The sequence below is a fragment of the Mastigoproctus giganteus genome, chromosome 8 (assembly GCF_048544385.1).
Source record: "Mastigoproctus giganteus isolate SK-2022 chromosome 8, ASM4854438v1, whole genome shotgun sequence".
NCBI classification, from domain to species: domain Eukaryota; kingdom Metazoa; phylum Arthropoda; class Arachnida; order Uropygi; family Thelyphonidae; genus Mastigoproctus; species Mastigoproctus giganteus.
In genome coordinates this window covers 12,493,735-12,637,913 of record NC_143582.1, presented here as the reverse complement: position 1 = coordinate 12,637,913, position 144,179 = coordinate 12,493,735, and the positions used below count along the sequence as shown (strand labels likewise).

General features: G+C 39.0%; 2 protein-coding genes across 2 annotated transcripts; one reads left to right on the top strand and one right to left on the bottom strand.

Annotated features, from left to right (window-relative positions):
• Positions 1-30,135: 30,135 nt before the first annotated feature.
• On the bottom strand, positions 30,136-61,383 carry LOC150081259 (galactoside alpha-(1,2)-fucosyltransferase 2-like). Its single transcript, XM_090379475.1, has 2 exons — positions 61,110-61,383; positions 30,136-31,049 (listed from the first exon to the last, which is right to left on the bottom strand). Exons 1-2 carry the CDS (start codon positions 61,258-61,260, stop codon positions 30,136-30,138), a joined length of 1,065 nt encoding a protein of 354 aa, XP_090235601.1. The 5' UTR covers positions 61,261-61,383.
• LOC150081258 (galactoside alpha-(1,2)-fucosyltransferase 1-like) lies at positions 60,438-113,608 on the top strand. The gene is made up of 2 exons (XM_090379474.1): positions 60,438-60,539; positions 112,749-113,608. Exon 2 carries the CDS (start codon positions 112,811-112,813, stop codon positions 113,606-113,608), a length of 798 nt encoding a protein of 265 aa, XP_090235600.1. The 5' UTR covers positions 60,438-60,539; positions 112,749-112,810.
• Positions 113,609-144,179: the final 30,571 nt, after the last annotated feature.

Genomic DNA, 144,179 nt, shown 5'->3' with positions numbered 1-144,179 from the left:
AGTGACCACTTTTCTTAGGAAGCTTGGATCCTGCATAGATTTTTTACGCAAATCACCTGCGATGACTTTCCTGCAGTCCATTTGATTGCCCAACAGCAAGCATGGAACAAACTTTGCACACATGCACTGCATCCCTAAATCTCACATCAGGATTGTGTACTGAGCCTATAGACAGTCCAACTTCATGAGCAATTATTAGCAATCTCAACAAGTGTCATTTGCCTGGGTGATGTTGAAGGGTGTCCATTGCAAGGTTCATCTTCAAGTATTTGATGTCTGTCTTTAATAATAAGAAGAACTCTTTATTCATACAAAACGCACATGTTGTACACAATACCCTTCACGGCTACAAGCCAGGGGTTAATGTAAGTAAACAACTCAAACTACTGCTTTCTTGATCCATAAACTTTCTGTAATGCTTGCAGCACTTCTGTAGAACTTTTCCCAAGTTTAAAGAACTTGACATTAGCACACTGTTCAACTGTGATACTCTACAATCAGTCAGCTGTGACACATGAGTGAAGTGATCGAGCCAGTTTCCACTTGGCATGTGTGTGCACCAAAGTCAATGTCAATACCCCATGAAACCTTAGCAGAATAGCACAAATCATTTAAATACCAGTGTGCGATTTTGGGAACTTTTTGAATGTACTACATACAAACAACCTATATGGCTACATTTGTGAAATAATTTTGCAGTGGGTGTATTCCTGTCATAGTATGAGTAAACTTAAAAAGACTTAACTGAACCAATAAACGTTTAGAATATCCTCATAACGTATGCCAGACTTACATTTATATTTTATGTGGAAATGTTCAAATAAGCATTTTGTTGACTTTTTGGCCCAGTCTGTATTGAACCTGTAACCTGGAAAACCAATGTTTTTCTGTACCTCATGCACGCACTTGGTTAATGGGATAAAATTTTATCCTATTTATAATATATCTTAAAAACTGGCAACAGATAATTCAAAATTGTTCACTTTTTGATGACACCTTTATTCTGTTATGAACACAATTGTGAAAACCCCCATTTTTTATATTAACAACATATTTTTAATTTTTTTGAAAATAAACACCTCTGCAGTACTTTAGACTGTATTCTCTCTTACTTGAAAGAACTTTGAATGTTATCTTCCTTATTATTTTTGACTGACTATGAGCAAAATGTAAACTGAAAAACCTGTGCATGATATGAAGTCAGAAAACATAAGCACTGCCATAAAGCATTAAGAGCAGGTGCATCATTAACTGGATGTGAGAAAGGGCCCTAATTATAAATGAATGTTTTAGAGCAAATGCATATAATTATCAAGAACAGGCTCAACTTGATCCTGAATTTTTGCTGTTTGTGCAATATCTAACTGAAATTTCTGGAATTTTCAATGGTGAAATCAATGAAAACACTTTCGTCAAAAGTGTATTGGGAGGTTCAGCTATGTGGATTGAGTAGACAAAGAGCATGACACTGTTCTTGTGGGAGTCTTGAAGATCCTGCATGTCTGACTTACGGTTAATTATATTCAAATATGGGTGTTAAAAAATTTGAAAAATGTTTCTAAAGAGTATTAGAGTGGATCTTATTACACAAATATAACTAAAATATGTTTTCAATATAAAAAAAAAATTAATTTTTCACAGCTATGTCCAGAAAACACTGAAAATAAAGGTGGCACCAAAAGAGTGAACAATTTTTGAATTATAAATCGGTTTTCTGAGCATATGTCTGTGGATTAAAAATATATGATTTATGCACCCACTAGAGGCTTAAAAGCACAAAATCAATTGTAACGAATGGGCCTGGTGTACTAGGGTCCATGGTTATGAAAAATATATACAATGATAACCCAGTTTAATATAATACAATAAAATATACAATGGCAGAAGCTTTCAAGACTGATGCGTCTCTTTTTCAACTGATAATATGATTTGAATACAACGAATAAGTGCAATAAGTTGAGAGTGAGGCACATTATTTATTTTATATTGTTGTTGCACGGACGTGTGCTGTTTTTTACTCCAGTGTTTATCCAGAGTTTAAATGGTTGTCTCTAGGATGGGGTGCAGCCGTGTGCCTTTGCAGCGGCTTATGGCCTTTGGACTGTTTAATATATTAAGTGACTCTAGCCATAGGCGGTGGCGAAAGTGTTGTGAGTGGTCTACTATTTCGAAGTCACGTTTGGGATCAAGATCGTGGTTGGTGGCCCAAAAATGTTCCGCACCTGCGGATTGGTCAGTTTCAACAAGCTGGATTGCTCTGTCCTGCTCCGTAAGGCGATCTTGAAGACATCTTGATGTCTCTCCTATGTAGCAGCTGTCACATCTCTACAGGTGATGCGATATATTACATTGCTGCATAAGAGAGGTGTGACAGGGGTCTTCAGACTGGAGACAAGTGAACGTAGGTTTCTGCAGGGTAACTGTACACATTTGATGTTGTAATTTCTGAGGATTTTTGAGATCCGTCCTGACATGCCTGGATAATAGGGAATGTAGGTGGACGGTATATCGTCTTGGTTCGGTGGTCTTGGGTGGGATGCGAGTTCTTGTGCCTGTAATAGGCACCTGTTTAGCACATGGGATGGATAACCACATTTGGTTACGTCCGCCTTCACATGGGAAATCTCGTTACGTCTAATTGCATCAGTGCTGGAATGGCTCCAAGCCCTGTAGAATAGGGTGCGGGCAGTGCTGTTGAGATGACTGGGTGCGTGGCCGGATCTGTAGTTAGCAAATTGTCCGCACCACATAGGTTTATGGTATACCGAAGTCTCTAGACGTGGGCTTACGTGATGCACTAAGACATCCAGGAACGGGAGCGCGTTTTTGACCTCTAACTCTATAGTATGGGAATAATCGAATCATACCGAAAGGGTTCCGCTACAAAGCCCCGTTCCACAACTCTCGCATGGATCATGCCTGTTTTAACTTCAGTCTACAAACATTAAAATTGTGGATAACCCATCTCCACCGTGAAATCAAGAGCGCTGACTACAACAAGTCGAGACTGTTACAACAACTGCAAGGTAAGGTCTCGCCTATCATATTTACGAATCTTATACATACCATCCGTCATTGAGCTAATCAGATCTCTGATACCTACTGTTTACGCCAACAGCGCAAATTCATAAACTTAAGTAGAGAAGCTAACTCCTTAAGGCGAGCACACGTTCAAATGACGCTCAAATGCATACAAAGTAAGAAGTTAAGTTACAGTTATGAACATTAATACCATTTCAAATTTTGGTTTTTAGGAGCATTAGCAACTAAGGCCATATTGCTGCGGGGATATGCAGTGGTCATTCCCTGACCTTTCCGCATCCACCGTATTTGGTGGTGACGGGATCGAACCCCGGTCTAATCAAGAAGCGTGTGCTATGCACTGCCACTCCTGCCCACCTGGCTATGGAGGCACCACCATTTCAAAATGAATTAAGATTATGTACACTGGCAAGGTAATCAACTGTTATGCACACCCACCGAGAACAGTTGTAATGTGGTTTAACTAAGCAGAGGTCAATAGGCATTTTACACCAGATAACTTCTACAACACAAAAACAAGCTGTAATTCAGAAACAATGAGATTTTGGACATATGTTTATACAAACTTTCTCCATTATATTCAGGTCCTGATTTGCTCTTGAAAGTACTGCCCATGTGTTATAAAATATTCTATGTGTATGCATGTGTGAGTCAAAATGACCTGTATATTACCAACAATATGCATAAAACTATACCCTCTTCTGTGGGGTCTCACTCATCATTTATCAGATACGCAGGAATACCATGCTAGCAAATACAGTTAAGCAATAAATCAATTAAAGCTGGGAGATGTAAGCATATCGTGCTTATAAAAGAAAAGTCTTTAGTCTATTTCCAGTTTGCTACAAGAAAAACCCAAGTTTCCAAGTAGGAAAACTACAGGCAACTCTCACCCAAGCTGAATAACTCAGCCATGTTTGCATTTTCCAAGTGCAAAACAACTGCTTGGGTCTTGTATTTACTATTCAAAAGATCTCTTTTTTAATAAATCAATGAAATTTAACCCTGGGGGGGGGACTCACATCTGGTGAATATGAGTTTAGCACACCGAGGGTCCTGAGCAGGATATCATCATTCTTCTCTTTCTTGGTGATTCCCTTCTACTTTTGACTCTCTCTCAGAATAACTCGGACATTTTTTTTTTTTTTTGGCTGGCACAGCATAAGCCTCAGGCTTCCTTGCACCATATAGCTAATAATAATAATACCAGAATTGCTGATCATTATAAAAACATATATAAGATACAATGTAAGATACAATTTTAAATTTAAAATAAAATATGTATATAGGAATCTGTTACTACACACGTGAAGGTCAGGTAAAATTATAACTTGAAAATGCATCATCAATAAGGCTGTCATATGTTTTTACATTTGGGCACCAAAACTTAAAGTTGAACTCTGCGCTTTCGTTACCTGCACTTGGCCGGCTAAAGGGTGGAGCTGAGTGAGGCGAACCTAAACAAAAACCTAAAGCTGGATCTATATTTAATAGTTACCTAACATTATAAAACGCAGATTTTTATATAATCATAATATAATCGTTTCCAATTCTGTTGGAGTTAATTTCTATTTTATTTTGAGAAGGGAAAATTATGAATCAACGGCAAAGCACATAAAATATATGATTCAAGCAAAAGCAATTGGTTCTTTATACATAATATCTGATAAAAAACAACAAAAAAAAATCAGATCTTATCCTAATTATAGAAAATTCGAGGTCAATTAAAATAAATATACCGCAGTCTACCAGAATAGCCAAATAATAAATTTCGATACTACAAGAATAATAAAAATTTCCAATGAACTAATACGTATATGCACTTCAATACAGCACTAATATTTATACTTACTTCAACACTACTGCCTAAAATTAAAAATGAAAATATAGTTTGTTGGTGTAGAATAGAACTGAAATGAAAAACTATCAGACTCAAACACTAGAAAATAAATATGCTTTAAAATTAATTTACGAAGTAACAATAAAAAAACAAACGGCTGACACGATATATGGCAAATATAAACACCAACAACTTGCACACGTGAGCACACGACTGGGGCGACACAATGCAATTTGATGTAATATAGTTTGAAAAATATTTATTAGTGACCAATGTTTATTGGCGATATTTTTCTCTTTGGAGAGACAAAAATTTCACTGAGTGTTGTCTATATTATCCTAGTATATGTATTGTTAATTGGACTTTAAAACTCTAGAAGAAGTAAGTGGTAAAAGATCAATCACTACTGTCTTTAATAGATCAGACCAGTAGTTGCCGCGACCATTTTCAAATGTGCCGCGAGATTAGAGAAAACTCCATTGAGTTTAATGGCAATCGCCACATAGGTCACAGATTAGTAACATACAGAGTGGACACTCCCATAGACGACATTGGCAATTCCGACTACATGTTAAAATCGCATAGACAGTGGAGGCCCCACTTTCAGAATATAGAAACAGGCCGGAACATTGCGAAGAAGTTAACAATGTTCCTGTAGTATTTTCTAAAGTTTTGTTATTGCGTTGGACAATATATCAATTCGCAGATTATTAGCTTACTTTTCTGTGACATAGCTTTGCTGTGGATGCGCCTTCTAACTTCAAATGTGACATAATGGCAAACGATTGGTAACCACTGGATTATAAAGTGGAGAATTAAATTCCAAATCTTGGGTTGAGAACGAAATTTTCAGAATTCTGGGTGGGTCACCTTTTTTATGCATGTAGTTATGCTTTAGAAAAGTCTGTCCAATGCGAATTCAATAAAAAAAAAATGACTTACTTATAAACAGATCGTTAGGGATGGGAGCTCCCCAGAGTAAAACCAATTTTTTTCTTTTACATTTTTTTCTCTTTTAGTTTTATAACGGAATTTTGCCATTATTTTAATGGGTATTTTTCCTTTGCTATTAATCTTCCTCCCTCCATAAAAAATAAAAAAAACACCGCAGCTTATTTGTGCTTGGTGATACCTTGCTCCCTAAACACAAAAGATTGCTTTGGCTTAAAGGGAAACTGCAACTTTAAATGATTTGTAAGGCTGCTTAGTTTTGTTTCGTAATCAAAGAATGGTTACGTCACATTATGTGTGTTTTAAGTCAAAAGCAACTCTGTGCGTCAGTATATCGTGTCCATAATTGCGTGTGTTCTTCCGTCTGTTTGATGCTTACTGGATAAAAAATCTTAATTTAAGGGAGAAAACCAGGCGACCCCGCCTGAGACCGACTAACTCAGTCACGTTGTAAGAAAAAGCCTATAAAAATTCATCGCTTTATTGACGGGATTCAAACTCAGTCCCTTTTCATCCAGTGTGGGAGAATGATGATTAAAACTTCATTTTAGGCCGCCGTAGCCTAGTAGTCAGGCGCGCGGGTGCATAAGTACACGTGCCTTGAGTGACCGGGGTTCAAGCCCGTGACTGCTGAATACGGTGCTGTTTCTTGTATTCTGTCTATCTTGTGAACTCCTCTGACTGTTTGGTCGTCCCGGAGTATAAACAGAAAAATTATTTATTTATTATTTCCTTCACCCTCAAGAGGGCGAAGGAAGTGTCATATTGGTCAGCAAAAGTATAATGGAGACGTGGACTTGCGTAAAATATCAAAACTGGCGAGATACCATGATCTCGCCAGTTTTGATATTTTTGATATCTAGCACAATGCGCAAGGCATTATGGTATATCCAGGGGCTCACATCTGGTGAGTATGGGCTTGGCACACCCAGGGTCCTGAGCTGGATATCATCATTCTTCTCTCTATTGGTAATTCCTTTCTACTTCTACTTATCTCTCTCTCTCTCAGGGTAACTTTGAGTTTTTTTTTTTTTTTTGGCTAGTGCAGCATAAGCCTCAGGCTTCCTTGCACTATATCGTTAACAATAAGTAATAATAATAATGATATCAAAATATACACCCTCCTAGATAAGTTATGTACAGGGGTGTTTGATGAATAAACGGATAATAATAATGTTAATACAATTTATTTATCAAAAGAATTTGTTTACAAAATATAAACTTGTTAAGAAAATTAAATTTCTTGACAACAATAATAATAATAGAAGGGCTGATGGCCCAGAGATTATGACACTGCAATACTAGCCTGAAGAGCCAGGTCAGAGTCCCCGCTTTGGCAGAAGTGAGCGTGCCTCCATCACGCTGGGAGGCCAGAATAATAATAATAAGAAGAAAATTCTGAGAGTCTCCCGAGGAAGACAGTGGAGCAAGAGGCGCTATCTCCCGTATGGCTACCACAAGAGAAGGGCAAAACCATCTAGCCCAACCAATTAGAAGTGCTTTCTGCACAACTGTGCTAGTACCAACCTAGGAAGGAAGAAAACACCAACACATGAGGTGGAGCATTGAAATCATGAGAGCATACTACGAAATAACCAAGCTGGGCACCGATATGAAAATGTACAGGTTGAGACTACATACCAAGTGGTTGAAACGATTCTGGGATATTCATGTCACCAAACAGCGAATAGCGGACCAGAGGAAGTATCATCACGAAGAACCTGATAGCTCCTGAAATCTTTGAAAAAATCAAGCAGGATGTGAGCTATCAACTGCAAAGAAAATGGACAACACGTAACCAGAAAACAAAAAAACTCAGAAGAAAACAGAAAACAGAAAGAAAACAGAAGAAACAAAACTCAGAGCAGGTGAAGTGGAAAAGGCGAGGTCATGATATCCAGAACAGAAGGCGAGTGGAAGAAGGCCCTAACAGAATTCGAAGGAATGGACCTCACAAAGACCCACGTGATACGAAAGCAGAGACCCAATAGAATTCTTTGGAGATTCATAGACCACCTCAACTGACAAATAATACCAGGATACCTAGAAAACAATGATGCAACACAGGAGGCCAGCCACAGCCGTATTCTGTGCTGCCATAGCAGCCACTAGGATTAATGGAAAAAAAATGAGAAACCAGCAGCAGAAGAATAGAAAAAAGAAGGAACCGCCAGTTTGGGAAAGAAGACTTAAGATAGAAGAATTAAGAGTCAAGATAGGCCAATTGACCCAGTACCAATGGGGTAATAGGACTAAGAAATTGATTGGAAAAATGAAGAGCATCTTTAAGAGACAGCGTCCACAGCAAACAAGAGACCAAAAATTAGAGAATATGAGAATACTTAGACACACTGAAGCAGAACCTCCTCACATTTAGCAAGAGTCTACGCTGATACAAAGTGAGCTCCCAGAGGAAAGTAATCAACCGAATATCTTCGCAGGTGTCTGGGAGAAGACGGGAAAGACGGAAACGGACCACTCGAGCAGAAGACGACCGTTGAGCTCCAGAGCAACGTATGGAGCGGTGAAGTAAGATGGTTCCCTGACAAAAGCCCACACGAAAATTCCGAACAGAAAAAAAACCCCACTGTCATAAATGCTTACAAGAAAAATACCCACACGGAAAATTGCTCACACGGAAGAATGCTCACATTATTTTTAGTTTACAAAACAAATTATTTCATATTTCAAAACGCAACAAAATATTGAATTTATATATTTTATTCTACTTTTAAACGATGTATTTTAATATAACTTCTGATATAAAACTTTTGATTTTAATATAAAGTAGAATATTTAGATGTAAATGTTTGTAAGGGAAACCAGAGCATTTTATTTCACAGGAAATAAAATGCTCTGGTTTTATTGCAATTAAAGCCTTTTATTTTATTTATAAAAATTAAATTATTTTTTTCTCTGTCTAACAAAGTGAACAGACAACACTTTTTGGTTTTTTAACAACAAATAACTAATTCAGTGATTTATTTATTTGTCAAGGATTTGAATAGAATTTTCATTATTGTAAGCTAGCCAATTTCTGCAAGTGTTTCAGTTTGTCTTCTACCTGCTCATGTTCCTGCACAAACGTACCAAGTCATGCAGTGCATCATATCTTCTCTTTTTCACATCTAGACGGACCTTCCTGTGCATTAGCCACAGTGGCAAGCCAGGTCCCTCTTCAATCCTTCAAACAAAAACCACACGCTGGGATGACTGCAGTGGAACAGGGAATTAAGTGCATTGTGAAATCCCTCACAGCAGTTTGTAGTTTTAGGCGACGGTTCAGAGCTACATCATGAGGATTTCATATTCTTATTGGAAACTGGGTATCTGGAACTGGAACGGGCAGGCCAATCCATACGAACAACGTCCTCACTTCCAACAGCATATTAACAGCTGCAGTGCGATGGGGTGTGGCGTTATCATCTATAAACACGAACTCGGGGCCAATGGCACCTCGGAAAAGACACACATGGGGAAGGATTACCTCAATACAGTTGCATGCACCAGTTACAGTACCGCCTTCCAGTATATCTGGAGTTGTGTACGTCCATCCAAGATCACGCCTTCCCAGATGAGAACACCTGGACCGCCATATGGATCCCATTCAGCGATGTTTGCGGGATGACACCGTGTGGCAACCTCTCGCCAGATTAGCTGACGTCCAGAATGGCTGCTGAGACTGAATCTACTCTCATCAGTAAAGAGTACCTTAAGTAAAGATTTTGTGGTTGTAACCTTTAGAAATAGTGTTGGTCCTTAAGTTTTGCACGCTAGTGTACAAACCAAGCACCTGTCTCCCAACGATGTACAAGATCCTTACCAGCTCCATAACTAAGAAGATATCAGACAACTTTAAATTATTATTCAAATTATTATATTAGGGTTATTCCTAATACAATACATAAATATTTGTGTCTGAAAATTGCGTGTGTTCTTTGGGCGATTTTCCTGTTTTGCTGGACGAAAGAATCTCAGTTTCTGGGGAAAAACCTTGCAATCTACGCCGGGGACCGACTAACTCAGCCAGAGTGAGAAAAGTCTACTAAAGTTCCTCGCGTCATCGGCGGGATTCGAAACCGGGTCTTTTCCACCAGGTGTGCGGAGGACGGCGACGATACCACTGTGCTACCAAAAAGAAAACCAAACTATTATTTTTAGGCCACCCAAACAATTAAATTCATCTACTATGCTATGTGTCTTATGTCTGTTGATTGCGTGGAGGAGAAAAACCCCAGTTTCTGGCGGAAAATCGAAACCCCAGTTTAGATTTTCCTGTTTTGATGGACGAAAGAACCTCAGTTTCTGGGGAAAATCCTTGCTTACTACGCCTGGGACCGACTAACTCACTTGCAGAGTGAGAAAAGACCATTAAAGTTCCTTGCGTCATCGACGGGATTCGAATCCGGGTCTTTTCCACCCGGTGGGGGAGGAGCCAGACATAATGGACAAACAGCAGAAAAAGAAACAAGGAGCAATTATTAGCATTAACATTAGTTGCGGCATATGATGCAAGAAACCAAGCTTATACAGCATCAGCCAAGAGAAAAAAAAGAAAACAAAACAAAACAACCTTTCCATTTCATTCATCCAGTCACTCCAAATGTTTGTCTAGTTCAACCTTAAATTTATTTAAACTATCAACTTCCACAACAACAGATGGAAGTCTTTTCCAGCAGTCAAATACCCGTCGGCTAAAGGCAAACTTCTGCATATCTATTCTACAACTGTGTGTCCTCAATTTGAGTCAATGCCACATGAGGTTCTTAATCTCAGCAAGTGGAAGTATCCCATCAGAATTGAGCCTGTTCAAGCCATTCAAGGGCTTGTACACCTCAATCAGATGACCTCGCAGGTACCTAGTCTCCAGATGCTGTAACTGGCAGAATTTAAGCCTCTCCTTTGTTCCTCTCACCAATCTTGATGCCCTTCTCTGTACTCGTTCCAACAACTCTACATCCTTCCTAAAATGAGGCCTCCAGACCTGTACGCAGTACTCAAGGTGTGGCCTGACCATTGCCTTATAAAAAAATATAATCACCTCCTTGTCTCTGCTAGCAAAATTCCTACATATAATTGACAAAACTCCAATTAGCAATATATGCCACCGTTATAGAGCCAGCCTACACGAAGCAGAGCATCCTGTACACAGCATACCTCGATTACGGCATTAATAGCTGAGTAGTAGAGATGAAGATCTACAAAGTCAAACCGACAGTGACAAACTTCCTAGAAGCATCAATGGCGACATGGAGTACCACCATCAAGGTCGAGAACACCACTAACAGACCGATCGCCATCAGGAGAGGAATATTTCAGGGAGATGCCCTGAGCCCAAAGTGGTTCTGAACAGCATTCAACCCGCTATCCATCATGCTCATTGATGTTGGTGGACAATGCAATGTTGATTCTGTTTGGTGTGACCTAAGCACTGGGAAAGAAAAAATGAAATTAGGTGTGTTTTATAGGCCTAATGAATCTGAGGAGTATAATGAGCAATTGTGCAGAGAAATAGAGTGGGCCAGTAAATTAGAGTGCCTTATAATGGGGGATTTTTAATTTCCCAGAGATTGACTGGAATTCGTGGGTTGGTCACTCACACACTAGCAAGGCTTTTGTGGATTTATTGGATGATTGTTCTCTACAGCGGCATGTTCGGGAGGCAACTAGAGGGAGTAATACTCTTGATCTGATTATAAGTAGTGATTCTTAATGTAGAATTTTCATAACCATTGAGAATATCTACAGAATCTTCATAAAAATTGAGAATATCTGCAGAATATTCATAACCATTCAGAATCTGCAGATAAAGGAACCACTAGGTGGCAGTGATTACAATGTGCTGAAGTCGGATTTACTCAACAAGACAACTACCATCAAGGGTAAAGGGAAGGGATCTTGATTTCGTAAAGGTGACTACTGTTGTCTGAGACAGTTTTTAAATTCTATATGGAAGGACCAACTGATGATGATGTTATCAACAACAAATTCAAAATGGGAGACATTCAAAGAATTAATCTTAGAAGCTACTAGGCTTTACATACCAACTAAGAAATATTTTTCAAGGTTAAAGCCTAAATGGAGACCAGATGAACTAATTAGACATGTGACAGAGAAGAAAAATGCATGGGATACATATAAAGTAACAGGTGACACAGAGGCCTATGATAGATATAAGCTGGTCTGTAATCAATTCACAAAGGAGGTTAGGCAGGCGAAGGCAGATTAAAAGAAATCTTTGGCAAAGGATGCAAAGATTGTTTTGTTAAGGGCAGGTCTTGCATGACCAATTTGATTGGATACTATGATGTAGTCACAAAAGAACTGGATGCAGGGAATAACTTTGATATTATATATTTGGATCTTAGAAAGGCTTTTGATACTGTTGGACATTGAAGACTGCTGCACAAATTGGGGCAGTGTGGCATTGGAGGCAAATTGCTGCTATGGATAAAGGAATGGTTGAGTGGCAGAAGACAGAGAGTAGTTATCAATGGACACTGCTCAACGTGGACTAATGTTATTAGTGGAGTTCCTCAGGGTTCAGTGTTGGGTCCGTTGTTGTTTTCTGTATTTATGAATGATATTGATGATGGTATATCAAGTTTAATGTCCAAGTTTGCAGATGATACAAAGGTTGGCAGGGTTGTTAAGGACACTACTGACGCTATGCTGCTGCAACAGGATCTGGAAAGGTTGAACAGATGGGTTGAAAGGTGGCAAATGAAGTTTAACATTGACAAATGTAAAGTACTACATATGGGAAACAGTAACCCCAGAACAACGTATCAACTCTGCGGTACTACACTGACAGTGGTGGAGAATGAAAAGGACCTGGGGGTAATTGTGCAGGCAGATATGAAGTTCTCTGAGCAGTGCAGACGAGCTGCAAGAGTAGCTCATGGTATCTTGTCAATGATATACAGGAATTTTTCTAGCAGCGATAAGGAGGTGATTATTCCCTTGTATAAGGCAATGGTCAGGCCACACTTTGAGTATTGTATACAGGTCTGGAGGTCTCATTTCAAGAAGGATTTAGAGCTGCTGGAACGGGTACAGAGAAGGGCAACAAGATTAGTGAATGGAACAAAGGGTTGCTCTTACGAAGAAAGGCTTAAGTTTTGCAAATTACAGCGTCTGGAGACTAGGCACCGGCGAGGTGATCTGATAGAGGTCTATAAGGCTTTGAATGGTTTGAGCATGCTCAATGCCCATGAGATTCTTCCTCTTGCTCAGAATAATCACCTCAGAGGGCATAAATTCAAATTGAGGAAGGACAGATGTCGGATAGATGTGCGGAAATTTGCCTTTGGCCAGCGGGTGGTTGGTTGGTGGAACCGACTTCTATCACTTGTTGTTGAAGTTGACAGCCTAAACAAATTTAAGGCTCAACTGGACAGGTATTTCGAGCGAACGGAGGGGTGAAATGGGAGTGGTGTTTTTTTTTTTTTGGCTGATGCTGAATAAGCTTGCTTTCTTGCATCATATGCCTCTACTAATGCTAATGCTAATGCTAAGAAAAACAGTAAAGAATTCTTCACTTATGTACACTCTAGACGGAAGGGGATGAATCAGATTGGTCCACTTGATATCGATGTTTCAACTGTTGATAATCCTGCTCAGGTAGCTAACAAACTAAATTAATATTTTGCATCTACATTCACACATAAGTTATTCAGGGAGGGGAATGCTAGAAGTGAATTAAACTCTGGCAGTAAGCTAGATAATCTCGTAAAAACTGAAAGTAAAGTGGAGGAGAAATTGTTGAAGATAAACATAAGAAAGGCACCTAGGTTGGATGGAATCTATCCAGTTATATTAAAGAAGGCGGCAAAGGAAGTAAGCCAACCCTTAGCCATAATTATGGGAGCTTCCCTGGATTCAGTGGAGGTACCCATGGACTGGGGATGTGAAAATGTGACCCGACCCCCAATCCACAAAGGAGGATGAAAAGGCGACACAGGTAATTACAGAACTGTTAGTTTAACTTCTGTTCCAGGGAAATTAATGGACGCACTGGTTAAAGAAGCATTGCAGGATCATCTAGACAAGACTTCAGTTATAGCTCGAAAACAGCATGGCTTTGTTAAGGAGAAGTCTTGTCTGACCAATTTAATTGGATGCTATGATGTAGTGATGTAGTTACAAAGAATGCAAAGAATAACTTTGATATCATATATTTGGATGTTAGAAAGGCCTTTGATACTGTTGCACATGGAAGACTGCTGCGCAAATTGGAGCAGTGTGGCATTGGAGGCAAATTACTGCTATGGATAAAGGGATGTTTGAGTGGGAGAAGACAGAGAGTGGTAAACAATGACCACTGCTCTTCGTGGACCAATGTTATTAGTGAAGTCTTTCAGGGTTCAGGGTTGAGTACATTGTTGTTTTCTGTATTTATAAATGATATTGATGATGGTATATCAGGCTTAATGTCTAAGTTTGCAGACAATACAAAGATTGGCAGGGTTGTTAATGACACTAATGACAGTACACTGCTCTAGAAAAGTTGAGCAGATGGACTGAGAGGTGGCAAATGAAGTTTAACAGTGACAAATGTAAAGTACTACATATGGGAAGCAGTAATACCAGAGTAACGTATCAACTCTGTGGTACCACACTGACAGTGGTAGAGAATGAAAAGGACCTGGAGATAATTGTGCAGGCAGATATGAAGTTTTCTGAGCAGTGCAGATGGTCTGCAAGAGTAGCTCATGGTGTCTTGTCAATGATATACATGAATTTTTCCAGCAGGGATAAGGAGGTGATTATTCCCTTGTATAAGGCAATGGTCAGGTCACACCTAGAGTACTGTATACAGGTCTGGAGGCCTCAATTTAAGAAGGATGTAGAGCTGTTGGAACAAGTACAGAGAAGGGCAACAAGATTAGTGAATGGAACACAGTGTTGCTCTTACGAAGAAAGGCTTAAGTTTTGCAAATTACAGTGTCTGGAGACTAGGTACCTGCGAGGTGACCTGATTGAAGTGTATAAAGCCTTGAATGGTTTTAGCAATCTCAATGCTGATGGGAGTCTTGCTCTTGCTCAGAATAATCGCCTGAGAGGGCATAAATTCAAATTGAGGAAAGACGGTTTTAGGATAGATGTGCGAAAGTTTGCCTTTAGCCAGTGGGTGGTTGATTGCTGGAACAAACTCCCATCTGTCGTTGTAGAAGTTGATAACTTAAATAGATTCATGGCAAAACTTGACAAACATTTGGAGCGAGTGGATGGGTGAAATAAGGTTTTTTTTTTTTTGGATGATGCTATATAAGCTTGCTGTCTTGCATCATGTGCCTTTGCTAATGCTAATGCTAATGAAGCAAATTTGGATATAACCTCAAAGAAGGAAGGAAAAACCTTTACACCCTCTCCTTCCAAACCTGATATGTACGAATGACATCAAGCTCTACGCGCAACCGAGAATCAACACCAGCAACTAATTCGGGTCACCGAAGAATTCAGAAATGATAACAGGATGGAATTTGGTCTAGACGAATGTAAGCCCCACAGGTTGCATCAGGGGAAATTAGTTGGCCGAAACTACTAGCTGTTACAGCCGTTACAGGGGGAGAGAACTGCAAATACCTGGGGATGACGCATGCTCAGCAGTCAGAGCAAAAGAAAATCAAGGCTTGCCTGACCAGAAAATACTACCAGAGACTCAGAAGCCTACTCAAAGCAAAGCTGAATGGAAGGACCACATTTAAAGCCATACTACTTCGGGATCATAGTAGTAGTAGTAGTAGTAGTAGTAGTAGTAGTAGTGGCATGTGATGCAAGAAAGCAAATGTATGAGCTTATGCAGCATCAGCAAAAAAAAAAAAAAAAAAAAATCACACCCATCCCTCCAAATGCCTGTCCAGTTCTTCTTAAATTTATTCACCCTATCAACTTCCACAACGACAGATGGAAGTTTGTTCCAGCAATTAACCACCCGCTGGCTAAAGGCAAATTTTCGCACATCTATTCTACATCTGTCTTTTCTTAATTTGAATTTATGCCCCTTTAGTTCGTAATCTGAACAAGTGGAAGAATCCCATCAGAATTCAGCGTGCCCAACCCATTCAAGGCCTTATACACCTCAATCAGATCACCGCGCAAGTACCTAGTCTCCAGCCACTGCAATTTGCAGAACTTAAGCCTCTCTTGGTAAGAAGATCCTTTCATTCCCCTCACCCACCATAGATTAGAATAACACTGAGCTGGAGGATATCATGAGAAAGACAAGGAAAATGATGACCAAGTGCTGCCAACACCGCCTGAAAGTCATCCATGAAGACACTGAGATAGCTCGGAAAGAGGGAGAAAGGGGCCTGATAGACCTCATTGAGAAACAGAAAACAGCGATAGTTAACCAGAAGGAATACTTCCAGAAAAACACAGCAGCACTCTACCAGGCTATAAGGAAGATAGACAAGCGGCATATTCCACTCAACCTAAGAGAGGAGGACCCTCCCGCCCAGACGGCACAAACGAAGCTAGAGAGATTTGAATGGTTCCAAAATTGAACCATCAAACACACTTTGTTTTGCATGTTGTCGACTTTAAAGAATCCATTGCAATTTTGGTAAGAACGAAGGAGTGTGAGGTGCAGGTAGTCCGACATATGACGGATAGGAGGCATTCACAGGAGGTAACCGGACCTGCTAACGCTATGAGCGGAATTAATTCCTTAATAGACCATGTCCCAGATCCATGATATTTCAGTTGCTCGAATGGTGGACACAAGATAGTCGGGACGCATTCATGAGCTTCAAGCAAAATTTTCACCTTATAATTGGTGCAAATGAGTTTTAATCTAGACTCTTCACACTGTCTGTGCGTGTAGCACAGCGGTACTTCACCGTCCTCCCCACACTGCATATTAAAGGCCCGAGTTTGAATCCCGTCGATGACGCAAGGAACTTGAATGGGCTCTTTTCACTCCGTGGGTGATTTAATCGATTTCAGGCGTAAATATCAAGGTTATTTTGTCCAGAAAAACAGGCAAATAGACCAGAGAACACACCAATTTACAGACACTAATACGGGTATACGCAAGAAGTTACCGGGTGACCCTAATATAATAGTTTTTTTTTTTTTACCTCAATTCGACAAGGTAATAAAGGAATATATATATTGTTATATCATGTGATATTAGAGATGTTTATAGGAATTATATCTTTAAAAATAGCTAAATGCACAAGGCATAATACGTTAAGAGCAAGAGTTTAATATCTATATAATATCGGTGTAGATACACCATAGATAACTCTTAAGAAACTAGATGGTAGTTAGTGTGGGAGGCACCCAGACAGGTGGTGGTCCCCACTGAGAATCAGTAGCAATAATCTTCTCTTTTAGTGAAGCGTTACTTATTCGATGTAGTGCAATACATGGCAAATCTTTGTGAAGGAGGAGCACAATATGAGATACAGATAAAATGATGCCCTTTTACACTACAAACGTAGTTTTTTGCTTTTAAGAATGATCTATGGTGTATTCACATCAATAATATATAGATTATTTATACTCTTAAACCTATGATGCCTTTAGTTTAACTTAAACTGAAAACAGATGACTGCAGGATAGATGTGTGCAAATTTTCATTCAGCCAGAGCATAATTGATTGTCGGAACATATTATAATCTAGTGTTGCGGAAGTGTGTAGTTTCAACTAAATTAAGGTGGTAGAATTAGACAAATTATTAGAGGGAAGGGGTGTGAAGTTGAGGTGGTAATGGTTTTTTTTTGTCGATGCTGTATAAGCTTGCTTCCTTGCAATTTTGATTTTATTAATTTCTTCCAATTAAACTAATGGCATCTGAACTTTTTCCATTCACTTTCATTTAGTATACAGTACTCTAGGTGTGGCCTGACCATTGCCTTGTATAACGGGAAAATCACCTCCCTGTCCCTGCTAGCAAAATTCCTATATGTCATTGACAAGACTCCATGACCTGCCCTGGCAGCCTGTCTTCACTACTCAGCGAACTTCATATTCGACTGCACAATTACCCCCAGGTCCTTTTCACTTCCCACTTCCCTGAGTGCAGTACCACACAGTTGGTGCATTTCTCTTGAGTTATCGCTACCCATATGCAGTACTTTGCATTTGTTAATGTTAGTTAACTTCAGTTGCCACTTCTCAGCCCATTTTCCCAACTAATTTAGATCCAGTTGAAGTAGCATACTGTCTTTACTCTCATTAACAATCCTGCCAACCTTTGTATCATCTTCAAACTTGGACATTGAACCTGATATAACTTCATCAATATCATTGATAAATATACAATACAACAATGGGCCCAACACCGAACCCTGGGCTCCAATAATAACATTTTTCCACGAAGAGCAGTGTCCATTGATTACCATTCTCTGTTTTCTCCCACTCAACCACGCCTTTATCCATTGTAGCAACTTACCCTTAATGCCATATCTCTCAAATTTATACAGCAGTCTTTCATGTGCAACAGTATCAAAAGCTTTCCTGAAATCCAAGTATATGACATCAAAATTATTTGTGGCATTCAATTCCTTTCTGACCACGTCATAGTATCCAATCAAATTGGTCAGACAAGACCTCCCTTTAACAAACCCATGCTGTGTCTTACTGCAGTCTTTTCTAGATGATCCTGCAATGCTTCTTTAACCAGTGATTCCATTATTTTCCCCGGAACACAAGTTAAACTAACAGGTCTATAGTTACGTGTGTCACCTTTTGAACCCCCTTTGTGAATTGATGATACATTTGCACATCTCCACTCCATGGGGACCTCCCCTGAGTCCAAGGAAACTCTCATAATTATGGCTAAGGGTTTGCTTACTTCCTCTGCTGCCTCCTTTTATATAAATGGATAGATCCTGTCCACCCCAGGTACCTTTTTCCATGTTTATCTTCCATAATTTCTCCTCCACTTTGCTCTCAGTTATTACAAAATCACTTAGCTTCCTGTTAGAGTTTAATAAACTTCTAGCACTCCCCTCATTGAATAACTCCTCATGTGTGAATGCAGATGCAAAATATTCATTCAGTTTATCAGCTACCTGAGCATGATCATCAATAGTCAATCCCTCTATTTTAAGTGGTTCAATCTGATTCATCCCTTTCCTTCTAGAGTTTACATAAGTAATTCCGTAACACTTAACTTAATTACTTAACAAGTAAATAAGTACTTGTTAAGTAATTCCGTCGGTCTCCTTCTCTTAATATCATTAGTGCCAACGTGTACAACAATATCACCCTTTGTGCCCTTAAAAGATGATATCTGCTCTACAACGTCATCAACCTTTGCCCCTGGCAGACATTGTTTGTACTTTGCACCTTTAAGTTATTGACGATCATTTTTGAAACACCCTGTATAGTAATGGATGACATTTTCCTATTTACTAGAAGGCTGAGTGTGCAATAAGTGACAAAGCAACTAAAATTATTTGAAGTCAGTGTGTATTATTGGGTCTGTTTTTCGATCAGTTTGCATGACGAAATAAAGAGCTTCCAGAAGAAAAAACCATGGAACCTCCGTTGCTTTTTAGCATGAGGTTAGCATTAGAATTAGCCTTACCAAAGACAAATGACACAAGAAAGCAAGCTTATAGGGCATCAGCCAAAAAAAAAAAAAAAAAAAAAATAATAATAATAATAAATAATAAATAAATAAATAACCAAAACATCTCCCATTTCACCCTATTCATTACCTCCAATGGATTGTCCAGTTCTTCCTTAAAACTATATAAAATATCAACTTCCAGAACAACAAATGGAAGTTTGTTCCAACAATCAACCACCCGTTGGCTAAAGGAAAACTTCGACACCTCTATTTTGCAACCGTCTTCTTCAATTTCAATTTGTGCACCCTCATGTGTGTGGTCTGCCCAAAAGGAAGAATCTCATCAGCATTGAGCATGCTCAATCCATTCAAAGCCTTATACACCTCATTCAGATCACCTTGCAGGCGCCTAGTCTGTAGATGCTGCAATTTGCAGAACTAAATCCTTTTTTGGTAAGAGCACCCCTTTGTTCGCATCAACCATCTTGGTTGTCTTTCACTGTACTGGTTCCAGCAGCTCCACATCCTTCCTAAAATTAGACCTCCAGACCTGTATACAGTACTGAAGATGTGGCCTGACCATTGCCTTATACAATGGGATAATCACCTCCTTATCACTGCTAGCAAAATTGCTGTATATCATTGACAAAAAACCCCATGAGCTGTCCTGGCAGTCTGCATTGCTCAGGGAGCTTTATATCTGACTGCACAAGTACTCCTAGTTCAGTCTTTTTCACTTTTCCTACCCTGAGCGTAGTACTACATAGTTAGTACGTTGCTCAGCTTACTGCCTCTCAGGTTATTACAAAACCATTTGCCGACCGGGCTAGCCGAGTGGGTGAAGTACCTGCCCGGCAACCCAAAGGTCGCGGGTTCGATTCCCGCCTCGGGCTTGGATCAAAGTACTGCAAAAACCTTGGGAGGTGCAATATGGCCACAGAAGCCGATGCGCCAACAACTACCAAATCAAAAAAAAAAAAAAAGCCATTTAGATCCCTGCTAGAACTTGATAAACTTCTGGCGTCCACTCCCTAAAAAGTATTGCTACCCATATGCAGTACTTTGCATTTATCAATGTTAAACTTCAATTGCCATTTCTCAACCCATTTGCCCAACTTTTCTAGATTCCGTTGCAGTAGCATACCATCCCTACTGTCAATAATCACCTTGCCAACCTTTGTATTATTATCTGTAAACTTTGACGTAAGCCTGATATGTCTTCATCAATATCATTGATAAATATAGAAAACAGCAATGGACCCTATACCGAAACCTGAGAGACTCCACTAATGACATTAATCTACGAAGAGCAATGTCCTTTGATTAACATTCTCTGTCTTCTCCCACTCAAACATCTCGTTATCCCTAGCAACAGCTTGCCCTTAATTCCACACTGCTACAATTTGTACAGCAGTATCTTATGTGGAACAGTATCAAAAGCTTTCCTGAAATCCAAGTATATGATATCAAAATTAATTTTTGCATTCAGTTCCTTTGTGACTACACAGTATTAACCAATAAAATTGGTGAAACAAGATTTCCCCTTAAAAATCCCATGCTGCCTTTGAAGTATAATTAGTACCTTGTATAGATGATCCTGCATTACTTTTTTTTTTTACCATCATGTTCCCAGTGACTCCATCATTTTCTCTGGAACAGAAGTCAAACTAACAGGCCTGTAATTACTTGTCATCTTTTGATCCCCTTTGTGAACTAGTGATACTTTCGCACATCTGTAGTCCGCAGAGACGTCCCTTGACTTCCAAGGTTACTCTCATTATCATGGCCAAAGGTTTGCTTACTTTCTTCACTGCCTCCCTTAATATAACTGGATAGATGCGATCCACGATAGTTGCCTTTCTTATGTTTAACTTCAACAATTGGTCTTTCACTTTCCTCTCGGTTATTACAAAACCATTCAGATCCCTGCTAGAGCTTGATAAACTTCTGGCATCCACTCCTTAAAAAATTCCTCATTTGCGAATGTAGATGCTCATTCGTTTGTCAGCAACCTGGGGAGGATCATTAACAGTGAAACCATCGATATGAAGTGGACCAATTTGATTCATCTTCTTCCTTCTAGTATTACCATAAGTAAAGAAATCTTTGCTGTTTTTCTTTGCATCATTCTCCAATGATATCTCGTAATGTGTCTTTGCTCACCTGACCTCCTTTGTGACTTGATTACAACCTAGTTTATATCTGCAGTAGTATTCTGTTTCGCCCAATAATTTATATGCATCCCATGCACTTTTATTCTCTGCAAAGTTTCATTAGCATTAGCATTAGTAGAGGCATTTGATGCAAGAAAGCAAGCTTATGCAGCATCAGCCAAAAAAAAAAAAAAAAAAAAAAACCAATTCCACTTCACCCCTCTGTTCGTTCGAAATACCTGTCCAGCTGAGCCTTAAACTTATTTAGGCTATCAACTTCCACGACAAGGGATGGAAGTCTGTTCCAAAAACCAACCACCCGCTGGCTAAAGGCAAATTTCCGCACGTCTATCCTACATCTGTCTTTCCTCAATTTGAATTTATGCCCTCTCAGGTGATTATTCTGAGCGAGAGGAAGAATCCCATCAGCATTGAGCATGCTCAAACCATTCAAGGCTTTATACACCTCTATCAGATCACCTCGCTGGTGCCTAGTCTCCAGACACTGTAATTTGCAAAACTTAAGCTTTTCTTCGTAAGAGCACTCCTTTGTTCCATTCACTAATCTTGTTGCCCTTCTCTGTATTCGTTCCAGCAGCTCTACATCCTTCTTGAAATGAGGCCTCCAGACCTGTATACAGTACTCTAGGTTTGGCCTGACCATTGCCGTATACAAGGGAATAATCACCTCCTTATCGCTGCTAGAAAAATTCCTATATATCATTGACAATACACCATGAGCTACTCTTGCAGCCGTCTGCACTGCTCAGAGAACTTCATATCTGCCTGCACAACCACCCCCAGGTCCCTTTCATTCTCTACCACTGTCAGTGTAGTACCACAGAGTTGAAACGTTGCTCTGGGGTTGCTGTTCCCCATGTGTAGTACTTTACATTTGTCAATGTTAAACTTCATTTGCCACCTCTCAGCCCATCTGCTCAACCTTTCCAGATCCTGTTGCAGCAGCATAGTGTCATAGATGCAAAATATTCATTTAGTTTGTTAGCTACCTGAGCAGAATCATCAACAGTTGACCCATCGATATCAAGTGGACCAATGTGATTCATCCCCTTCCTTCTAGAGTTTACATAAGTAAAGAACTCTTTGCTGTTTTTCTTTGCATCCCTTGCCAGTGATTTCTCGTAATCTGCCTTCGCCTGCCTAACCTCCTTTGTAACTTGGTTACAGATCAACTTGTATCTACATAGGCTTCAGTGTCATGTGTTAATTTGTATGTATCCCATGCATGTTTCTTCTCTGCCATATGCCTCATTAGTTCATCTGACATCCATTTATGCCTAAACCTTGAACAATATTTCTTAGTTGGTATGTAAAGCCCAGTAGCTTCCAAGATAAGTTCTTTGAATGCTTCCCATTTTGCATTTGCTGTTGGTAACATCATCAGTTGGTCCCACTGTATAGAATTTAAATACTGTCTCAGTCCATCGTAGTCGCCTTTACGAAAGCAATAACCCTTCCCTTTACCCCTAATGGTAGTTACCTCTTTGAGTAAATCCCACTTCAGCACACTGTGATCACTGCCACCTAGTGGTTCATTTATCTGAGATTCTTAATGCATGAAGAATCACTGCTGATAATCAAATCAAGAGTATTCCTCCCTCTAGTTGCCTCCCAAACATGCTGATGTAGAAAACAATCATCCAGTAAATCCACAAAAGCCTTGCTAGTGTGTGAGTAACCAGCCCCCAAATTCCAGTCAATATCTGGGAAATTAAAATCTCCCATTATAAGACTCTCTGATTTACTGGCCCACTCTATTTCCCTGTACAGTTTCTTATTATACTTATCAGAGTCATTAGGCCTATAGCACACTCCTACGCTCAATTTTGATCTCCCAATGCTTATGTCACACCAAACTGACTCGACGCTGCACTGTCCAGCGATGTCCACTGGCTTCACTTCCTTGGATTTTATGTATTTCTTAACTAATAGCATAACCCCTCCTCCCTTCCTATCCAGTCTATCCTTTCTGTAGACGCTGTACTCCCCAAATTCCAGTTCTGCATTCCTTATATCTGTGTGACACCAAGTCTCTGATGTTCCAACAATATCTGCCTTTGATGTTTTGAGCAATACCTCAAATTCATCAAATTTATTTACTAAACTCCTAACATTGGTGTACATGCAAGTATACATGCACATATTTCTATTCTTAGCTACCCTAACACAACCCATGTGTTTACTTGTACCGCAATGACTCCCAGCAGTCTCTGAAATATCCTGCCTCTTGTTTTTCAGGCTTCTGCTCATTCCAATAGAAGCAGTGCAAGAATCTCTTTCACCTCTGCCAGTGGCTGCTGTTAATCTATTCGTCTTTGTCTCCCCTCAAGCTAGCAGTTTTCCGACCCACCTAACACTGCCCCGATAGCATCAGCAAATATTCTTGCACCCTTTCTATTTAAGTGTATCGCATCCCTGTAGAAGCAATCTCTCCTGTTAACATTAGGTCATCCCTTTAGGCCGATAGCTTCAAAGGTATTTCATAGTTGGTATGAAAAGCCCAGTAGCTTCTATGATTAGTTGCTTGATCGCTTCCCATTTAGAATTTGCTGATGGGACCATCATCAGTTGGTCCCACGGTATTGAATTTAAAAACTGTCTAAGACCACTATGTCACGTTTACAAACGCAAAATCCTTTCTGTTTATCCTTGATGGTATTTATATCTTTAAGTAAATCCCAAATCAACACTGTAATCATTGTCATTTAGTGGTTCTTTTATGTGCAGTTTCTTAAAGCATGAATAATCACTGTATTACTCTCCCTTATTGCCTCTCTAACTTGCTGCTGTAGATAACATAAATCCAACAGTCTTGCTAGTGAATGAATGACCAATCCACAAGTTCCAGTCAATACCTGGAAAGTTAATCTCCCATTATAAGACATTGTGATTTACTGGTCTCCTCTCTCTCTCTTTCTCTGTATAGCTGTTCGTTGTACTCATCACAGTTATCAGGCCATACAAATAATCGAGGTTATAGATTTAATTCGCAGTATTACAGTAGTCTGCTTTGCCACAATACACCAGGAAAATCAGAAAGTAGCAAAGCAAATCGTTTCAATACATGAAAACGCACTTTGGGCAGGAAAATTCTAGGCAATCCAGGATTGCCTTGGATTGCCAATCCTCGTTACACTCCGGACTTTGCATGTGTAAGTGAAACTTCCAAAAGGTTGAAGAACTAATGTTTGGCGTCCTTGAGGATGATACGTGATCAACTTACATCTTTCTGTGCTGCCAGCGTGAGTGTCTTTCCATGACGAAAGAATAAGTGGGTTCAATAATAAACAATATCGTATTTATAACGATAAGAACTACCTTTCATGTAAAGGCTACGGTCCTAACAACTAGGTTACGTGGATGGGTGTAACGCAAAACAATTTCATTTGACTTTTGACTAGAACAAATGTTTTTATGGTCAATATATAAAACGTCAGCTTATTTCACAACTCATGGTAATTGTGTTGAAAATATGACAGGTCTGGTCTAGGATGTTATTTTCCATAGGCGGCAGATTCCTTTGATTTACGGTTGAGCAAAGCAATAAAGATTCATTTTACGGCCCTAGATGAGCAAATAACTTCCAGGATTCGTGGCGCCGTTATTCTTAGGTTATTTTTATCGAGCATCGAAGTACAGACATAAGGGCAGTGGATGGTATCTGGTTAGGCTTAGTATCATAAAAAAATGTGACGTATTAATAGCGTGCAATTCAATATCGTTATCAAGAAATACAATTAGTACCAGATTATCATTATTTTTTCCTTTATTAATCTCAATAGCATGAGTTAATTATAATTTCCAAAGTACCGTCTGATAGAGTGTATTGCAAATGTAGTTGTTTTGCTTATAAAGCATAAAAACGAACTTTAGAGCTAATAAACTTTTTAGGAGGCTCTGTATGCATAAGAAGCTAAGCAGGATAGAAGGAAAACGAACTACATTAACGTACAAAAGTTAAGCCACAACCATTATTTTTTTAGGGAAAAACGTAATTGTGTAAAGTTTTCTTTAAATAAATATTCGAAGAAACATATTTATTTAATAATAAACATCTTTAATAATAAACGTCTTTTATTATTAATTTCTTTCTGAATATTCATCATAAAGTGGATACGCATGAGATTATCAAAATATCCATATTATTGTTCAATAATAGTGCAATTTTATGGTTCTTTTTAACGCCCTAATTAACAGCTATTAAAAGTCCAAATATTTGGCAGAGGAGTTAGCGAATTGTTACATTCTAACATCTTAGAGTTTTATTCAACTAATAAGAAATAGAAAAACTTAATATAACAAATTTTATTTAATGTTTTAGCAGAATGAAGAGGCATTTTTATATGTTGTTTGTGGTTTTTATGTATTGTATAAAAGCCAACTTTGAACATCTCTAGAAATATGTGATAAGTTACAAGAAACTGATTTACAAGATTTCCTTTCATCCAGGAATGTGCAGTGTGTATATTGTTCTACCATTAATATCTGGACACAAGCATATCTATAGATAACCTTCATTAAGAAGAAAATTCATAATGTGCGCTGAAGCCTTTAATCATTAACTGCTTTTCCTGTATTCCCTCCCTTCCTTCCTCATTGACCGATCTTCTAGTGGCAGAGACATGGACACAAAGGAAGGGGAGGAGGTTCTTTTCGAGATTACAATTTATTTTCTTTATCTCACTAAACTTTTGAAACCAGAATATTGGAGAATGTTTTCCAATACAAGACATACGTATTACTTAATAAAGGCAAGAATATTTGTTTATTTTGTTTCACTTTCACGGTAACGGATTAGTGGAGTTATTTTTCTATCTAGATTACTTGAATTCGGTGTTACCGTTAAGTGCGGCTCAGGGGGCTCAAAGGGGGTCATTTTCGAATTCTCTAACTAATTATAAATGTACATTGTATTTTTGAAGTGGGGGGGGCGAACCAAAACTTGACCATTAAGAAGAGAAAATAATGCAGATATAATGTAATATTAGTTTAATTTCATTTAGCGAAATACTCATATGTTAGGATTTTCTGACTAAAAGTTATCTTCAGTTTTTTATCGATATTGAAAAGAAATATTTTATATTCGAGCATTTCAAAATACGTTTTATTTTTCAGCCATTTTTGTTTTAATAGTGCTTTATCACCCCCTCTATTTTCTAAAATGGAAGTCAGAAAGCTAGAGGGCGCTGATTTTTGCTGTTGTAAATTGTTTTTATACATCGTAGTTTAAAAATAACATGAATTGATAACCAGTGGACCGAGTACCATATCTTGAAGGAGATTTTAACTGTGCGTTTAATTGCTGTGCGGCAATTATTTAACTGAGTCATTCAAGGCCAGCATTTACCATAACCGTTTTATGTAAGGTTTTTACTACAGGCTGCTTCTAATTATATGTACTTGTATAAGTAATTTTCATTTCAAGATGGACTTGCTTTCAACTTACAATAAGTGCAAAGTCGGTGAGAGAGAATAATGCTATTTTTCTGAAGGTCACTTTCCATTTAGATATCTCAGTACCCAAGTTTATGAAAAACTTTATTTATTATAACAGTTATAAATTATATAATTTTAATTTCATATTATTATGAAATTAATGATTTGGGTCATGCTCAACGGATGTTAGGCTTAGCTGATCAAAAAGGCCTAATAAAATTAAGAATTTTTAATGGAGAATATACAATTTAATTAACTAATAATGGTTAAAATGGTGTTTATTCTCCTCCCTCCCGCTGTTTTAAAATAGGAAAATGAGTTCCACATTTTAAAACAGCGGCAAGGGGAAGGATTAACACCCTACTAACACTAACCATAGCGGGTTAGGCATGTCAATCACTGCCATTTTTATTTTGAGACAAAAGTTTAATTATAAAAAAAAAAAGAAGAAAACAATTATGTGAAAACATCCTTAGGAAACGTACGCTTAAGATTGTATTTAACACTTTTCACAATTCGATAGTAGACGACGAATGAAAATCAAAACTGTTTAAATTTTTTAAATCAAACAGCTAGAACCGAAGTTATGAACAATGTAACGTTTTATGCTCACGCCGGGTACTTACTCTACCGAATAAACGTTAGTGACTGAATTAGTGTCATTTAGGAAGTGACGCGATTTGCGTCATTTCCGTCTCGCATTTTTGTTACCAATTGATTTTACTTCAGTCCGAAAAATTTGGTAGGTGCCATCAAAGATGTTTTCACATCAAAAACAGTTAGTGACTGAGTTATAGCGTCATCTGTATGTATGTGTATTCATGTTGATGGTGGCTCTTAGGCCTCTGCCCATCTCCACCTGTAATTAACGTAAAACTTCTAGACAGGGCCTGAAAAGTGTGAAATGCAAGAATGTTAGTAAGGTGAATGTGTTGTGCTTGTTAGTGTCAGGCCACTTTGCCACAAGGGAGCAGCCACCATATGGGCAAATGCTACCTGGTGCCCGTCTCTGGCAAGAGGGGCCGGGCCTGGATCTACTATTCTGTCTGTGTGACCAGCACACTATCCCACACCTACCAGAAGTGCAAGCATGGTGGGTGCCAGCCATCCTACTCCCAGGTGGCCAAACCTGGAAGCCAGCAAAAAAAAAAAAAAAAAAAATTTAATCCCACACTCAGCTGAGAGAGCAAAACAAACAAACAAACAAACAAACAAACAAAAAAAAGAAAAACACAACCCGAGTGCCAGCAAAAAAAAAAAAAAAATCATCCGCACTCATGAAAGAGAATATGTATATCTAAAACAATTTTTTTTTTAGCGTCATCTAGGAAGCGACGTCATTTGCATCATTTCCGTCTCTCATTTTCGTTACATCAGTCCGAAAAACTGAAAAATTTACTAGGTGCCGCCAAAGATATTTTCACATTTTACAGCTTTTATGTAAACGGCTGTTTTCTTTTCTTCTCTGTTTTTTTTTTTTTTTTTTTTTTTTTGCATGCTTGCATTTTACGAAACATATCAATACGACTGACATCATTTTTGCAAATCTAGGTTTAGTGTATCGTGTCGCTTATACATAGATTGAGAACACACTTCCGCATTGAATCACAGTTTGGGATTTAATACAATGATATATGAGGGAAAAACCACTGTATTATGCTTGCAAAACTAAAATTATCAAATAATAATAATTATAATAAAAAAAAGAACTGTTGTATTATGCTAGGAAAAGTAAAATTATGAAAATTAAAAAAAAAAAAAAAAAACGAATCAGAGTTCCCCATTCAATAAAATGGCATGGGGGAGGAAACGTTCCTTTCCTTTACATGTCTCTGTTCTATTATACAGCCGAAGGTCTTTATAGCGATCCCCTTTTTAACGACCCACTCTTTATAACGTCTTATGTGGTTGGTCCCGGTCAATTTCTCATTAACCTAATGCTATTTTATGAACAATTCCCTTCTTTTATAACGACTGTTTTCTCATTCCCTGGGGGTCGTTATATAGAGCTTCGACTGTCCTAGGAAAGATAACATTAAAATACAGAAAAAAAATTAAGTATTTATAACATTCAGTCGTAGCCGAGTGGGCAGGAGCGGGAGTGCAGTAGCACACGCTCTTTGAGTAGACCGGGGTTCAAGCCCCTGACTGCTGAATACGGTCGATCTGCCAACCCGCATTGGACCAGCGTGGCAGATTATGGTCCATTTCCCTCAACATGAATTGTTGAGGAGGCTTCCATCCTGCAGTGGGTTGATAATGGCTGCACTTTACTTTTTAACACTCAGTCTCGTAACAAATGATTGATTTACTTCAACTAAACTCCCTAAGAACTATCGTTCATCATATTCATGATATCAATCAATTTACTGGGATATCGTTCATCATATTCATGATGAACGATATCCCAGTACACTTCAACCTTCAGCTCTACACAATATTTCTAACTTGCAAATCTGTGTTTAAGTGACCAGATGCCGGGTGGGTAAAGTGCCTGCCTGGCAACCCAAAGGTCGTGGGTTTGAATCCCGCCTCGGGCTTGGATCAAAGTACTGCAAAAACCTTGGGAGGTGCATTATGGCCACAGAAGCCGATGCGCCAACAACTACCCAAAAAAAAAAAAGTGACCAGATACTAAACCTAGATTTGCAAGATGACGTCAGGCGCATTGATATACTCTATAAAATGCAAGCATGTTTTTTTTCTTTTTGTCCACTTCTATGAAATTACATTACTTTCTGTTTGATTATACACTGATATATCATACACAACCAAGATTACAATTATATGGCACTTTAATAATTCCATTTTTAAACTGTAGTTTAGAAAATCAAATATCATTATTCGGACAATTGTATTCGTATATTACATTAATGGATTATTTTTCGAGTTTGAAATTACTTATTAACAATGGAAAAATATATAATTTAATAAATATTTTATGGCGAACACTGCAAAAACAGTCTCACATGAAAAACGCTGGATTTTGCGTTTTCAATAAAATTTTGCAGTCTTTGAATGGAAATATTTACAATTGATGAATCTGATAACGATATATAACAAAATTTTCAGAAGATTCTTGTGAATGAACACAATGGGTGTAAGTACTTCGTAGATGAAAGACTAGACAAAATTCTAATGGTTGATTGTACCCAGCATGTCACCAACTGAATAAATTCCACCAGGATTTTTCTTTTTCTTTTCTCTCTTTTCGTGACATCTTAAATGTCTTCCAGAAGCCGTCAGTTGTTGTATTAATACCTGTCCAATTCGGAAGATAAAACATATCATACGGAACTTGCTGAAGAAACTCACTGCCGGGCATTAAAAAATCGTCATAGTAAATCACTTCACCCCCACTGAGATACGACGACCAGAAACCAAACGTTCCATAACTCATAATGGTGTGATTGCAGTTAGCCAAAATGGCCATGTCGTAGCCTGGTTTTGGAGGGTCTGGAGCAATTACAATGTCCAAGCCTTTCACCAACTTCTGGAAATTAGGTCGGCTGTCACTAACTCCAATAAATACACTGTCAGGATATTTTTCAAGAAAGTAACTCATGGCTTTGATAAAATATTCACGATCCACTTCTTTTCCACCAAATGCTGCTAACCATTCTGAGTAATCCCCGCTTCTGTAATGAATTCCTACAAATGTTTTTGTAGATCTGTCCTGTTTTGCCGCCCTGAGTACCTCTTGGGCATAATCCGTTATGTGTTGGTGAAAGATGAATTCTCTTAGAATTTCTTCTCGTACATTGTCGTAGAACGTATAAGAAAGGGGATAGAGGTAACCAGTCAAGATGTTGGAATTGCGTGGTATGTACCTGTCTTTGATCCGTAGAATCGGGCCAATTTCATAAGGCCTCTTGTTATCCTCTATAAGATTGTTTATCTCTGGTACACTTAGTTGGAAATAGTCGCGAAAATGTTTCATATTGCAGTACTGGGCGTAAGGTGTTCTGTTATTTAATTTACTGAGACCTAAAAGAGTAGCATATGTTCCCATTTGGTTGCCTAGACGTCCATAATTGCAATGAATTGTAAGGGCATCAACATCATGTAAGAACACTGAAAATAGATGAAAAAGAGTATTAGCAACATGAAGAAAAATTTCTAAGAAAACTTAATATAATTTTAAATACAGGGTTATTTATTTTTCACACTATTAGTCACTGGTGTGTACCGGGATAGCATGGCACATGATGTCAGTGGATGTGGATTGTCGTTCAGGAGTGCTTATTTGTATATTTGAAGTTATGAAAAAAATTTAAAATTGGAAATAGTCGCAAAAATGTTTCATATTGCAGTACTGGGCGTAAGGTGTTCTGTCGGGCGTAAGGTCACTTCCCTCTTTTTATTGTGTTGGATGCAACACAATAAAATGAGTGAATGCATGTCCACAGAAGCAAGGTGGATACCAGCAGATTCTTTAACAGTTTTATTTTAAATCTATATTATCTTTTAGTAAAATTTTCTTCTGTTGAAAAGCAGGTTCCATTTTAATTGGATGTCTTTATTTTGTGTATTTAGTTTTTGGGGATTATGTGGTACATTTAGAATTTAGTTTTATAGAACATGTGGTTCAAAGATAAGTATTATGCTTTGTCCTTTGCGCCAACCAAAATAAAATAATAATAGTAGAATTATAGTAGAATAAAAAAAATAATAAGAATAGAAGAATAAAAAATAAAAAAAAACTATCCACGTGTTTCTCTCCTAAAAATCTTTAGCATTGCAAAGGACGTCTTAACATTGACATTGAAACGATCGTTAATCATTGGTCAGTATATGAGCACTGAAATACTGCAATGAATATGTGTATCTTATGTGCTTTTTTTTTTTTTTTTATGTGAACCAAAAACACGAGAGGTATTAGAACCTATAGTACTTAGTACCGTGCTTGGGTTTGAGGTTAAGAAGACGAAAGAAGATATTTGTTGACATTAGACTTGAACTTCTGTAGATTGTAATTTTCAGGAAATACGTATGAAGGAAAGTTGTTCCAGAAAACGGCAGTTGAATGAATAAATGAGGAAGATGAAAAGTTGGTTCTGTGGGTTTGAAGTTGGACAGTAAATGGATGTTGGCTGGTGGCGGCACGTGTTCGGACTGTTTTGAAAGAGAGAGCAGGAATTATAGAAGCCAATTCAGAAGAACAGTGCCCATGGAAGTATCTGTAGAAGAGGCATGCAGCAGAAACAGTGCGTCTATGAGAAAGTGAGTGGAGAGACTCTGTTAGAGATGAATCATTAATTAACCTAACTGCCCTCTTCTGAATGGAATCAAGAAGCTGGAGAGAGGTTTTGGGGGCACCACCCCAGATGTGGGAACAATATTCCATGGCAGGGCGAATTTGCGATTTATACAGGGTGAGCAGCTGTTTGGAAGAAAAGTAACGCCGAGAGCGAAAGAGAAAACCAAGTTTTTTAGATGCAGAGGAAGCAATATTTGTAATGTGTTTGTGCCAAGAGAGATTAGAAGTCAGGGTAATCCCCAAAAGAGATATATCATTTTGCCTAGAAATCGGAGTGTCACTAAAGATAAGCATAGGAGTAGAAGAATCCTTTTTGCGAGATATAAGACAATACTGAGTTTTAGAAGGGTTGAAATCAACTAAGTTGTCTTTGCCCCACTGGAGAATTACCTGAAGATAGGCATTTAAGGAATTGGTAGCAGATTTTCGAGAAGTTGAAGCTGATTGAGCAGGATAAGGTTTCTCAAAATGGAAAGTTGAATGCAATGTGCTATCATCGGCAAAACTACGGATAGGATTTCCAGTCAATGGAAGAAGGTCATTGATATACAAGAGGAAAAGAGTGGGGGAAAGAACTGAACCTTGGGGGACACCGGCATTAGTGGAGAAGTTAGAAGACAGAGAGCCATCTACCATCACCCTCGGTGAGCGATCAGAGACAAAACTGGATAACCAATTACTAAAAACAGTTGGCAAACCATAAGATGGAAGCTTGTTTAGAAGACCTTTATGCCAAACACGATCAAAAGCCTTTGAGATGTCAAGAGCAACTACTTGTGTTTCACCAACCTTTCCATTGAATTAGTCCATAAATGGGTAACATAAGCCAGAATATCTCCAGTGGATCGACACTGACGGAATCCATACTGGTGATCGTTGATCAGACGGAAGGTTTCTAGGTAGTTTAAGAGTTGGCGGTTAATTGATTTCTCCATTACTTTAGAAAGAGTAGAAGTAATTGCAATGGGACGATAATTGGATGGGAGGGATTTGTCACCCTTTTTAGGAACTGGCTGGATATGAGCAAATTTCCAAGCAGAAGGAAAAACACCTTTGGAATAAGAAAGTGAAAAAAGGCGGCAAAGAATAGGAGTAATTTCAGGAGCACAGGTTTTGAGAACAAGTGGAGAAATACCATCAGGACCTGGAGCTTTCTTAGCATCAAGATTCATCAAAATCCTTCTGATATCCTTTTGACGGAAGACCACAGGAGGCTTTGAATGGAGCGTGTTGGGAATGGTGGGAGGTGTTTTACCAAGATCATTAATACATGAGCTGGAAGAAAAATGGGATGCTAGCAGGTCAGCTTTATCCTTGGCTGAAGTGACAACAGAACCATCTGGTTTGGACAGAGGTGGGAGCAGAGATGGGCAAAAGTTGCGGCCAATAGCTTTGGCAAGAGACCAGAATGCTTGGCTACCATTAGGGCAAGAAGCAAGTTTTCTACTCTTAGCCTGTTCAAACTCTAGTTTGGACTGATTAATAACTGCTTTACAATTGTTGCGAGCTTTGGCGTAGGCAGAAAATGACACTGAAGAATTAGAAACAAGCCAATTATGATATGCAACATTCTTCTCTTGGACAGCCTTAGCACATTTATTGGAAAACCAAGGTTTAGATAAAGGACGAGATTTTAAAGTGCAGTGTGGGATAAGGGATTCCATTCCTGCAAGAATAATTTCACTTATTTGCTTATTTGCAGAACTGAAATTAGAGTATAAGATTAACTCGTTTTCTCTGTTTACACCTGTGATTGAAGGAGCAAGGGTTTTCACCACGTAAGGCAGGTAGAAAAATAGGAATGATAGCATTTGTCAAGTCTGGAGGACATCATGTTACAGCAGCCGAATTTTCTAGTGTTTAAAAAAGAACAGAGAAGAGTTTTTTTAAGGAATGGTGAGAGTCTGAAACCAGAAATCAGTGCTAGAACTGTGGCCGAAAGTCTGTTCCAAGCGTCAGCAACGAATATCGCGGTTAGTAAAACTAAAAATACTTCAAACAAGCAAGAACTACTGAAAACAGTTAGTCAAGGACCTCTAAGAGAATTGCAAAAGATGGATATTTGGAGCAAGGTCCACCGAAAAGACCAATGTTAACAGTGGAGCATAAAAAAATGACCGGCTAATATGCACTAAAAGGCATAAAAAGTGGACTCCCGATTATTGGAAATGTGGTCTGACGAATCCATATTTATACTAACTCATGATGACAGGCACCTCCTCCGGCCTGAGTGCAAGTGTTATACAAGCTGGTGGTGTTGGGCCAACCTTTAATTATTACTCAATTATTGGTATTTCAAGTAGATTTCCTACTTCAAATGACAATCAGGATGAATCAGGCTGGCTGTACAAATATTATGGATGATCAGGTTGTGCTATCGGAGGGACACTCATGATTTCGATATGCCTGTATTTCAGGAAGATAGAGCCACTGCTGTTTTCAACTAGCATGAAACATGAGGAAATATAGTAGAGAATTTAAATTAGCCCGCTAAGTGACCAGATTTAAATCCTATAGAGAATGTATTGGACTATTTTGAATGGAAAGTGAAAATACAGCGGCATCCATGAAACCTGAAAATGAATTACGGGCTGACTTATTTTCAAAATGGCGACAGTTTAACTGTTTAATGAGTCTAGCTGAATCCCTACCAACGTTAAATCATGAAGCTATTCGTTCTAAATTATGGTTACATATCAACTGAAAAATTACACAGGTGACTAATTTTTTTTCAGGTGTCTGTATCAACACATAAATTCTATAAAAAATATATTTCTTGTTGTAGTAGGGTTTTAGGGGCATTGGCGACTAAGGCCATATTGCTCCATGTATACTGTTTTGTAAATTGCGTGTCTTCTATGTGGTTGATTTTCTGTTTTCTGGAGTAAAAACCCGAGTTTCCAGGAGAAGCAGCCATGCTACCTTCGCTTGAGACCGACTAACTCAGCCATGTTGTGAAAGAGGCCCATAAAAATTCTTCACGTCATCGACGAGACTCTAACTTAGGTCTTTTCCACCCGGTGTGGGCAGGAAGGCCATTGTACCAACTGTGCTAATCACGTGAGCAAAAAATATATAAAAATTGCGTAGTGCGAAATTCGTTAGATGGTGAATTACCGTACATACATAATTCATGCTGAAAATAATGCAATCCACCAACAATTATAAAGAACGTTGGGTGAAATTCGAAGAAAGCACATTGAAATCTTTCTGCGAATTCTCAATTCAAAGAAAACTTTACAAAACGAAGCTAATCGATCTGTTACGGACCCTCCCAAGTGCTCTCTCTGCACACTAAGACATCTATGAAGGATGGAACCGAGTAAAGTGCTCGATCAATTTTCCTCGATTCGTTCTATATTTAGACCATCTTTTCAGTCGATAAAAGCACATCCCCAAGGAATCTCTCGTATGCAGCGCTGGAGACGAAACATTTATAGAACTGACCTTTCCTCTCTAAAAGGAGGCAACGATTTTTCGATTTTAAATTGAATAGGTATGTTATTCAAATAGAAAATTTCAGTAGAAGACCAGTCTGGTATAATATTGACCTTCTCTGGTATCCGCTTTAGTTTGATGTTACTGGTTTAATCCCGTTTTAAAAATCTAATTAAAATATTCATAGTTGTAAGAAAGTTTAAAGAAATAAAAAATAATGCAAAAATTGACTATCTTTTCCATTTTCCTTGAATTCCTAAAAACGTTACGAAATATCCTTTGCTAATTTTCAACTTGTTTCACCAACAAATATTTTAAATATGATGATTCGTCTACTGTATCTATTGATTCTGTATTTATTTAAAAGTGATACCCACTTAATTAATTGGCATTCGCTTAGTAATATTTTCCTATCCCCTGATTGTTTCACCAGGAGGATGGGAAAAAATTAATACTGATTTATTTACAATAAGTGAAGATATCTAATAAATTATTTCCACATCACAATATGTCGAAGTAAGAAAGAATTCTGCCTTTATTACCAGTATTAATCTGATATCGTGCTGGACCATCGTTCGGAAGGATGAAAGTCGCTATTCGCCTACGCATTCACTCCACTGTATGTCTGAAGATGTCCTTGGGGATCTGCAATGATACTGCTTGCAAGGATTTCTACAGTGTCGGAATAAGTGACGGTTGCGTGTCCATACATTCCAAAACATCCCACAGGTATCCAATTGGATTGAGGTAAGGCGAATTTGGAAGCCAATCAAGATGGGGTGATATCTTCACTGTGTTCCTCTAACCACTTGTGCACAATGCGAGACCGATGACAATGCGCATTATCGTCTTGGAAGATTCCGTTTCTGTCCGGGAAAAAATGCAACATTGCAGGGTGCAATAGTCTCCTGAGTACAATGAACAATTGTACAGAGAAACAGAGTGGGCCAGTAAATCAGAATGTCTTATAATGGGGGATTTTAACTTCCCAGATATTGACTGGAACTTGTGGTTTGGTCACTCACACACTAGTCAGACTTTTGTGGATTTATTGGATGATTGTTTTCTGCAGCAGCATGTTCGAGAGGCAACCAGAGAAGGTAATACTCTTGATCTGGTTATCAGCAGTGATCATTCGTGTATTAAGAATTTGCAGATAAAGGAACCACTAAGTGGCAGTGATCACAGTGTGCTGAAGTGGGATTTACTCAAAGAGGTAACTACCATCAGGGGTAAAGGAAAAGGTTTTTGCTTCCGTAAAGGTGAGTACAGTGGTCTCAGACAGTTTTTAAATTCTGTACAGTGGGATCAACTGACGATGTTACACCCAGTAAATTCTAAGTGGGAAGCATTCAAAGAACTTATCTTGGAAGCTACTAGGCTTTACATACCGATTAAGAAATATTGTTCAAGGTTTAGGCCTAAATGGTTGTCAAATGAACTAATGAGACTCGTGGCAGAGAAGAAAAATGGATGGGATGCATATAAATTATCAGGCGACGCAGAAGCCTGTGCCAGATATAAGCTAGTCTGTAATCAGGTCACAAAGGAGGTTCGGCAGGCGAAGGCAGTTTACGAGAAATCTTTGGCAAAAGATGCTAAGAAAAACAGCAAGGATTTCTTTACTTATATAAACTCTAAAAGGAAGGGGATGAATCTGATTGGTCCACTTGACATCGATGGTTCGACTGTTGATGATCCTGCTCAGATAGCAAACAAACTGAATGAGTATTTTGCATCTACATTCACACGTGAGGAATTATTACAGTTTGAAAATGGAAGAAGGTTATCAAATTGTAGCAGTGTGCTTAATGATTTTGTAATAACTGAGAGCAAAGTGGAGGAGAAATTGTTGAAGTTAAACATAAGAAAGGCACCTGGGGTGGATGGGATCTATCCAGTTATGTTAAAGGAGGCGGCAAAGCAACTAAGCAAACCCTTAGCCATAATTATGAGAGCATCCTTGGACTCAGGGGAGGTTCCCACTGACTGGAGATGTGCAAATGTATCCCCAATTCACAAAGGTGGATCGAAGGGTGACACGAGTAATTACAGACCAGTTAGTTTAACTTCTGTTCCGGGTAAAATAATGGAGTCACTGGTTAAAGATGCATTGCAAGATCATCTAGACAAGACTGCAGCAATAATTCAGACACAGCATGGGTTTGTTAAGGGAAAGTCTTGTCTGACAAATTTGATTGGTTATTATGATGTGGTCACAAAGGAACTGGATGCAAAAAATAATTTTGATATCATATATTTGGATTTCAGGAAAGCTTTTGACACTGTTGCGCATGGAAGACTACTATACAAATTGGAGCAGAATGGTATTAAGGGTAAGTTGCTACAATGGATAAAAGGATGGTTAAGTGGCAGAAGACAGAGGGTGGTAATCAATGGGTGCTGCTCTTCGTGAACTAATGTTATTAGTGGAGTCCCACAGGGTTCGGTGTTGGGTCCACTGTTGTTTTGTATATTTATCAATGATATTGATGAAGGTATATCAGGCTTAATGTCGAAGTTTGCAGATGATACAAAGGTTGGCAGGGTTGTTAATGACAGTAATGGCAGTGTGCTAATGCAACAGGATCTAGATAATTTGGGCAGATGGGCTAAGAAGTAGCAACTGAAGTTTAACCTTGACAAATGCAAAGTACTGCATATGGGTAGAAGTAACCCCAGAGAAACGTACCAACTGTGTGGTACTACACTTAAGGTGGTAGAAAATGAAAAAGACCTGGGAGTAATTGTGCAGTCAGATATGAAGTTTTCTGAGCAATGCAGACAGGCTGCCAGGGCAGGTCATGGGGTTTTGTCAATGATATATAGGAATTTTGCTAGCAGGGAAAAGGAGGTGATTATCCCTCTGTATAAGGCAATGGTCAGGCCACGCCTTGAGTACTGCGTACAGGTCTGGAGGCCTCATTTTAGGAAGGATGTAGATTTGCTTGAGCGTGTACAGAGAAGAGCAACACGATTGGTGAGGGGAATGAAGGGATCCTCTTACCAAGAGAGGCTTAAGTTCTGCAAATTGCAGTGGCTGGAGACTAGGCACCTGCGCGGTGATCTGATTGAGGTCTATAAGGCCTTGAATGGGTTGAGCACGCTGAATTCTGATGGGATCCTTCCACTTGTTCAGATTACGAACTTACGGGGGCATAAATTCAAATTAAGAGAGGACAGATGTAGAATAGATGTGCGGAAATTTTCCTTTAGCCAGCGGGTGGTTAATTGCTGGAACAAACTTCCATCTGTCGTTGTGGAAGTTGATAGGTTAAATAAATTTAAGGAGGAACTGGACAGGCATTTGGAGGGAATGGTGTGATTTTTTTTTTTTTTTGGCTGATGCTGCATAAGCTTCTACACTTGCTTTCTTGCATCACGTGCCACTTCTACTACTACTACTACTACTACTACTAGATGCCAGTAGACCTCACCATAGAAACGTTGGGCCACATGCACCAGGAGTCCTAGTTCTTGCCAGCAAAACATGCCCCATTTTAAGCAACCACCATTATCTGCCTGGATAATGGGCATTACGCACGATGGGTCCATGGATTCATGTTGCTTGCGCCACGCACACACACACGAAGGCGTCCCTAGGCGTGTTGCACCAGGTATTTGGACTCACAGGACGGCATACTTATTTCTAGCCCACAGTATCCAAGCAGCGTGTTGTCGACACAACAGCATTCGCTGTCGATGATGATCAGCGGTGAGGAGAGGATGTCTCTTGGATCATCTGCTGTGGAACCCCATACGTCTGAATGTGTAAGGGCCGGGTTACATAATATAATGATGCCTGAGTCGATGTAATGCAGAAAGCAGAGAAATGACCAGATTTGGGCCTACATACCACTATGGTAATAACAGGTCACAGGCTCAGGGCTAGACTCCAGCAATTTGGATTAATACAAGATCAGTTTTGTTTTTGTGAAGTACTGAAGATAGTCTTCATGTTTTGTTATATTGTGAGAATTATAGTCGGTGCCGAAGGGATCTGTTCTGGCAAGTTGGTTCTCTCTCACCAGAAAGGTTACCGAGGCCCTTTCTAAGTATAGAAAATTGTTGTACTTTTGTCTCGAAAACTCTTTTATCGAGATCCCTTAATAAGCTGTACAAGAGTAATAATTTAATCGGTTAATAAGCTGTAATGGATATAATAATTCGTTTAATAAGCTGTAATGGATACAATAACTTGGTAGCAATAATACGTATTGTCGAGCAGTGTAGAATGTGTAATCTGCTTAAGCGTTTATTTCATTCAGGCTGCTTTTGATAACAAGAATGACCCCACTATCCCTTCTATCTCATATTTAGGGAAACCCGTCATTCCCTATTTCCGGGTGACACCATGTTTCCGTTAACCCTATCATATTAGCTACCGTGGTGAGTTTTTCCTCTTCATAATCTTCGAAATCTATTGGCCTGTAGATCGCTCTCACTCTCTTTATACTCTTGCTTCCAGATAACTTACACCACACTATATTCTAAACTAGCATGTATAATTATCAAAAGCTTTTGTCGCACTCGGGCTGCTTTTGATAAGAAGCATAACCTCACCATCCCTTCTATCGTTGGTAGGATCGCCGTCCTCCCCACACCGGGTGGAAAAGACCTGAGTTCGATGGTTAGCCGATCTCAGGCGAGGATATCATGTTTTTTTTTTTTTTTTTTTTCCGGAAACTCAAGTTTTTCGCCCAGCAAACAGAAAATCGACCCCAGAACACACGCAATTTACAAAAAGTATTCACAGTAAGGGCCAGGTTACATAATATGATTATGATGATTCAGAAAGTATTCACAGAGCCAAAAGGCCTTAGTCGTAGATGCTCCTAAAACCCTACTACTACCGTCTATCGCATACATAGAGAAACTCATCATCCCCTATTTCTGGGCGACACCATGTTTCCCTTGGCCCTATCATGTTAGTTGTCCTAATCAGTATTTCGAATACACTCATTTTACTGTAAACACAGTGACAGTTGTACAGTTCACTGTCCTAACACACCCCTTAAAGTTATTTAAGCTTGTTTCCTTATCATTGAGGGAATTTCCCTCAGCATGAATTGTTGAGGAGGCTTCCATCCTGCAGTGGGTTGATAATGGCTGCACTTTACCTTTTTTTTTTTTTTACCTTATCATTACTCTCCCATTTGTTTGAAACATCTCCACCCTCGGCAGATGTTGCGAATATCGGCTATCGCAGCAATAAAAGAAGAGACTCTTGAGATGTGGACAAACATTACTTTGACCCGTATCATCAGATAAATGTGTATCTATATTAATTGAAAACTGTTTGCACTTCAGCTTGATAATTGCCACTGTCGAAACCACAAAATTTCGTATCCCTCTGTTCCACAAACTGGTAATCAGAGTATAATACAGTACAAGTTTTTTTTACCAATTTTACCATTTACCATTAATGGTCCAATATTACAATTTACCAATGGTAATATTGGACCATTTTTTTACCGAATCCATTTGTAAGGCAGAATTAGAAGTGAGATGCCTTTGTAAACAACCTTGTGAGATTTCATTTCCAGGTTGTAGGCTTCCATTGATTGCTCAGGCATAGCCTGTATGTTCCCATAACCGCTTCAGCCTCAATAAAGGGGTGGAACGATAAAAGATTTATGAGAACTAAGTAGAAGCTGTGGGAGTTGATCTGATAGCTCCTGTTATGGTGATATAGGCCAGCCTTTGTTATTAGCATAGATCAGCTTGAGCTGTTTTTTTAACATGACTCTAGACCACCACACAACCAATGCAAAGGTGAGCGTTGGTCTGATAATCGAAGTATAAACCCAATAGATAACTTTTAGGTTTAGACCCCTTATCTTCTTAATAGTACCCTTTGAGGTTTAGAAAATCCTTCTAGCTTTCTTGACAGTGATCAAGACGGTGCTTCCGGGATAAACTGCTGTCAATGAAGACACTGAAGTATTTAATGTAGGAAGAATAAGTGAGAGTTTTCCCAAAGAAAGGAATAGACTTGAGTTCTTTGGAAATTACCTTTCTTGAAAAAGGTAAAAGTACTGTTTTATTAAGAGGCGTCCGTAGCCGAGTGGTTACGAGCGGACGCGCAATAGCACATGCTCTTTGAGCAGACCGGGGTTCAAGTATCTGACTGCTAAATGCGGTTGATCTGCCAACCCGCACTGAACCAGCGTGGCACATCATGGTCCATTCTATCAACATGACTTTAGCATTAGTAGAGGCATACATGATGCAAGAAAGCAATCTTATGCAGCATCAGCCAAAAAAAAAACTTCCACTTCCACCCCTCCTCCGTTCGTTCGAAATACCTGTCCAGCTGAGCCTTAAATTTATTTAGGCTATCAACTTCCACAACAAGAGATGGAAGTCTGTTCCACCAACCAACTACCCGCTGGCTAAAGGCAAATATCCACACATCTGTCTTTCCTCAATTTGAATTTATGCCCTCTCAGGCGATTATTCTGAGCAAGAGGAAGAATCCCATCAGCATTGAGCATGCTCAAACCATTCAAAGCTTTACACACCTCTATCAGATCACCTCGCCGGTGCCTAGTCTCTAGACACTGTAATTTGCAAAACTTAAGCCTTTCTTCGTAAGAGCAACCCTTTGTTCCCTTCACTAATCTTGTTGCCCTTCTCTGTACTCATTCCAGCAGCTCTACATCCTCCTCAAAATGAGGCCTCCAGACCTGTATACAGTACTGAAGGTGTGGCCGACCATTGCCTTATACAAGGGAATAATCACCTCCTTATCCCTGCTATAAAAATTCCTGTATATTATTGACAAGACACCATGAGCTACTCTTGCAGTCCGTCTGCACTGCTCAGAGAACTTCATATCTGCCTGCACAATAACCCCCAGGTCCTTTTCATTCTCTTCCACTGTCAGTGTGGTACCACAGAGTTGATACGTTGCTCTGGGATTGCTGTTTCCCCATATGTAGTACTTTACATTTGTCAATGTTAAACTTCATTTGCCACCTCTCAGCCCATCTGCTCAACCTTTCGAGATCCTGTTGCAGCAGCATAGCGGCTGTAGTGTCCTTAACAACCCTGCCAACCTTTGTATCGTCTGCAAACTTGGACATTAAGCTTAATATACCATCATCAATGTTATTTATAAATACAGAAAACAATAATGGACACAACATTGAACCCTGAGGGACTCCACTAATAACATTAGTCCACGATGAGCAGTGTCCATTGATTACCACTCTCTGTCGTCTCCCCCTCAACCACCCCTTTATCCATAGCGGCAATTTGCCTCCAATGCCACACTGCTCCAATTTGTGCAGCAGTCTTCAATGTGCAACAGTATCAAAAGCCTTTCTAAGATCCAAATATATAATATCAAAGTTATTCCCTGCAATCCAGTTCTTTTTGTGACTACATCATAGTATCCAATCAAATTGGTCAGGCAAGACTTCCCCTTAACAAAACCATGCTGTGTCCGAGCTATAACTGAAGTCTTGTCTAGATGATCCTGCAGTGCTTCTTTAACCAATGCGTCCATTAATTTTCCTGGAACAGAAGTTAAGCTCACAGGTCTATAATTACTTGTGTCAGCCTTTGATCTTCCTTTGTGAATTGGGGTCACATTTGCACATCTCCAGTCTATGGGTACCTCCACTGAGTACAAGGAAGTTCTCATGATTATGGCTAAAGGTTTGCTTACTTCCTTTGCTGCCTCCTTTAATATAACTGGATAGATCCCATCCATCCCAGGTGCCTTTCTTGTGTTTATCTTCAACGATTTCTCCTCCACTTTACTCTCAGTTATTACAATATTATCTGGCTTACTGCCAGAGTTGAATACACCTCTGGCATTCCCCTCACTGAATAACTCCTCATGTGTGAATGTCGATGCAAAATATTCATTTAGTTTGTTAGCTACCTGAGCAGGATCATCAACAGTTGAACCATCGGTATCAAGTGGACTAATCTGATTCATCCCTTTCCTTCTAGAGTTTACATAGGTAAAGAACTCTTTTCTGTTTTTCTTTGCGTTCTTTGCTAAGGATTTCTCATAGTCTGCCTTTGCCTGCCTAATCTCCTTTGTGACTTGGTTATAGACCAGCTTATATCTATCATAGGCTTCCATATCACCAATTAATTTATTTGTATCCCATGCATTTTTCTTCTCTGCCATGTGTCTCATTAGTTCATCTGTCATCTGACATTCATTTAGGCCGAAACCTTGAACAATATTTCTTAGTTGGTATGTACAGCCTAGTAGCTTCCAAGATAAGTTCTTTGAATGCTTCCCATTTTGAATTTCCTGTTGGTAACATCATCAGTTGGTCCCACCGTATAGAATTTAAATACTGTCTCAGACCATGGTAGTCGCCTTTACGAAAGCAATAATCCTTCCCTTTACCCCTGATGGTAGTTACCTCTTTGAGTAAATCCCACTTCAGCACACTGTGATCACTGCCACCTAGTGGTTCCTTTATCTGCAGATTCTTAATGCATGAAGAATCACTACTGATAATCACATCAAGAGTATTACTCCCTCTAGTTGCCTCCCGAACATGCTGATGTAGAAAACAATCATCCAATAAATCCACTAAAGCCTTGCTAGTGTGTGTGTGAGTGACCAACCCACAAATTCCAGTAAATATCTGGGAAATTAAAATCCCCCATTATAAGACTCTCTGACGTACTGGCCCACTCTGTTTTCCTGTATAGTTTCTTATTATACTCATCACAGTCATTAGGCCTACAGCACACTCCTATTCTCAATTTTGATTTGCCTATGCTTATGTCACACCAAACTAACTCGACACTGCACTGTTCAGCGACGTCGACTGGCTTCACTTCCTTGGATTTTATGTGTTTCTTAACTAATAGCATAACCCCTGCTCCCTTCCTTTCTGTAGACGTTGTACTCCCCAAATTCCAGTTCTGCATTCCTTATATCTGTGTGACACCACGTCTCTGATATCCCAACAATATCCGCCTTTGATGTTTTGAGCAATACCTCAAATTCATCAAATTTATTTACCAAACTCCTAGCATTGGTGTACATGCAAGTATACATGCACCTGTTCCTATTCTTAGCTACCCTAACACAACCCATGTGTTTACTTGTACCGCAATGACTTCCAGCAGTCTCTGAAATATCCTGCATCTTGTTTTCCAGGCTTCGGCTCATTCCAATAGAAGCAGTGCAAGAATCACTTTCACCTCTGCCAGTGGCTACTGTTAATCTATTAGTCCTTGTATTCCCCCAAGCTAGCAGTTTTCCGACCCACCTTACACTGCCTCGATAGAATCAGCAAATATTCTTGCACCCTTTCTATTTAAGTGTATCCCATCCCTGTAGAAGCAGTCTCTCCTGTTAACAAGTACAGACCAGGCTGAAAAAAATTCTACCCCTTGAGTCTTGCACAATCTTTCCAGGGCCGAATTGATCGACAAGGCTCTTATCTTATACGCTCTCCTATTGTGTCTGGACAGAATTGTAGACACTTTCAAATTCAACCCTAATTCACGGCTTTTTTTCAACGGTGACCTGTACTTGTTAAGTAATTCCGCCGGTCTCCTACTCTTAATATCATTAGTGCCAACGTTTACAACTATATCACCTTTTGTGCCCTTAAAAAGATGATATCCGCTCTACAACGTCATCAACCTTTGCCCCTGGCAGACATACCCTGTTGTTGAGAAGACTTCCATTCTGCGGTGGATTGACAATGGTTGCAGATTTATTTTGTTTTTTTTAGAATTAACCGTAAGTTTGACCTCGTTACACTAACACTCCACATGGGATACTGTTTTTTGCATTAATTCAGTAGGATGAAATTTATTCATACTTATTTCTGTTTTAAAGTTTAAACGGCTTGTTATTTGTGTTGTCCGTTTATCTTTAAATCTAAGCTTTCCTATATAAATTCCCTTACTACTGATAAATAAACATTTGTAAGACTACCAAAGAAAGAGTCGCTGATGCAATTAGTTTGCTAAGGCACTTTTCCTGGAAATTTGAAACTGCTCGTTGTCATGACTACCGAAGTAACAAGGCAGTTGTAATCCAGTTCATGTTGTATGACCGCTAGAAGCAGCATATTTCCACTAGTCTCAGAGGTTGTTTAATTCCCTAGTCTATATTTGAACAACAAAAAACGCCTTAATTTCCATTAAGTTTGTTTTTCTCTCATATTGAAGACAATTTCAGTTCTATTTTAACCTCGTTTGAATTGTAACGTTTTTGAGGAAGATTAAGATGCGTGTAAAATAGTAACAGCAATAATTAATTCAGTTAGTATATTAATTTTATTTGCGATCTCTGTTTAAGAGACAAAAACCCTATTACAACAACAATAATAACACTTGATAAGAAAAAAATAACAATTTCTAACTTAGACTTTGAGATTTATTTACAAGTAGTTGAGAGAAAAATGGATATGGGCGTTATGATAGGGGCGGACACGAAGTCCTGCATGCAATTTAGACAAGGAAGTTTGTTGTTGTTGTTGTTGTTGTAGGGGTTTTAGGAGCATCAGCAACTAAGGCCATATTGCTCTATGTATATTGTCTGTAAATTGGGTGTTTTCTGTGGTCGATTTTGTTTTCTGGACGAAAAACCCGAATTTCCGGGAGAAAAAAACAATTGTGCCTTCTCCTGAGGCCTACTAACTCAGCCATGTGAAAAAGGCCCATAAAAATTCCTCACGTCATCGACGGGACCCGAAGTCAGGTCTTTTCCACCTGGTGTGAGGAGGACGGCGATTCTACGAACTGTGCTACCCACGAGGGCAGACAATGAGGGCCCATGGTTATCTATCAGTGATTGGTTGTGTATCAAGTCTATCGAGCATTTGCTTGTAGAGATAGTAGACCAGAAAGATTTGGTGACAAATCTTTCTTTTAGGTGCAGTCTCCAAGTGGAGACTGCACCTAAAAGAAAGATATCGAGCTTATTGAAAGAGTCCAAATTCGGCAAGGCACCTGTCGAGATCGACAAAGTCTATATGAGAAGACTTCGAATTGGTATATGTGTGCAACCAGACAGCTTAGAGGAGGATTTGATTGAAGTCTATAAAGAGAGGAGACAGTAAAATTAATGAAAGTGAAATATTCACGGTTTTAAATACACTGGTGTGCAAAACTTAAGGACCAACACTATTTCTGAAGGTTACAACCACAACATCTTAACTTAAGATACTCTTTACTGATGAGAATAGATTCAGTCTCAGCAGCGATTCTGGACGTCAGCTAATCTGGCGAGAGGTTGGCACACGGTATCACCCCGCAAACATCACTGAAAGGGATCGATATGGCGGTCGAGGTGTTCTCGTCTGGAGAGGCGTTATCTTGAATGGACGTACACAACTCCAGATACTGAAAAGGCGGTACTGTAACCGTTCACGCTACTGTACTGAGGTAAACCTTTCCCATGTGCGTCTGTTCCGGGGTGCCACTGGCCCCGAGTTCGTGTTTATGGATGATAACGCCACACCCCATCGCACTGCAGCTGTTGATATGCTTTTGGAAAGTGAGGACATTGTTCGTATGGATTGGCCTGCCCGTTCCAACGCTTTAAATCCCATTGAACACATGTGGGAAGCTCTGGGAAGATGCCTAGCGGCACGCCTACACCCACCAGAAAATGTTCACCAGCTGAAGATGGCGCTGACAGAGGGATGGACGATGTTACCGCAAGAACTTATCAACAACATTGTTCTAAGTATGGACAGGCGGTGCAAAGGCTGCATCGCCATATCTCCTACTGAGGACCACCTCTTCCCTTTGTTCCATCTTTGACAGTGATGCATCTGTATCATGGCAGCCAGTGCTATGTTGACATTTTTGAATAAAGTTATAAAGTTCCTCTGTACCATTTTGTTTCAGTTGTTGTGTCGATGTTGTTTCCTTCATCATTTCTGTACCTCACGAGGTTCCTTTGGTATACTTTTCCCATATCCAGGCCACTCCTATGAGAAGCTACCTGACTGGTCTTAAATTTTGCACACCAGTGTAATACAGAACTGGGATGACAAATTTAAATTACGGGGGACGAGGCGTAGACTGGATTGTACGAGGTTTTCTTTTAGCTAGCGAGTTGTTAATATTTGGAGCACGAGGTTACCTCTGTGGATAGTAGAGGCTGGCAGCTTGAGGTAAGGAAAAGTCACCTGGATCGGTACCTGGATCGGTACCATTCTGTTATTTTCTTAGTCCATCTGTCATCATGTCTTCGAGCTATGTGTCCTGCCCAAGTCCATTTCAATTCTTTAGTTTTGATAAGAATATCCTTTATTTATGTTTGCTGCCTAATCAATATGTTTCTCTTCTTATCCAACAGCCTGATTCCTAATACAATTCGTTCCATTCATAGTTTCAGCTTCTCTTCCATTCTTTTGGTGCGTGCCCAAGTTTCACTTCCATAAGTCATGGTGAGGAGTATACCTTGGTTCATTATTTTACGTTTCAGACAAATTGGGATGTTGCTCCTCAGTATGTGACCATATTTCCTGAATACTATCCATCCGTAATTTATCCTTCTCTTGACTTCTAGCCATTTATCACTATTACAGCCAATGACTTGTCCCAGATAAGTATATGAATCCACCTTTTCAATTACTGCTCCTTCAATCATTATATCCCTTTCTGTGGCATACTTGTTCATCATTACTTTTGTTTTAACCATATTCATCTTTAGTCTGAAATCCTTACTAACTCCGCATAACTGATTAAGATTATCCTCTAATTCTTTGGGATCGTGGCTTATGATGACAAATGTCATCTGCAAATCGTAAATGGTTTAGATGCTCTCCATTCACATTGACTCCTTTCTGCGCCCAGCCTAATCTTGTGAAAGCTTCTTCAAGGGCAGTAGTAAACAAACTTGTCGAAATCCTTTCTCAATTTTAAATTTGCTACTATCTTTGTCTCGTCTAATAAAGGAGGCAGCATTCTCGTATATTTTCTTCAATTCATAATGTATGGGATATCTATGCCTTGTCTTTCCAGGGCTCGAAACATTGCCCTATGCTGTATGGAATTTAAATGCCAGGCATAATGGTGTTTTATATTCACTTGTTTTTTTCCATTGGCTGCGATATTACGTGAATGTGATCCATAGTTGAGAATCCTGTCCTAAAGCCAGCTTGCTTTTTTGGTTGATTCTCATCAAGTATTCTTTCTAATCTCTTAGTAACCACCCTTGTGAACAACTTGTAGATGTGGGACAACAAGCTAATTGGTCTATAATTTCCAATTTGTCTCCTTTCTTATGCAGCAAAATTATGATTCCATTATTCCACTCCTTAGGGGTCATGCCTTTCATAATGTATTTTGTGAAGAGTCTTTCCAGTTTTGTGTCATGTCTCTTCCTCCCAATTTTAACAACTCTACAGTAACTTCATCTTCCCCCGGGGCTTTTTGATTCTTCATTTTCTTCAATGCATGTTCTTTCTCATCAGGAGGGCTATCGGATAAGTCGTATGTGTTGCTAATTTGTGATCCATTTTCCCCACTGCTGGCATTATTTCCTCGCTCCTTATATAATTCTTTATAGTAATCTGCTATTTGAATTATGCCTTCTCTGCTATTTATAAGTACACCATCGCTATTCTTCAGTTTCATTTGTCTTTCTGCATTGCCGTTCATTGGCTGCTGATTTAAGTCTTTTGTTTCCCTTTAATGCGCGTTCTACTATTCTTTGTTAAATCTTCTTATGTCCTCTCTCAGTCTCTTTCTAATGGCTTTGCATAACTCTGTATGCTCAATTTTGTCCTTGTCAGTGTTTATCTTGCTCTTCATTTGTCGTCTTCGGTTCATCATGACAACTGTTTCTTGACTAATGTTTTCTTCTTTGGATTTCTTTTTACCTATAGGTTTCTCTGACTTTATCACTTTCAGAAAGTTGTTGTAATTCTCGTCGATATCTTTGTCCTGAAAAGGTCTGCAGAAGTTCAGACTTGTTCTTAAGTTCCAGTACATATTGCCTTTTCTCTCCTCTTCTGTTATCTCAGAGACCTTCGTATTATTTATTCGAGTCAGTTTTTTCCTTTCTTTTCTTACATCTCTATCAAGTATGCATCTTACCATTCTGTGATCACTTCCAACATTTACCTTGTTCAGGACGGTAACATCATTCACGATATATCTTCTGTTAATGAGGATGAAGTTGATTTCATTAGTTGTTAATCCATTTGGGCTCTTCGATGTCCACTTTCTGTTCACCCTTTTCTTGAAAAAAGGGCTCATTACTGACATTCCTCGAGATTCTACAAATTCCACAAGTCTTTCACCTCTTTCACCAGTTCCAAGATTTCCTATAGTTTCTCTTTCTGCACTGTTTTGTCTCCTTCCAACCTTAGCATCGAAGTCCTCCATAATAAAGGTGTAGTGAGTTTTCTGTTCATTTGTTCAACCTCTTCATCATCATGGCTCGATGTTGGTGCATAAATCATTATAACCTTTAGTTTGTATCTCTTAGAAATCCTGAGAAGCAATCTTGACACCCTTGGTGACGTACTTTTGAATTCCAAAATGCTGTTTTTTATATCTTTATGGACCAGAAAGCCAACTCTACCTTCGCTCTTTTTACTGTTTCCATTGGTTTACAGCAGATTTCCACTTAATAAACTTATAAGTGATTCATTTCTTCTTCTTGTTTCAGCCAAAACGATGATATTCCAATTCACATTTTCTGATTTCTTTTCCAGCTCTAATATCCTATCTTCACCGATAAGCGACCTTACGTTGTAACAAGCCAAGTTCAGTTTCCGTGCATGGTCGTACCCAGAGATTCTTAGCACCCTCTGCTTCCACTCTGATCCTCTCGTTGCCGTAAGAGAGGGGGGGGGGAGTGAAAGCCGCTAGCGACTGAGAGCCATTTGTTTCGTCGTGTCATCATGCGCTGGAGGGTTTGGTCTTTTCCTCTTCATGCTGACCAATCGTCTTGAAGAGAACCACTCTACACGTTCGTTTCCCCAAAGTGACGTAACAGGGCTTACGATCGAGAAGGTGTGCATGAGTGGATTTTAGGGAGGCAGGCCAACCGGACTTCTCCTAAATCTTCTAAAATAGAAAGATATTAGATCCATCAGTGTTATAGACTGAGTGTCTGATAACACACAGAATGCCTGTTCCCCTCAAAGCCCCACTTAGTTGGAGCTTAGAGGGGAACAGTTTTTTTTTTCTTTTGACTTTAGTTGGCTTCAACCAAACCAAGGTCGTAATTAATAGCTGAATTAACCGCTGTTTGGAAGGGCAATTGATCAAACTATTGCCTTTCCATTATTAAAAATTGGTTCTGATTCCGTTGATGAGGACAGTGCCTAATAAGGGGAAAGATTAGTCGACATATTAATCAAATTGTATCAATGAAATGTTCTTTAAAACATACAGGTATCAGTTATTTTGGAAATGTTATTGTTGTAGTAGGATTTTAGGAATATCGGCGATTAAAGTCCATATTGCTCCGTGTAAACTGCTTGTGTTCTGAGGTTGATTTTCTATTTTCTGAACGAAAAACCATGCTACCCTCGTCTGAGTCTGCGCGGTAGTATAGTAGTATAGTCACCGTTCTCCCCACACCGGGTGGAAAAGGTCCGGGTTCGAATCCCGTCGATGACGCTAGGCACTTTAATGGGCGTCTTTCACTCCGTGGCCGAGTTAGTCGGTCTCAAGCGCAGATAGTAAGGTTTTTATCCCTAGAAACTGGGTTTTTTTTCGTCCAGCAAAACAGGCAAATCGACACACACACACGTGTGTGTGTGTGTGTATGTGTGTGTAGATATATTTGTTACCAATGTACTTTTAAAAGTGAGATATTCGATGAAAAATTCTATCACAAGTTACTTTCAACATCATTTAAATTTATTTCACTTTTGTTCATGCTGTACTGTGATTGTTTGAAAATCAAGCTTATTTGGATGAAAATTAATTTCAGTTTTTTTTATTTCTTCCGACTTTTGAAAAATATGTTCATAATATTTGGTATTAGTACTGAAAAACTGAGCAAGGAAGCAAACTTATAGAGCATCACCCAAAAAAGAAAAAAAAAAACAATATCCACTTCTTCTGTCTGTTCCCCTCTAATAATTTGTTAAATCCTTCTTTAAACAACCTCCCCCCCCCCAACCAATTTTGTAGACTGAAGTTTGCTCCAACAATCAACTCTTCTGGCTGATAGCTACGTCTAACCTGCAGCCGTTCTTCTCAACTTAAGTTTGTGCCCCCCCCCCCCCTGTCTGTTATCCGAGAAAGAGTAAGGATGCCATCAGCATTTAGTTAACTCCATTTAAATCCTTAAACACTTCAATTACTCTCTCCTCGCAGGTGCCAGGTTCGCACCGCTGCGGTTTGCAGGACTGAAGGTTAGTTATCACGGTAAGAATATCCTTTTGTGTTCTTGACTAATCTGGTTGCTCTTCTCTGCACCCTTACCCTCGAACGATGAGAATCCCAGATGTGTATGCAGTATCCAAATGCAATCTAACCATTAATTTCTCTATCTTCCATAATTTCATTTTCCAACAAATCGGCGCCGATTTGTTGGAAACTATTGAATCCATTGTATGTCTCCTTGTTGTAAACCTTTGGAAACTTCACTTTGTCTGAAATCAGTTAATAAACTATGTTCAAACCTGAAATCAGCTAATAAAACACAGTCTACTGTCATTACACAATAAATAATTTCGTTAATGCAAACACGGTTTAGAATAAACCCACAACTGGACCTGGGATGATTGGAGACGGGTCTCCTGGTCCGATGAGTCCAGTTTGCAGTTATTTCGAGCTGACGGGAGGGTGCGTATCTGGCGGAAACTGCACGAAGCTATGTACCCGTCATGTCAACAAGGAACTGTTCAGGCAGGTGGACGGTCAGTAACGGTCTGGAGCGTGTTCAACTGGCACACGTTGGGACCTCTGATACGTTTAAATGCATCTCTGAACGGTCCTGTGGAATGCTTTCGTGAACTAGTGGACTCAATGTCTGGCCGTGCAACTGCCCTTATCCGGGCAAAACGTGGGCCTACCCATTACTAGGTAGGTATCCCATGATTTCTGTCCACTCAGCGTAAAAGGTAATAATCAAATAGACTCGAGTAGTGTACAAGACGTGAATATATTTCTAAAATCATCAGAAATTCAAATATTGTGTTACACAATTTGTGCCCTCGTGGGTTGCACAGTTGGTAGAATCGCATTCCTTCTCACACCGAGTGGAAAAGACCTGAGTTTGAGTCCCGTCGATGACGTGAGGAATTTTATGGGCCTTATTCACAACGTGGGGCTGAGTTAGTCAGTCTCAGGTGAGGGTAGTATGGTTTTTTCTCCCGAAAACTCGAGTTTTTGTCCAGACAGAAAGTCGACCTCAGAACTCAAGCAATTTACAGAAAATACTCACAGAGCAATATGCCCTTAGTCACTAATGCTCCTAAAAGCCTACTACAACAACATCGTATTGGTCTCTTTTTTAAATCCTGCATGACAGAGGATGAAATTAATATGCTCATTAATAGATTAAAAACAAGTATAAGGATGATGCAAGCGAAACGAGCAATTTTAAAAATGAGGTAATTCATTTTCTAAAGTTCATTAAAGAAGAGAATGTTGTTGATCCAATTATAATGTTTAAGACTGTGATAGATGGTCTTCGATCAACGTTTCCTAATTTTGAAACAGTATTAAAAATATTTTAAGCATTCCAATTACAATCGGAGAACGATCATTTTCAGTCCTTAAGCGAATTAAAAATTATTTACGCTATAGCTTAACTCAATACCATCTGAGTAGTTTAGCTAATTCATTTATTGAAAATAAATTTTTCCGCCCCTTGCCAGTGTTGTAATAGCCAGCTGTTGTTGTAATAGTGTTTCAGTAGCATCAGCAATTAAGGCCACATTGCTCCTTGTATATTGTCTATAAATTGCGTGTGTCCTGAGGTGGATTTTCTGTTTTGCTGGACGAAAAACGAGTTTCTGAGATAAAACAATGCTTCACTCGCTTGAGACCGACATCTCAATCAAGTTGTGAAAAAGGACCATAAAAATTCCTAAAATCGTCGACCGGACTCAGGTCTTTTCCACCTGGTGTGGAGAGAACGGCGATCCCATCAACTGTGGCTACCTACGAGGGCAATATCCAGCTGGTATGTTATCCTTGGACTACTACCTATACTCAGTACCTTGCATTTATCAATGTTAAATCTCAATTTTCAGCCCATCTACTTCATTTTCTAGGTCTTCTGCAGTACTAGGCCTTGATTCCTGTTGGTAACATCATCAGTCTGTCGTCCCACTGTATGGAATTTAAAAACTGTCTGAGAACACTGTAGTCACTTTTACGAAAGCAAAAGCCCTTCCCTTTGCCCTTGACAATAGCTGCGTCTTTAAGCAAATCTCACGTGAATACACCGTGATCACTGCCACCCGGTGGATCGTTTACCTACAGCTTCTTAATGGATGAAGAGTCGCTGCTGATAAAGAGATCAAGAGTACTGTTTTGCCTTTTCTCGTTGCCTTTCTAACATGTTGGCTTAGCAAGCAGCTATTTAATAAATGCATTACTGTGTGAGTGACCAACCCACAAGTTCTAGTCGGTATTTGGAAAGTTAAAATTCCCAATTATAAGACATTCGCATTTACTGGTCCACTCTATTGGTCAGTGAATACAAGGTTTTAATAACAGTAGTCATCAGCAATTTCATCTATCGGTATTTCAACATAAAACCAAATCTGAATGAAAATTTTTTTGCTCTATTATAGATTCTAAACTAGGGGTCGCCAACCTTTTTCCTTATAAGTGCCACTTTTGTTTATTACAACTATAAAATATCTTTACGCTTGCCACATGGGCAGATATACCAGAATTAATACCTACTGTTCTCCATGAGAGTACAGTGGTTTCGACACTTATCACTCATTTGAAGAGGTTCGAGTCCCGTCGTAGACCGAAGGAATTTCTAAAGGCGTCGTCAATCAGGGCTATAGAGGCAAATTAGACTGAAAAAAGACATTGAGCTTCTTGAATGGATCTAAAAAAAGGCAACTCATATGATGAGACTGGCAAAATAGCAACTGTACGAGGAAAGACTCCGATCGTGTGGGCTATAGAGCTTGGCAACCAGGCACAGTAGAAGTGACGTGACCTGACTGAGGTTTATAAGGCTCTGAAAGAGGTTAGTAAAATGAGCGAAGGTGGAATTTTCACTGTTATAAATAATTCCAGAACTAGGAGCCATAAATTCAAATTACAGAGAATGAGGTTTAGACTAGATTGTAGGAAGCAGTTTTCTTTTAGTCAGCAATCGTTGATTGGTGGTACAAGTTTCCTTCGCAGACAGTTCAGGCTCAGAGTTTGAATAAATTCAAAGGTCAAGTGGATAGTTAGCTATGTGAAAAGTGAAGCATATAATTTGTATTTTCTTATCTACTTTTTATTTTTATCCACCGGCCAGTGCAGTAAAAACCTGTTTTCCTTGCACAATACGTCGAACAATACTATCACTATGCAATTTTCAGAACATTATGCGCCTTTTGTGCACACTTCTTGAAAAAGCATTTAAAAACTTTATAAATGACATCGTTTCTTCAGTTGTTCATTACTTTCCTCAAACAGAAAAACGTAACTTCCTAACTTTTGCACAAGAGTGTATTTTTGTTTTTCCGACCATAGTAATACACCACCATCATGTGATTTAGGCTGGGATGGCTAAGCTCAGTAAGTCTCCGCGTTGACGGATGAACATCATTAAGTTATTTATACCTTCATGGAAAATAAAACCATAAATAGTTCCAGTTGAAGCTAGTAACCTTCCACAGCTTTTCTGCAGAAGATTATTCGCTATTATCAGTAATATGCCTTTAAGTCTTTATGTTCCAAGTCATTTAAATCTTTATTCCATGGTTTAAATATGCAGCTCACCCCATAATTTTGATTCATGACAATAACTTTGAAAATTTTTCTTTTCGTTTTCTCTTCCATTCCTCAATTTCTCTGCAGATTCCTTTGGTCTCCCGTTTCCAAAACTGGTCTAGCACGTAAAAGTTGTTTTCCTTGGCAGTCTACCTCTGTCAACGGCCGAACCAGTTTCACAATACCTGCTCAGTGTTCACATAACAGTATAAAGTCCACATGGCATTAAACATTCCTCTACCTTAAACAAAGCAGCTGCACAAAAACTGCCTCACGTCCATCACCACGTTTTGGTAAATACTCCTTCAGTACAATTCAACTTCTCTTGTTTTCTCTCTACGTGCACGTCCCTCTAATAGCAGTGGGAGTGGTTAATTAACATGGTTCACATTTTGGAGGAAACATTGAAAATGGTGTCCACAGTATTCTGTTCGAAAATACACTGGTTCTCATGATCTTTTTTCATTTCTGATTTTTGGATTGAGGATGTACATAGCTAAAATAAGCTTCAGGTTTTGGTTTCGTCATGGGATCACCGGAGAATCAAGAATCATGTAAACTAGGTTTCGAAATTTATTGTACTGTTTACCATCCAATAAGGAAGAAAAAGCTACTGCGTTGTCCTGAGAGAAAGGAAGTGCTACGAGGAAGTTGTTTTTCGAATGGAGTTTTGAAAACAAGTTATGTTTTGTTTTCAAATCTACGTTTACTGAAAGTTATTTTCTTTTAGCCACAAGCCTTAAATTTGTTGCATATCTCTATCAGTTGGAAAAGCCGTTTCACTTATTAACAGAAAGTGTTTTACAAATAATTATTCTCTTAGAAGTTTCTTTTAAATATTTTTGGAAACTTTATGTTTTAGTGATATGAAATTCGTATTGAACTATAAAATTTCTAGAAGAATTGCAACTCAATTCTTCGTGATTGGTGGTACAAGTTTTTTCCTTCAAAGTATCGTGCTTTTGTTCCACTTTCCAAGCTAACTGAATCCAGATTTTTAAAAGCAATTTAAGTTTTAACCAAACATTTTCAAAGTCCTCTGACATAGCGGGAAGATATAAATGATATTAAAAACAAATTTTTAAACTCTACTACTGGAAAAAAAAAATAATATATAGTAGTTTGGAGTTCCTTACTTGTATTTTAAATATTATTTAACTGTAGACTGGTTGCAAAATATAAACATTTATTACGGTATATCTTTCAACTATTTCAGGAATTATAAACCTACAGAAATAAGAAAAAAATTTCAGCCATATCTGTTAGAAATGTTGGCTGTTGTTAAGATTCAAGCGCATCAGAGACTAAAACCATATTGCGTCAGCGTGTATTATGTCTGTGTATTCAAGAAGCTCAATCCCTTTTTTTTTTTTTTTCAGATGTGATTTCCATACTTGAATACAATATTCCAAATGTGGTTTTACAATTGCCTTATACATTGGGATTATAATCGCCCTATTTTTATAGGAGAGTTATAATGCATATTTCATGCCCCATCTAGTTTAACTAGTAGTTTTAACTTTCATTCCTTCTAGGGGAGACAGCGTATATGAATAACCGAAGCCCATCCTTGTTTGCCCATCCATCTTTGCTCCAGAAATCTAACATTTGGACCTTGGTCTTTCCAGGAATAAATGAATACATTTTAGGAGATAGGAACACGTTACCACAAGAAAGGTGAAGTCATCCACGGACAACAACAACGAAAGATGACCAATATCGGGCACTAACTGCCAAACGCAGCATAAGATGTTTTCACCTTTACTGGAACCTTCATAGACCACTGATTCTACTGTATCAAGGTATGAGAGTCTTGCAGACACTAACAAAAGAGATCCTATGCTATCAAACTTGCAATACTCTGACCAAGGAAGAGCCTGTTTATCATTTATAACTGGACACCGCAAATGGCACACTAAGTAATGAAGTTATATTCTTTGAGTCAGATTCAGCCAGAAGAGAATTCAATTTGAGACATTAATGATCATAAGATATCTTCATAATTAATTGCCTCCATAGCTTGAAGGATGAAACATCGACTGCTAGACGATATAGAAATGAAATCTCAGTGACCTATGCTAGAGTGTTCCATGCTGAAATTAGTCCTCAGTTTCTTTATATGAATAACACCACACTTCTTGGTAAGACTCAGCTGGTTGGTGAATTTCTAGAAAACGAAGACAAGCAAGGCGTGGAGTAGGCTGCCAACTACCAAGACCTGACGCCAACAGAATATGTCTTGGATTCTTTGGGGAGGTGAACTGTCAGTATTAAACCTTCTCCCAAGAATCCTATATGAGCTAAAATCTGCTTTAAGGGATTTATTGCATACTGATCTTTTGGACAATCTTGTGGGCAGCATAATGGGTCAGGACAAGAGTGTATAGCGTCTCCTTGTATAAACATTTTTCTGCTCACTTTTTTAATTTGTTTACTGGTGTTGATGACCGAAAATAACTGGTGTGTAAAATATATGTATTATATAGATTGTTGCATATAAATTTATTAATTAATGCTTGTTAATAGCAGTAATTTCCAATTTAAATTTTCTTCTTAGTCTTTCTTTATCTCTTATGAGAAACTCTGAAAATTGTTTTACAAATTTTGTAGATTTAGTTTATGGCCAGTCTTCGAATTGGCTTTAAAGCTGTAGCCAGGAATGTGAGAAAAGCACATTGATAAACGCAAGATACTGCATGTGGTCCACTTCATGTACAGGTTGATGACAAACTTAATAAATATTCAGCAGCTAGATTCACATATGAAGAATTTTTTAGGGATGGGAATACCAGAAGTCTTTAATTCTGACTAGGAGTTAAATAATTTGTGATAACTGAAATGAAGCTAAAAAGGTATATAAATTGTCGAAGGTAAAGGTATATAAGGCGCCTGAGTTTCTATCCAATTACGATGAAAAGGAGCATCGAAAGAAATAACCAACCCTTTAGCAATAATAATGAGACTATTCTTGGATTCGAGGAAAGCCCTGTTGACTAGAAATGTGCAAATGTCCCGCTTAACCACAGAAGGGATTCGAAAGGCGAAGCAGTAATTACAGATCCATTAAGTTTGAATTCTGTGCCACGGATAATATTGGGGTCAATAATTAAAATAATGCAAGTCATCTGGAAAGGAACGAAACTATAAATTAATGGTTGATGGTGCAAATAAAATGTATTAGACATGTTCACTCGGTCAAAACTGTACAGTAGAAAAGAAGATCGTCGTCAAGATTTGAAGTTATTTCTACAATCTTTTCGCTATCCTACTGCGGCCCGACAGAGAATTGGACTACAAAAACTTAATTGTTATAACATATTTGTAACAAGGTGGGGATGGAACCAACCATGTACCTGTTCCCAGGATACCACTGCAAGTTCCTGCTTTAGGAATGCCACTTTACAAAAAAAATTGTATTAAGACACGTAAAATATTGTATTAGTGCGTATTGTACTACCACAACTCACACTAAGTTGAATAGGCCTATTCATAAAATTTTAATAGAATGACGTTTCAAGAATTACCATACAAATCTTCACTGTCACAATGACATAGCAGATACTGCTTTCGATTTACACGTTCTCTTCATTTGAAAACTTCAAGTATAAGAAAGTCTGACCTGCATTTTCATACCATTTCTATGTTTTATACTATTTCGCGTTAGAAGCAAGAAAAGTGGTTAGCAAGTGGTAGAGTCTAGTAGTTTATTAAATTTTTTTGTAATATTAAAATACATTACTCAGATAGTATAACTATATGAAAAAAACAAGCCTTTAAAAAATAACAGAAGTCCGACCTTAAGTTCAATTCGATGTCCTTTTTTTCTTTTTCTTTTTTATAACAGCTGCAGAATGTAACTGTTGACAAATATTGATTCCTTATTAAAAAAAAAAACAACAAAAAAAAAAACACATTTATTTGAAGTAGTCCAGGGAAAACAGCGTTTCTCGGAAAAAGACGTTAGGCAAAATTCACTAACTGTCCGGTGTAATTTTTATGGAAGGGCATTGGAAACACCATCAATTACAGAGGATAAAATCATGGATAATATCAGAAATGGATATTCACTGAGTAATTATTATCAACGCAATCGAAAATTTTTGTTACAACTGCATATTTTTTTGTCCACTATTGTTCATAAGGGTTGAACACGACGATCTAACGTAGCAGATGCAAGCAGGGTCGTAGGTCACAACCATAACCTGCCTTCCCAGACAATGCCGTATCGTGGTTGTACTGAAAGGCTTCGCACTTGGCCGGTAAACCAAATGGTGTTGGCTAGCAGGTGTGTTCAGTGGAGTTCAACGATCCTCACTACTTCATTTTCTTACGTTGTCCTTGGTTCAAACAGGTTTACTGAGTATTAATCGGTGCTGACTAATAAATGTCAGAGGGCAGGCTTATAAGAAAGTGCAAAGGGGAGAAACTGTAACGCTTTGTACTATTCGGTTTCTCCAGGCTTGGATTAAAAGTATTTTTAATACAAAGTTTTAGCGAGGTATCGATATGCGAAAGATATTATGAAAGACACTTTAAAAATATAAAAAAAATACTCGCCGTGAGTATTTTTAAAACTGAGAAATATTATCAACCAACGTATAAAATAAATGCCAAGCGTACAGTACTAAATTAATAAATTTTACACCTCACTAAATTTTAATTCATAGCTGGAAAAGCAGGGGGCGTCTGGCATGGGAAAGATTTGTGTTATGAAAGCCACTTTCAAATGTATAATGAAAAAAAATACTCGACACGAGTATTTTTTAAATTGAGAAATACTATCAGCCAGCGTATAAAAATAAATAAATATAGCAAAATAATAAAATTTACACCACACTAAATTTTAATTTATAACTCATACACAGAAAAGAAGAGGGCGTCTGATAAACGCAGTATGGAAAGCGCAGTGCGGCACATTACAAGACACCTACGAAGGTAGACAAGAAAAGTGGAAAAACAAGAAAGTATTCCAACACATAAAAGAATAAGAGGTGAGCAAATAAGGAAATGATTGACGAATTATGCTACTTCGATTAACAAATTAATTTGAATTTATGCTACCGGCATAAAACCTTACAATGTTCTAACCCTAAAGAGAAAAAGCTATCCATCGTCTGCTCATTTCAGTAGTTTCTTATAACCGGAAGCTGAAATAAAAAATAATAATAAATGAATAAACTAATCAAATTATAAATTAATTAATAATTCTGTTATTTTTGCATATGTAATTAATTAAATAACGTGGTTCGAACGTTCAGATTTAAGAGTATTTGTGACCCAATTGTCATTTCCTCTCCCTCTTTGCAATACTTGATATTTATTCAGTGTGTAGAAACAAAATAAATACTGCAGTTTGTATTTTATGTATGAATTAATACGAACACCCCTTGGAGATTAAATATAATATTCCCAAGAAAGTCACTCCCTTTTTCCTGGGATGTTTTCAAGTTTGTATAAATGGGAAATGACGTCATCTATTTTTAGATCAGAGAGGGGAAGTTTACTAGATTATTTTAGCATAATTTATAAATAATTATAGATATTGTAAATAATTTACTTACATTCTGTGGATTCTTTCAGGGGATAATCTATGATATAATAGTCATCACTGATGAAATAAAAGAGGTAGAAAGCGTAGCAGGCACTTATAAAAACGACTATCCATTTAAGGCCGATTTTAATATTTCTGTGTCTGAGTGGCGTGAAAACCATTTTACGAAAACAGTACTCCTTGCACACGTATTACCAAGGAAGCTTGCCCAACGACCTTTTACATTAAAGTTTATGGTGAGGATCTTCACAGTATGCCGTCTCCTCATCCCTTGCGTTCGGCCACTGCTGCTGCTAAACTTCCCTGCACCTATACCGAGTCACGCGCATGCGCTTTGATGTAGCGCACAAACGTTCTTTGCATGGTGGAGAGAAATCCAAGAGTGCTACAGCGCGCATATAATCATGTAGAAAGTGGTTGTAGTGCATAAATATTTCAATGAAAAGATATATAAGCTGCAGTAGGAATGCAGACGTTTTCAATAGAAATATGTTCACAATTTAATGAAGGCGCCAATTATTTTGATTGTGAAGTGTAGTGGTACGTTGTGACGTAAAGCCATTTAGCATTTATTACTTGTTCAGAGGAAGGAAAATAGTCAAAACTAGTCAAGAAATCTTTCTCACGAATTAAATCGTATTTTTGTATTCCACTTGTTTACTTAAGAAAAAGGCGAAATCATGCGAGCGAGCAGAGGAATTAGGCTTTACGTAGCCGAGTGGGCAATGAAAGTGTGCAATAGCACATGCGTTTGGTTTGACCGTGGTTGTAATCCACGTGACCTGTAAATACGGTAATATTTTTGTTTTCTCTCTGTCTTTTAGAACTTCTCTCAGCCTTGTAGCTGTCCCAAAGTATAAACAGAAAATGTGTTTTGGTCTGACATAACTGAGTGCGATAGTACGCGTGCATGGGTTTGACTGTAGTTCGAGTCGCGTGACTGCTAAATACGATTAATTATTATGTTTTTGTCAATAATGAATGTGTAAACTCCTCTGATCTATGTGGTCGTGCCGGAGTATAAATAGAACATTTATTTATTTATTTAAGGGGAAAAATTCGCGGACTGCATATTTATTGCTTCGAATACGCGAGATGTAATTTTTTTTTTTTTTTTTTTTTTATATTCACGTTGGATCAAGTTCAGTTCTTACACAACTGTGAAGTCAGCAATGCTATACATTAAATGAGTTTGGTGTTGATCTAACTTTTCTCTCCCATGTATGTTATATCTGTAAATTCCATGTTTTCAGAGGTCGATTTGCTGTTTTGCTGGATGAAAAACCCGAGTTTCCAGGAGGAAAACCATACTACCCTCGCCTGAGACCGACTAACTCAGCCATGTTGTGAAAAGACCCATAAAAATTCCTTACGTCATTGACGTGATTCTGAGGTCTTTTCCACCCGGTTCTTCACTGTCCTCGTGCTCACAGTTGGTATAATCAAATCGGAATCGATCCTGAAACTTTCCGAAGGATTAAGAGAGCATAAAACTTTGTGTCAACTTGACTTTTCCATGTAGAGCGATGTTCGAACATCGAAGCGTACTTTACTTTGCATTGAGAGATAACTCGAAATTTTATAATAATAAAAATAAAAATAATTGGCGAATTTCTGTTGGTTCCATTTTAATGAAATTTCAGATGATCCCACAAATCGTTCTTAAAGAATAAATATAAAATTTCATGAAAATCTGTGCATTGGGAGTTGAGTTTTACATGTGGACGGACAGACGAACGTGGTAAAGACAAGAGATTCATTATCAGCGAACGCATCTAAAAAACCATTCTAATTCAATTTTACGTTCCCTTGCGTGCATCGTGTAAGTTTGAACAATCATTCCAAAGCCTCAAACACCTAGTTTTGAAGGCTGTAATTTAAGAATCCCAATCTTTCTTTGTAGGAATGTCCTTTTGTACTCCTCCCAGCTAGTCTTGTTATTCTTGCGGGTAACACAGTGGTTATAATGGCTGTCATCCCATACTGGCCTGAAAAGGCTTGAGTTCTAACCGGTCAATGACGCGAGGAATTTTTATGGTCATTTTTTCACAAAGCGGCTCAATTAGTTGGCATCAGTCGAAGGTTACAGGGTTTTTTATCCCGGATTTTCGGGTTTTTCGTCTAAAGCCTTAGTTGCATAGTTGTTTTCGAAATTTTATGAATATCCATCCACTGAGAGTCGAGTTATTACATGAGGACAGACGGACAAAGGAATAATCATTGCCAGATTTCTATTGGTCTGGTTTTAATTAAATTTCGGATGTTCTACAAATTATCTAAAAAAATCGAATATAAAATTTCATGGAAATCGTCCGCTAGGAGTCGAATTATTACATGCTGACGTACGGTCATGGTAAAGGCAATAAATATGCCAATGTGCCTAAAAGCACTAAAGGAACCTAACACCAAATCCGCTCGTAACATTCGTGCATGGCAATTGTCATTTGTAATCAATCCCTTTCTTTTTCGTCACATACAAAACCTGCATCCATAGTATTCCCATTGTGGATTATAAGTAACACATAATTCTCTGACGCCATTCTTCAACTCATAATCGTCTGACTCCATTGTTTAACTCATAATCGTCTGACTGCATTGTTCAACTTATAATTGTCTGATGCCATCGTACAACTCATAATCATGTGACGTATTTGGCGCCCTAGAAACTCTTAAGTTGGAGAGATATGCATCTTTCCAATTGTTGGGACTTTACATAGGTCCAGAGATGCTCCTTGGCAAGCGTAAGCTTGCCAAGGAGTATCTCTGAGCGTCGTGTTCAAAAAAAAAAAAAAAAAAATCCACTACAACGTATTTTAAGATTTTTTTTATTCAACAGTGAAAAATTTACATGAAAAAATATTGAAATTATTAGTAAAATATTAACAAATATATATTGATTTTTCATCAAAATATCCTCCACGACATTTTATTACTGCCTACGCAGTTGTGACATTCTGACGATTCATTTCTTAATTGTCTTGACTAATAATATTATTCAAAGCGATCTGCAAGGTTCCCACAAATTTTGTTAAGATGGGCAGACTTCACGAACTTGACGATCTAGATCAGCATTTCGTAGGCCAGTTCCAGAGGGTCCGCGAAACGTTCAGAAGGGGGCATCAAGCAATATGTGTTTATATATATGTAGGGGTCCACAAACTTTTTTTGATTTTTGAAGGGGTCCGTAGATCTCAGTAGCTTGGGAGCCGCTGGTCTAGGTGATTCCATAAAAGCTCTGTTGGGTTTAAGCTAAGTGATTGGGGTGGTGGCTACATCATAATTCGCAGTACTCCTTCCTGTTGTTTAGTTACTAGAAAGTCCCTGTACAGCTTAGAGCTATGCCACGGGATATTGCATTATGTTCAAGAATGTTTTTATAGCCTTCTTTTCTTAAAATTCCTTTAATTCTGACGATATTACCCAATAAGGAAAAAACAGAAGCAACCCGTGCTTGAGTGTAGGCACTAAACAATGTGGCACCAATTTTTCTTCATTGATCGTGTCACATAAACTCTTAAACTCTACGCTTGGATCCAAAAACTTCTAATTTGCATTCATTCGTCCACAGTACGTTTTCTACTCTTCAATTGTCCAATGTTGATGGCTCTTAGCTCAAGCCAACTGTTTCTTTCGATTTTTTGGCTTTAATAAGGGTTTTTGGACCGCTACACGACCATGACGTCCTGGTTGTTTAAGACGAAGATTTCGGATTTCAGGTGCAGTAATTCTCGAATATGTTTAGAAATCAGTGTTATGGTCTTATCTTGTGCTTCCGATGTTACATGCGGTCGCCCTGATCGTGGTTTGTCCTTTAAACTGCCAGTCTCCTTGGATGGTCGAATGGTAGTTGGTACTTCTTTAAATGAAACATATCCTGTTTTGGCATACTTCTGATGGAATAACTTGATTTATACAAGTTATAATAGCACTTCTTTTTTCAACACTCAGATCCTTATTTCTGCCAAGTTTATCACGAAACACGCAAAACTCACACCAAACAAAATCATCTACAATCTTCTATGATGCAGAAACAATACTCTCACTTTCTAGAATATTCTAGAATCATCTGCAAAGTTCAGGAATCTTCTACAATTTTCTACCACATTCAGGAATCTTCTACAATTTCTACCACATTCAGGAATCTTCTACAATTTTCTACCACATTCAGGAGTCTTCCACACCAATTTGAAATACTCTCGAATATTCTAGAAATTTATTAAATATTATTTGAGTTTTGTGATTTTTATATAACTGGTGTGCAAAATTTAAGGACCAGTCAGGTTTTCACCTGTAGCTTCTCATAGGAGTGGCCTGGATATGGGAAAAGCATACCAAAGGAACTCGAAAAGTACAGAAATGATGATGGAAATAACAACGGAAACAAAACGGTACAAAGGGACTTGATTCAAAAATGCCAACATAGCACTTGCTGCCATGATACAGATGCATCACTGCCAAAGATAGAACAACGGGAAGAGGTGGTCCTCAGTAGGAGGTATGGCCACTGTAAAATGCCCACATTTTTCTTATTAATTTACAGATATTTCCCATGAATTTCCCCCTTTGCTGTGCCCCTTCTTGCTAAAGGGTTATTTTGGCTGTTTCAGCAGAAAATATAAATACTAGTCTACCATGACTAACCGCTATCAGTTTCATGACAAATATAGGATGGTTAAATTCGCTAGTGAGACTCTTATCCGACCCAGTTGCTTCCACAGTTACAAATTCCCCTTGCCATTATTTTTCTTAACTCAAGATAACGGTCGCTACACGCAGAAGTAAGTTCACAAGTCCAGGAAAATACGAACTTTCGCTCTCTGACAAACACTGTTCAGCTGTCCGATGTCAACCGCGTGAGTAAAGTGTCCCACCCTTGACCAAGCTCCGAGGAGGAGGAGGTGAAAGTTCACGCGATAAGGAAGATATACCCGGTGGACAACAGAGCGGAAGGGAGAGACTAGAGTGGTTTTGTGGTGGTTTTGGTAGAAGCAGTCGGTTAGTTAGTCTGTATGAGAGAGAGTGAGAAAATACAGTAAGTTTTTGGAAACGGGAATTACGTTACAGAATGACTGTACAGAGAGAAGCTTGAAGAACAGCGCAAGAAGATACAGAATGAGCGAGCGAAGATAGCAGAACCCGAAGGAAGACTGCGAAAGCACGGAATCCCCTCGCCGAGTTCCGCCCCCGTAGAATGAATCATCCTTATTTAGGTAAGTTATCCCAACAGCTATACATAAACCTTACTCCTCAGTAATATAATTAATTATGTTAGCATTGATAAATTGTAGAATACCCTAATTGTTGCTATCTTAAATAGCTTACTACATAGTATTTCAGTCTATCATAATTTACTATTGGTAACATGATGTATCACAGGGTAAAACCTATTTTATGTGTGCTATCCTAAATAGCGCGACATTTTAGTAATAACTCCCATTACTTCTTTTGACACTGAATGTAACCAGTATGATTTATTATGTTGGTATTGTTAAGTATAGAATATCCTAATGCTGCTATCTTAAATAGCGCATCATTTAGATTGTCGTATATCACAATTAACGATAGATAAAATAGTGTACAATTAGTTAAAACACATCTTATGCGCGATAGTTTAGTATTGACACCCATCACGTTTGTATAACTATTATGTCACATGCCAGTTCTTGCCTGAGATGAAGTATCCACACGAAGAACACCTATGTGAATAGCCCATTAATTTCCAAAACATCAATAATGCTAAGAACTCTTAAATACTCCCATAAAATCAGCTTGTATTTTTGTAACCAAATGATATAGTATTTGCTTGTCACTGCCACTAGGGCGGTAGTTTTTATACATGTATCAATTCTATAGTGGAGTATATTAAACTATATTTGTTTTAAACATATGCCTCAGACCTATCCTCCATTCACACGAATGAGTAAGTAAAGAATTATATATAGAAGAATTTTTATTGCGGTGCTCAAAATTCCTGACTAAAACTGGAAAGGGTTTGAGTATTAACACAGCGCCCTGGTCGATGCTGCGGTTCCATTCCCCTCAAAAGGGTGGATATTGAGGGCTGAGACCATTGTCCTAATATAAAAAACCACTAGACAGTCACATGAGTATACTGGGTTTATGACAGAACAAATGATTAAGGAAGGAAAACGTCCTGCTATACAGATGTGTTGTCCAGAGGAGCCCGAACGTAATAATAATAGTAAGAAGTATAACACGCCCCAGTATAACACCACCCTTAATGTCGATGCAGGCTTTGCATGGCCTGTCCATACTTAGAACAATGTTGTTTATAAGATCTTGCGGTAACATCGTCCATTCTTCTGTCAGCGCCATCTTCAGCCGATGAACATTTTCTGGTGGGTGTGGACGTGCCGCTAGGCGTCTCCTCAGAGCGTCTCATATGTGTTCGATGGGATTTAGATCGGTGGAACGGGCAGGCTAATCCACACGAACAATGTCCTCACTTTCCAAAAGCATTTCGACAGCTGCAGTGCGATGGGGTGTGGCGTTATCATCCATAAACACGAACTCTGGGCCAATGGCACTTCGGAACAGACGCACATGGGGAAGGATTACCTCAGCACAGTAGCGTGCACCGGTTACAGTACCGCCTTCCAGTATCTGTAGTTGTGTACGTCCATTCAAGATAACGCCTCCCCAGACGAGAACACCTCGACCGCCATATCGATCCCCTTCAGTGATGTTTACGAGGTGATACCGTGTGCTAACCTCTCGCCAGATTAGCTGACGTCCAGAATCGTTGCTGAGACTGAATCAACTGTCATCAGTAAAGTGTACCTTAAGTAAAGATTTTGTTGTTGTAACCTTTAGAAATAGTGTTGGTCCTTAAGTTTTGCACACCAGTGTATAATAGAAGATATTTTATTAAAAATTGGTAAATTAGTTAATCCCATTTTAATAAAAACTGATAATTAAGAAAAATGAAACACGATTCCAAACATTTAGGCGGGAGTGTAGCTAACCGTAACTTATAATGCATTGAGATTATATCTTCTAGACCCATTTTCCCTTGGCCTCATTAAGGGCATTTTTAAGAATGCTTGTTCTTCCAGTTGTAAACTACTACGGTGATCTAGTTTAGTCACATCAAAAAGAACTGGCTAGACAAGAAAGTTCGTTTTTTTTTTTTTTTTTTTTGCAAAATCTTTTTTAGATCTGATAACATTGTTCTTTATATGAAATTTGAAATTTTCCCCAATTTAACTTTGGAGATCATTACATTGCATTAATTTTTATATCCACTCTTCATAGATTTTGAAAGGTTAAGATAAAATCTTTAATTTTTTTAAGGTAATTAGCTAAATTTTTATATAAAATTTGACATTTTGATGTCCAAATAAGATTTCACTATAATTCTAATATAATGCAGTACAGTAGACTTTTAGAGGATTTTTGGAGGGGGTGGATGGCTGATGGCAAGATGATGACAATATATTCTACTTCGTTAAGGGCAAAGCAGAGTATACTGGAATAGGTTTGCAAATGCACGCGTATTAATCAATAGCTCTTAACAAAGCGATCATTCAAAATTAGTACAACTTTCGGTTAACTTCAGTAAGAGACTCTTATCCATGGATCTTTGAGTGAGCAAATGATGGCTAGATCTAGTTCCGCCTCCTCTGTCGCACTGATTGGACAATCTATTCGTTCGTTTATTTTTTTATTTCCCGATTGAAACCAGCGGTAAAGGGAGTGGAGGAAATCGTTTATGATTTTAAGCCATCGCCAAAGGGGGGAAATTTGTTTCCCAATAAATGGTTTACGGGTTTCTCCGTTTACCCTTTTAAATGAGGAAACAAAATTAAGCGAAGGAATAGATCGTCCAATCACCATGAAGCAGTATAAGGGGCTAATCGTTGTGTCCTTGTCTTAAAGATCCATGGGTAAGAGTCTTTTACTGAAGATTAACCCAACTTTCTGTTTTACTTTTAACTTTCAGTTTTTTGTCAGATGATGAAATTCCAACAAGTGAAATCACCAGTGATTACCGCAGTAATTTCACCTGCAGGAATTCGCGAACATTTTCACTGTTGTGCATGGAAGATTACTGTACAAATTGGAGCAGTATGGTATTAAGGATAAGTTGCTACAATGGATAAAAGGGTGATTGAGTGAGAGAAGACGGGGAGTGGTAATCAGTGGACGCTGCTCTTCGTGGACTAATGTTATTAGTGGAGTCCCGCACGGTTCGGTGTTGGGCCCACTGTTGTTTTGGATATTTATGAAGGTGTATCAGGCTTAGAGTCGAAGTTTCCAGATGATACAAAGGTTGGCAGGGTTATTAATGACAGTGTGCTTCAGCAACTAGATCTAGAAAATTTGGGCAGATGGGCTGAGAACTGCAACCGAAGTTTAACATTGGCAAATGCAAAGAACTGCATGTGGGTAGAAGTAACCCCGGAGGAACGTACCAACTGTGTGGTACTACACTTAGGGTGGTAGAAAATGAAAAAGACCTGGGAGTAATTGTGCAGTCAGATGAAGTTTTCTGAGCAATGCAGACAGGCTGCCAGAGCAGGTAATGTGGTTTTGTCAATGATATACAGGAATTTTGCTAGTATGGAAAAGGATGTGATTATCCCTTTGTATAGGGCAATGCTCATGCACCGCTTTGAGTACTGCGTACAGGTCTGGAGGCCTCATTTTAGGAAGGATACAGAGTTGCTTGAGCGGGTATAGAGAAGGGCAACAAGTTTGGTGAGGGGAATGAATGGGGTCCTCTTACGAAGAAAGGCTTAAGGTCTGCAAATTGCAGCGACTGGAGACTAGGCACCTGCGAGGTGATCTGATTGAGGTGTATAAGGCCTTGAATGGGTTGAGCACGCTGAATTCTGGTGGGATTCTTTCGCTTGCTCATATTACGAACCTGAGGAGGCATAAATTCAAATTGAGGAAAGACAGTTGTAGAACAGATGTACGGAAATTTGCCTTTAGTCAGGGGGTGGTTAATTGCTGGAACAAACTTCCATCTGTCGTTGTGGAAGTTGATAACTTAAATAAATTCGAATAGGAACTGGAAAAACTTTTAGAGGGAATGGTTGTGTCATTTTTTTTTTATTTGGCTGACACTACATAAGCTCATACGCTTCCTTTCTTACATTACAACCTCTATTACTACTACTACTAGATTCTGCAAAATTCATTCGCAGGACAAACTTTTTTTTTTTTTTTTTTTGCATTTTTTTTTTTATTTGCAAGCCATTGTATATCTGACCTTCGATGAGATATACAATGCGATTAACTGCCAAGCTTTTTCCGTTGGAGAAAAAAAGAATGCATAAAATCATGCATCGCATTTTGAATTTCACAAAATCATAATTCAGAAATTTCAATTTTAAGTAAACAGATAAGCCAGTTGTATGAAACTATGGTCACCGTGATTAGAAACAAAGTAAAATACCAGAGATCAATTTATGTCAAATAAACAGGGAGCAAATTCAGGTTGGTGGTGTTAGGAAAGAAAGAGAAAGCGAGAGAGAACTACTATAACAGACAGTAACACGATACTTCATGTTACAGTACATGCCTAATGTTTTACGTACTTTGGTAAAGTGGAAATTCCATTTTCAGAGCGATTTTTTTATCGATATTAGCAAGGGGTTTACACCGTGTAAGAATTCATGTCTACAAAATGTCGAACCCGGAGAATTTTGTTTCATTTTTGGCAAAAAGTTGAGAAGTTGCAGGGATTCATATCGGGAATTATGACAAATTGCTGATCCATAGCACTTTGCAAGTCCATGTAGGACAACAAGCGACGTATCTGACTAATCCTTCTGCTTTGCCTCCTTTGCTGGAAGAAAAACTGCGTTTACGAGAGGGGAAGGAGGACTTGTCAACCCGCCCACCCATAGCAGACGATTCTACATGACATCTCGAACAGGCCTTTCTCATCACAGGAATAATTCTATAGAACAGACATTATGGGTTAATTGGACGAAGAAATACAGAAAAAACATTAGATTTTATTTATTTTGCTCATCAAACAAATGTGGACTACAGTAGACCATGTATTATAGATGCACTTATGTGGTATACTTTTGTGCAAAAGTTAAGGAAGTCACACATTTTTATAAATTTCTCAACCCCACCTGTAAAGATTGCAATAAAACTTTTCGTGGACATCTGTAAATAAATAATCCATAAAAGCTACTAAAACGCAATGAACATTTCTCATTCCTCTTTGAGGGTAGAATTTAGTTCACCTAGGATTCTTAGGGGACTGTCGTGATTTGCAATTCTTCATCCCCGAAAGCATCTAATGCATGTTTTATAAGATTTGGGGATTTCGCAGGATACCTTCCTTTCCAGTAATTCGCCTGTCTCGTGATTAAATGCATTATCGTCCATAAAAAAAGGAACTGAAGACTAATTGTACCCCGAATCAAAACGTGGAGGGCGGTAAGATTTCATCTCCATATCATTCACCGTTCTGCTGTCGAAGACGAATGGGGTGAGTGGTCATTAATAATGAAGCTTCAGCACACCGTTGTTCTCCACTGCCATAATTTCCCCTTTTTTTATATAATGCATGAAAAAGGTCTGGATTCGAATCCTGTCAATGACGCGAGAAAATTTTATGGGATTTTTTCAGCACTCCATTGCTGAGTTAGTCGGTCTCAGGTGCGGACAGCAAGGTTTTCCCCCGAAACTCGAGTTTTTCCTCAACCAAAATAAGCAAATCGACCAGAGAACACACAATTTATGGGCATCATACACATGGGCAGATAAGAAAACTCTTGAATGGTTCTATTACGACAATTCTGTCCGTCCGTCCGCATTTAACACTCACCTCCCAGTGGACGGATTTTCATGAAATTTTATATGCAGCTCTTTTAGAAAGATTTTGTAGAACATCCCAAATTCCATTAAAATCTGCCATTATTATTTCTCGTTCCCTACGTCCGCATGTAATAACTCTACTCCCAGTAGATAGATTTTCATAAAATTTTATATTTGGCTCTGTTGAACGATTTGTCGAGTCTTCCCAATTAAAATTGGACCAATAGAAATCCGGCAATTTCTATTTATTTTTTTCATACATATCATATAGGCTATCTATATACTGTATATGATAGCTGAAGCACTGGATATTGTTTTTTGCTGTGCGCCGTTTTTTGTTAATTTTTTTTTTTTTGGTTATAAATCATGAATTATTACTATTTGCTAACGCACCTGAAATATAATGCATTAAGTTAACTAGACATCGATTGTCTTTCGATGTTATCGCCCGTGGATGGTCTTCAGCCTTACTGGGGTTACATAAGCCTCTCACACTGGAATTATTTTTGCAGTCTTGATATGTGGCTTTCGGACATATTGAAGGACTTAGACAAACTTGGTTGGTCTCCATTGATGACGACCATTGAGATGGTATCTTCTTGTACGGTATAAGGAAAGCTTCTCAGATGCTCTGTCTTGGCCAGGAATAAAAGTGTAAAATACAATTTACCAGGATATTTAGAGATTGGGTTTGGATTTTTTATGGTGAGATTTTTATGAACGTGCATGTAAAAATTTTATGATATTTTTGTATTTTTCTAGTATTACACCTACCCTAGGTGCTTCATTTAAAGGGTACAAATTACCATTCCAAGATTCAAAGAGACTGGCAGTTTAAAGGACAGACCAAGATCAGGACGACGGCGCGTAACACAAGACTATAACACTGATTTCTAAACGCATTCGACGACTTACTGAACCTGAAATGCGTATAGTGTTGAGGATTAAGTGGCACCGGTCGTTTCCCACAACTCCGCTGTCTCTTGTGTTGAGATACAGTTCCCTGTAAAGGCCAGAAAGTGTGAGTGATGCGTTGTTTATGTTGTGTAATGTAGGGGTCTGTTGTTCTTGTGGCCTCTTAGCCTAGGGGGCCGTGGAGCATCACAGACACCTGGTTTCTGTCCATGGTAGGGGTAACCAGGCAAAGGAATCAGGACACATTATCCTAGAGGCCATCCCTAGGGACGCCTGAGTTTCCCAAGAAGGAGCCCACACAATTTTTTTTTCCATTGGAAAAGAGCGTAGTGGGAATAGTCAAGAAAGGCGAAAGAAAGGAGAGTGGAAAGTAACAGCTGAACGATAGGGAAAAATGTTCATCTGGATATTAGACGAAGAGACCAAAGAGGAGAGGTGAGTGAGCAATTTCCCAGGTGGAAAGGACACAGGGAAAAGGGGGTTCCTGCTTGGTAGCCAGTTGGCCCAGTAGTCCAACTGGTTCTATAGTTCCTACACCAGAAGATTCCAGTGTCAGCAGTGTTGATCCTAGCATGTCTATTAATGTTACTGAGTTGAGAGCATCCAGCATGGAGATAGTTAGAAAACAGCGGTGGTATGAAGATCATTTTGAAGTCTAGTTCTCATGCTTTCAAAAACAGCATGTGCAAACGAGGTAAGGGCGTGATAATAGTGCTCTTCCGTCAGATAGAGATGTTCTTGATTCCTAGGATTATCAGTAATTTTTGTGATGAGGCGAATTCCTCCTGCCTTTGCGGTTCAGGGGAACCGCAATGGCAGGAGGTTGTTCGCAACACCCAGATTTACTAACTTCTGGTTAAATAGGCTATGGCCAGTTAGTACAAAAGTGACATAGAGGCCTGGAGAAAACCAGGGTGGAGGGTTTGGGCTAATCATGTCTACCCTTGGTATAAACCTTTTTGTAATGGCTCCTTTGGTGGTTTCGTCCCAACACTCCTGCCATTTTCGGTACACTTCTTCGATTCTTTTGCGCTCTTGTTGTGACCATTTCATAGGTCTAGTGAGAAGCCAGAGATATCAGCTGGTATATTTTTCTTTACACGTTGGAATAGGCCATTCCGTAGAACTTCAGGGTGAAGAGGGGGAAACTAACAAGGATTTGGAGGGGGAGTGTACTGACAGTATAGCACTCTCGCTATACTATTGTCTGAGAGTGGAAGGTGCTATACTGTCAGTACACTCCCCCTCCAAATTTTTCTCTGTAGGATCAAGTTTCTGTTTATTACGGGTTAGTGTGATCTTGCACCAAGCGCTAACGCCATCACAACACATGATAGGTAGGAAAACAACTTATATAGAATTTTATGAAAGTTTAGTCCAGGATCGAGCGTTTGGTTGGTCGTTGTAGGCGCATCAGCAACTTAGTCCATATTGCTTCGTATATAATGTCTGCAAATTGCATGTGTTTTTTGTCGATTTGCTGGACGAAAATCCCTATATTTCACGAGGAAAACCATGCTGCCCTCGCCTGAGACCAACTAACTTAGGCATGTTTTGAAAAAGACCTATAGAAATTCCTCTCGTTATTGACGGGATTCGAACTCAGGTCTTTTCCACACGGCGTGGGAAGGACGGTGATTATTCCAACTGTGCTACCCAAGAGGGCAAGGATTGAGTAATGCTGTAATGAACTGCATTTTTCGTTTATGGTACTTTCTTTTTCCCCAGCAACTGAGGTTTTTTTGGCCTGCAAGACAGGCAAATCACCTAGAGAACACACGCATTTACAGTCATAATACATATATGGGTATATGTCACAGATTTCGGGTGGCCCTAATATAATAATTTGAATTTTTTATGGTACTTTCTGTACACATTGGATCATTCCGTCGAGAGTAAGAGCAAAATTCTGTTCAAATTTCTTCCTTTGTCTTCTTAAAATGCATTAATTCGCTATGACTAATACAGTAAAAACAAATTCTTATGTATACGGAATACATACATGTGTATTTTTATTTCTTTTCTGCTTTTAATAATACAAGATTAAATGATAAATCATTTCTGTAGAATCATCAGTAAAATGAAAACAAAGCTAAAATTTTCAAATAATAAAACTTATATTAATCATACACAATAAAAGGAAATAAAATTTACTTTCAGTATCAATAAATATATTGCTTTTCCCTTGCAATATTTAACGTTCTGTATTCACCATCAACATCTCTGTTGTTAGTCAATGACGTTACATACATTAATGAACGAAACGCAGATATTGCTTAATATCTTAGCTGATATAAAGTACTCTGAAATATATACACTGTCCTACGAAAATTCGAGGGGGGGGGAGGTTATGAAAAAAAAACATTATTTATTCAAAATATTTAATATTGAAATAATATAATCTATTAAAATTGATAGAAAACTGGTGGTATCGGCAATTTCCTGCAAGAGGGCCATCCCATATCTTTTGGTAGTTCAGTATACATCGTACAGTATACCCAGAGCTGTTCAAGGTTTTGATGTGTAGATGCGAAGAAAAAAAGACCACCCCCCCTTCCTCTACATGCAAAGTGCACTGCTGGACAAAATTAAAATAAAACGTAGAAAACGCGGTGTAACTCCTGCAGCTTTCGATGAAGCGAAACAAAATTTGGTATGGTGGTGCATCATAGAATAAGGATGAAATGAGGAGACAGCGAGAAACTTCGGACAGGCAACAAATCCCATTCTTCTCCAGCGCAGACCTTAAGCTCACCAAGTGAACGAGGAGTTGGTTGTTGGCCTCTAATGCGACGCCCAGTGACGTCCCACACATGTTCGATCGGATTTAGGTCCGTGATCGTGCTGGCCATGGAAATCGTTGGATGTCTTCGGTTTCAAGATATTCCTCCCCTCCACCACTTGAGCTCTATGTGCAGTGGCGTTGTCGAGCATGAAAAGAAAATCTCGGACAACCGCACCCCGAAAAAAGTCGCTCATAGGGCTCTAGGATCTGTTCTCGGTACCTCTGCGCATTTACGGTACCCGTATTAAAAACAAGAAGAGGAATACGGCCGTTGATCATTATTCCACTTCACACGAGAACACTGTCTCCAACGTAACTGTCCCTTTCTGTGATGTTAGAGGGATGGTACCGCATTCCTCTTTCTCTCCAGATGGAATAACGTGTTGAATCTGTTTGCAAGCTAAAACGGGATTCATCAGAGAAGAGAACTGTATCCAATTTTGTTCCACTTCATCGCAAACTGCACGAGTTACACCACAATTTCTACGTGTTCTGTTAATTTTGTCGAGCAGCGTAGTTAATAATAACTTTTTAAGTCCCTGATGGTTGGCACCATGATGCAATCGTTTCCACGTTTTCTACTTCTTTATCAGGCACTCGTTATAACAGCTGTGGGTAACACAGCTGTTATAACTACCGTCCTTAACCACCACCGGGTGGAAAATACCTGAGTTCAAGTCCCATCAATGACTCGAGAAATCTTTATGGGTCTTTTTCACAACATGGCTGAATTAGTCGCTCTCGGGTGAGGGTAGCATGTTTTTTCTCTCTGAAAAATCGGATTTTTGGTCCACCAATCAGCAAACTACTATAGACCACACGTCATTTAGAGACATATTATATGGTGATGCACCTAAAACCCTACAACAACCAACCAACCAACTTCTTTGTTGTGATGGCTCTGCCTGTAACTCCTAAGTTCCAGAAGAAGATTATTAATTACTGCGATTGCTTATTACAAGGTACTTTCTTCCTGTTGATAGCAGCCCTGCAGAGGGTCACTGAACTAAAAGCACCTACTCAAATAGCAGTCATTAGCTTTGATATTGCCATTCAAATGGCATTACTATTTCCATGGTTTTTAATGCTAGTTTAAGCTAAAAACAGAAAACCTTCTGTGGAGTAAAATGTGGTAAAGAAGAAATATACTTTAAAATATACACTCTGTGACATTGAAATTGCAACGCCCTGAAAGAACAGGAATACGGAGATGATATCCAGAGTAATGATAGCCAAGGAGTTAAGGGACACTTGATAAAAGTTGGAGACGCTAACGTTTGTGTGAGAACACATTTAATGACACAAAATGATGCTTACAATGGACAGATCAATATGATGAAAATCCACCACGTTGCGGATACATTGAGCTAAGCGTCTTGGCATTGAGTCATACACGTCAAATAGCCTCCTGCGGTATTTCCCACGAAGCGTCTTCCACCTGGTCTCGAAGAACATCTGTGGTCTTTGCTGGCTGCGGATGGCGCCAATCATGGCCCATACGTGTTCGATAAGGGAGAAATCTGAGGGCCTGGCTGAACAAGTACGTCCATATCACGAACACACACAGAGGAAACCCCTGCGATATGTGTTCGGGCGTTGTCCTGCCGAAAAATGGCTTAAGGCACCCCATTAAGAAAGGAGAAAGGTATGCAGTCAGAAAGGTATACAGCGGTGAGCAGTCAGATTGCTGTTGACGAACATCAACGACAGCTGACTATCAAAACTGATCGCTCTGCCCACGCCATAATACCAGACAGGTGTGGAATATGGCGGTCAAGAATGCCTATAGGATCATTGCGTTCACCACGTCGTCGACACACGTGTATGCAGCGATCATCGTCGGGCCCCAAGAAGAAGCGAGATTCATCGCTGAAGACCACTTAACGCGAATCTGTAACCCAAGTGGTCGTGAGCGGCACCATTCCAGATGCCGTTGGCGAGGGGCAGAAGCAGCAAGGGGTAATCGACTTAATAGCTGGTATGCACGGCGGTCCTCTTTTACCACCGGCGTCCAGTGGTTCTGCAGGGTCTGCGCGTGTAGCACAGTGGTAACGTCCCCGTCCTCCCCACACCGGGTGGAAAAGGCCCTGGTTCGAATCCCGTCGATGACGCGAGGAACTTTAATGGGTTTTTTCACTCCGTGGCTGAGTTAGTCAGTCTCAGGCGTAGATAGCAAGGTTTCCCCTCCCCCAGAAACTGCGGTTTTTCGTCCAGCAAAACAGACAAATCGACCATAGAATACATGCAGTTAACAGACATAAGACATACAGCATGGCAGATGAATTTAATTATTCGGGTGGCCTAAAAATAATAGTTTTAGTTTTAGTGGTTTGGCAGGTGATTGGGTGACAATAACTGGTGTAACAGCTTGTTGGATAGTAGCTAGCGTGGCTGCAACTGCAGCGTAAAGTTGTCGACGGATAAGATTATCCTCCCGTTCTTTAGTCTTCCGTTGTGCTCCACTACCAATTCTGCAAACAGTCATACCTTCCTGCAGCCATTGTTGCCAACATCTGTGCACTGCGGTATTGTCACGGCCCACACGTTCCGCTGCCCGACGAAGCTAGCCTCTCGAAGGCCGAAAATCTGCCCTCTGTGAAGTTGATCATATCGATGTCGAACGTGACGTCTCAGCATTCGCTAAAATCTCCTTGCATTCTAAAGTCAGTTTCTGAAAGACAGAAGCCTGTTAACTGCGTCACACTCGCGTTGTTTTAAACTCCGCCATCCCTACGTTCGTTTTTATATCAGCCAAATCCTCTGCCTGATTGATTTCATATTTTAATCATTTGTATTTCTCGGTGCAACTCATGTACCTGCTCACTTGCATGGACATCCATTCATTCCTTCTGGCTTCTGCAATTTCAGTGTCACAGAGTGTACTTCTTGCTCACCACGAAGTATATTTTGAAATATGAAAGTACCCAACTGGTGGACTAACTCGGCCATGTTATGAAGGAAGACAATAAAAGGTGGAGATGGATTCGAATGCATTTCCTTTTCCGCACAGTGCAGAAGATCGGTAATGCTTACCACAATGCTAACCTCGACGGCCTGACAAGGTACGTTTTGGTTGCGCTTGACCCAACTTGCAGTATAATTTAGTTTTCATCAACTGGTGTGACGAGATGATGCACAAGCAAAAACAACAGTGCTTACTCGTCCAGCGACAACAACAGAAAGGTAGTCAGTACTTGCCCCCCAGTTAATGAAACCAGAGCATTTTGTTAACAAAATAAAATCAGCCGTAGAACTTTAGAAAAAGCAGTTGAATGTAACAGCAATCTTCGATCTTGCAGTTTTTTCCCTAAAAAATAGTCCATTCCTTCCAAATCAAAACACATCACTACTCTCTTGAACTTAGATGCTTAACCACCCCATGATTACTCGGAATCCCTGGACAGCGACCGTAATGGAAATCTCCAGGTTACAGTTTCTCCTATCTGGGACTGACTAACGCAGTACTAAGTGAAAAATAAAACATGCTGAAATTATGTAAATTCTGAATTTATTTTTAACTTCTGTCTAACATGTAATTAATGTGCACATTTCAAAGTACCGGTACATTATTTGCAAGCATCTTCATGTTTATCACAATATCAGCATTTCTAACGACACATCTTTCTTTCTACTCCATTCTTCCTGAAGGAGGAAACAAGTAGTTCTCCCTTTTAAAACAAGATAAGAGTTCTATATTTAGAACGTGCCAATCAATAGTCAGCCACCTGGGTGCGTTCATAAACCAGAAACTTGTACAGATAAAAAGGGTCTACTAACCTCTATAAATAAAACGCATTTTGATAAAAAATAAATTCACTGGAAGTCTTTAGTTTCTCTGTTAATCGTACTTTCCAAAAATATCTTTATTAAAATGTCCCTTTTGATAGCTGACACTAAAAGATGCAAATTATCAAAGAAGCCAAGTTTTCATTTAAGTCCGTAATGCATTCTCTGCTATCTGATATCAAGGTTTAAAAGATCTGAAATTCATAAGGCCGATATACGTAATTTTTTTTAACTGAAAACCATGAGGATATTTTCTTTTCGTTACTGGATGGGATTACCAACAAGCAACTGTAATTATATTTTTACGTCGGAGTTTTTAAAAATTTGCATCAAACATTTGCAGTGGTGCGCCCAATTGGACTCATGTGGATATCACGAACTGTTCTATGAACGAAATTTATTATTATTACTTCTCCCTGATGGGGGATTCCACCCCGTGACGGATACTGATACAAAGTATTATGTCCGGTGTTATTGTTGTTCGAAGAATTCTCTGACTATCCTAGAAGTGTTCAGGATTGCGACTTTCTGGAGGTCCTTGTAGGTGTTCTCTGGGAGACCTATTGCTGTTAGGTTCTTGTGTAGTCTTTGGCACCATACGGTGGTTGACACGATGATCGGCATGGTCGTTTCTTGTTGCATACGCCTAATCTCTTTGATCTCCTGTCTTAGGTTCGTGTACTTCCTGATATTTTCCTCATGCGTTTTCTGGAGGTTTCCAGAGTTGGGCACCGCCATGTCAATCAGAAAAGTACCCTTTTACTCCTTGTCGACAAGAGTTATGCCCGATGTGTTGTGCAGGATTATCTTGTCCGTTATTATGGTGCTGTTACAATACAGCTTGTGGGTGTTATGATCTCTAGTATGGCCCGGGGTTCGTGCTTGTAATACAGTACACTTTTTTTGATCAACTGGTATTTCCTCGCAAGCTTCTGATGTATTATTCTGGCTACCTGGTCGTAGCTACGAGTATACTCCGTCTGGGTGATCACCCTGCATCCTGCGGTGTGTTGGATCGTCTCTGAGACCAAGTGGCATCGTCAACATATGTCATCTGTCACTCCGGGCTCCTTTACGATGTATTTTTCATAGTTCCTGCTGTTGATTACCTGGTCTTGGATCGCAAGCGTGAATCCAGTCTTGGGGAAGAGCGACCCGGTCATGAGTCATGAACTAGAAGTCATTTTATCTATGTGGTCTTGACGGAGGTCATTGTAGTATCTGCCATGGAGTATCTTCCTTGCCCATCTTTCGAGCTTTGTTTGTTCCGTATGGTCGGGAGGGGACTCTTCGCTTAGGTTGAGTGGAGTATGCCCTTGTGTACCTTTTTATGGCCTAGTAGAGTGGCGCAATGTTTTTTTGGACGTAATCCTTCAGGTTCTCCATCGCTTTCTTCTATTGATCGATGAGGTCTATCAAGTCCCTTCCTTCTTTCCGCGCTATGGTCAGTTTCTCCACAGTCGACTTCGGCTGGTTTTGGCAGCTCTTGATCATCATTGGCTTTCTCTTTGTCATGATATCCTCCAGCTCGGTGTTAGTCCAATCAATGATGCCGAAGGTGTATGTTACACTGGGATTGCATGGGTGTTTATGGCTTTTACTGTGTTCCTTCCGTTCAACTTTCCTTTGAGCAGGCTTCTGAGTCTCTGATGATATTTTTCGGTCAGGCAGGCCTTGATCTGCTTGCGCTCTAACTGCTGAGCCTGCATCCACAGGGATTAGTAGATCTATCCCCTCTCATGGTTTCGATCTGTTTATCAGTCTGCGGCTGGTAGTTTAGGCTGACTAATTTACCTTAATGCAAACCGTGGGCCTTGCAATTCTCTAGTACAAATTCCATCCTCATATCATTGCTGAATTCTTCGGCGATCCGGAGTAGCTGCTGGAGTTGCTTCTTGGTTGCCGCGTAGAGCTTGATGTCATCCATGTACATCAGGTGGGAGGGGGGTGTACAGGTTTTTCCTTTCTTCTTTGAGGGTATATCCATACTTGTTGTTGAACATGGGAAATAACAGGTTGCGTGCTGGACAGAACCACTGTGGGCTCAGGGCATCTTCCTGAGAGATTCCTGATCTGATGGGGATCGGCCTGGTTGTGATGTTCTCGACCTTGATGATGGTATTCCATTTCGCCATGGTTGCTTCTAGAACGTTTGTCACTGTCGGATTGACTTTGTAGATCTTCAACGTCTCTGTTAGCCAGCTATGAGTCAAAGTTCTTGCGGCAATCGATATAGGTCGTGTACAGGTTGCGGTGCTTCTTGTAGGCTTTCTCTATTGATTGGGTCTCAACGGTATGGGAATGCTAGCAGCCATAGAATTTGTACTAATGTCTGTGAGTGCAAGAATTTATCCACAAAAGACTGTATTCGCTCATAGTTGTTGTCCGTCTCCTTGTGGCATAGCTGAGCTGAGCAGCGGCTTCCTAGTAGCAAAGTCGCAAAAAACAATTGAGAACAGAAGTTAGTTTAACTTCTGTTCCGGGTAAAATAATGGAGTCACTGGTTAAACATGCATTGCAGGATCATCTATCTAAAAGGAGGTGATTATCCCTCTGTATAAGGCAATGGTCAGACCATGCCTTGAGTACTGCGTACAGGTCAGGAGGCCTCATTTTAGGAAGGATGTAGATTTACTTGAGCGTGTACAGAGAAGGGCAACAAGATTGGTGAGGGGAATGAAGGGATCCTCTTACCAAGAGAGGCTTAAGTTCTGCAAATTGCAGTGGCTGGAGATTAGGCACCTGCGCGGTGATCTGATTGAGGTGTATAAGGCCTTGAATGGGTTGAGCACGCTGAATTCTGATGGGATCCTTCCACTTGTTCAGATTACGAACCTAAGGGGGCATAAATTCAAATTAAGAAAAGACAGATGTAGAATAGATGTGTGGAAATTTGCCTTTAGCCAGCGGGTGGTTAATTGCTGGAACAAACTTCCATCTGTCGTTGTGGTAGTTGATAGATTGAATAAATTTAAGGAGGAACTGGACAGGCATTTGGAGGGAATGGTGTTATTATTATTATTATTTTTTTTTTTGGCTGATGCTACATAAGCTCATACACATGCTTTCTTGCATCACATGCCACTACTACTACTACTACTACTACTACTACTATAAGACATGTCCTTTCGACATTTATCTCTCTAAATAAACACAAGCTTTTATCGTCTTTCCTTCACAGTACTACCGCAAGAAACGAGACAAGCAAAAAAAAAAAAAAAATCATCACTGCATGTACGTAAATAAGCCATATCTATATATATACATTAAAAAAGTTTTCCTTCTAGTGATATTTATTCGAGCCAGTGGGAGAAGAGGGCGAGGCAATTACGTCACTACAAATGCAATTAATTATTGACAACTGCCTCCATAACGTTCACCAACCTCGTGCACATGATTCTTCTCTGTCTAACATTTGATGTTCCATTGTAACGTTTTTTGTATATTAATGAATATTGTATACTGTATTTGTAAATACTGTGCTTTAGTATTTTGTAAATATTTTAAATATATGTATACTTTGTAAATATGTCAGTTAAATATTTTGGTCCTGCTCTTTGGGATGCAACAATATTTCTTATGTATTATGTAACCCGAAGCAAAAGGCCTTTTCCCAAGTGACCTATGTAAACGCAGTTAAATAATTACATAATGATATTGGCTGAAGTCCAGGATAGTGTACGCCAGCAGGTAGTTCGGTGAAAGCGAGGAAGATGGCGATAATTGACAGGTGAAGGCACCTCTCTTTTCTGATTGTTTTGTGTCGTCAAGAAGGCGGGACTTAGCTTAGGTAGAATGTTTATCCCTCCATCCCGCTGTTTTAAAATTGGAAAACGAGTTCTCGATTTAAAAAACAGCGGCAAATGTGGGGAAAAACACCCTAGGCATATCAACCTAGAATTGGCGGGAAAGCAGTGGCATCTGCCAATCACTGCTTTGTTCCTGTCCGTTTGTTGTAGTAGTAGTAGTAGTGGCATGTGATGCAAGAAAGCAAGTGTATGAACTTATGCAGCATCAGCCAAAAAAAAAAAAAAAAAAAAAAATCACACCATTCCCTCCAAATGCGTGTCCAGTTCCTCCTTAAATTTATTCAATCTATCAACTACCACAACGACAGATGGAAGTTTGTTCCAGCAATTAACCACCCGCTGGCTAAAGGCAAATTTCCACACATCTATTCTACATCTGTCTTTTCTTAATTTGAATTTATGCCCCCTTAGGTTCGTAATCTGAACAAGTGGAAGGATCCCATCAGAATTCAGCGTGCTCAACCCATTCAAGGCCTTATACACCTCAATCAGATCACCGCGCAGGTGCCTAGTCTCCAGCCACTGCAATTTGCAGAACTTAAGCCTCTCTTGGTAAGAGGATCCCTTCATTCCCCTCACCAATCTTGTTGCCCTTCTCTGTACACGCTCAAGCAAATCGACATCCTTCCGAAAATGAGGCCTCCAGACCTGTACGCAGTACTCAAGGCGTGGCCTGACCATTGCCTTATACAGAGGGACAATCACCTCCTTTTCTCTGCTAGCAAAATTCTTATATATCATTGACAAAACCCCATGACCTGCCCTGGCAGCCTGTCTGCATTGCTCAGAAAACTTCATATCTGACTGCACAATAACTCCTAGGTCTTTTTCATTTTCTATCACCTTAAGTGTAGTACCACACAGTTGGTACTTTTCTCTCGGGTTACTTCTACCCATATGCAGTACTTTGCATTTGTCAAGGTTAAACTTCAATTGCTACTTCTTAGCCCATCTGCCAAAATTATCTAGATCCTGTTGCAGTAGCACACTGCCAAAATATTGTCGAAATATGGGAGTCACAACTTGTCAATCACTGCTTTCCCATTGTTTTGCTTGCCGCCATGATGGAGGGTGTACACCGTCCTGGAGATGTACAGTGATATTTATTTGGCCTCGAGAATGCCGCGCACTACAAATACATATGTAAATAATTACATAGGTCATTTCCTGATTAGATATCGACCAGTGCGTTTCGACAGGTCCTGTCTTTTACGTAGAAAAGATTTGACTTACTCCGTATACCTCTACATTTTACGTAGAAAAGCGTGCGCGGCGGCCGGCGAGCAAAGTGAGCAGGGTGCGAAGCCCCCTAGTAGCCATTACAAAAACTCCTACTTTCATATCCCATTATTTTATACATCTAGTGTATATATACACCGATGAGCCAAAACATGACCACCTACCTAATATGATCTTGGTCCTCCACGTTCAGCCAAAACAGCTCGTACCCGGCCAGGCATGGACGCTTCAAGATTTCTAAATGTGTCTTGTAGTATCTGGTAGAAACACGTAACCAGCAGATCCCTTAACTCCTGTAAGGTCCGCAGATCGGAGTTGCTGTTCCAACACAAACCACAGATGCTCGATGGGATTGTGTCTGGGGAATTTCGAGGCCAGGGCAATACCTGGAAGTCTTCCTCATGTTCCGCGAACCAGTCTCGAACAATCCGGGCGGTGTGGCCTGGCGCTTTATCCTGCTGAAAGACGGCACCGCCAGAGGGGAAGACCGTTGCCATGAAAGGGTGTACCTGGTCAGCAATGATGTTCAGGTAGGTGGTAAACGTCAGCGTGCACGGCACATGGTGAATGGACCTAGGGTATCCCAGCAGAACATCGCCCAAAGCATGACACCAACGCCATGGGCTTGTTTTCGTCTCACATTGCATCCAGGCGCCATCACTTCCTCAGGTAAACGATGCACACGTACCCGGCCGTCCACATGGTGCAGCAGGAAACGTGATTCATCGGACCAGACGACCTTCTTCCAATCACTCAAGGTCCATTTTCGATGCTCGCATGCCCATTGTAGGCGCTGTCGCTGGTGAACCGTGGTTAGCATGGGCACTCAGAGCAGGAGTGGCCAGCAGCTATGCAGCCCCATTTTCAACATGGTTCGATCTACTGTGTGTTGTGACACATTACTCCCGTCACCAGCATTACCGGCGAGTTGCGCCATAGTCGCTCTTCTGTTGCCACGTACCATCCAGGAGAGCCTTCGCTTACCTCGTGGTCGCCAACACCTCGCCGGCGGTTCGCGAGTTTCCTTCCTCGGACCACTTTCGGCAGGTACTAACCACGGCTTACCGTGAGCATCCCACCGGCCGTGCCGTTTCGGATATGCTCTGACCCAGTCGTCTGGCCATTACAATTTGGCTTTTGTCAAACTCGCTTAAGTCCGCTGACTTTCGCATCTGAACTACAAGAGTGACACTGATTAACCGAGCTCAGTATCAGTTGTTTTTTATACCGTGTTCCGACCCGCGCACGCGCCGTAGTTCACTTGCAGTTGCTTCGATTTGCATAACGACTCGCTGGTCACAATGTTTTGGCTCATCGGTATATATAGTGTTGTGCATGTTGTGCTGGCTGAAAAATCCAAAATAGCTCATTGAGAAACCTGTACACACTTCACCTGAGATCGGCTAACTACAGCTGCAATTGAAGAGGAGTATAGAAATTCTTCTACGCGTAAGCGGGAATCGAATCCAGATCTGAAACCCCCTCACGATCGTTGTTTAGTAGCTGATACTCCTAAAACCGTATTACAACAGCTCCTAAAACTCTACAACAAAAACCGACTTATAATCATTTTTCTGAAAGAAGGCACTCCATTTCGGTGGGGGAATTGCAATGGCGTGCAGTATGTATCACCAGTTAAAATAATACGTAGCGTACGGGTCTACTAATCAGCAATAGGCCTGACGTAGCTGAGTGGTCAAGAGCGCGAGTGCAGTAGCACGCGCTCTTTGAGTGAACCGGGGTTCAAGCCCGTGACTGCTAAATACGATTTACGTTTGTATTGATTGAGTTATTGTAAACTCCATTGACCTGGTCGTCGTGCCGGAGTATAAACAATAACACTACAGTATAAATGGAACACGCACTGAGATTAGTGAGCACCTGCCACTTTCAGAACAAAAATAACACGAAAATGGCGTGATGCAAATTGAATAAATTAATAATATTTAAATATTTGTAGTACGGATATACGAATTTGTGTTCTGAATAAAGTTGGATCGGATGTTGCATAAAATCGAATATTTCACAACGAGGGTATACGAAGGTTAACTACGCCCCTGACGTTCTTCAGTTAGGTTCCAATGGCGCTGAACATGTTCCATAAGAGTTTGTTCCCATAGGGATTTAAATTTTCATGCGCAAAACAATTGTGACACCAGTCATGGAGGTTAAATAAAATTTCTCGCGAGCTGTATGGTGTACAGCAGCAGCAGCAGCATTTGGAATTTTAGCAAAATATATCTTTACAAAGAAATCCTAAATTAATATAAACATTGAGTTGAAGTTAACTCGATGGAATAAATCTAGAAATAATGGTTTTCTTTCAAAGTCCTGACTTAATAATCAGGAGCATCAAGAGCCAGTACGGGACGTAGGGAAATTACTAAATAGTTCGAAATTCCAATTATAGGTGGAAGCACCAGCTCTATTCCATCAACCATACAATCAAGTTACCGCTATCTTTAAACGTTGAGTCTGGTGAGCGACACCTTGAAGAATTGGCCGGAAATTGAAGACGCTCCTCATTCTTCCTGGGATGAAGGATGGTCCCTCCATTGCCAAAATGTAATTTTAGAAGCAATAGAAGACAATGCTGAAGTCGCTGTCGTGTGTGTAGCACGGTTGGTATAATCACCGTCCTCCCCACACCAGGTGGAAAAGACCGGAGTTCGAATGCCGTCAATGACGCGAGGAATTTTTAAGGGATTTTTTCACAAAGTGCTGAGTTAGTGGGCTCAGGCGAGGGTTCCATGGTCTTTTTTTTTTTTTTTTTTTTTTTTTTCAGAAAACTCTAGTATTTCGTCCAGCAAACAGAAAAATAGACCACGGTACACACATGTTGTGGGTTTTAAGCGCATCAGCAACTTAGGCCATGTTAGGCCTTATATAATATGCTGTAAATTGCGTGTGTTCTGTGGTCGATTTACTTCTTGTTGGCCCAAAAACCCGAGTTTCCGAAAGAAAATGGCATGCTATGCCGAGATCGACTAACTCAGCCACGTTGTAAAAAAGACCCATAGAAATTCCTCTCGTTGGTGACTGGATTCGAACTCAGTTCCTTTCCACCAGGAGTGGGTCCACAGTGATTGTACTAAACGGTGCTACCCACAATGGCCAGAAAATACGCAATTTGCAGACATAATACATACCCTGAAATATGGTTTAAGTCGCTGATCCGCCTAAAAGCCATACAACAACAACTCTGATTCCCAGTTGTTGTATGACTTTTAGGCGGATTTTTTCCTGACTTCAAAGACTTTGAAGTCAGGAAAAAGTAGTCCTGAACAATGGTCATTTATACATAAATTAAAGCACTCACTTGCTTGTTGATATGTAGGCTCCTAAATTAGTTGAAATCATTACCTTATCTATTTTACATTAATCGTACACACAACGCTGTTCATCTAAAAGATCGAATCCACTTTTCTCGTTAAAAACGTTTTTACTAGCGTTATTCCAAAAAATTTGTAACGACAAACTGTCATGCGAAAGGCGTTACGGAAGTGACGTCATCTTCAGCTTCCGCCAGAAGCAAATTATTGTAACTTGTATTGTTGCAATCATACTTGCATGGTTGCAACAATAATTTATCTTCTACTGGACCAAATTTAATGAAATTTTGCACGGAGCTTCACCTTAGCTCTATACTAGAGGAAAAACTTTCAAACCTCTGAAAATTGCAGTAGTTTTTTTTTCAGGATAGTGGAAAATATGAACATGTGATCAAGGAAATTTTCTCACGTGATAAACGGGATAATGTGGACGTATAGGGTATCGTTGTAAAGCTAAGGAATTTATAAACAGAAATATTAAGGTTTTAAGATACAAAAAACTTTCGGATACTGGGAAATGCGTTAATTCGAAAACGCATCTGGTTTCAAGTCACATGATGTTTTCAGATTGAACGCAATTTTTTTCTTTACAATTAAACTCTGAGGCTGGAAAAGAGTTCTGCACATTTTTGAAAACATTCTTCATCTTGGACATGTCATCAGATCTTTCAATAAATACTACACGTAATTGAACAACTATAGATGGTGTATTTAGTCGTGAACTTTTCAATGTAAAAATTATATATCCTACTTTAGTCATCACAGACCAATACTTTCAGTAACCGATATATAATTATTATTAATAAAATAAAAACACTGTTATATTATTATCCATGAATTTTATTAATATCTCAAAATTAAAACTGCCGATGACTTTTAAATTTACTGTAAACACGTTTAAATATGCTAGTGCAGGGCACATTATTCGTGTCCTGATCTTACCGTTAGATGGCGCTTCAGTAGCCAGGTGGGCAAGAGCGGCAGTGCGTAGCAGAAGCTTCTTGATTAGATCGGGGTTCGAGCCCATGACCAACAAATACGGAGGATGCGGAAAGGTCAGGGAATGACCACCGCATATCCCCGGAGCAATATGGCCTTAGTTGCTAATGCTCCTAAAAAAAAAAAATAACAAAATACCGTTAGATCTCAGCGTTTGTAACTTTTCGCCTTTGTTATATGATACGGAATAGCGTAACGAAAATCCCGAACTTCATAGCGTAAGTTTAAACGTAAAACTAAATAGCGAAATACGTAGCACTGCATTAGAAATGTGTTAGATTAGTATAGTATTATCAATTAATCAGTAAAATTTATTAATCTTATTAAATTTCATTGTTAATTAAATTATACTTAAACGGAATCATGACCCAGACTAAAGCAGCGAGCACAAAGTAGCGGTAGTACTGTAGCTCGAGGGAGAACCGAAGGGGGGGGGGGGCGATTCTCCAACGCATCACAGTCTAAAAAAATGTGTGAAATTTGAAATGTTTGCAGACCTGCCTAGAACATGACATGATCTAGCCAAGGATAATGTCTTTGTGTGTGCTGGGTTCAGAGATTGTGAGGAAATTAGGCGCCAACTCAGCGTTCTGATGGGCGTCTATGAGAGTTTGAGGTGTAGGGTATATGCACTCGAAGAAATTAATGAGGGGCCCATCAAGCTCTCAGCTGCCCAACTCAACCCCAGAGCTCACTCCTGTGCATCAGGGAACATAGCGGCAAATAATCTTTTAAGGGCACAAAAGGTGATGTTGTTGACTATGTTGACACTAATGAGTGCCAACGTGGCACTAATGAGTAAGAGATCTGCAGATTTACAGGTCAATGCTGAAAAAAAGTCGCGAGTTAGGGTTAAATATGAAAGTGTCTGCAATCCTGCCCAGACACGATAGGAGGGAGTATATGATGACAGCCTTGTCAATCAGTTCGGCCCTGGAGAGATTATGCAAGGCTCATGGGGTAGCTTTTTTTTTCAGCGTGGTCTGTGCTTGCTAACAGGGAGACTGCTTCTACATGGATGGGATACACTTAAATAGAAAGGGGGTGCAAGAATATTTGCTGATGCTATCGAGGCAGTGTTAGGTGGACCAGAAAACTGCTAGCTTGGGGGGTTCACAGACTAAAAGAGTAACAGTTGCCGCAGGCAGAGGCGAAAGTGATTCTTGCACTGCTTCTATTGTATTGAACAGCAGCCTAGAGAGTAAGTTGCTGAGGGTTTCAAGAGCTGCTGGGAGTCATCATGGAACAAGTAAATACATGGGTCGTGTTAGAGTAACTAAGAGTAAGAACAGATGCATGTATACTTGCATGTACACCAATGCTAGAAGTATAGTAAATAAATTTGATGAATTTCAAGTGCTGATCAAGGCATCAAAGGCAGATATTGTTGGGATATCAGACACCTGGTGTCAAACAGATATAAGCAGTGCAGAATTGGAATTTGGGGAGTACAATGTGTACAGAAAGGATAGACAGGGTAGTAAGGGAGGAGGAGTTATGCTGTTAGTTAAGAAACACATAAAATCTAAGGAAGTGCATCCAGTTGACAGTGCAATGTTGACTGTGTTTGGTGTGACATAAACAGTGGGAAAGGGAATGTGAGAGTAGGAGTGTGTTATAGGCCTAATGATTCTAATGAGTGGAACGAACAGTTGTGCAGAGAAATAGAGCGGGCCAGTATATCAGAATGTCTTGTAATGGGGGAATTTAACTTTCCAGATATTGATTGGAACTTGTGGTTGGTCATTCGCACACTAGCAGGACTTTTGTGGATTTATTGGATGACTGTTTTCCACAGCAACATGTTCGAGGGGCAACTAGAGGGAGTAATACTCTTGATCTGATTATCAGCAGTGATTATTCATGCATTAATAATTTGCAGATAAAGGGACTACTAGTTGACAGTGATCACAGTACTAATGTGGGATTTACTTAAAGATGTAATTACCATCAAGGGTAAAGGGAAGGGCTTTTGCTTTCGTAAAGGTGACTTCAGTGGTCTCAGACAGTTTTTAAATTCTATACAGTGGGATCAACTGATGATGTTACTAACGGTGAGTTCTAAATGGGAAGCCTTCAGGGACTTAATCTTGGAGGCTATTAGGCTTTTCATACCAACTAAGAAATACTGTTCAAGGTTCAGGCCTAAATGGATGTCAGATCAATTATTGAGACCCATGGTAGAGAATAAAAATGCATGGTATGCATGTAAATTATCAGGTGACTCAGATGACTGCGGCAGGTACGTATAAGCTAGTTTGTAATCATGTCACAAAGGAGGTTAGGCAGGCAAAGGCACATTACGAGAAATCTTTGACAAAGGATGCAAAGGAAAACAGCAAAGGGTTCTCTACTTATGTAAACTAATAGGAAGGGGATGAATCAGATTGGTCGACTTAACATAGATGGTTCGACTATTGATGATCCTGCTCAAGTAGCTGATAAACTGAATGAGCGTTTTGCATCTACATTCCCAAGGAGGATAACTCTTCTCTACGAGAAGAGTTATTCAAGAAGGCGAATGCCAAGAGTTTATCAAATTCTAAGAGGGAACTAAGTGATTTTGTAATAACAGAGTAAAGTGGAGGAGTAATTATTGAAGTTAAACATAAAAAGGCACCTGGGGTGGATGGAATCTATCCAGTTATATTGAAGGAGGCAGCGAGGGAAGTTAGCAAACCCTTAGCTATAATTATGAGAGCATCCTTAGAGTCAGAGGAGGTCCCCATAGACTGGAGACGTGCAAATGTATCCCCAATTCGCAAAGGGGGTTCGTAGGGTGACACAAATAATTATAGACCTATTAGTTTAACTCCTGGTCCGGGGAAAATATTGAAGTCTGGTTAAAGAGGTGAAACAGGATCATCTAAACAAAGACTGCAGTAATAGTTCAGACACAGAATGGGTTTGTTAAGCTGAAGTCATGTCTGCCCAATTTTATTGGATACTACGATGTAGTCACAAAGGAAATGGTTGCAAAAAATAATTTTGATATCATATACTTGGATTTCAGGAAAGCTTTTGATACTATTGAACATGGAAGACTGCTGTACAAATTCGAGCGGTGTGACAGTAAGGGCATGTTGCTGCAATTGATAAAGGATGGTGGAATGGGAGACGGCAGAGAGTGGTAATGAATGGACACTGCTCTTTGTGGACAAATGTTACTAGTGGAATTCCCCAGGGTTCGGTGCTGGGCTCATTGTTGTTTTGTGTATTTATCAATGATATCGATGAAGGTATATCAGGCTTAATGTCCAAGCTTGCAGATGATACAAAGGTTGACAGGTTTGTTTAATGACAGTAAAGACAGTATGCTACTGCAACAGGAACTAGAAAAGTTAGCCAGATGGGCTGAGAAGTGGCAACTGAAGTTTAACATTGACAAGTGCAAAGTACTGCATATGGGCAGCAGTAAACCAAGAGAAACGTACCAACTCTGTGAGGGAGGTAGAGAATGAAAAAGAAATGGGAGTAATTGTGCAGTCAGATATGAAGTTCTCTAAGCGTGCACACGGGCTGCCATAGTCGGTCATGGAGTTTTGTCAATGATATATAGGAATTTTGCTAGCAGAGACAAAGAGTACTGCGTACAGATCTGGAGGCCTCATTTTAGGATGAATGTAGAGTTGCTAGAACGAGCACAGAGAAGGACAACAAGATTGGTGAGAGGAACAAAGGGGGTGCGCTTACGAAGAAAGGTTTAAGTTCTGCAAGTTGCAGCATCTGGAGACTAGGCAACTGCGAGGTGATCTGATTGAGGCGTATAAGGCCTTGAATGGTTTTAGCAGGCCCAATGCTGACGGGATACTTTCGCTTGCTCAGACTAAGAACCTGTGGGGGCATAGATTCAAACTGAGGAAAGACAGTTGTAGAATAGATGTGCGGCAGTTTGCTTTTTGCTAGCGGGTAGTTGATTGCTGGAACAGACTTCCGTCTGTTGTGGAAGTTGATAGCTTAAACAAATTTAAGGCTGAACCAGACAAACAAAACATTTGCAGTGACCGGATGGGCGAAATGGGAAGGTTTTTTTTTTTTTTTTTTTTTTGGCTGATGCTGTATAAGCTTGCTTTCTTGCATCATATGCCTCAACTAATGCTAAATGCTAATGCTAATTATGTACCTGGTACAGAATTTTTTAATACTGTATATACTGTATATATATATATATTTTTTTTTATATCACCCATTTTTCATAGAGTATTTTCCCTTTGTTCAGTTATAAAATATCAGATTAAAGCGGATACTGTGCAATCAAACGTTTTGTATAATAGCAGAAAGTTTCAACAGACAGATATCAGATCTATGACAGAGAGCTTTTATGTTATACTTTTATTGCTATAATTTGCGCGGTGACAGGAAATACTGGTTTTATGTTAAGCTGTACTGCAGTCATGAGCGCAAAGGATACACCACATGGAGGGCGATCATTAAAAGGGAGGGGGAAAAAGTACCACTTTGGCAGTACAGTTTGCCATAATTTTATGAAAATTTTCTTCGTAAGACCAATAAAAGGTTTAACAAATAAGAAGATAAAAATAATTTCAATTAATTGTTTTAATTACGAGGGGGTTCACATTTGAATACCCCTACCGTAATTAGTTTGCTCACTAAATTCCCCATATAGATTTCATCTCTAGATCCCATATCATTTAAACAACGTTGGTAGAATCGGCGTCCTTCCCACACCCCGTGGAAAAGACCTGAGTTCGAATCCCGTTGAAGACATGAGGAAAAAATTCCCCATGTCTTCAACTTTTTCACAACGTGGCTGAGTTAGTCGGTCTCAGGCGAGGGTACCAAGTTTTTTTCTCCTGAAAACTCGGGTTTTTCATCCACAAACAGTAAATCGACCACAGAACACACAAAAATATAAGGATCAATATGGCCTTCGCTGATGCTTCTAAAATCCTACTACTACTACTACCACCACCACTCTACTGTAAAATACAGCAATATCTTGACCTAAATAACATTTAATAACTTGTTTATATAATTACAATTATATAATTTTTATATATTTATGCTTTAAAAAATAAAAACAGTACAATTTGATTTCATGAAAACTTGGGTTAAAATTTAATACCCTCTCTTCCTATATATGTTGTAATAAATTACTTTTGGTCAGTGAGTATAGTTTTGTTATTGGGCACTAGTGAGAATTTTTTAAAATAAAAATTGATATTTGGTTTCTAATGCTAATTGTATTTTTTTTCTAATGGTTCTTCTTTAAAGCTATATTCTAAATAAAACGAATTCTGAACTTTAAGAAAAGACAATGAAATTCTTCATTGTCTTTTCTTAAAGATAATAAATACAGTAAATGGACACGTTATTACATACATGTATTTAATGTCGAGCACTGCTGGATTAGCTGTGGCATAGATTCAACTCAGCGAAGTGTCGAAAAATCACAGTAATGCTGGCACATATTGACTGAATTGATTCCCACAGTGACTGTGGGAATCAGCTAGAGACTGTGGGAATCAATTCCACAGTGACTGTGGCAGCCATTGCAGTAGGCTCAATTTATTCTCATGTTCCTGGAACTAGTACTATGCGGTTGTGGCCTTGTGACATAGTGCATTATCCCATTGAAAAACCAATTCACATATCAATACACTGCAATCATGAAGAGAAGCTTCAGGTCAGAAATTATCCCCAGTTAACCTTGATAACGGGGGGGGGGGAGTGCTGCTTCTTATCAAAAGTAGCCTGAGCGAGATGAAAGCTTTCCCGGATTCAGACGTTTCGCATGCTAGTATAGAACCTGTATGGTGTGAAATAGTTGGAAGCAAAGGTATAATGAGAGTGGGAGTAATCTACAGGCCAGGTGATTGTGAAGATTATGATGAGAGCCTCTACATGTAAATGAATGGGCAAGTAAGCATGAATGTCTTATTATGGGGGATTTCAATTTGCCTCTAATTGATTGGAGCAAATGGGAAAGAAACTCCATATGGGGACAAATTTTTAAAATCAACTATGATTGTTATTTGTATCACCCTGTTAGGGAAGGTACTAGGGAAAAGAATACTCTAGACCTCATCATCACCCATGAACCAGATGACATAATAGGGCTGACAGTACAGGAACCAGTAGCAGGACGTGATCTATGGTGGACTATGAAAAGAAAGGTAGCAGTAGTTAGAGGCAAAGGAATGGGTTATAATTTCAGGAAAGGAAATTACGACGGCTTAAGGTGCTACATGGCCTCTACTAACTGGGTAGATATCTCACAGAGAGCGAATACAATTGAACTATGGTATACCTTTAAAACATTATCACAGAAGCCTTGAATGCTTATATACTATTAAAAAATACTCCACGATGAGGATTCTAAGTTGTATGAATAACATAGTTGCCAAATTACTTGAGCAAAAAAAGACCGCATGGAAAACTTACAGAAAAAAAAAAAGTACTGAAGCCTATAACAGCTATAAAATGATATGTAATAATGCCACTGAAAGGGTTAGGCTGGCAAAGACAGATTATGAGAAATCGCTGGAAAACAGGGGGGGGGGGGGTGATAAGGAATTCTTTACATATATAAATGCAAAGAAGAGAAGGACAAATCAGATCGGACCCTTATGTAATGGATGTGGGACAGTATTAGATTCCCCAGCTGAAGTTGCAGATGAACTCAACAGTTGCTTTGCATCGATATTTGCAGAAGAAAAACCATTTTCTTTACGTCAATGAGAAATTATGGGAGTGAAGTTGAAAAAATGTAATTAATCATGTTGAAATTTCACACGTTTATTTAATGAAAAAAAATTTCGAGCCTACAGGCCAGTAAGGCTCCTGGGGTTGATGGCATTTACCCTATAATCTTAAGGGAGGCGGCAAGTGAATGCATTGAACCATTGAGGCTAATCATGAGAGCATCACTAGACTAGGGAGTGATTCCGTTGGATTGGAAAAGTGCCAATATATCTCCAATACATAAGGGCGGTTCTAAGAGTGAAGTTGGAAATTACCGACCGGTTAGTCTAACTTCAGTAGCAGGGAAAATCATGGAAACTATGATCAAGGATGGAATTAAGGATCACTTAGATAGAAATTGAATTCTGTAGGATACTCAGCATGGTTTTGTAAAGGGAAAATCATGTTTAACTAATCTGTTTAGCTATTTCGACAGGGTCACTCAAGAGCTGGACTCAGGGAATAATTTCGACGTTGTTTATTTGGATTTCAGCAAAGCATTTAACTCAGTCCCACATGAGCGGTTACTTTATAAGCTGGAACAGGTTGGAATCACAGGGAAAATCCTTAGATGGATAGCAGGGCAGGAGGCAGAGGGTTGTGATAAATGGTTATTCATCAGATTGGATTGATGTAAGAAGTGGGGTTCCCCAAGGATCAGTATTAGAACCACTGTTGTTTTTGATTTTCATAAATGACATCGATGAAGGGATAGAGGGCGTGATGTCTAAATTTGCAGGTGATGTGAAGATTGGTAGAGTAGTTAATGATCGTCGCCAAGCAGAGCTTCTTCAGAATGACCTAGATAGACTTCAGATATGGTCAATAAAATAGCATATATGCTTTAATCCAGAAAAGTGTACAGTATTGCACTTGGGGAACAGTAACCCCAAAATAACTTATACACTTGGCGGAGTTGAACTAAAGCAGGTAGTGGAAGAAAGGGACTTGGGCATTACGATACGATCAGATATGAAATTATCTGAGCATTATTGTAGACTGGTTGCAAGGAGGCCCATGGTGTCCTACCGACGATTTATTGTACAATCGCTAGTAGAGATAAGGACGCCGTAATCCCATTATATAAGGCTATTGTTAGATCACACTTGGAATACTGTGTTCAAGTATGGAGACCGCACCTAAAGAAAGACATTGTTCTTCTTGAAAGGGTCCAAAGACGGGTAGCTCGCCTGGTGAGATCTGCAAAAGGGCCTCCCTATGAAGAAAGATTTCGAATATGTGGGTTGCAGAGCTTGGAAACTAAGCACCTTAGAGAAGACTAGATTCAGGTGTTTAAGGCTCTGAGAGGCATAAGCAAAATGAATAAGGACGAAATATTCACGGTTATAAATGATTCTAGAACTAGGAACCGTAATTTCAAGTTACAGGGGAGTTGTTTAGACTGCAGGAAGTTTTATCTTAGCCAGCGAGTTATAAATTACTGGAATAAGTTACCTACATGGGTGATAGAGGCTGACAGTCTGGGGAAATTCAAAGGTCAGCTGGATAATTACCTAAGGGAGAAGGGAAATGCACAGGTTGCCCATTTCCTTTTCTCTTATTAATTTTTATTATTATTTTTTTAAATTTTCTTCTTATTATAATTAATTTGTTTTTATTCTTATTATCTTATTTTATTTTATTTATTTTTTATTATTTTATTTTATTATTTATTTATTTTATTTTATTTATTTATTATTTTATTTTATTTATTTATTTATTATTTTATTTTATGTTTTTTGGCTGGTGCAGCATAAGCCATAGGCTTCCTTGCACCATGTGGCCATTGCTAATACTAATACTAACTAGTAACCAAATCTTGCCCGACTGATTTCAAGGAACCAATATGCACTATGCACCATGAAACATTTCTCGTACCATTATATTGCCACCATCACAACGAGCCTGCATTGTTTACCCCTATTGGGATGGGTCCATGGATTCTTGTTGATTTCGCTATATTACTTTTCCATCGGCGTGAAACAGTAGGTACCAAAATTCATCAGACCGCACAACCTCTTTCCAATCCAGTGTTGGTGTTTCTGAGCTCGCTGTAAACGTACAATCCTTCTTTTATGCTGAAAGAAGTGTAACCTGGCCCAGTCGTCGGCTGCAATATCCTCATCTCTGACAGGGTACAACGGATTGTGCTGTTTGAAATATCTCTTTGGTTGGTACTATTGTACTGGGTTGTTATATGATTGACTGTAGCCTTTCCGTTACTCTGCACATGTCTTATCAGTCTTCATTGGTCTGTCACATCAGCGAACTGTATTCGACCAGGATATCGGCGTTGGCTAGACGTTATTTAGTTATTGGACCAATATCGACACACCCCTAGACCCAGTCGTAAGTGAAAACCGCAATAAAGTTGCGGTTTCTGAGATACTCATACCGGCGCGTCTGATGCCGACTACTATGCCATGTTCAAAGTCACTTAACTCTTTCGTCCTGCTCACTCGGCTACTGAATTGCATGCATACAGTATGCCTACATATCCACCCACCAGCCTTATCTCGCAAGGTATGAACACGTTATGTTGTTACTGAAGGAATGTTCTATTTCATGAAGACGGTAGGTGTACCTAATAACGTGGCCACTCAGTGTACGTATTAGTTCTACTGCCTTCGCATGAGGTTTTAAAATCGCAACGATATGCTTAACCTGGTGTTCATGGAGCCTTTTATATTTTGAAACTATTGGATCCAGACGAAACTCAGATGGTGGCAGGAATTTCAGAAAGTATGATGATTATTTTAGTAGACTGAAATTTTGAACTATCTCAGTTCGAGTTAGATTATTTTTACGTTCTTGCGACAGACCCACTCTTTCTCTCAGCTCTCATGACTAGCACAGTTGACATAATCACAGTCCTCCCCAGAAAGGGTGGAAAAGACCTGAGTTCGAATTCCATCAATAATGGCAGCAATTTTTGTAGATCTTTTTCATAACACAGCTGAGGTAATCGGTTTCAGGCGTGGGTAGCATGGTTTTCTCTCCGGAAACTCAGGTTTTTTGTCTCGCAAACAGCAGTCGACAAGAGAACACACGCAATATTATACACTAAGTAATATGACCTAAATTGCTGATACTCCTAAAACCCTACAACTAAAACTATTCTCCCACCCACGATGCCGATTTTAGCTAGTCTGAGGACCTTAGCACATATTTTTAAAAGCCATAAAATCAGGTCGCTGGGTCTCTAGACCACTAGTGATTACGTTGATTCAGATCATTCTCTCTCTCTCGCTCCCTTTTATCACGACCTTGGGATTCTGGAGGAAGTTCAACCTGGAAAATCTGACCTCGCTCATCCATAACTCATCGAAACATATTAAGCACTAATCCTTTTCTATGCAATCTCTCAGCACAAATATAGTTTCGCAAACATGCCACGCCGGAAATTGCAGCTGTTGCTATACTACAGAATGAAAAATAAATAAGTGCATGAAATTTAAATATTGCAGCTATCGATTCGACAAACTACAGAATTAAAGGAAGCATGTTATAACAACTACTTTAAAGAATTTGTCGATGTCAAATAATATAGAGTCCGCCCCTGGTTCAGAGAGTGAAGTACGGCGTATCGGATTTCGAAATATGCTCTTTCTTTCCTATCTTTTATTTTCGATACTCCCTGCTTTGTGAGCAGGGAATATTTTATCTTATTTGTGAGAGAATATCCTGCTTTTTATCCCGCTTTGTGAGAGAATATAGAGTGGAACGCGACTAATTGGAGGTTGCAGCAAATAGACGGCGCTTGCATCTCAGAGTTGACTTTTGTAATGAATCCAAAAATTGGTCATCAAAAATTTATTCAAAACTGTTCGCTAGTTCTAAATTTTACATAAATTGTATGTAAATGTATTTATCAACTTTTTTCGACTTCTAAGCAGGTCTAACATACGATTCCTTTTAAACAACCCTCATAGGTTGATAGAATCGCCGTCCTCCCCCCACAGGGTGAAAAAGACCTAAGTTCGAGTCCCGTCGATGACATGAGGAATTTTTAAGGACCTGTTTCATATGGGGCCGGGTTAATCGGTCTCAGGCGAGGATAGCATGGTTTCCTCCCGGAAACTCGGATTTTTCGTCCAGCAAACAGAAAATCAACCACAGAACAAACGCAGTTTATTGGCGGTATATACGGAGCAATATGGCCTTAGTCCCTGATGCTCCAAAAACCTACTACAGCAACAACAACAACATCCTCTTAAACAAGGCGACATTTTTCCGTCTGTGATGATTTATATGGACTGCCCTACCCTAACAGTATCGCCATTCTTGTAATAAAGTTTAAGTAAAATGTTTATATTTAAGCAATATTTTAAACCGAATTTGATTAGACTTCATTACTTAAGGATAAAGCTTCGAAGTTTTTGATCTTGACAAGGGAGAATAAGTCGGCGATGAATTCGAATTCTATCAGAGGCTAATTTATCGGTTATCCCCTTTGGTGCTCTAATTTTAAACTAATTTATATTGTTAAAAAACTCCCACATATACACTAATTACAATGCCATCAACATTTTTTTCCATATAACTTGTAATTTTCGAGATATTAATTTTTAAAAGTTGAAAATAAAACCAGTACTGATAGAGCACCTCCCTGAGGAAGTGCTCTATTAGTACTGGTTTTATCATTGCAAGAGCAATTATCACTATCATATGAAAATATTAGCGTCCTATTACTAAATAAACATTAAAGATATAAGAGTGGACTCGAGATGAAAAAGTAGTATTGTGAAAGGAACAACAAGACCTTGCCTAACACCCTATCAAAGGCTGCTGCAGTGCCAATACAATAACAGCGTAGATCATGCTTAACTTGCCAGTCACTGGCGACATTTTACCTAGGTCAGCAAGGCAAGTTGGGACGTGTAACAGTGGCTTGGCTAGCAGAGTATTTATAATCATTGTGCTTCTCATACTGAGTGGAAAAAGACCGAGTTCGGATTCCGCCTCTGGCGGCAGGAATTTTTATGAGCTTTTTTTTTTTTTTTTTTTGTTTTGTTTTCACAACACGGGGAATTGGTCTCGGGCTAAGGTTGCATAGTTTTTTTTTCTTGTAAACTCCGATTTTTCATCCAGCAAACAGCCAACCGACTGAAAGAACACAGTTATAGTAGCAAATACTGACGTCTCGCCCTCGTGGTCAGCATTTCTATAATCACTGTCCTCCGACATCCCCGCACCATGTGGAAAAGGACCAAGTTCGAATCCCTTCAATGACGACAGGAATTTTAATGGGCCATTATGATGTATGGACGTTGATCTTATGCTTTAAATATGAGATGATTGTCCCTGTAACAAAATCTTATTCAGACTTTTAAGGAATGGTAAGTAAATAAAGATTGACCGAAAATTCGTTATGTTCTGAAGGTTAGAATATTTGAGAGCAGGGACAACTCTACATTTTCCAACATTCAGTTAAGATAGCTTGGACTAATGTACACGGCGTTTACAATCTGGCATAACCACTAGGCCAGAGGTATTTACAACTACTGTAATCCTTTTGGCAATGAATACAAGCATTAAATGCATTTAACAGTTGCGTGGGCTCGAACCACAGTCAACTGACGCGTGTGTTTGTTAGCATCCTCCTTCCTTGATGGCGAAGCAAGTGACTTCTTAAAATAACTACATTTAAAACAATCGCTATACGAGCCATTCCTCTTAACGTTACGATATTCTAAATCGCTGGCCCACGGCCACGGGCCGGACACTTCCAAATAATTATCCAGTTGCTCTTTAAATCTACATAAGCTCCACGAGTGTGTGGTAGCTTGTTCCATTGCTCATTTCTCTTTGATTAAAACCAAATTTTCTAACACCCAGTCTGCGCTCCACGTCCTCTTGTTTGTCATAGAAACAAAGTATTATTCAATCATTTTTCAGACCTCATACACTTCAATCAGACGTCGACAGCATCTAGTTTCCAACCTATATAACCGGATTCATACATCAAGAGACTTCGGTTCTGCACCCACATTATTCTGGTCCTATGGTGTCGAGTACCCAATGAAACACGCACAATAGTTTTATAAATATCTTTATATTTAGCTATGATTTTATTTAATTATAACTTTTATAGAGTCTTCAGAATTTTATAGTCTTCAGAATTAACACGCATAAGAAGGAAGCTTGTACTTCAAGTATCTGTAAATCAGTATAGGGTCTGCAAGAATCCTGACACCATACTGGGGTCAGTTTTCCATATAGAAATCACTTGTGAAATGAGAATAAACTATTTTCATCACATGTACGAGGCAAATGATAATAATGAAATTGTGAAAACTTTGTCGATGACATTGGATGGAGCAACCAATGAATGGAGCAACATTTGGATGGAGCAACCAATGAATTTCCGTAGTGGGATTTTATGATTCGTAGGCGAAGCATACTGCTGGGAAAAACGCGCTTGTTATTGATAGAGAGAGAGAGAGAGAGAGAGAGAGAGAGAGAGAGAGAGAGAGAGAGAAGTTTCTGAATACGCACTTCCTACATCCTAATTTTAATGAATATCAGAGTTTTAAAAAATTGTATGAAGTGGACAACTATGTCTGTAGTTGGCTTCTATACAATATACCTCTTTTACATCTCTAATCATAGGCCGTGGATTAAGCTTGACCCATTAAAAGATCCTATAGAAGATCCTATAGAAAATCCTATAAAAGATCCTATAGAAGGTAAGTGAAGTGTTTACTAATACAAAATGTAGGAGAGATCAGCGAATGATACTAACCACACAGGTGTATATTGTAGTTAGCCTCTGATTAAAAATCAATTCCGTTTTGAGAGGCTGTCTTTCTCATACACTGGGGGGAAAATATTTGGGTTCGAATCCCATCAATGACACACGAAATTTTTATGGGCTTTTTCAAGACATGGCCGAGTTAGTCGATTTAGGGTTAAGGTTGCATGGTTTTTATCTTCCAGAAAGCTGAGTCTTTTCCGTTCAGCAAATACACACCGACTCAGGAAATTACAGACAATGTACACACACTGTGGCCAACGGTGTGGGTACATTGTCTCAATACGCAAAATACATTCGGATAACTGTAAATACTCAGAATTATTCTCAGCTTCTGGACGACCACATGGTCAGGAGTTCACAAGATAGAATACAAGAAGGTTATCTTATTTAGTAGTCACCCGATCTTGAACTATGGTTTTTTGCATTACAGCCTAAAGGTTTAAAACTGGACTCGCTGTGCTTTATTACAAGCAAGGGGACTGTTATTATTGTTTCGTAACAGGTTCGCTAGGGCAATAAGGAGTCGGTGTACTGTCTTCAAATTCCATGCAATCTATAGGCAGTTTGCGTATTCTGTTCGATGAAAAACTTTCCGGGGGGAAAAAGCCATACAACCCTAGCCCCATGAAAAATTTTGTTTTATGTGCAGAAGCCACTGCAGCAAATTGGTTTATGCAGTTCCGTATGAGTTTACTGTTGTGGTAGTAGGGTTTTTAGGAGCATCAACGATTAAGGCCATATTGCTCCGTGCATATGATCTGTGAATTATCTTAGTCCTGTGGTCGATTTTCTGTTTGTTGGGCGAAAAACCCGAGTTTCTCGGATAAAAAACCATGTTACCCTCACCTGAGACTGACTAACTCAGCCCCGTCGATGTTTCACATCATCGACAGGACGCGAACTCATGTCTTTTCCACCCGGTGTGGGGTGGACGGGTGCCGTAGGAGTTGTTGTTGTTGTATGATTTTAGAAGCATCAGTAACTAAGACCATATTGCTCCGTGTATATTGTCTGTAAATTGCGTGTGCTTCATGGTCTATTTTCTGTTTGCTGGACCAAAAAACCCAAGTTTCCGGGAGGAAAAACCACGCTACCCCGCCTGAGGCCGACTAACTCAGCCACGTTGTTAAAAAGGCCTATAAAAAATTCCTTACATCATCGATGGGACTCGAATTCAAGTCTTTTCCATCCGGTTGGGGAGAGAACGGTGATTATACCCACTGTGCTATCCACTAGGGTAGTGGTTCCCAACCTTTTTTGACTCGCCAACCCCTTTTAACATAATATTTTTATCGCGAACCCCTAAGCCTATATTCTCTGAAATCGTATAATAGTACTGATTTTTTATTATAATATATTCCCAGTACTACGTTTTTATAAGCCACATTGCATAATAATAAATAATTATTATTATTAAGTATTATTTATATTTTGTAAAGCAGTTATTAATCAGTCCAAACTAGATTTCGAACAGACTAAGAAGAGAAAACTTGCTTCTTATCCAAAACTAGCCGAGCATTCTGTTCTCTTTCCAAAGCTATTGGAGGCAATTTTTACCCATCTCTGTTCCCACGTCTATCAAAACGAAATGGTTTCTTGCCACATTAGCCAAAGATAAAGCTGACCTGCTAGCATCCTATTTTATTTCCAACTCATGTATTGACGATCTTGGTAAATCACCTCCAACCGTTCCCAGTATACACCATTCAATAAATCCTGTGGTTTTAACTCAAAAGTATGTTGATCGTTTTGATGACTCTGATGCTACGAAAGCTCCAGGTCCTGATAGTATTTCTCCACTTGTTCTCAAAACCTGTGCCCCTGAACTTAATCCTGTGTCGTCTTGTTTCACTTTCTTATTCCAAAGGTGTTTTTCCTTCTGCTTGTAAATTTGCTCATATCCAGCCAGTTCCTAAAAAAAGGTGACAAATCCCTTCCATCCAATTATCGTTCCATTGCGATTACTTCTACTCTTTCCAAAGTAATGGAGAAATCAATTAACCGCCAACTCTTAAAACGATCTAGAAATCTTTCATCTGATCAACGATCGCCAGTATGGATTCCATCAGTGTCGTTCCACTGGTGATATTCTGGCTTATGTTACCCATCTATGGACAAATTCAATGGAAAAGTTTGGTGAAACTCAAGCCATTACTCTTGACATTTCAGGGGCTTTTGATCGTGTTTGGCATAAAGGTCTTCTAAATAAGCTTCCATCCTATGGTTTGCCAGCTGTTCTTTGTAATTGGGTATCCAGTTTTTTCTCTGACCGCTTACTGCGATTGGTGGTAGACGGCTCTCTGTCTTTTAACTTCTCCATTAATGCTGGTGTTCCCCAAGGTTCAGTTCTTTCCCCCCTCTTTTCTTCTTGTACATTAATGGCCTACTTCCATTGACCGGAAATCCTATCCATAGTTTTGTTGATGATAGCACATTGCTTTCAGAAACCCTGCCCTGCTCAAACAGTTTAACTTCTCGAATATCTACTACCAATTCCTTAAATGTGGATCTCCAGGTAATTCTTCACTGAGGCAAAGAAAACTTAATTTCAATCCTTCTAAAAGTCAGCACTGTCTTATATCTCGCAAAAGGATTCTTCTACTCCTATGCTTATCTTCTATGACACTCCGATTTCTAGGCAAGATCTTGGGGATTACTCTGACTTCTAATCCTTCTTGGCATAAAGCACATTACAAATATTGCTTTCTCTGCATCTAAAAAACTGGGTTTTCTCTTTCGCTCTCGGCGTTAATTTTCATCCAAACAGTTATTTACTCTGTTGAAATATTTCTGGCCTACCATGGAATATTGTTCCTACATCTGGGGCGGTGTCCCCAAAACCTCTCGCATGCCTATAGATTCCATTCAAAGAAGGGCAGTTAGGTTAATTAATGTCTTATCTGTAACAGAGTCTCTCCACTCTCTCATAGACGCACTGGTTCTGCTGCATGCCTTTTCTACAGGTACTTCAATGGGCACTGTTCTTCTGAATTGGCTTCTATAATTCCCGCTCTCTCTTTCAAAGCAGTCCGAACACGTGTCGCAACCAGTCAACATCCTTTTACTGTCAAAGTTCAATTCCACAGATCCAACTTTTCATCTTCCTCATTTATTCTTTCAACTAATGTTTTCTGGAACAACCTTCCTTCATATGTCTTTCCTGAAAATTACAATCTGCAGAAGTTCAAGTCTAATGTCAACAAGTATCTTCTTTCATCTTTTCAACCTATTCACGGCACTAAGTATAGGTTCTACAAAAAGAAGTACCTATATATAACAATGATCCTTAAGAATGAAAAAAAAAAAAAAAAATTAGCATGGAAAACATATTTATTTAAAAAAGGTTGTTTAGGCATGGGTAATGCACTTCCATCGTTTCTACTACCCAGGTAGTATGCATACATCGTTTGATTATATCTCATATTGTGAATACCTTCACAATGAGTTTCCGAGGTATTGCACTACTTTGAATAAGTAACTTCACCAGTGGACAAGAGTAATGTTACTTATTCTTGGCGGATACCTCCACCCAGATGACACCGGTTCGAGCTTGTTGACTTACTCATCGGTGGGTGGGCAGGTACCCTCTTGTTACAATGGTCACAACCCGGTTATGAAGTATAACTCCACAATATGAGAGATGCTTGATAGTTTGCATGGTTTAATATTTCTTTACTAAATGTGTAAGAGTATGAAAAAGGTTGTTTATGCATGGGTAATGCACTACCATCATTTCTACTACCTAGGTAGTAGGCATTCATCATTTGATTATATCTCACATTACCCATGCATAAACAACCTTTTTCATACTCTTAGACATTTAGTCAAGAAATAATTTTAAATATTTATTTAACATGATATACTGTAAGATAGTAAAGTGATTATAAGGAATTGTGGGAGATTATAAGGAATTGTGGGATATTTTGTAGTTTACAATAATATACCAATGTAAATCTAAGCAGACGCCATTACAGAATTTTTAGTGCGAACCCCCAGGGGTTCGCGAACCACCGGTTGGGAGCCTCTGCACTAGGGTATAAATCATGTGTATTTTGGATGATATTTGCATGCTTTGCTGGTTGAAAAACTAGCGGGGTGCAGGGAATAAAAACTTGGACCAATGAAAGTCCATAAACCTATATGTTTGTGAGAATGATCAAAAACTTTGGTAAAACCAATTTCCGTTAAGATACCCATTAGTAGTCAATCAATCCATCTTTATTCCGGTCTGAGGCAAGCGAGAAAATTGTCCTAAAAGCACTTGAACCCTGTAGTATCTGTGCTGAACCTGTGATTGATTGGTTGCTTGTAAGATTTTAGGCGCAACTTAGGCCATTTTTCACCGTGTATGATATATCTGTAAATTTCGTGTGTTCTGTGGTCGTGTGTACTGTTTGCTGGACGAAAAACCCGAATTCCGTGGTGGGGGGGGGAGACCATGCTACCCTTGCCTGAGACCGACTTACAGCCATGTTGTGAAAAGGACCCTGAAATGTTCCTGGCGTCATTGACAGGATTCTAAGTGAAGTCTTTTCCACCCGGTGTGTGGAGGCAGTTAATCATACCATCTGTTCTACCCACGTGGGCATGAACCTCAAAAAATAACGTTCTGCGTTAGCCTTTGGTTGAAGATTAAAATCTGAAATATTATTTCCTTCCTAAATATGAATAAAAGTAATTGCGCTCGAGAATTAGTCAGATTCCACTTCATTATCTTCCAGAATACCAAAAAACGCCTATGCACTAAACACTCAAAAAAACTGCATACTCAACACTCCTTATCTTGCCCTCACTAAGAACCATTCAAAATACTCTAGAGTACTATTCCTCCTCCTCCTCAAGGGGGTATCCAGATCATAGCATAATGATAGTCTCTTCTGTAAAGGAAATTCTCTTCCGTGGCCATGTGTTGTTGGTATTACAGGAATGTAAAATGGGGTTATCGGAGATTTCTATTCCTCTTTTTCTTGTTTGAATTAATGTTTCAATTTTCTCTCCCTAATGTTTGCTCAGATCGTGTCACTGAAATTTTTCTTCTACGTATGAAATCTCTGTTCCTCATTCACCGCAAAATGTCATTATGCAAGTCTGGTTTTTCAATAAATGTGCTATGGCATTTCGACATAAGAACATAAAGATTATCGCATTTGGCTTTTATTTTAATCTCCAGCTTCGTTTTCTGCCTAAACCAAAGCCCTCAACAATATCAAAAATGTTATTAATCACTTATAACTCGATTTTGAAAAGGCTAAGAGTAAAAAACTTGCTTCTTGTCCAAATAGTAGCTAAGCCTTATAGTCTCTGTCCAGGCTAATGGCCATAACTTCTGTTCATTTATACTCCAACCTCAGTTGCAACCTAATGGTTCTGTTGCATTCTCATCTTAAGGTTACGCTAATTCATTACCATTCCACTTTTCCTCTAACTCTTGCATCGATTACCTTGGTAAATCACCGGCTGTCTTACCAAAAACATTCCATTCAATGCCGCCGTGGTTTTTCGACAAAAGAACATTAAAAGGGTCATGAACAATCTTGATGCGAAGTAAGCTCCAGATCCTGATGGAATTTCTCCACTTTTTCTCAAAACTTATGTTCCTAAGCTTGCTCCTATTTTATGTCGCCTTTCCATGTACTCTTATTCCGCTGGTGTTTTTCGCTCTGCATAAAAATTTTCTTTTATCCAGCCAGTTCCTACAGAGGGTGATAAAGGATCCAATTATCGTCCCATTGCACTTACCTCTTCTTTTTCCAAAGTAATGTAGAAATCCATCAATGGCCAACTTTTAAACTTTCCCTAACCCTTCCATCTGATCAATGATTCCCAATATGAATTCCCCAGTGTCGATACACTGGTGATGTATTGGGGTTTGTTATCTCTAAATAAAGTCGATAAATTCAATAGAAAAGTTCGAAGAAAGTCAAGCAATGGTCTTCTTATTTCCAAAGGCTTCAATCCTGTTCAGCTTAAATATTTTCTAAGAAAGCTTCATCTTATGTTTTTGCCTTTTCATTTTTCCAATTGGATATCCAGTTTCCTCTTTGATCACTTACTGCGGGTGATGGTAGATTGATCTCTCCATTCTTTTTACTTCTCATCTAATGTAATGTTCCTCCAAGGTTCATTTCTTTCTCCCATCTTTCCCTTCTTGAATATTAACGATCTTTTGGAAATCCTATCCATGTTTTTCTTGTGATAGCACATTAAATCCTTCCAATTTAGGAAACCTTTTCCTAAGCACTACACAATGATTGCTTCCTTTGATAAAAAAAAAACAGTTTTCTTTTTCGCAGTCGGCGTTACTTTTTTTCTGAATAGCTACTGCATCTCCACAAACTCAAATCCACCGTACAATGGGACATTGTTCCCACAAATGGGGGTGGTATCCCCCAATACCTCTCTCTCTCTCTTTCAGGCTTCTAAACTCGATTTAAAAGAGGGAAATCAGGGTAGGTAAGGACCCGTCTTTTACGCATTCACTTCATTCCCTATCTTGTGTACTAAGTTTCTCGTGACCTGCCAAGTGATGCACCTCGAATTCGAGGCCCAGAACAGAGTAGTCAAATTATTTACTGTTTTTATAAAACTAAATCATGAAGATTTAGTTTCATTGGAAGACAATATCGTCAGAGCAACTGGTAATTTTTTTTATTGTAAATGGATGATGTTACCAAAGGATTGTCAGATTTTAAGGAGGGTAAAGAGAGCGTTATTATTTCTGTGGGGGACTAATAATATTAAGCGGACAGGGCTTGACAATTTGGTGGATAAATATAAGACCATACTGAAAAAATGGAGCGAGTTAGATCAGAATGTCTATGTGTGCAATGCTACCCGGACACGATAGAAGGACTATATGCTGAAAGCCTTGTGGATTAACTCAAGACTTGAGGACCTCTGCAAGGCTTTTCGGGAGGAAATTTTTAACAGCGTGGCCGCACTTGTAGGTAAAAGAATCTATTTTACAGTGACAGGATTCACCTAAATAAAGGTAGTGTGATGGTTTTTTTCCAGTATCGCTGAAGATACTGTAAGGGTTCGGGAAAAACTGCTACTTAGGAGGGAGAAGGATAATATACAGACATGTGTCTATCTGATGTAGTTGCAGCAGATGATATGCCGCAGCAGCCGAAATTAGCAAGATGGTCTGAAAGCAGCGTTTCAAATGAGCGGTAAGCTAAATTTAAGAAAACCAGCTTAAATAATTTCAATGGATGTGTCAGAGTAGTAACCTGACACATCCATTGAAGTGTCAGGTTACTACCTTGACACATCCAACATGTCACAGAAAAGGTTAGGCTGGCAAAGGCAGATTATGAGAAATCGCTGGCAAAGAGAGCATAGAGGGGAGAGGGGATAAGCAATTCTTCATTATATATAAATGCAAAGAAGAGAAGAACAAACCAGATTGGACCCTTGTGAAATGGACGTGGGATAGTATTAGTTACCTCAGCTGAAGTTGCAGATGAACTCAACAGTTACTTTGCATTTACAGAAGAAAAACCATTTACGTCAATGAGAAGTTATGGGAGTGAAGTTGAAAAAAATGTAAAATGTACTTAATGATGTTGAAACTTCACATGTTTATTTAATAAAAAAAATTTCGAGCCTACTGGCCAGTAAGGCTCCTGAGGTTGATGGCATATACCCTATAATCTTAAGGGAGGCTGCCAATGAGTGCATTGAACCATTGAGGCTAATTATGAGAGCATCACTGGACTCGAGAGTGATTCCGTTGGAGTGGAAAAGTGCCAATGTATCTTCAATACATAAGGGCGGTTCTAAGAGTGAAGTGGGAAATTACCGGCCGGTTAGTCTAACTTCAGTAGTAGGGAAAAAAATGGAGACTACGATCAAGGTGGAATTCAAAATCACTTAGTTAGAAATGGAATTCTGAAGGACACTCAGCATGGTTTTGTAAAGGGAAAATCATGTTTAACTAATCTGGTTAGCTAATTTGACAGGGTCACTCAAGAGCTGGACTTAGAGAATAATTTCGACGTTGTTTATTTGGATTTCAGCAAAGCACTTGACTCAGTCCCACATGAGCGGTTACTTTATAAGCTGGAACAGGTTGGAATCATAGGGAAAATTCTTAGATGGATAGCAGGGCAGGAGCCAGAGGGTTGTGATTAATGGTTATTCCTCACATTGGATTGATGTAAGAAGTGGGCCCCAACGATTAGTATTAGGACTACTGTTGTTTCTTCATCGATGTCATTTATGAAAATCAAAAACAACAGTAGTCCTAATACTAATCGTTGGGGCCCCACTTCTTAGAGGACGTGATGTCTAAATTTGCAGATGATGTAAAGATTGGTAGAGTAGTTAACGCTCGTCGCCAAGCAGAGCTTCTTCAGAATGACCTAGATAGACTTCAGGAATGGTGAGAAAAATGACAGCTATGCTTTAATCCAGCAAAGTGAAAAGTATTGTACCTGGGGAACAGTAACCCCAAAATAACTTATACAATTGGCGGAGTTGAGCTAAACCTATTAAAGTTCCTCGTGTTGTTGATATGATTCGAACCCGGGCCTTTTCCACCCGATGTAAGGAGGACGGTGGTCATAACCATCGTACTACCGCGCAGACAGAATCCATGGTCTGCCGTTACAAAGTCTCTATCGAGTTGCACAAGGGGAGACAGTTTACGTTCGCTACGATCATCAATGAGGCTTGAGAACACGTCATTGGCTTGTCGACTGCTGCTCTGTCCACTTTTGTACACCTTAATTACATCACTGCGCGAACAGTCCAAGATTAGCAGTTTCTGTAAGAATGCCAGTCTGCGCGGGTGGCAACCAGACACCTCAGAGTGGACCTGATTGAGGTCCGCAAAGCTCTGAGAGGGGACAGTAAAATAAATGATGGCTTTCTTAAAGGATTCTAGAATTATGAGCCATAGAGTCTGCGCGGGTATAATCTCGTCGATGACGCGAGGAACTTTAATGGGCCTTTTTCACTCTGTGGTTGAGTTAGTCGGTCTCAGGCGTAGATGACAAGGTTTTTCCCCCTTAAAAACTAGAGGTTTTCGTCCAACAAAACAGGCAAATCGACTAGAGAACACACGTAATTCTGGGTGACCCTAATAAAAAAAAAAAAAAAAAAAAAAGACCTCGTCCCTTGCCCATGTCGACGAAGTACTTCTTATGGATCGCATGCCAACAATACTTCTATTCCCTACAGAGCTTGGCAACCAGACACCTCAGAGTGGACCTGATTGAGGTCCGCAAAGCTCTGAGAGGGGACAGTAAAATAAATGAAGGCTTTCTTAAAGGATTCTAGAATTAGGAGTCATAAATTCAAATTATGGAGGAGAATAGGTTTAACTGTATTATAGAAAGTTTTCTTTTAGTCAGCCATTTGTTGATTACTGGAACAAGTTACCTCCGTGGTTAGTTGAAGCTGTAAGTTTGAAGAAATTCAAGCGTCAGTTACATACATGAGTAGGGAAGTACGTAATTAGTTTAATTTCTTTTCTACTTTTTATATATCTTCTCTTATTTTTTTATATATTTCTTTATATTTTTATATATGATTTATTTATTATTGTTATTATTGTTTGTTACTATTTATTATTTTTTTAATGGTACAGTAAAAAGCCTGTTGCTTCCTTCACTATATGGCTAATACTAATACTAGTCCTATCAAACAGATGCAGTATCCGTTGCATTTCTTTTTTGTAAATAGTTCTATGGGCACTTCTTCTGAACTTGGTCAGTTCTTCTGAACTGACCCCCTGTAGTTCCACGACTCTCTTCTAAATCAATACGAACATGTTTTGCGAAACAACCCACCTTCGCATGTTTGCAGCTGTTGTAAATCCATTGCGGGATGGAGGCTTCCTCAGCAAATCATGTTGAGGGAATGGACCATAATAGACTACGCCGGTCCAGTTCAGGTTGGCAGATCCCACCGTATTTATCAGTCATGGGCTTGAACCCCGGTCTACTCGAAGAGGGTGCGTTATTGCACTTCCACTCTTGACCATGACCGAGCTACGGAGGTATGCATTTCTTAAAAATTACCATTTGTACAAATTCAAGTCTAATACCAACAGGCATATTCTCTTCTCAACTTTCCACCCAAACAAGGTAAAGGTACTTATTAGCGGTTCTTTTTCTTTTGGCTTGTGCAGAAAAAGCCTGGAACTTCCTTGCAACTAATAGTAACAATTCGTACGTGGGTCTTTAATGAGTTTTTTGATTTAAAAATTTGTATTTTCTGCCCAATGATATTTTTCTGCTTACTATAGGATTCCAAAGTGAGTGCAAAACGTTGTGGAGTTACAACGAGGTTATGTGGTTCTCTCGAAATTATTGGGTGGTAATTGTGCACTTTTAAACCAATAACTCTAATGTCGTCTATTTATCGGGCGGAGTAAACTTCTTTCACAACTTGAAGGTAAATTAACTACCCACACCATAGCTTCCATACAAAATCTGAGATTATCATAACTTTGTTCTAATGGTATGCTGGTATTTAGTTAATTTGTTGTTTTTTTATTAATTTCTAGCGTTCTTGGAAGATGCTAATGCCCTCACGATTCATTGCAACGCTGGACGCCTTGGAAATCAAATGGGGACTTACGCCACCCTCATTGGTCTCAGTAGACTGAACAGAAGAACGCCTTATGTCCAGGAGTGTAATGCCCAAATTTTAAAGAATTATTTCCAGTTAAATGCTCCTGAGATCCCCGATTTAAACAATACTTTGAAGAGGCCTTATGAAATCAGTTCAATCCTAAGGGATCAGGACGAATTCATTACACCTACTGCCAACATCCTGACAGGATATTATTATCCCATATCCTACAAGTTCTTTCAAAATGTGCGAGAAGAAATTTTTCAAGAATTTGCTTTCCGCAAAGACATAACAGATTATGCTCAAGGAGTACTTCACGAGTTAAAACAGTATAGATCCACTGCAACGTTTGTGGGGGTTCATTATAGAGGGGGAGATTATCCGAACCACTTAAAGTACTTTCATGGTAAACTGGTGGATAGGGAATATTATATGAAGGCTACAAATTATTTCCTTAACAAATATCCCGATGCTATATTCGTTGGAGTCAGTGATAGCAGAGATCTTTTCCAAAAGATGGTACAAGGTTTGGGTATAGTAATTGCCCCTTCACCTCCAAAAGCAGGCTATGACATGGCTCTGTTGGTTAATTGCAATCACACCATTATGAGTTATGGGACTTACGGATTTTGGGCATCTTATCTGTGTGGAGGCGAGGTGACGTACTATGGCAATTATTTTAAATCAGACAGTCAGTTCCTTAAAGAAGTTCCCAATGACATGTTTTATCTTCCTCATTGGTTGAGTATAAATGCGACAGATGTTGAAAAAACGTTCGAAAATTATTCATAAATAAAATAAAAGTAAAAGAAATGTGTTTGTCACCTTGTTCTCCATCTACTGCCCACACAACAAAGCAGGATACATGATTCATTGGAAAAAGGTAACTTTTTTTTTTTTCCAGTTGCCAATGGTTTCATTGACCACATACATAAAGTTTAGGCGTATTTGGCGATGGGTGGGCGTAAACATGGGTACTTTGACCGCGTTACTCCTGCGACTCATGTGGTGGAAGGTTCTTTGGTTTTAAAAACACCGTTGGTTGTCCTCAAATCCGTGATTGAAAACTGTCATATCAGAGCCATCCAGAACTTACAGTATCTTCTCTTATTTTATATATATTCTTTACACTTTTTATTATTTTCATTCTTTTTTCTTATTATTATTGTTTGTTACTATTCTATTTATTATTTCCATTTTGTTATATTTATTTATTTTTTTAATGGTGCAGAAAAAAAACCTTCCGTGCTTCCGTTGTATTGCACTACATAGTGCACTATATGACTAATATTATCAAAGTTGCTCAGTTTCTGTTGCATTTCTTTTCTCTAATTACTTCTATGGGCACTGTTCTTTTGAATTGACACCTGTAGTTCCCCGACTCTCTTCTAAATCAATACGAATATGTTCTCTGAAACAACCCTCCTTCGCATGTTTGCAGCCATTACCAATCCACTGCAGGGTGGAGGCTTCCTCAGGAAGTAATCTTGAGGAAATGGTCCATAATCGACCCCGCTGGTCCAGTTCAGGTTGGTAGATCCGACCGTTTTTAACAGTTAAGGACTTCAACCCCGTTCTACTCGAAGAGCGTGCGCTATTGCACTGACCATGACCACTTGGCTACGGAGCCATGCATTTCCTAAAAATTACCATTTGTAGAATTATTTCGTGGTAATTGTGCACTTTGCAACCATCATCTCTAACAGAGTCTCTCCACTCGCTGTCTCATAGACGCACTGTTTCTGCTGCATGCCTCTTCTACAGATACTTCCATGGGCACTGTTCTTCTGAATTAGCTTCTATAATCCCCGCTCTCTCTCTCTTTCAAAACAGTCCGAACACGTGCCGCCACCAGCCAACATCCATTTACTGTCCAACTTCAAACCCACAGAACCAACTTTTCATCTTCTTCATTTATTCATTCAGCTGCCGTTTTCTGGAACAACCTTCCTTCATACGTATTTCCTGAAAATTACAATCTACAGAAGTTCAAGTCCAATGTCAACAAATATCTTCTTTCGTCTTTTCAACCTCCAACCCAAGCACGGTACTAAGTACTATAGGTTCTAATACCTCTCGTGTTTGGGGTTCACATAAAAAAAAAAAAAAAACAACTGTAATGTTGTCAATTTATCGGGTGGAGTAAAAGTCCTTTCACAAATTAAAGGTGAATCAACTACCCAATCATTGTTTTCATACAAAATCTAAGATTATCATAACTTTCTAACAGTATGCTGGTATTTAGTTAATTTTTTGTCTTTTTATTAATTTCTAGCGTTCTTGGAAGATGTTAATGCCCTCACGATTCATTGCAACACTGGACGCCTTGGAAATCAAATGGGGACTTACGCCACCCTCATTGGTCTCAGTAGAATGAACGGGAGAACGCCTTTTGTTCAAGAACGGAATGCCAAACTTTTAAAGGAGTATTTCCAGTTAAGCGCTCCCAAGATGCCAAATTTAAACAACACTTTGAAGAGGCCTTATCAGTTCAGCTCACTCCTAAGGGATCAGGATAAACGCATTCCACATACTGACAACATCCTGTCAAGATGTTGGCAGTAGGTGGAATTGCCTCTTCACCTCCAAAACCAGGCTCTGTAGACATGGCTCTGTTGGTTAATTGCAATCACACCATTATAAGCTATGAACTTATGGATTTTGGGCATAGCTCGATTCCACAGTCAAGCAGTGTTACCTGGGTTACGATGTTTAGGGTCAAGCGGCAGCGATGATTTCCCACAACTCTGCGATCAGTTCTCTTGTATTGAATACAGTATCCTGTAAAGGCCAGTTAGTGTGAGCGATATGTAGTTTATGTAGTGCAGTGTAGGGGTTATGTTGTTCATCTCGCTTCTTATCCTAGTTGTCGTGGGAACCACCGACTTCTAATTACCATACCAAGCTTGAGGAGCCCGGTCAGATAGTAGGGATTAAGTTCTCTGGCTTGGCTTCGCTTGAGCTCATTAGCGCCCCTATGAAAAAAGCAGAAATTTTTGTTGGAAAGCAGCGCAGTGGAGATAGCGTAAATTTCTTAGTACAGATAACAGCAAAGAAGGTGGATGTTACAAAGACTTACACCAGGAAAACAGAAGTTAAAGAGACAAAAGAGCACCCTTTTAGAGGAAGCCCACCCTCTACAGGTGTGGACTGTTAAGAGCAGAAAACTATTTGGGACAGTACAACCCACCAGGCGAAAGGTTTGGAATGGGAGGTGGGAGAAAGTGGCTAATGCTTGGCTTTCTGGGGGGAGATATAAAGACATTTGTACTTAAGATGTCTAGATAAACCACTCGCCTGCGCCGGTATAACAGTGGTATCGTCACTGTGCTCACTCACACCGGCTGAATAAGGCCCGAATTCGAATCCCGTCGATGACCCGAGGAACTTTTATGGGCTTTTTTTGACTCCGTGGTTGAGTTAGTCGGTGTCAGGCGTATATAGCAAGATTCTCTCACCGAGAAGTCGCGTTTTTCGTCGAGAAAAGTAGGCAAATCGACCAGAGAACACACGCATTTACAGATACAACAAACAGGAGTTGATGAAATAACTTTCCGGGTGATCGTAATGAAATATTTTTTTTTTTTTAGACAACCACTCCATAGACCGCAGTCTATCCGTGGGTTGTACATAAACTTAAAAGGCAACCAAGCCATTTTTAAGCTCCGTTAAATAAATAAATATACAACACAGTTCAAACATTAAAACTTATAAAGTTCGGATTTGTGCCACTTAACCCCACCTCAGTGAAATAGGATATATAAATAAAAATTCAAGCATTTGCATCCATCCTAGTGAGGGGGGTTTCCATCCCGGCCACTGGGAGGTGGATTTCCACTATATATCTCTTAACCTTAATCTCTTTTTAAAGGCATCTGCGAAAAAACTTTAAAATAAGTAAATAGCCTTCTATCAGCAAACTGAATCCGCAAAGTCTCCAGATCCAGCAAATCTGCAGATCTCTCTAATGTTTATCTAAAATCAACATAATTTACACATTCTAACATAACATGTACAGAGGTTTCTATCTCACCACTAGAAAACTGATCATTCTCTGCTAGGCCAAACTGATGTAATCTCATCGCCAGATCATGTCCTGGCAAATGAAAGGTTGCATTCAAGTCAAATTGCAACCACGGCTTTTTCTTTACTTTAATTATATTAACGCCAGGAAGAAACGTCTCGAACCCCACCTCGATTGCCATATGTCACGTACATCATTTGGTTATCGTATTTTGGGCGCCTCCGTAGCCAGGTGGGCAGGAGCAGCAGTGCGTAGCACACCCTTCTTGATTAGACCGGGATTCGAGCCTGTGACCACCAAATACGGAGGATGCAGAAAGGTCAGGGAATGACCACCGTATATCCCGGGAGCAATATGGCCTTAGTTGCTAATGCTCCTAAAAAAAAAACAAACAAATAACAATATTGTATTTTGGTTCACATTTTAAGTCTACTTTATTAATGAGAAGGCAAGATGTGAGCCCCAAAATCGTACTTCTAATATCGTTCCTAGTACAATATAACAGTCCAGAGAGCATAATCAATAAATCAACAGGTAGGCTACCAGCTATTACTATTAATGCCTCCGAAGAAACTGTTCGGCAAGCTCTGGTTGTACTCAGAACAGCAAATCCCTGAGCCTGAAACAAATATTTTTGGACAGTTGAATTTGAAATTCTATATACCCAAGCATCAGAAACGTAGGTCATAATGAAATAAACAAGCATTCATACAAAAGATTTCTTATTTTATTTTTAAAAAATTTCATGCTCCTGCAACTGGGCAATTATTCATGCTAAGCCTGCTGTTGCTGTTGTTAGTTGGTTTTTAGGAGCATTAGCAACTAAGGCCATATTGCTCCGGGATATGTGGTGGTCATTCCTTGACCTTTCCGCATACTCCGTATTTGGTGATGACGGGCTCGAACCCCGGTCTAATCAAGAAGCATGTGCTACGCACTGCTGCTCCTTCCCACCTGGCTACGGAGGCGCACCGCTAAGCCTGCCTTTCAGTAATCATCTGTACCATCTTCTGAGAGGAAACTTCCAACCTACAAAACTTGCTCCATGTTATTAATCGCTCCAAAGGCTACTGCAGCTCGCTCCTCAGTTTGGAAATACGAGTCACCATATTGTCAAAATGGGCAGATAATCGGCATAAGTAATTAAATCAATTCCTTGATTACTACCGCCTAAAAATTCAAAAAATACAATGTTCCAAGAAAAGGGTCCAAGAATATACCTTCATCAATATCATTGATAAATACAGAAAACAACAATGGGTCCAACAACGAACCCTGGGGGGTGTACCTATATACCTGCCAAGAGGTGGCTTCGTCCACTAGCGAGAGGGGTGACAGTGTTTCGTTGCCCAGGAACCAGGTATCCCATGAATTCTGTTCTTTCAGTGTATTGCCAAAAAAATAGGTGTTTCAAAGTACACCGATGCTTCATAGCCTAAGTTATTTTGCCACTTAACAAGTAGACACGCGAGATTGTGCTGTAGAAAGGTTTTAATTAAATTTAATTAAAAACCTTAACTTTGATTAATTAGTTATAAGGATGCGTATGCGTAGGAATTTGCTTCCTTACCCCAGTTTATTTGCTGTACGTTAATGTCAAAATACAAAATATTACACATCATTTGTCTTAGCATTTGCACATACAAAACCTGCAACTGAAAATTTCGTTTTAAAATTATATATATTAAAGAATAAAACTTTGTGAAACTGGATACGATTAACAGAAACGTGTGTTCATAAACTGTCATTAATCCATTAAATCCACTGATGACGTGATGGAGGAATGTTCTAAAGGGACAAAATTAGTAAAGTTTTTGTTGTTTTTTTGTCTGTTTTTTCAACTCCTTTTAATAATAATTTTGCTTTTTGAAAATTTATATTAATCAAATATAATATTATATATACATATATTTCATAAGAAGTATAATATATTTATGAGCTATTATATATATTCTATTTCATCATCATCAGCCATTTTCAATCCACTGCAGGATGAAGGCCTCTCCAGCAGCCTTCCAGTTCCTTCTGTTTTGTGCAATGGCCATCCATTTATTACCCACGAACTCTTGAATTTCATCTGTCCATCGTCGTTGTCTTCCAGGTTTTCTTTTAGCTCCTCTTGGATACCATTCTGTTATTTTCTTAGTCCATCTATCATCATGTCTTCGAGCTATGTGTCCGCCCAAGTCCGTTTCAGTTCTTTAGTTTTGATAAGAATGTCCTTTACTTGAGCTTGCTGCCTAATCCATGTGTTTCTCTTCTTATCCAACAGTCTGATTCCTAATATAATTCATTCCATTCTTCGCTGTGTGATTTTCAGCTTCTCTTCCATTCTTTTGGTGAGTGCCCAGGTTTCACTTCCATAATTCATGCTGGGGAGTATACATTGGTTCATTATTTTACGTTTCAGACAAAAATTATATTATATTTAGCTCCGAAATAAGTTACAAAGTCTCTGTACTTGTCTTTTCTACCGTGTACCTATTTTTCTTCTGCGATAACAGACTGTGGAATAAACCTAATGGCCCACCAAAAAATTCTGCAGAGGGTAAGTGTACACATACAAAATAGAGGACAGTTGTAGAGTAGCGCAAAAAAATGAATATATTTAAACTCTTGAACTTTTGAAGAAAACCCTCAAATTAAGAGGGGTTTATTTTAAGAAGACTCTCATTTTCATTTAAGAAAACCCTCAAAACCCTCCCATACAGGGTGGAAAAGGTTGAAATCCTCAATGGCGTGAAGCGTTTTTAATGCTATTTTCACAAAATGGATGACTTTTAGTCAGTCTCAGATGAGAGTTTTCTGGTTTTTTACTCCATGAAATTCTGGTTTTTATCTAGCAATGAGCAAACTACTAAATAATACATGCAATTACAGACAATATACTGACGCCTCACAACCTTAGTTGTTCTGGCGCTAAATATAGATAAGAAATCTATATTTAGCACCATATAGATAAATGGTACTGATTGTCCTAATGTTTCATTTCTAGAAAGAACATTGCAACAGATACGAAAATTTTAAAGATACGAAAGTGAAACTAATTGGTTGATCTGACTAGTGTTATAAAATTTTCAATTTTCCTCTTATTGGGCACATCATTCTGTATTCATCTAAATTTTTTACCAGATTCGCTGGAAGAAATCTTACAACAAATTATATACTGATTATCGCAGTTATTAGAATATAATGTTGAATTTTTATGGGAAATTTTCTCTTTTGAGGATAAGGTGTCAAATATCTTGGTAGGCCAGGAGAAATAGGCTGAGTATTGCGTGCTAACTTCCATTAATCTCCAGCCTACCTGTTTATAATTGAATACAGAAATGACATTTGAAAACCATCTACTCAGCATTTCGAAATGGTTCATCCAATGAGTCCTGCAGAACAGTACGCAGTACACAAGGCGTGGCCCGACTATTGCCTTAATAAAAGGAATAATCACCAACCATCTTACTGCAAGCGACATAGTAAAATTTTATTATGCATATAAAAGTTTTTTATTTTTACCTTTCAAATTACGTTTTAAATCCAATAAACCCTCCAAATATAATGTCATAGATAATTGTTCAAATAACTTATTACTTTTTCACCAAAGGCTTTTTTTTTTTACTTCCACTCTGCAATTATCCTTCCTTGGTTTGAATCACCGTTCCCTTGTTTGAGTTATCATAGACAGAAAAGTATTCACAACTTACTAAGTTTGCTCAACACTTTTTGGGACCTTAAATGGCTTGACCAAATCTTAAACCTTTCAGCTCTTAAAGGGCTTGATAAAAATTACTACTCAGCACTGAGAGTGTCTGCCAACCTTAATATTATCAGCAAACTTTAACACGAAATTTAATACCACCATCAGTACCATTAATGAGTTAGAAACAAAAAGGGTCCTAGCCCATAACCACTGAAGAACACTAGTCGTAAAATCGGACCATTACGCGCATTGTCCATTTTGTTCTTTGTCTTCTGCCAGTTAAACATCATTATCCATTCTATAGCATCCTGCTTACAATGTCACACCTATAAAACGGATGCCCAAGACATTCATACAATTGAGTAAAAACGTTTATCAAATACACTGACCTTTTTATTAAATGGGGTGCTGATTTACATCTCATAATATGATGGTGGGAAGAACTTGATTATTGCCACTTGATATTAGCGAGGACTAATACACAGGGATGTAATATGTGTGCATTTCAGGGAGAGAATCGGCAACAAGAAAGATTGAAGTGACTTTGGAAGTGGCAAAGTAATTGGCTCCAGATATGGAATCTCGGAGATTTCAACCTTGCTTGAGGTTTACCTATAATTGCACCTCAGGTGTACATTGAGATTGGTCCTATAATCAAAGAACATCCCGCTAGTGATCATAAACATCTGTGCATCCTATCTGTGGTCTAATTTTCAATCTGTGATCGTAAACAGCTCGTAGATGCAAGAGGCCTAAAGAGTTTTTGAAAAGGGGGAATTATAGAAGAGAAGCCAATTCAGACAGTGATCATGGAAATATCTATAGAAATGACATGCAACAGAAACAAAACGTCTGAGATAGAAAGGAGAAAGGCTCTGTTAGAGATGAGTCATTAATTAATTTAACTTCCCTCTTCTGAATGGAATCCAGAAGCCTCAGAGAGGTTTTGGGGCCACCGTCCCAGATATGGGAACAATATTCCATGGTACAGCAGATTTGCGACTTGTACAGAGTGACAAGCTGTTTATAAGAAAAACAAAAAAAAAACCGAGACCGAAAGAGAAAAGCCAGTTTTTTTTAGAGAAGAAGCAATATTTGTAATGTGCTTATGCCAAGAGAGAGATTAGAAGTCCGGGTAATCACCAATACATATATACGATCTTGCTTAGAAATCAGAGTGTCATCGAAAATAACCATAGAAGTAGACGAAACCTTTTTGGGAAATATAAGAGAGGACTGAGTTTTAGAAGGGGTGAAATCAACTAAGTTATTTTTGCCCCACTGGAGAATTACCTCAAGATCAGCATTTAAGGAATGGTAGTGGATATTCGAAAAGTCCAAGCTGTTTCTGCAAGGCATGGTTTCTTAAACAAAGAGGAATAAAACCGGAGAAAGAACTAGACTTTGGGGAACACTAGCATTAGTGGAGAAGTTAGGAGACAGAGAACCATCTACCATCACCCGCAATGAGCGGTCAGAGAGAAAATTGAATACCCAATTACAAAAAATAGTTGGAAAACCATAAGATAGAAGCTTATTTAGAAGACCTTTATGGCAAACACGATCAAAAGCTTTTGAAATGTCAAGAGAAACTGCTTGAGTTTCACCAAATTTTTCCATTCAATTTGTACATAGATGGGTAACATAAGCCAGAATATCACCAGTAGATCAACACTGACGAATTCCATACTGGCGATTGATCAGATAGAAGGTTTCTAGATAGCTTTAAGAGTTGGCGGTTAATTGATTTCTCCATTAATTTAGATGGATTAATAGAAGTAAGTGCAATGGGACGATAATTATACGGGAAGGATTTGTCACTCTTTTTAGGAACTGGCTGGATATGAGCAAATTTCCGAGCAGAAGAGAAAACACATTTGGAATAAGAAAGTGAAAAAAAAAATGGCAATAGAACCAATTGTTTTTCACAGAGGTGGGAACAGAGTTAGATGGGCAAAAGTTGCGGGCAGTAGCCATTGCAAAAGACCAGAATGCTCGACTACCATTTGGACAAGAAGCAAGAGGCTTTTATATCAATTATATATACAAATTATTAGTAGATTATAGTAAATCATTCGGTTAATTCGATTACAGCAAATCATCCAATTAATTAACTCAATTATATCATTTGAATGATATAATCATGTGCATGTTATGATATAATCTTGCATGTGCACGCATTGAACACTCTGTTATAACTCATCTGGCCTCCACGGTGTACTCAGTGCCATAATGTTCTCCCAGAAAACATATTTTACTTGACTGCTCCTATTATCAGCAGGAATGGCTAGAATCATTCCAATCTCACAGAAGTTTACTGGTACCAACAAAAACAATGAAGCACATCTTCAGAAAAACAAACCTAGATGAGTTTTTCTGCTTTCTAAAGAAGATGTGGATGTTCTCTCACTTCTAAAGACTTAAAAAATGAAACCATTATATTAATTTGAAAGGCACAATATGGCCACTGAAAACTTCAATACCCAAAACGTTCAATATCTTTACTTCTGTAATTATGTGGTACAAAAGGAAACGGTTTCTCATATCGATTATAAAACATTCTCAAAGTTCATTATCATCAATTTACTTCAGAATGAACACGTGCAAGATAAAAGTTTGGACTTCGCTTATCTGTAAGTCCGATATCTGAATTGAATTGCACTGATAAGAACTCGATTCGTGCTTGCGTTTATCAACGAAGACAAATAATTTGTCTTTATAACAGTTAGCTAGGATTGGTTGGAGTAACTGATAACTTTTCAGAGTGGGATTTAACAGTATAGTGGTGATCGTATTTTTGTGTAAACTCGCTTGGAAGAGGAGGACATTTTGGATTACGTAGTTTACTGTGATTTTAATAATGGTTAGCATCATTCGAAAAACATACATCAAGTTGGCGATTATCTGTGTAGTTGTCTTCTGGACTATGCACCTCTTTTTCGTCTCCTATAAGTGGCTGTTGAATAAACCTCAAAGATTAAAGGATTCTACAGACGGTAAGCAAATTGTTCTAATACAAAATATGGTAAATTAGAGAATATCAATAACTCCATGTATACTGTAGTTAGCTTTATTTGATTAAACATTAATCTTGGGTAAAGGAGGAGGGACTTATAATCTTTCTAAAGAAAGCAAAATTGAAAGCTGGTTTTATATAAACTCACTTATACATAAGGGATTATGTACCCTGTAGGTAGATCGAAAAGAATTAAAATCATTGGGCTTATTAAGGGCTGTAAATTGTGTGTTTTTTGCAATCATTTGCCAGTTTCTCTGGATGAAAAGCCAATATTTCCGAATTCTAAAAGTAAGATTGGTGAATACCCATAAGGTTATAGTATGTGATGATAATTCATTCTGGATGCATCTGTGATAGAATGGGATACTTATATAGCATCGATATTCCTAAAGCGCTACTCATTGATGTTGCATTAAAACGGGTGCAAGAATATTTGTTGATGCTATCGGGGCAGTGTTAGGTGGGTTGGAAAACTGCTAGCTTGGGGGGATACAAGGACTAATAGATTAACAGTAGCCACTGGCAGAGGTGAAAGTGATTCTTGCACTGCTTCTATTGGAATGAGCAACAACCTGGAAAATAAGATGCAGGATATTTCAGAGACTGCTGGGAGTCACTGCGGTACAAGTAAACACATGGGTTGTGTTAGGGTAGCTAAGACAAAGAACAGGTGCATGTATACTTGCGTGTACACCAATGCTAGGAGTTTGGTAAATAAATTTGATGAATTTGAGGTATTGCTCAAAGCATCAAAGGCGGATATTGTTGGGATATCAGAGACGTGGTGTCACACAGATATAAGGAATGCAGAAATGGAATTTGAGGAGTACAATGTGTACAGGACGGATAGACAACATACGAAGGGAGGAGGGATTATACTATTAGTTAAGAAATACATAAAATCCAAGGAAGTGAAGCCAGTCGACATCGCTGGACAGTGCAGTGTCGAGTCAGTTTGGCGTGACATAAGCATTGGGAGATCAAAATTGAGAGTAGGAGTGTGCTATAGGCCAAATGACTCTGATGAGTATAATAAGAACTGTACGGGGAAATAGAGTGGGCCAGTAAATCAGAGAGTCTTATGATGGGGGATTTTAATTTCCCAGATATTGACTGGAATTTGGGGGCTGGACACTCACACACTAGCAAGGCTTTTGTGGATTTATTGGATGATTGTTTTCTACATCAGCATGTTCGGGAGGCAACTAGAGGGAGTAATACTCTTTGTCTGATTATCAGTAGTGATTCCTCCGTGCATTAAGAATCTGCAGATAAAGGAACCACTAGGTGGCAGTGATCACACTGTTCAGAAGTGGGATTTACTCAAAGAGGTAACTACCATTAGGGGTAAAGGGAAGAGTTATTGCTCTCGTAAAGGTAACTACGGTGTTCTGAGACAGTTTTTAAATTCTATACGGTGGGACCAAGTGATGATGTTACCAACAGCAATTCAAAATCGGAAGCATTCAAAGAATTTATCTAGGAAGCTACAAGGCTTTACATACCAACAAAGAAATATTGTTCAAGGTTTAGGCCTAAATGGATGTCAGATGAACTAATGAGACATGTGGCAGAGAAGAAGAATGCATGGGATACATACAAATTAACACGTGACACAGAAGCCTATGATAGATATAAGATGGTCTGTAATCAAGTCACAAAGGAGATTAGGCAGGCAAAGGCAGATTATGGGAAATCTTTGGCAAAGGATGCAAAGAAAAACAACAAAGAGTTCTTTACCTATGTAAACCCTAGAAGGTAAGGGATGAATCAGACTGGTCCACTGGATACTGATGGTTCAACTGTTGATGATCCTGCTCAGGTGGCTAACAAACTAAATGAGTATTTTGCATCTACATTCATCCATGAGGAGTTATTTAGGAAGGGGAATGCCAGAGGTGAGTTAAACTCTGGCAGTGAGCTGGATGATTTTGTAATAACTGAGAGGAAAGTGGAGGAGAAATTGTTGAAGATAAACACAAGAAAGGTACCTGGGTTGGATGGGATCTATCCAGTTATATTAAAGGAGGCAGCAAAGGAAGTAAGCAAACCCTTAGGAAGTAAGCAAACCATTACTATCGTTTTAGTAATGGTCAACTTATACAGTAGTCCACAAGGGTTACTGTTTCCTGCAGTTCTTACCAAATTCTGCCATGATCTTAACTTATGCTGATAAATAGCCCTATGATATTCCCTCCTTTTACACCTATATATTTCCTTATAATAGTTATAAGGAAATATATAGGTATGCAGCTATGTTTAAATGCAGCAAAATGCAAAGTCTTGCACTTTGAGAACAGCGACCATAAAAAAAAAAAATGGAAGAGGAAAAGGATCTGTGAGTTACGCACGGACAAATATGAAGTTTTCTGAGCAGCGTGAACAGTCAACCATGGAAGGCCATGGTGACATAATTTTCTTCTTTCCTATTATCCAAAAAAACATGTACTACTGCCTTAAATGATCGCCAAGCTGCCAATTCAACCTCCTTTAACTGGGTTACAAACACATCGTCTTTCAGGAGTTTTTTGGGTCCTACGAAAATTCCTTCCTTAAGTTTGGCCTATGTTAAATTAGGCAACACACTTCTCAAGTATGCAAAATTCGATTAATTTTTCATTAATCGAAGTTTGATGTGCAGGGATGGAAGAAGAACCCCGTTTGATGTTCTTCTGTCGCACGACTGTCCCACAAACACAAAAAACAAAAATATTTTGCGAACCGTCCCTGAAACCCAACAAGCAAATCAATAACCTTAAGATCATGTGTCCCAACATATGTCCCATATGTCCCAACCATAATCCTGGTATTTTATAGCATGTAGAAACTTAGACATGCTTTCATGATTTTCTTTAAGCCCAACTGAATAAAATATAGGAACTGATGGAAATTACTTTCCATTATGAAGCATTGCTATATTCATCGCTAAAATCAAGAGAATTAACTTATATCTCTTAAAATAAATATCCAGTCATCCATCAAAATCATTAATTTAATTTTAATAACATCATTCATCTCTCAGTTTTCTCTCGGAAGAGGTTTCGCCTGCAGCCAACGAATGAATCTGGTACCTTTCCTCTCAGCATAAGTTCTAGTGGGATCTGACACACCAACCCTGGATAGTAGAGGTTTAGAAGAAACATTTCCTGGTTTAAAAATCCCGGTTCCTGTTTTTTAACGATGAAGGAAAGTAGTCTAGTAACATCCAGGAACTTAAGATCATACCATAAGATAACTTTCATTGGACACTGCATGTTTAATTATCTGTTGACACAAATAATTTTTTGACCATTGTGTGTACATCTCTAGAATTTCTAATTGTCTGGCATGATCCGTTAATGAGATCATCCAGTGTTATCCCACTGCTGAGATTTAATTAATATACTGTATTATCTTCTTGTTTTCTCTTCTAGTGTTCTTGGAAGATGGTAATACTCTCACGATTCACTGCAACCTGGGCCGTCTTGGAAATCAAATGGGGACTTACGCCACCCTCATTGGTCTCAGTAGAATGAATGGGAGAACGCCGTATGTTCAAAAGTGCAATGCCCGACTTTTAAAGGAGTATTTCCAGTTAAGTGCTCCTGAGATCCTTAATTTATACAACAGTATGAAGAGACCTTATGAGATCACTTCACTCTTGAGGGATCAGGACAAACACATACCACGTGATGCCAATATACTGACAGGATATGAATATCCGGTATCCTACAAGTTCTTTGAAAATGTCCATGAAGAAATTTTGCAAGAGTTTACTTTCCACCAACACATAACGGATTATGTTCAAGGAGTACTTCACAAATTAAAAGAGAACAGATCTTCAGCGACATTTGTAGGGGTTCATTATAGAGGGGGAGATTATTCAAAGGTGTGGTTAAAATATTTTCACGGTAAAAGTGTAGATAGGGAATATTATATGAAGGCTACAAATTATTTTCTTAAAAAATATCCCGATGCCATATTTGTTGGAGTCAGTGATAGCAGAGATCTTTTCCAAAAGATGGTCCAGGGTCTGGGAATCATAATTGCCCCTGCACCTCCTAAAGCAGGCTATGACATGGCTCTGCTGGTTAACTGCAACCATACCATTATGAGTTATGGGACTTATGGGTTTTGGGCATCTTATCTCAGTGGAGGTGAAGTTACGTACTATGGACATTATTTAAAATCAGATAGTAAGTTTCTTGATGAAGTCCCTTATGATAACTTTTATCTTCCTCATTGGGTGGCTATAAATGCGACAGATGTCCGATGACTTCTGTACATATCAAAGGCTTCTAATAAAATTAAAAATTTAATTAATTTAATAAACAAATTGAAGTAAAAGAAATGTGGGTGTGTTTTGTCCCGCTGTTTTCTGTTATTTATAAGATTATAATTTCGAATTAAAAGATTTCTAATTAAAAACATCACCAAATTTTTTATCCCGCACAACTTGTGCATGCCTTCAGATACAACTCTCAGTTTTCTCTCGGAAGAGGTTTCGCCTGCAGCCAACGAATGAACCTGGTACCTTTCCTGTCAGCATAAGTTCTAGTGGGATCTGACACACCAACCCTGGATAGTGGAGGTTTGGAAGAAACATTGCTTGGTTTAAAAATCCCGGTTCCTCTTTTTTAACGATGAAGGAAAGATCACAACGTGACGAAAACAGTATGAACCCAGAACCCATGGACCCATCTTGCCAGATGTCAACAATACTGAAGATTTTCGAAGAATATTTCCACCTACAAAAGGGTTCTTCCAAGGTCAGATTTGGTAGTGTGGATTCCAGGAATGATAGAAGCAATTCAATCAACTGCGAAGGCCTTCCGGATCACCAGATTTCGATCCAGTTCAGTACCTCTGGAAGAAGGTCGAAAGAGCTCTTCGGTGTAGAGATCTGCAACTATCTAACTCGCAACAACTATGAGAACTTTTTGAATTAACACTGACTAACATCCCTCTGGCGCGAATTCGACATTTCGTTGAGTTAGCGCGAATCCAGGCTGAGGGCTAAAGTGGACCTACTCCTTATTAGGTAAGTTTACGTAATAAAGTCGTCACCGAGTGTATGTATATGTCTCTGCAATAATAATTGATGCTTGTAACCATTCTTTCTGACCTGCCCATATCCTTGGTTCTTAATTTAACTCTGTTATTTCTCAGAGTGCCAAATCTCGACTAATAGCCTGTTTTACCTCAAATCGAATCTACCAATGTTTAAAATTCATGTCCATCATACCATGTTAGATCTCATCTGGATATCACTTGATCTTTATGTTCTCTTTCTGTCTTTCTTTATCTCTTTTTCTCTTCTGCCCTTCTATCAACGAACATTGTCGTTTATGAGCTGTTCTGTTACGTCACAGATCTCCTATTCAAAGTGAAGCCTGCCATCCTTTGTTCAGCTGATAAAGAGGTCCTCTGCTTCGTAAACATCTTTCATTTACTTTTATTTGTTCTTAACTTATCTTATTTACTTTATCGTTTTACCTATGTATTAGTACCACTTATCTTAATGTTTTATCAATTCTTAATTTCTTCTTATTCTTACCTTTGTTTTATATTTATGAAAATTCCAAACACGAGATAACCTGTAGTAGTTAGTACCGTGCATGGGTTGAAGGTTGACAAAATGAAAGAAGATACTTGATGACATTAGACTTGAATTTCCATAGATTATACTTTTTCAGGATAAATCTCGTGAAGGAAGGCTGTTCCAGAAAACAGAAGTTGAATGAGGAAAGGAGGAAATGAAATGAGGAAGAAGAAAAGTTGGTTCTGTCAGTTTGAAGTAGGACAATAAAAAGATGTGGACTGTTTGTGGCACGTGTTCGGACTGCTCTGAAAGAGAGAGCGGGAATTATAGAAGCCAATTCAGAAGAACAGTGCCCATGGAAGTATCTATAGAAAAGGCATGCAGCAGAAACAACGTATATGAGACAGAGTGGAGAGACTTTGTTAGAGATGAGTCATTAATTAACCTAACTGTCCTGTTTTGAATGAAATCTAGAAGCCTGGGACAGGTTTTGGGGACACCGCTCCAGATGTGGGAACAATATTGTGGTAGGGTGAATTTGTGATTTGTGCAGGGTGAACAGCTGTTTGAAAGAAAAGTAACGCTGAGAGCGAAAGAGAATCACCATTATCCAGCATTACAGGAAATACTCTCAGCATAATAAAATCAATCCTGGAGCATAAACATCTCATCATCTCACATGGTAGCTTCCGGACAACGTGCACTACTAATAGGGGTATCCTACAAGGGGGAGTCCTATCATCAACCCTATTTACAGCAGTGCTAGAGCCCTTCCTGGCGTCCCAAACTGATTTCTAGTCATATGCTGATGACCTGAAATTTTACGTTACATCCTCTAACAAAAAGCAGGTTGTAGCAACTACTCTGCATGCAAATAAAAATATCCATCACCTTGAACAATTTCTGACCTCGATTGGTTTACAGATTAACCAAGCAAAGACAGCCCAAATATCATTCACCTGGAAGAAGTCACGCAATAATATCGACGTTACCATCAACGGATCACCCATTAAAAAAGTTAAAACGCATAAGGATCTGGGGTTAGTATGGGATAAGGGTCTGACATTCCAGGCACACCTCCTGAACACGAAAACAAAAATGTGTTCTGCTATGTGGGCAATCCGCAAGGAACTAATGGGGATAAACAATGCTGAATTGGTCAAGAAATAAATCTTTCGATGTTAAAAGATGGAGCAATATGGAGTCAACTGAGAGATGTGGTACTATCTGATAGCATAAGATCTTACTAATCGAGTAATTTTCATTTACTTTTTAAGATGGCCAAAGCCCAAAGCATTCATTAGGTGTATTAGAGTGCTTCTAATGCATTTTCTCCCTCCTTTGTGGTTGTGCTCTTGTAACATTGGCATGTACTTTATTTTAAAAACGAATAGAGTTGGTGGAATTCAAAACATGGTAAATTCGAATTGAGAGTGGATTATATAGCCCTCACGGGTAACGCGAAGTGGATATAATCACCATCCTCCCCACACTGGATGGAAAACTCCTGGGTTCGAATCCCGTGAATGATATGAGGAATTTTTATAGGCTTTTTTCACAAATTGACTAAGTTAATCAATCTCAAGCAATGGCTGATGGTTTTATCTCTTGAAATTGGGGATTTTCATCCAGCAAACTTTGTAAAACTGGATACAATTAACAGAAACGTATATGCACGAACTGTTATTAATCCATTAAAGTCCTGATGATGTAATGGAGGAATATTCTAAATGAACAAAACTCGTAAAATTTTTCCTCTTGTTTTTTTAATTCGCTTCAATAATAATTTTGTTTTTTTGAAAATTCAAAGATTAATGAAATATAATATTATATATATACATATTATAATTCATTAGAAGTATAATATATTTATGAGATATTATATTTATCACCATAACAAGTTACAAATTTCTATTTGCTGGATGAGAAACCGTATTTTCGAGAGCTATACAACCATCGCCTGAGACCGATTAACTCGGCCACGTTGTGAAAAAGGCCCATAAATTGTATATCGCTTGGAATTAAGCGTTTTTATAACTTTAATACGAATTTAACTGCTCCACCCATTGCTTTTTCTCACGTGATCTAAGATTATAATATCTTATTTATTCCAACAGTATGCTGATATTTAGTTAATTGGCGCCTTTTATTCATTTTTAGTGTTCTTACAAGATGCTAATGCCCTGACGATTCACGAAAGTCTGGTCCAGGGTCCGGATATTGTATTTGCTCCTTCACCCCCAAAGCAGGCTGTGATATGGCTCTGTTGGTTAATTTCAATCACATCATTATGAGCTTTGGGATGTTTGGATTTTGGTCATCTTATCTCTGTGGAGGCGAAGTGACATACTATGGCAACTATTAAGAATAGCATGATTCGCTCCATCCAACAGTCCTACGTAATATGTTCTGTCTTCCTCATTGTTTTGGTTTAAATGAGACAACAGATGTGACATAACTCTATGTACATTCGAGCTGTTAAATAAGGTTGGTAAATAATGAATAAATAAAAGAATTATTGGTGTCTTTTCTTTATTGTACTATTTCATTGGCGTAGTGGTAGTGGCAAATGATACGAGAAAGCAGGCTAATGTAGCATCAGCCAAGCAAAAAAAAATTACACACTTCGCCCATCCATATCCTCCAAGGATTTGTTTAGTTCTTCCCTGAATTTATTCAAACCATCCACTTCCACAACAATAGATGGAACCCTGTTCCAGCAATGAACCACCCGCTGGTTGAAGGCAAATTCCGCATATCTATCCACAAACTATCCTTCCTCAACTATGTCCATTCACGTATGTAGTCTCAGCAAGAGGAAGAAACATATTCATTCGATCCATTCAAGGTTTAACATACCTCAATTAGATCTCTCTGCAGGTGCCTGGTCTCCAAATACTGTAATTTGCATAACAGAAGCCTTTCTAGTTAAGAGCATCCTTTTGTTCCTTTTATCAATCTGGATGCCACTCTCTGTACTCTTTCCAGCAGCTCTACATCCTTCCTAAGGTGAGGCCTCCAGACCTGCATACAGTACTTAACATGCGGCGCAACCATGGCCTTGTACGAAGGGATAATCACCCCCTTATCACTGCTAGAAAAGTTTCTGTATATCGTGGACAAAATGCGATAAGCTGTCCTGGCAACATGTCTACACTGATAAGAGAATTTCATATCTAACTGGACAATTACCCCCAGGCCTTTTTCATTTTCCACTACCTTGAGTGTAGCACCACACAGTTAATATGTTACTTTGAGTTTATTGCTAATTTGTTTATTTTTCAATGTTAAACTTTACTGTGTTTCTCAGCCCATCGTCCCTATTTTCCTAGATCTTGTTGCAGTAGCTGACCCTGATTACTGTCACCCTGTTAACTTCCCTGCCAACCTTTGTATAATCTGAAAACTTAGACATTAAGACTGATATACCTTCATCAATATCATTTATAAATATTGAAAAAATAATGGGCCCAGTAATGAACCATGGAGGACTACACTAATGACATTAGTATACGAAGAGCAGTGCCCATTGACAACCACTCTCTGGCTTCTTCCACTTAATCATCCCCTTCTTTCTTCATTCATCATCCATCATTCTTCTTCCACTTAAACTTGCCCTTAATGCCACATCACTCCAGTTTGCACAGCAGTCTTTTATATTCAACAGTATCAAAAATCTTTCCGAAATCCAAATATATGATATCAAAATTATTTTTTGAATCCAGTTCCTTGGTCACTGCATCATAGTAATCTATCAGATTGGTTAGACAAGACCGCCCCTTGACAAATCAATGCTCTGATTGTAGTATAATTTCATTCCTGTCCAGATAGTCTTTTATTACTTCTTTAACCAGTGACTCCATTTGTGAATTTCGGTTACATTCGCAGATCTCCGGTCCATAGACCTTCCCTGAATCCAAGGATTCTCTCATAATTATGGATAAGGATTTGCTTGCCTCATTTGTTGCCTCCCTTAATATGATTGGATACATCCCATCCATCCCAGATACCTTTATGTTCAGCTTCAATAATTAATCTTCCACTTTCCTTTCGGTTTCCCACAAAGTCATTTACCTCCTCGTTGATATACTTCCGACATTCTCTCGCCTAAAGACTTCCTCATGTGTGAATGTAGATGCAAAATATCTATTCAATTTGTTAGCAACCTGAGCAGGGTCATCAACAGTTAACCCACAGATATCAAGTGGACTAATATGATTCAACCCCTTCCTTGTACTGTTAATATTAGTAAAGAAGTCTTTGGTGCTTTCTTTGAATTCTTTACAAGAAACTTCTCCATAATTTTCCTTAGCTTGCCTGACCTCCTTTGTGACTGGATTGCAAAGTAATTTATATATACCATAGTCTTCTGTATCGCCTGATAATTTATATGCATCCCGTGCGCTCTGCCACGTGCTCAATAGTTCATCTGACATCCATTTAGGTCTAAGTCTTGGATAACAAGGAATAAAGTTCTCTGTGGAGATATTTACCAAACAGTTATCAACGAGGGCCAGTGGAGACTATAATAAACTGTCTTTTCCCTATCCCCAACTAGATAGAGAAGAGCAGGCTGAAACATATAAACAAAATCAAGAACATATAGGGTCGATAGATGTACCACTGTTCTTCTTGGTAGAACTTGAAGCTGTGGTAGCTAAACTATATAAGAAAACGTGTCCGGGCATTGATCTCTTAGAAAATCAGGTAATGGCTTAATCCTTTGAATTGCACCCTAACATTCTCCTAAATATGTTCAACAAATGCTTTTTAGAAGGTGTCTTTCCAGAATCTCGGAAATTGGCATTACACAAAATCCTAAATAAACTGTGCAAGAAGAAAACAGATCCAAGAGCATATAGGTCAATATCACTTTGGCGAACCTGGGCAAGCTCTTTGAGAGGATGATTGCACCTAGAATACTGAAGAATTTACAGGATAATAACCTCTGTTCTATCCATCAACATGGATTTAAAAAAAGGACACTCAACAGAAGATACTATTACAACTCTGCTTAAACACATACAAGACTCATAAAGTAAATACATCTTGGCAGTGTTCGTTGACTTTGAGGGCGCTTTCGATTCCCTTTGGTGGGAGATTGCCCTCGGGTCACTGCGAAAGGCAAAACGTGATCAGTACACATACCAAGTTATGCGTTCTTATTTTAAGGAAAGGAGAATCAAAGTTTGTGCAAGGCACCTTGAATATAGTACACCTATTTCCAGATTCATAAATATATTCTCAAAGTGGCATGCAATTTTCATCCCGGAACAGACATGGGTTCATAATGGGAGAACTTCATGTTAAAATTGAAAAAGGGTATCTTAGAAGAGAATAAGATAAAATACGAGCTAAAATATGTATTTTGAGAAAAAATCTTAATAAAAGATGGGAAATTAATGAGATACTAAAGCTGCAAGTAGAAGTTGTAAAACTACAAAGAAAGTTGTGGATGGTGACCGTATAGAAGTGGATATTATTGATAAGAATGGTAGAAACAAAAGACAAGAAACTACAGGAACTACTTCATAAATAACTGTAGCATGGATTATGAAGGTGTTTAAGTCGGGATTTGACTCCAGGAAAAATGGAATTATGTCCTAATGGAAGAAATCCTACTATATAGGAATTATATACCATATTTTACTTTACAAATTGAAGACAAAAATAAATATGCTGAGAGTAAGTTGAATACAGAACTAGAATGGGACACAATAATAATACTGGACAATGTTGAGTGCCTTCTTGTTTGTTATCTCTGGGTTGTTCTACAAGACATGGCATTAAATATTATTGTGAAGTGTGAATTGATGACATAACTAAAGTAACTGTGAGTATTAAACAAGAATACAACATCCAGACCTTCTTTTGAGATTTAGACTCTGCCGAGATGGTAACCTGGACTTTATGGACTTGGAAATCACGGTAGCGATCTCATTGTGGCTGCTAAAATAAACCTTACAGAGGATATTCTTCTTCAGAGTGTTTCGTTGGAAAATAAAGATGGTGGAGGACTTGAGAGACTAACGTGTGCCGGACACATTTTAAGGACTAAGAACTCAGGTTTCGACCCAGCAATAGACGCGCGTTAAAGACATGTGTGAAGAGAACACTGAAGTTTGCGGAAGTGGTCTCTTTGCTCCCGCTTGGCGCAAGTATCCTTTCAATATTAATATGTAAATTTTAATTAATGGTATTTTATGTAAACGTTTCTCAGAAATTCTGAGCTATGTAAATAAAATGTTGGTCTTAGTAGTAACTGAGCTGAACTTGTGGACTTGTTTCCATGTAGCTTTTTTTTGTGGTTGTTGTTGTTTTGCTGGCCTCTAGGTTTGGGCAACCTGGGAGTGGGATTGCTGTCACCCACAGGTATAGCATTTCCTCCTGTGGATGCGAGATTTGTGCAATACAGCATACACAGGGAATAATAGACCCACGAGCTAGTCGAGGTCCGACTAGCTCACGGCACATGCGCAGTTGTGGCCCACCTCCCTGTGGTGTAAACGGGCATTGGGCAGGCTTTCCAGGTGATCGCCTGCCTGGTGACAAAGAGGCCAGAAACAACTAAACAACATAACAACACACCCATAGCACAAACATAACACTACACACATTTCTGGCCTTTTACAGAGTTCTGTATCCATCACAGTGTACAATGGCGGAGATGAATTGATGTTCAGGTGCCGTCCTACACAAGATAATATACATGTCATGTTGCCTTTCTGATATGCTGTTGTAGTAAGCAGTCATCCCAGAAATCTACAAAGGTCTTGCTAGTGTGTGAGTGATCAACCCACAAATACCAGTCAGCATTTTGGAACGGTAAAATCCCCCATTATAAGACATTCTGATTTTCTGGCCACTGTATTTCTGTGTACGGTTGTTCGTTGTACTTATCACAGTCATGGGACTTTAATGCATTCCTACTATCAATTTTGTTTTCTCAGTACTTATGTCACACGAAACTGACTTAACATTGCACTCGTCATCCATGTCAACTGGGTGCACTGCCTTAGATTTAATACGCTTCTTAACTAAGAGAAAAAACCCTCCACCTGTCCCGTCCTGTCTGTCCTTCCTGTATAGATTGCGCTCCCACATTCAAATTCATCATTACTTATGTTTAAATGGCACCATATTTCCGTTATTCTACAATGTCTGCATTTGATAAATTTGAAGAATTTGCTGTTGGTAGTATGGTCATCTTCAAATTCATCAAATTTATTTACAATGCCCATAGCGTTGGTGTACATGCACATGGGTTTACCCTTAGTTAACCTAACACAGCTCATGTATTTAGTTGTTATGATGACCGACATCAGGGCGTGGAGTCCCAAACATCTTGCTTTCCAGGTTGCTGTATGTTCCAATAGAAGGAGTGTAAGAATCATTGCACTTTTGCCCGCAGCTCTATTTTATCTATTAGTTTGTGTATATCCCCAAGCTGGCAGGTTTCCGACTCAGCTAACACTGCGTCGATAGCATCAGCAAATACTCTTGCGCCCCTACTATTTATGTGCATCCCGTTCCTGTAGAAGCAGTCTCTCTTCTGTTAACAAGCACAGACCACGCTGAGAACATTCTACCCCTTCCTTGTACTTGTTAAATAAGTCCTCATATCTCCTACTCTTAATATCATTAGTGCTGTATTAGTGCTGCTTATCGTATTGAAGCACATGAATTAATATGTAGCTCAGTGGTTACACTGTATTGCCCTTAAGGATTTTACTATGAGCTATTTATAGTTTTTCATCCTACAGAACTTGCAAATTCAATCATGTCCTCAGATATTAATATCATGGCATTGATATTAATATCACCTTCAGTACCATATTAACTGGTGTACCATAACAAAACTACAGTAAGCATCAAAAATACCCGAAACAACTTACCAACCAATTATGTATACGAGGTGTGGCAATAAATTTCCCGTACTGGTACAATAAAAAGAATACAAAGTGAAGGAGCTCAAAAATGGTTTTATTCAACGTAATCATCACCTGATGAATACATTTATTACACTGTTCTAAACGTTTCTGAAAAACTTTCATTTTACGTTATGGGCTTTGAACTTCTTGAGGGCGGTTTTCACCTTGGGACAGTGGAAGAAGTTAGCTGGTGCTGGATCGGAAGAGTTCGGTGGACGGTTGCGCTGTACAATGACATATTTCGTCAGAAATGTCTTCACAAGTCTGGAAAGGGCGGGGGGAGGAATTGTGCAACATGACCAGCACCCTTTCTCTCGAAATTGCAACCTCAGCCGAGAAATGCGCTTCAATAGTCTTTGATAGTCTTCAACAGTCTGTTGCAGAAACGTATGAAAGCAAATTTTATATTCGTTCGTTGCTCCATTCAAAAATCGTGACACGGAAAGTTAATGCTACTAACGAAACCAAACTGGCTGTTATTTACAAACCTGTCAGCTTTCACTCTATCACAGGGAACCTCACAAGAGCCTTGTTTATCTTCCCACGTTCATATTCCAGCCTGCTAACAATGAATATGAGCTGTTACCATCAATCAATCAATCATGTACAAAATTGTACAATTTCATAATCATTTATCGATACTCAGAGATTGTATCAATAGAGGGTTCTTTGAAACATGTAGGTGTCCTATTACTTTTTACACGCATTGTATATTCGTAATCAGCATATCCAAAAAACATAAAGAAACATATCCAAAAAACAAAAAAGTGGATTACGCAAAACGAAGTCAGATGCAAGTAACCGAAGCAGGTGGATGGGAGGGTCAATCGCTGTTAATGAAGGTGCCCTTGGCAAAGGTAGACAGTTGGTGAAACAGGTGTACTCAACTGTGATTTCATACAGTGGCTTTGTGATTACCCTGTTCAAAGAAAGTGCATCCCCTAGGAATTTCACATTTCTAACCCTTTTTGCTGAAATGTTATCAGAAGCCCTCAATTTCCTTCAGTTTATCATTTTAAATTAAAACAAAATGAAGAGTTCTCCAGGGGTGCAAATTAATATTTAGTTGAACCGCCTCTGGCCCTGATGACAGCAGCACACCACCGAGGCATTGACAAGATCAATTTCTGAAGATAATCAACTGATAGTTCGTGGTTGCAAACACGATTTATGGCTTCCATGAAGGGTCTTGGGTTTCTTTCTGGCAACTGCACATTCCACACGATGGCAACAGTTCTCTATAGGGTTCAGGTCCGGCCGGCTGTTTCCTGGCCAGCTAACAGTTCTAATGGACCGTTCTTCCAACCATTTTTTCGTCTGTAAGAAATGAAGCTAAAGTTCTGGTTAACGTAGTCCTCAGAAGACCTTGGCCAGCTCTTCTTGTAAATGATTCCTGTCTCCTGAAACTGCTTCCATAGTGCCGAGACCAGACCGCGTGACACATTTGCATCTTTGTAATGTGGTAAATCGATTTCTATTGGATACTCGGAATTTGCCTACCTCATATCAAATATTCGCCTTCGTCGACATTATTCACCATAAGATATTCATGAAAAACTTTTGTTCTATTAATTTTGTCGAGTAGTGTAGACGAAAACATTGAAATTTCGATCGGGAAAAAAACCAAGTTACTCTCTCGATACTGACCAACTCGGTGACACTGGAAAAGTGCTAAAAAATTGTTTTATTTTCATGGGATGCGAAACTAAACATTTTCCATAAAGTATAAAAAGAGGGCAGTTGATGATGGGAGTGATTTTTATGGCGTGGCTGAGTTAGTCGGTTTAAGGCGAGGGTAGCATGGTTTTATCCCACAGAAACTAGAGTTTTTCATCCAGCTAACAAAAAATCGAGTTATTCGGTCTAAGGCGAGGGTAGCATAGTTTTATCTCCTGGAAACTAGAGTTTTTCATCCAGCTAACAGAAAATCGACCTTATAATACACGCAATTTACAGATAATATACACAGAGCAATATGCTCTTATTCGCTGATGTCATAAAGTGTTACAACAACTCATATTCGCACAGCTCGCGATGGGTATCATTTTCCTTAAGGAGAGCCTTAAGAGTATCAGAAAGCATTGACTGGAACAGGTGGTGTGGCAGTTGTGCATGTGGTTATTACGACTCACAGCTTAAAAACACCTTTAAAGAAGGATCGTTTGGCAGAGGCAGTTAGTGGTGTTCTGTGATTTGTGGTTTCTTCTGATTGCTGAAAGTCCTTAAAGATAACATGAAGCATCTCACTGTCCGTTTAATTTTCTTTTGCGGTTGGGGGCTCTTATGTCTCTTCCTCTTCTACACCACATTTAACAGAGTGAGTAATGAATACAACACCTTTACAAAAGATCCTTCGAGAGGTACGTAACTATATTATTAACTGAACTAACCCAACCTTCTTAAAAATATGCATCTTTGAAGGTAAATCAAAATGCCAAGTACCATTCTCCATTTTAATTTGATTGGCTAGGTCAAAAAGAAAGAAAGAAAATTCTTTATTAAATAATGCTAATGTAACCTTGTATTTAAAATTTCAAATTCTTTTGAATAAACCCATCTTATAATTAAAATTAAGAATAAAGTCAATGAAAGGGATGCTCAAAATGAGCTGGTGAGCCCGATTCGAGATTCCTTATACGCAATGTTTGATCATAAAGTTCGGTGAACGTTGCAAAAAATTAATTTTATTTACTAATAAAAACATTTTTCGAAGTCTTCTTTTGTGAATGTCGTATTTGATTGGATCGCTTAAATCAATTCGAATCGTTTTTCTTTCATGTCCTGTTCTAATTTTTGGAATAGCCAAAAGTCGCATGTGCCAAAGCAGGTAAGTGAGTATTGTAGGACAAAAGCGTCATATTAGAGCCACCGGAAAGCTAATTCATCTGCCTATGCGTATTATGTCTGTGTTGATTGGACTATTTTGATGGACAAGAAACCCGGCTTGAGACCGACAATCTCAGCCACGGAGTGATAAAAGCCCATGAAAGTTATTGTCGCCATTGACCACAATCGAACCCGGGCCTTTTTCAGCAGGTGTGAGTAGAACAGTAATTATAATCACTGTACTTCCAGCGCGGACAGGAAGGTTTTCATCTGCAAAAAATTGCTGAAAGCAAGTGAGGAGTGAGACGGTGCATTGCTATGCGGAAGGAGCCAGACACTTCTCCATTTTTGGGTTCTTTACAGCGGTTTGCTTTTCTCAAAAACATTAGCATTAGTAGAGGCATATGATGCAAGAAAGCAATCTTATGCAGCATCAGCCAAAAAAAAAAAAAAAAAACACTTCCGCCTCACCCCTCCGTTCGTTCGAAATACCTGTCCAGCTGAGCCTTAAATTTATTTAGGCTATCAACTTCCACAACAACGAGTGGAAGTCTGTTCCACCAACCAATTACCTGCTGGCTAAAGGCAATTTTCCGCACATCTATACTACTTCTCTCTTTCCTCAATTAGATTTATGCTCTCTCAGCTGATTATTCTGAGCAAGAGGAAGAATCCCATCAGCATTGAGCATGCTCAAACCATTCAAGGCTTAATACACCTCTATCAGATCACCTCGCCGGTGCCTAATCTCCAGACACTGTGATTTGCAAAACTTAGGCCTTTCGTCGTAAGAGCAACCCTTTGCTCCATTCACTAATCTTGTTGCCCTTCTCTGTACTCGTTCCAGCAGCTCTACATTCCTTCTTGAAATGAGGCCTCCAGACCTGTACACAGTACTCAAGGTGTGGCCTAACCATTGCTTTATACAAGAGAATAATCACCTCCTTGTCCCTGTTAGAAAATTCGTGTATATCATTGATATGACACCATGAGCTCCTCTTGCCGCCCGTCTGCACTGCTCAGAGAACTTCATATCTGTCTGCACAATTACCCCCAGGTCCTTTTCATTCTCTACCACTGTCAGTGTAGTACCACAGAGTTGATACGTTGCTCTGGGGTTGCTGTTTCCCATGTGTAGTACTTTACATTTGTCAATGTTAAACTTCATTTGCCACCTCTCAGCCCATGAGCTCAACCTTTCCAGATCCTGTTGCAGCAGTATAGCGTCATTAGTGTCCTTAACAACCCTGCCAATTCATCTGCCTTTGATTCATCTGCAAACTTGGACATTAAGCTTGATATACCATCATCAATATTATTTATAAATACAGAAAGCAATAATGAACCCAACACTGAACCCTGAGGGACTCCACTAATAACATTAGTCCACGATGAGCAGTGTCCATTGATTACCACTCTCTGTCTTCTCCCCCTCAACCACCCCTTTATCCATAGCAGCAATTTGCCTCCAATGTCACACTGCTCCAATTTGTGTAGCAGTCTTCCATGTGCAACAGTATCAAAAGCCTTTCTAAGATCCAAGTAAATAATATCAAAGTTATTCCCTGCATCCAGTTCTTTTGTAACTGCATCATAGTATCCAATCAAATTGGTCAGGCAAGACCTACCCTTAACAAAACCATGCTGCGTCTGAGCTATAACTGAAGTCTTGTCTAGATGATCCTGCAGTGCTTCTTTAACCAGTGCCTCCATTAATTTTCCTGCAACATCAGTTAAACTCACAAGTTTATAATTACTTGTGTCAGCCTTTGATCCTTCTTTGTGAATTGGGGTCACATTTGCACATCTCCAGTCTATGGGCACCTCCACTGAGTCCAAGGAAACTCTCATGATTATGGCTAAGGGTTTGCTTACTTCCTTTGCTGCCTCCTTTAATATAATTGGATAGATCTCTTCCACCCCAGGTACCTTTCTTGTGTTTATCTTCCACAATTTCTCCTCCACTTTACTCTCAATTATTACAAGATCATTTAGCTCACTGCCAGTGTTTACTTCACCTCTGGCATTCCCCTCGCTAAATAACTCCTCATGTGTGAATGTCGATGCAAAATATTCATTTAGTTTGTTGCTTCCTGAGCAGGATCATCAACAGTTGACCCATCGATATCAAGTGGACCAATCTGATTCATCCCCTTCCTTCTAGAGTTTACATAAGTAAAGAACTGTTTGCCGTTTTTCTCTGCATCCCTTGCCAGAGATTTCTCGTAATCTGCCTTCGCTTGCCTAACCTCCTTTGTAACTTGGATACAGATCAACTTATATCTATCATAGGCTTCTGTGTCACGTGTTAATTTATATGTATCCCATGCATTTTTGTTCTCTGCCATATGTCTCATTAGTTCATCTGAAAGCCATTTAGGCCTAAATCTTGAACATCATTTCTTAGTTGGTATGTAAAGCCTAGTAGCTTCCAAGATAAGTTCTTTGAATGCTTCCCATTTTGAATTTGCTGTTGGTAACATCATCAGTTGGTCCCACTGTTTAGAAGTTAAATACTCTCTCAGACCATCGTAGTCGCTTTTACGAAAGCAAAAACACTTCCCTTTACCCCTAATGGTAGTTACCTCTTTGAGTAAATCCCACTTCAGCACACTGTGATCACTGCCACCTAGTGGTTCATTTATCTGCAGATTCTTAATGCATGAAGAATCACTACTGATAATCAGATCAAGAGTATTACTCCCTCTAGTTGCCTCCCAAACATGCTGATGTAGAAAACAATCATCCAATAAATCCACAAAAGCCCTGCTAGTGTGTGAGTGACCAGCCCCCAAATTCCAGTCAATATCTGGGAAATTAAAATCTCCCATTATAAGACTCTCTGATTTACTGGCTCACTCTATTCTCCTGTACAGTTTCTTATTATATTCATCAGAGGCCTATAGCACACTCCTACTCTCAATTTTGATCTCCCAATGCTTATGTCACACCAAACTGACTCGACACTGCACTGTCCAGCAATGTCGACTGGCTTCACTTCCTTGGATTTTATGTGTTTCCTAACTAATAGCATAACCCCTCCTCCCTGTCTATCCTTTCTGTAGACATTGTACTCCCCACATTCCAGTTCTGCATTCCTTATGTCTGTGCGACACCACGTCTCTGAAATCCCCAGAATATCTGCCTTTGATGTTTTGAGCAATACCTCAAATTCATCAAATTTATTTACCAAACTCCTAGCATTGGTGTACACACAAGTATACATGCACCTGTTCCTATTCTTAGCTACCCTAACACAACCCCTGTGTTTACTTGTACCGCAATGACTCGCAGCTGTCTCTGAAATATCCTGCATCTTGTTTTCCAGGCTTTTGCTGATTCCAATAGAAGCAGTGCAAGAATCACTTTCACCTCTGCCAGTGACTACTGTTAATCTATTCTTTTTAATCTACTGTTAATACTGTTAATCTATTATGACATTGTCAAGTGAGGAAACTATACAGAACCTTTGGTTGTTGTTACAGCCACATATTTGTTCAAACCACGTCTCATGCTTTTCTGTTCTGGAAAAGTTGAAGGGGCAGAATCCAGTCCTGGAGTAATGTACGAGAACACTATTACGCACATTGTGAAATCCAACCAGTGTATCATCGTCAAATTTCGCATTGTTAAAGACAGAATCTTTATGTTATATGTAGAAGCGAGTAAGTTCTCATTTAGTCGGTTTCAGAGGAGGAACAGCTTGGAAATCCAAGTATAAAATCTATACAGATTTTATACTTGGATTTCTTGCCTGGTTGAGTCAATGTTCTGGTCCATATTAACTGAATTGCTTCCCACATGTCTGCAAAATTGATGGTAAGGAATCTCTATTCAGAAGAACTTTTTCCACCTCATGTCGGAATTGGCTTCTCCAGTTTGTAATCTTTTACAGGACAGTCATATGGGCGCTTCTCCATCGTATATATTCCTCAAATTGATCATAGAATACACATACAACATCGGACAAGACACAGTGCCACCTCACGGTCTTTGTTGTCACGGTCTTAGTTGCCTTTGTTTGAATTCTGTTCTCACGATGGCTGAGGACCAGATCAATCGAAATATTTTGCATAAGACACGCATTCAAACCGGAATTTATCCCTTCGCTGGTGGGGGGGGGACGTACTCGCATTCATTATGCCATAATGGCAGGAAATGTTATGTTTTGAATGATGTTGGATTGGGTAGATTTCCGTGTTTAGCAGGTGGAGGCAAGCAGTTCGCAAATGTTAACTGAAGTGCCAAGGACATTGCCAATAAGCTTGCGATTACTGTGTTTAGATACAAAGGTACGAAAGGTGGATTCTGACGTTTTTCCTTCAGCTGTGCTTCAGTCAGGTGA

What these genes read in the sequence shown, in the direction of transcription:
- LOC150081258 (XM_090379474.1), top strand. Translation starts at nt 112,811, where the DNA reads ATGGGGACTTACGCCACCCTCATTGGTCTCAGTAGACTGAACAGAAGA.
- LOC150081259 (XM_090379475.1), bottom strand. Translation starts at nt 61,260, where the DNA reads ATGGTTTTCACGCCACTCAGACACAGAAATATTAAAATCGGCCTTAAA. An exon ending in CCTGAAAGAATCCACAGAAT is followed by an intron (nt 31,050 to 61,109) that starts GTAAGTAAATTA and finishes ATCTATTTTCAG; the next exon opens with TGTTCTTACATGATGTTGAT.